At 40.6% G+C, this 144,179-nt stretch overlaps 1 protein-coding gene across 2 annotated transcripts; it reads right to left on the bottom strand.

Annotated features, from left to right (window-relative positions):
- Window positions 1-29,611: 29,611 nt before the first annotated feature.
- BMP7 (bone morphogenetic protein 7) lies at window positions 29,612-124,867 on the bottom strand. Of its 2 annotated transcripts, XM_072633458.1 has the most exons (8): window positions 124,788-124,867; window positions 123,691-124,167; window positions 79,049-79,241; window positions 52,236-52,384; window positions 43,075-43,272; window positions 36,618-36,694; window positions 34,861-34,971; window positions 29,612-30,248 (listed from the first exon to the last, which is right to left on the bottom strand). In XM_072633458.1, exons 2-8 carry the CDS (start codon window positions 124,109-124,111, stop codon window positions 30,099-30,101), a joined length of 1,299 nt encoding a protein of 432 aa, XP_072489559.1. In that variant the 5' UTR covers window positions 124,112-124,167; window positions 124,788-124,867; the 3' UTR covers window positions 29,612-30,098. The 2 variants fall into 2 exon arrangements, with proteins under 2 accessions (XP_072489559.1, XP_072489558.1); XM_072633457.1 differs by lacking the exon at window positions 124,788-124,867 and having other exon boundaries at window positions 123,691-124,333.
- Between the last annotated feature and the right edge of the window lie 19,312 nt (window positions 124,868-144,179).

Here is a 144,179-nt window from a genome sequence, read left to right as displayed (position 1 = left end):
GCTAAAAGAGCCATCAAGTCACCTGAAATAAACCTTGTGAAGTCATAGTCATTGAGGGCAAAACCAAGACAAGCCTCATACCAGAATGCTTCAAATTTCATCTTAAACTCATTTTAAACTTTACAAATTCTAGGAAATCATGAGATCATAGATTTAGAGCCAAAGGATACATTAAGGACAGGAAGATCTGACCCTCTCATTTTATAAAAGAGCAAACTGAGGCCTGGAGAAGTTTAGTAACTTGTTCAAAGTCACACAGATAGTAAAATGGCAGAATTATGATTTAGTTCCTCTGATGATCTAGCTCCTCTGATGCCAAGTTCAGCAAACCATACCGCTTCTGCCACTAGGTACAGTTTATTATTATAATTATATTATATTATAGTCGATTTGTAGGTCCTTCAATATAGCTAAGCAATAAGGAAAATACCTGGTTTAGATAAAACCCAGCCCTTACGCAATGGTGGATGTGAATAGGTCACAGCATGTTATCAATAAGGAAATGTGCAAGAGAAGCAGCAAAGACTATATTATCAAAGAAATGTATCAGTCCAGAAAGAGAGGTGGGTTGGTCATGTGGCAAAAGGGAAGGTTGACTGGAGTGTCCCATTGGTATTTATGCAATGGCAGGAAATCTAGAGGAAGATTCCATGACATTGGTTAGAAATTTGCTTCCTAAGAGGGTTTATGGGAGGCCATGGATAAAGTCACACAAGTTGAGTAGGCATGGTTGAGTTGTCATCTGTAGCACTGAAAGGAGTACCTGTATCAATGAGCTAACAGAGCTATCAAAGCATAGAACCACAGTGATGGAGTGGAATGGGATGGAGTAGAATACAATACTATATCACTGTTGTATTTGATCACACCATATTTGCATTTTATTTCTATTGTCATATTTTCACATACCTTATCTCATTTCCCCAGTGAGGGTCCTGATGCCTTAGATGCCTTAGTTGATGAACAGAATAACAGGTCAAAAGCTCTGATGAGATTTTCGAGACAGGAAAGGCTCTGATGAGACTTTTGAAATAGGAAAGCCTAGGCTGGGCAAAGTGTCAGCTGTCCAAAGACCAGCCTAATTAAGTTTGGAGTGGCTTATCCCTAGAGGGTTAGCCATGAAAGGATGATTTTTAGTGGGGGCTACACCAATTCATGAAAACTATTGATGAAGGCAAGGAGGTTCTATGTTCGGTGTCAGCAGAGGGAGTGTCTACACTGCTGAAATAATGGATCTTTCTGAAGTATTGAAGTTGTTTCTCACACAAATCCTGTGAGGTACTGAATATAGGTAGTTTCATCTCCATTTGACAGATGAGGAAACCCAGACATAGAGGGATTAAAAAACAGATCCCACAGCTAGCTAGTGGCAAAGCTGGCACTAGAAATCAGATATAACTTCCAGTTAAGGCTCTTTTCCCCTACTCCATTTTGAGAGATATATACCCAGGGGTGTGCTGGTATATTTTTAACAACCTGCTCCCTCAGGGAAAAAATAGACGATATGTGCTGCTTCGATGACATTTTCTTCATCACTTTGTAAAGTCTAGACAACCAATAAAACAGGAAAGAAAGTAACTGATTTATAGCATTTGTTGATTACCAGATATAAATACTCACACTGATAAGAAGAAGAATCAATTTTCCCAAGCTGATTTCCACCTCTGTATCCAACTTAAAATTTGCCTGCTTAAACTTGTGGTGTTTCTCCTCTTTTAGTGTTAGAAGATAAAGAAGCTCCTTGAGGCCATACTTTATGGTCAAAGGACCTGGATTTAAATCCTACCTCTGACATTTTCTACCTGTGTGACCTTGGATTGGTCATTTAACTTTTCTGGATCAGAGGTCCCTCAGCTCTAAAATGAGGGAGTTGGACTAGAACTTTTAAGATCCCTTCTACCTCTCCAATCTATGATCCTATGATTATATGGCTAATTCTGTTTTGTCTTTGTAGTCTGGTGATTAGCCCGGTACTTGAATAGAAGAGAATTGAAATGAATGATGCAAACTTAATAAATAACAATAGAATTTAGAGCAGGAGGGGACCTTACAAATAATTAAGTCCAACTCTTTCATCTTATAGAAAAGAAAACTGAAACCCAGGAAGATAAAATTGTCCTTTCTGGTGTCTCCTATAGAATCCAAATGTTTTTACAATGTTTAGACCAGCCAGGGCAACATTCTGCTCCCTGTACCCAAATCAGCATCTGCCAATTTAATCTCAATTTTGTCAGTCCTCTCTCTTGTTCTGTGAAGAACCACATGATTTAATTTGTGGGTTCAAAGAAATTCAAGTTGTAAAGTACTTTAAGGATCATGGAGGCTCACCTCTTCCCTGCACAAATAAGGAAGCTGAAGCTGAAAGAGATGATATAGTTTACCCAAGATCATATTTTTAATCAGTTAAAAAAAAAAGCAAAATTCAAAGCTGAGTCCTCTAACTCAACATTCCATGCCCTTGTTCTTTTGTTGATTAATCATGTCCAACTCGTTGTGGCCCCATTTGGGGTTTTCTTGGCAAAAATACTGGAATGGTTTGCCATTTCCTTCTCCAACTAATTTTACAGATGAGGAAACTGAGGCAAACAGGGTTAAGTGACTTGCTTAGGGTCACACAGTCAGTAAGTATCTGAGGGTGGATTTGAACTCAGGAAGACAAGACTTTCTGACTCCATCCCAGGTGCTCTATCCGGTGCACCACCTACCTGCCTGGTTGGCAGTGCTCTTGGCACCAAACTTCTGTAATAGTAGAGGTTCCTCACTATTGCTTTTGTTTAGCCTTCTGGAACCAAAGCAGATTATTTTTTGTTTAAGCAAAGTTTTCTTGATTATAGTAAACAAAAGTGTGTTTGAATTGTACAAGTCTTGCATTTCATCATGGAGTAAGTACATTTTCCCATGGTAACAGCTTTGATCAAGCCAGAAAACCTTATTTACACAATTAGCCTGTAGGATAAACATTTTTTAAAAATTAATAAATTCCCCAGTTATTCTTTCCTCTCTTTAAACTTAAGCCAGTATTAGGAACTAAAGATGTCCTATTATTTCTGATCTCTTAGACCTCACTATTTAAAAATATTCTGTGCATTCCTCTTTCACCTTCAGAAAAGATTGCTCAGGAAGTGAGCAGGTTTCAGACTCCGACCTCTCTGGATAACCAGATTCCCAAGTGGTGATTACAAGACAAGAACCACATAAATTGGAATCCTGAACCTCACTCTTTCCTTTTGGAAAGCCAATTAGACACTCTAAGTAGATTAGTGCCCTTCAGGAAGTAAAATTCCCAAGAGATAACCACACATCTTAGAAGTTGGCTGTCTAGCATAGGGTCTCATTCTAAGTCTAAGAAATGTGGTTATCTCAGACCAACCTCACAAGCCAGAGTGTGTTATTGCTCCCAGGGAGCTCTGATGTTATTGGCTCATGACCTCTGTTACTCTTGGCAAATCTAAATGGCTACCAAGGGCATCAGAGCCACATTTTCTGGGCTCAGTAGCACTCCTGCCCTCTCTTAGTCATCTATGTCAATTCTAAGTTAGAACTGCAAGCAGTCCCTTCTTGTAGAATGGGTGTAACTTTTAAAAAGATGATTAAAGTTGTTCAACTTCAGGTATTGATATTCTGGGTGATTTATAATCATGATACCCTATGGTATATAGTATCATTGAAATAGTTTAGAAAACATGTCCTCCTTTAGTTGATCCAAATCACTTGAGTAAAAGTTCCATCAGGAACCTTTTTCTTAGTATTTCCGAGTTAGAAGGGACCTTCTATCTTCATATCTATGGGCAGTTAGGTAGTGTAATGGATAGAGTGCCAGGTGTAGAATTAGAAAGACCCAAGTTCCAATCTGATCAAAATTCAACATTTACTGGTTGGGTGATCTTGGGCAAGTCACTTAACCCTATTTGCCTCAGTTACATCACCTATAAAATGAGCTGGAGAAAAAAATGGTAAACCATTCCACTATCCTTGCCAAGAAAACCCCAAGTGGGGTTACAAAGAGTCAAATATAGCTGAACAACAACACCTGTGAAGTCCCAGATCTCAACTAATTTGGGAGTCCCTTTTACAGTTCCCTTTATAGATGGTCATCTAGTTCCTGTTTAATACTTCCCTTCTAATGCATCCATTCCTGTTACTGGAGCATTCTAATTGTTAAAATTTAGATGTTTGTGTTTTTGTGTTTTTTTAATGTGGAGCTGACATGTATGTATGTCTCTTTATAGTGTCTCTGGGAGTAAGAAAAAGGAGAAAAGGAGATGTCAAAGGCCTCAGTCAAGTCCTGATTCCTTCACAAGTGCATCTGTCTTTGACTACTTCAGCTGAGACTGGTTATTCCCCTCTCTGAAGTCCTGTTACATGTGAGGAACTGTATCATGATAAGTTGTATGATCTTGACTGTTTTCTCCTCCATTAGATTTTGTCTCCTCACTTCATGGGTATGTTGAAACCAATTCAAACCTCCTTTCAAGAACTGATTGTTAAAATTTTAGTGTGAGCATTTATACCTGGGAAATCTGTAAATGCTACAGATCAAAGCTTAATGGATTATGTTGTTAATTGTCAAAAAGGTGATGGAGAAAATCTTAATGTAGAGTAAAATTAAAAGTGTGTCAAGCTTTCATTTCTGCTGTCAAAGACTAGGTTGTTAAAATTTTACCAGCACCCTACTTCTTCACCTAGACTGTAAGGCCTTTGTAGACAGAAACCATGTCCAATACATGATAACCCCCACAGAGCTAAGGCAGAGTTATTGGGCTTCTTGGCTGGTTAATTGAATTACTGGAACCATTCAGCTCCAATTACTGGAACCTGCCACTGCATCTCTATAGGCTCAACAAAATGAAGAAAGGGCCCATTTCCTGCTGAATATGATATACTGAGTTAGTCAGTTGAGATCATTCAGCCCCTTCCCTGCCTCTTCCCGGTATCATTTTTTACTTAGCAGCAGGCCTATGTTTCCAAAATAATTGCCTAAACTTCTTCCCCATCCAGAAATCACACACAGCATGAGAGGTGACATAGTGTAGCAGAAAGATAATTAGGCTTGGAGCCTGAGATGTAGGTTTGAGTTTCAGTTCTGTCAACAAGTCCTTCAAGTTATTTAAGTCTCAGTTTCCCCTGAAATGAAAATAATATCACTTGCATTGCCTACCTCACAGTTTTGTTAGGAAAAAGGTATTTTATAAACCTGAAGGCACTGTAAAAATTTGAGTAATTGAGTTGCTGTCATTGTTAAGCACACCATCATTACAGTCACAGATCCAAACTGGTAGAGCCAAAATCATTGTCAACAAGCTATAAAATATTTGAATCGGGAGGAAAATTTAGGGAAATATCAGATGGAGCTTCATAGAGATCAGGAGAAACCTGGTGTACAGTTGACGAAGGCATCCGCAACCCAAGGAAGCAGCCCACACACTCTCAGGGCTCCCACCACCAAACTCCTCAATGTGGAATCCAGATGCGAGCATAATGGAGCCCACATCAAAGTGGCCAGAATCACACATGCTCAGAGCTGGAGGAAAAACTAGGAAGTGTAGAGGCCAACAGTTTCTTTTTAAACTCATGAAAACAGGGAGTCTAAGGCGGAAAAAAAAGAGAGGGCCTGTGTGCTGTCACATTTTTCCTGATCTTCCAAGATTATATGCAAGGAAAGAAGTAGTTCTGACTTTAGATCAGTCTTTAGAGATACATAGAATCCTAGAACATCTGAGCTAGAAAGGGACCTAGATTGGAGATTGGATAGACTTTAAAAATAGAACACAGATTACCAGAGTTTGAAGGGACCTTAGCATATAGAATGTCAGAACTAGAAGATATCTTGCAATATTGAAGAAACAATGTTAGAGCTAGGAAGAACCTGGACATGAAAAGTTAGCAATGAGAAGGATCTTAAAACACAGAGTATCAAATATCAGATCTAGGCAAAACTTAAAAAACCATCTAATTCAGGGGTCTATGAATTTGTTTTTCTTTAACATTATGCTAAGTGGATTCCAATATAATAAGTTTTCTTTGTAATCCTATGTTATTTCATTTTATGCATTCGAAAGCATTATTCTTAGGAGGGGTCCACAGGTCTCACCAGACTGCCAAAGGGGTTCAGGACACAAAAAAAGGATTTAGAACTCCTGAATGTTGTCTTTAGGTCTCATGGAGACAGAGAGACAGACAGATTGTTATTCCATTTATCATGTTACCTGGTTGCAATTTGTAGATTTAGAACTGAAAGTAAGGACCTTTAGAAGCTATCTACTGTAAATCTTTCATTTTAAAGCTCAGAAAGTAAACACTGTGACCTGATAGAAGTTTAGAATTAGTATAATCTAGAATGTAAGATGTTTACCTCTTTTTTTCTTTTGCCCATCCTAGCCTTGGAGTCAGGGTACCTGGGTTCTCATCCCATTTCTGTCACTACTTAGCTCTTGTGCAATTCACTTAAAATCTATGGGCCTCAGTTTCTCTATCTATAAAACAAAGAGACTGTACCAATTGTCCTCTATGGTTGCTTCCAGATCTTGTGAACTTGAGACCACAGAAGAGAAGATGACTTGTTCAAGGACACGCAGGGAGGTAGTGGCAAACCCAGGTTCCCAGTCCCATGAACTATTTCCAGGACTATCTATGAAACACATATTCTAGATGGTTTTGGAAAGGGTGAGTCAGATGGTAAAGATGTGTGACAGAGAACATCTTTCATTCCCAAATCCCCTACATGTTTTCACCCCAGTTCTCCTGTTTCCCCCAATCTCTGCAATTCAGCACCTGTGAGGGCCAAACCTGGAGGCTACGTAAGAAAACCCCATGTCCTGGATTCCCTGTGTTGATTTGTTGTACTTAGGAAAACATACCCACTGCCAAGGCCTCTGGGCACAGGCACAGAATCAACACATCAACAAGTAGGAAGCCAAAAACTAGCACTTGGAATAGGCCTTTCTTCACCCAGGCTGCTCCTCGCTGTCACTCAGAGAAGGAAAGAGAGATAAAAATAAATAAATTAAACAGTTTGCTCGTGGTTCTTATCCACAATATCTTCCACATCTGGTCCCACCTCCAAACTCCCTGCAGCCATTCTAGCTCAATCTCTTCCTACTTTTCCCTTGGAGTAGGAAATCAGATGATTTCATGGACCTTCATGGATCAAGCTGTAGGACCATAGCTGGAAGGGAGCTCAGAGGACATCTAATTCAACTATATTTATTTTAAGGAGGAGGAAATTGAGGCACTGACAGAGGAGTTGTACAAGATTTCTCAGAGAATGTGGCAGTCAGGATTTGAACCCTAGCCTTCCAACTCTAGCACCATTGTGCTTTCCCACTATACTACATTGGTTCTTACAACAGCCTCCTCCCTGGTCTCCCTGCTCCCTGTCCCTTCCCCTCCACTTCTCCAATCCATCCTTTGCTCTCTGTCTAATGCACTATAAAGATCCTGACACTTCTCTTCTCAGAAGTCTGTCATCTACCTAGTGAAGTAGGCAACACTGATTAACCATCAAGACCCTCCACAACTCCCTCACATCTCTCTTTCTAGCTTTATCTCAATAGTGCTTCTCTTCACATTCTTTGCATTCCAAACGAATTGAATACATCTTCATCCCCCTGTTCTTATCCTCTCCTCTCCCAGTTCTGTGTCATATTCACACCATACCCATGTCTAAAATGTGTACTTTTCTGTCATTAATGTTGTTTGGTCATTTTAGTTATATCTGACTCTTTGTGACCCCACTTGTGGTTTTCTTGGCAAGGATACTGGAGTGGTTTGCCATTTTCTTCTCCAGCTCATTTTTCAGATGATGAAATTGAGGCAAACAGGGCTAAGTGACTTGCCTAGAATCACACAGCTAGTAGTGTCTGAGAGCTGATTTGAACTCAGGTCTTTCTGACTCCAGACTAGTCACCAGCTAGCTGCCCAGAGCCAGGAAGATCAGAATTTCTTTCTACTTCATCTTAATGTTTTAAAATCCCTCCTTCCCTCCAAGGAACAACTTTGGTATCACTTTCTCCTGGAAACCCTCCTTGACCCTTGAGCTGAAAGTGATCTCTCCCTTCTAAAATTTCTCCTATCACTTAGCCTGGACTTCTCTTCTGTAGAACTAGGACTAGGTTACCTCTGTAGACTCGATTCTAGCTTCAAATCCTACAACATGCTAACTATAGAATCTTAAAATCATAGAACTTTAAAATCTTACCATTTCTAAAGTTCTACAATTTTAAGATTCTATAATTCTATGAATATTTTAGAGTATCCTTAGTGCTTGCGAAAAGTAAAATCAGGCAAGACTAACTGAATTTCAGTATTCTGAATCAATAGTTATATGCATAATATTATTTAATGGCAACAAAAGAATCCTCTTGTAGACCTTTAGTGGATGCCTAAAATTTCTCCTTTAAAGACTGATTCCTTTTAGGTTAAGGTGTTAACTTCTGTTAGCATTCAAATGTCTCTCAGATGGAGTCTTAAACCATTACTAGTCCTTTGCCCTTCAACATAAATAAGCTTATCAGATCCTTTCCAGAGTGAAAGCTTAGCTGAGAGTAGATTCAGGGAGGGGAGAGGAGAGCCATGGGTCAAGAGGACTCTGGGAGAAGTTGCTCAGGCCTGGCTATGGGAACCTGGGGAGGTACGATGGGACAGAGAGATACTGAAGGGGAGATAAAAGAGTGTCACAGCCTGCCACAGATTGTCCCATGTCTGGGCAATCTTCCTCAGTGATAGGAGATTGAACTCAACCATGCAGAATCAGGTGGAGAGCTCAAGTCAAATTCTGGGGACACATCATATTTCTGTAGTGGCTCTGGAGGCACAAGGGACCTGATCATGCAAAACACTAAGTCTTTGTCTTTCAATGTCCCTCAATTTTCAAACCTAACAGTTGTCCTAAGATGTCCTTGACTGACAAACTGGCTGACTGTCTGTCATCTACAGAGCTCTGGGTTACAGAACTTTGGGACCCACAATGATTCAATAATACTTGTCCTTGTAGTATGTAACTTGGAGTCTAGTAGGGGAGATGAGAGCATATAAATAAATAACTAGAATACAAGGAAATATCTGCCTAATAAGAAAATAAATGCTTGCTTGGGAATTTATAAAAAGGAGATATCACCTCTGGTAGGGAAGAAAGGGGAGGGACCACAGTGTTAGTTGAGAATATTTCAAGAAGCAGGTGATATTTGAGTTGGGCCTTGAAGCATTTTCCACTGTCAGAGATAAGAAGGGAAGGAGTGTTGATATCATAGAAGGGACCTTAGGGTTCATCTGGCCCAAACTCCTCATCTCCTGGAGAAGCAAACCTTGACCCAGAGAGGTTAAGTTCTGTGTGTGCTATACGAAGCACTAGACTTTGAACCTAAGCTCTAGGAGTCCACATTCAAGTCTCTCCTATATCACGCTATAGGTCAAGGGTTCTTAACTTTTTTGTGTGACATGGGCCCCTTTGGAAGTCTTATGGACCCCTTCTCGGAATAATATTTTTTGATGCACAAAATGAAAAACATAGGATTACAAAGGAAGCCAATGTTATTGACTTATGGTTATCAAAATATTTTTAAGAGTTCAGAGATCCCAGTTCAAGAGCTCCTGTTATAGAATGAGCAAAGAGGTACATAAGCAAGAAAGGGCAGAGAAGATTCCGAGCATGGCAAGTAGTCCTTCAAGTGCTTTCTTTTGATTCTCCAAAGTAAGATCACAGGATCTACAGGTCATCTAAACAAAATTCCTCATTTTAGAGATGAGAAAACTGAGGGCCAGAGCAGGGAAAGCCTTGTCCAAAGTAACACAGTTACTTAGTAACAGAGTCAGGACTTTACACCCCCATATGCTCTTTCCAGCCCACAGCCTCCTAAGAGCACATGATTCTAAGAGTGTAAGATTCCATGATTCCTAGATTCTAGCCCATTCTGAGTTTCTAAGATTTTTCACTAAAGCTATTCTCTCTTTCTTTTCCCTTTTCTAGACACAGAAACAAGCAACAGCTGTCCTGTCAGGCGGATTACAGATAAGGAGAAGTATCATCTAGTTTGACAATGTTTGGAGATTAGCTTTCATAACATGGTGGGAGGACAGCTGAGCATTCAAACCAATAAAGCAAATCTTGCTCTCCATGCCTATGCCTGTCACGCTCACTGCCTGCAAAGGGAACTCCATCATGGTGGGAGAAGTTACTAAGGACTGAATGTGAGCAAAGGCTCAGGAGAGGAGGAGGAGGGAAGGACTGAGGTAAGAAATGCTTCTAATTTCTTCTTTCTTTGATATGGGATAGGCTTTTCTCCCTAGCAGCTTCTGCTTTTCTCTCCAGAGAGAAAGCATAGGGACAAATGACAGCATCTTTATAGATTGTCCCACTTCCCACTTCCATTCCTTTGCTATTTCCAATGTCTCCTGCCCCACCTGCCCCTGAAAACACACCTGTGAAATTACAACTTAACCCAAATCTCAACTCAAATGGTACCTGCTCCAAGATTTTCCTGATTCCTGATGCATTGATAGGATGGAAATAATAGTGGGTTTGGAGTTAGGAGACATGGGTTCAAATCTTTAAATTTTGACTCTACCATTTAATACCTGTATGATTTTGGGAAAATCATTTAACATCTCAGAGTCTCATTTTCTTCATTTGTAAAATGAAAGGGTTGGACTAGATATCCACTGAGGTCCCTTCTGTCTCTAGAATCATGACCCCATGGCACTACGGAGCACCTTGTTCTAAAAGTCTCCAAATGCACTTATCAAGTATTATTGGGTATTATTGTGATGTATACTTGTGTTTAACCCCTGCATGGTCATTCATAGTGTATGGGGCAGGTGCGCTGACGTACTTCTTGGAGGTGGGGGGGAAGGGAGATTCCCATTAGGCCTTCCCCTGTCGGAAGCCCCTTAAAGCGTGCTGGCATAGCCTACACCCTGCCCATGCTCTATGTGTGCCTATAATCCCCTCTTAGATGACAATACTCCGTACTGGCCAAGAATGTGTCTTATCTAAATTCTGTACCTCTCTCCAGTGCCCAGCCCAGAGCTCTGCCCGAGTTAAATAATTTATAAATATGTGTTGAATGAACGAATGATTACATGGATGAAATAGAATGCTAGAGGCTGGAGACACTGAACCATCACCATTCCAAGGAGGTCTTGCATGTTGGATGAGGGTTGAAAGAGCCACCTCCTCTGGAGCCAAAGTCTAAGCTCAATTTTCCATCTAAAGATGCCAAAGAGACAACCAAAGTCAGACCAGTTGACCAACTTCTGGACTGAAAGAATAGTGGATCCTTTTTCCTTGACTTACTGAGGTAACCCTGAACAAGAGGAAAGGCAGGAGGGATGAGGAAGACCTGCCATTTCAATCTTTCATCTTCAGTGCCAGGTGGTCGGTGGAGGTGGTGGGTGGGACATCAGCCTCTAGCTCCACTGCTCAGTGGTGAGTAACTAGTTCCATGTACTCCCATGTCTGTCATTAATCTCCAGCTCTAATGACCATCCTAGTTCTTTCCATTTCCAGGTCTTGTTTGAACTGGCACTGTTTAAAATGCTGGTTGTAATTACAGTGGTTTCTGCAGGCCGGGACTTAAACAACTCAGATTCTATTGTGAGTGGATTTTTCTTCTTTGCTTTGCAATTTCAGTAATGATAGTCATTCACATCATTTATCACTGGAGTTTTCAGAAACACAAGGACTTTTTCAGACACTTGACCCTATACATGTGTGCCATGAGACAGAACAAAGAGGAGGAAGATAATAGGAATAGCTGACATTTCTATACTGCTTTGAGGTTTAAAAAGTACTTAATATCCATTATTTCATTTGATCCTCAAAAAACTCATGAGATCAGAACTGTAGGCATTATTAGCCCCATTTTACAGATGTGGAAACTGAGGTTCAGAGAGGTTAAGCACCTTCCATGGTTATGTAGCTAACCCAGGTTTGGGCTAGCCTGATTCTAACACTTCCCATTATATTATATGCCAGATATCATATAGCAAAGCCATCTAGGAAGTATAGAACATATACTGTATATACTGACTCCCTCCATTCTCAATATCATGCCTCAAAAATGTCACACATCATTGCCAAGTCAAGCTCTAACACAAAGAAACCCTGTCATAAGTAACATGGTTCAGGCAATCCCAGAGACATATCATAACTGAACCTGCCATTTAACATCAATTTTTGTGACACCTACTAATGATATTAGGTGGAATGTCTCAGAATTATGGAAAGTTGGCAATTATCCAGATAGTCTAAGACAGCCAAATCGAAGTGAATATTTTTAGCCCCAATTATCAGGTTTGGGCAAACGAGGGGATCAGACGAAGTATGTAATTGCCAGATCTCCATTCCACTTCATGTTTCAGAGATGGTTTCAATATGCCCCTTACAAAACAGCTCTCCCAAAGACCTTGTACTGTGCGTATCATATACATGTGGTTGGTGCAAGGAAATGGGCATGAGATGCTGGCTGCCAGCATTCAATTCAAAGTCCTGGTATTATGATTTCCGAGTGCCTGACATCCCCTTCCCAAAATGTCACTTGACCCTGGCCATCAGTGCAGTGGAATAGAACAGGAAGGAAAAAAAAGGCCCAAGGGTCAGGTTCTCATCCCAGTTCTGTCTCTAACTGTGAGCCCTTGGGAAGCTATTTCCCTTCTCTACACCTTAGTTCTCATCTCTATAAAGTGAGGAGTTTGAACCAGATGATCTCAAAAATCCCTCTGATCTACGACAAGCCTATATAGATATTTTTAATCCATAGATTGCAACAGTCACTTCAGGGCAGATTCATGCTTCTGACTCACTAACTAACCTATGGGGAGCAGGGGCAAAGGTGGCCAGGTAGAACTCAAGGGAGAAGGTGAGGGGCAGGTTTAGTTAGGAGAGGGGAGAGTTTGCATTCTCCTGGAGCCCCATTACGCTCACTCTTCATCAGCAGGAGAGCCCAGAGGACAGCTATTCCTGATTTATAGGCTAATCCTTCAGCCCATATGCTACATCCCATGCAGAGGCTTTCAAAAGCAGCATTGTGTATCTTCCTCCAAACGTAGGACCAGAAGATGCATTATTTTCTTTGATTAAAAGCCAAGGGAGGCAGGAAAAGGAGATTTAGAAGCACACTAGACACATGGCTTTACAACAGGGGCCCAAAGAAAATGGGGATGATCAGTTGCAAATGCAAAAGAAGGAGAAGGGGTGGAGGGCAAATTGAGCATAAGAAAACCTTCTTAGACTAATGGGTGGGGAGGAGCTTGGGGGGGAGAGGATTTCAATTTCTCTTCATTGTGCTGATTTAGAAATAACCCTTTGTCTCCCAAGTGTCCTTCTCACCCATCTCAGAGCAGAGAAGGACCTAGAGACAGAGGAGACAGGAAAATGGACCTGGTTATCTCTTTGCTCCCAGACAAAAAGGTTTTTGCAAAGTCTGTGAGTCATTCGGAGAGAAACCCAAGAGCTATGGGTTTGGATCTTGGAAGCCTACCTAATAGAACTAGGAGACGTTCTAAAATGTAGAATGTCAGAACTAGGTAAGTCTTAGAACAGAAAAAACAGAATGTCAAAGGGAAAAATGGCTTTAAATCAAAGAACATAAACCACCAGAGCTAGAAGGGACCTTAAGCTATGGCATGTCAGTACAACTAGAACTAGGAGAACTGAACCATAGCAATTATCTAGACCTACTTCCTCATTTTACAGATCAAGAAATTGAGGCTCAGAATAGTGATTTACCCTATGCTATAGCTAGAATCTGATCCCCATTCCCTACTCTCTTTATAGTACCACCACTAGATGAAATGTATGGTAAGTAGAGAACTTAGCTTTGTACTTGGGGGTGGGGTGGGGAGAGTGGAAAAGGAGATGTTATTTTATTAAACATTATATTCTATGCATTCCCCAGGAACACTAACCTACATTGGACTTTTATTAATTGTTTCAGCTGTCATTTCAATCACATCTGATTCTCTGTGATCCCATTTGAGGTTTTCTTGGCAAAGATATTGTAGTAATTTGCCATTTCCTTCTCCAGTTCATTTTATAAATGAGGAAACTGAGGCAAACAGGATGAAGTGACTTGCCCAGGGTCACCCAGTTAGTAAGTATCTGAGGCCAGATTTGAACTCAGGAAGACCCAACTTCCTGACACCAGGAAGTACTCTATCCGTTACGCCAGAATATTCTAAATTCTCAATAAGCGGATTCATATTCCCTAGATTTCCCTTTTACCACTACCCGCTTTAGGGTTTGGCAAACTACTATGGCGGAGGTGCTAAATCCTGCCACTTTACAGAAGTTTTTTGTAACAGTCCCAGAGACAAGAGTGGTTGTCAGGTTTTTTTCTTTTTATATTTTTAAATAAAGCTTTATTGTGTTTAAAAAATATCAAAATCATTCTTAGCTCTCCAGCTATATCAAAAACAATGGCAACCCCCTGCACTACATCCAAGGGGATGTTTTTAAATGTGAAAATCATTCTTCACTGATGAGCCATATAAAAACAGTCAGTGGGCCACATTTGTCCCTCAAGACCCGGTTTATTGATCTCTAATCTAGTCCAATCTACTTTGCTTGAAAAAACGTCCTCCTATAACCTGCCTGATAAGTGGTCATCTAACTCGTTATATTTGGAGGTAGCCCATCCTCTTTCTGCATGGCTTGGATCATAAAGATGTTTTTTGTTTTTTTTTTTACAGTAAGCCTGACTTTACCTTTTGGGAACTTTCATTCACTGCTCTTAAATCTTCTTTCTGGGGCCATGGAGGGAAGGTTGAATTCCTTTTCTGGGTGAAAGTGCTTCACATACTTGACAACTTCCCTCATCCTGTTCTCTCCTGTCCCTCACCACAAGTTATTTCTTCTTCAGGCTAAATATCCCTCGTTCCTTCAATTATTACTCATGGAGACCAGATTCAACTCTTGGGCCATAGATAGTTTCCCGACCCATGACCTAGGTGACTGCTGAGGTCCCTTCCAATTTAAAATTTTGCACGTATGAATGCTTAAGCCCTAAGGGTTCTTCCATCTCTAAATCTCACGAAACTATGAACAGAAAACCTTAATAGGAATGAGGGAGATGGAACCAATGGGCCCCCATAGAAACTACATAATAGTGGAAATGTGACTTGGTCCAAATTTTCTACAAAATAATTTGGAATTATGTTAGAAAAGCTGCTGAACTGTTCATACCATTTGACACACAATGTCACTTTTTCTAAGTATGTCCCAAGGAAGTCAAATGCAAAAACAAAAGTCTCATATATACCAAAATATTCAAAATTACATTTTTTAAGGTAACAAAAAATTGGAAACAAAGTAGGTACCCATTAACTGGGTAACAATTAAACAAATTGTGATATATGAAGGCAATAAACATCATTGTGCTGAAACAATGGGGAAAAGTTTTATGAACTGATGTAGAATAAAGAAAGGACTAGAAGAATACTATAAGGAAAGATTACAATTATGTAAATTAAAACAATGGAAAAAGACAACTGAACTCAGATTTAATTTAATGACCAATATTGATTCCAGAAGACAGGTGAAAGAACATACGCTCTCCTTTAGATAGAAACACACAATCTGGCATGTGCAGAAAGTTGTGATTACTTTACTGGTTAGTCTTACTTGACAGTTTATCGCAAGAAAGAGTTGGAGGAGGTATAGAGGTACAGAAATGATTATGATGTTTAAAAAAAAGACACCAAAAAAACTGAAAAGGAAAAGAAAGAAGAGAGAAAGAGGGAGGAAGGAAGGAAGGAAGGAAGGAAGGAAGGAAGGTTCTTAAGAAGAACCCAGGCAAGAGCCCTTCTGTTCAATTGCTGCCTTCCTATTCTCCGCAAACAGAGGTGGTTAAGTGGTTTTCAGAAGGGAGCTGAGAGTTGGATCCTCTTGGCTTCTGGCTAAGTGGTCAAGTCACCACATTTTTAAATTCAGCAGGCCTCCAAGTGTGCCTACACCACATGGGTGGTTAGGACTGGCCACAGTATCCAGCACTCCAGAAAATCCTCTGGCAGCAGAGCAAGGAGATGATGAGTAGAGGGAGAGAATCATACAGGCATAGAACATTTGAGGTAGAAGGGCCCTTACACATGATCTTGTCCAGTGCACATTCCCCTCCCATTTTTACAGAAGTAGAAACTGAGGCCTGGAGTTGGGAGTAATTTGTCCAAGGTCACAGAGCAACTCAATGACAGAGTCCATGTTAGAACTAATGGCTCTTGATTCCCAGTTTGGATAAGTAGCAAAAAGCAGGGGGGCTAGCTCTCTTTTTTCCTTCCTCTTTTGCTTTACTAGTAGTCCTCTTTCCTACCTCTGAAACTCCTAAGATCTTCCTTCAAGAAGAAGTTTCTGTAAGACTTTGCCATCCACTCACATGTCATTCCTTTCCACAAAAATCCCACAGTACATTAAATAAAATTTGAATGCCTTTGCTTGGAGTTCAAGGTCTTCCACCTTTCCAGTCATCTCATATTACTTTCCTCTATGTCCACTGTGCTCCAGTCAAACTCAGCTACTGCCCCTAAACACGCACTGCCTTACCTGATCTCTCTGTCTTTGCTTCTACTGTTCCTGGGCCTGAAGTCTCTTCCCTTCCACCCCTATTCCCACCCCTTTACTTCCTATCCATCCATCCCATCTAAAATGCTCCCTTCTCCAGGAAGCCTTCTCTGCCCTGCAATAGCTGGTAAAGCTTTTCTCTCAAACATCACAAAACACTTTAACTACTCTCTAATATACTGATCAGGTACTTTTGGGCATCTTTAATCAAATAAAATATATCCATCTAGGTTAATTATTGCCTTACTCCCTTTTTGTGCTATAGACTCCTGGTTGGGTGGGAGGTTAGGGGGGAAACTACATCTTTTCTAATTGTTTTATCTCCACTAACACAGTATTCTGTACAAAGTAGGCATCTGCTGTATGATGGGGTTGGAGAAAGAGAGGGATTTCTCTGTTTTGGGGAATGGGAACAAGTGGCTCTGAGGTGTTTTGATTCCTTACCTTCAGAGATCCACAGTTAGGATCTGCCCATATGCTCCTCAAAGATAGGTGCAACTACTTAGCTGGGTAACACTTGTATTGGTCTTCACCACAATGGTTTCCAGCTTGCAAATGAATTTGCCTCAGAATTGTGTTTCCTTCATGGGGCCTTGCATCTGTTCTCCTACTCTCCATGTCCTTTGGCATCTGGTTCCTCCTTACTGTTGCCTGATTTTCTCTTACCTATTATGTCTGTATACATCCCACCTCTGAACTCCTCCAGAGAAACGTGACTCTTTAATCACAGGTTCCCTGAATTCAGTCACCTAACCTTCCCTACTTCATTCTTCAAGGTCCCTGTTCCTTGCTCCAGGAAGGGAAATCTAAGAACTGGGGCTTGTCAAAGAAGGATCTTCTTTTCTGAATAAACCTCTGGGAACCAGATGCCAATGCCATTTAAAAGAGAAATATAAAACTGTACAAAAGGACATTTAAAATGCCATATAGTATGTTAATTTCATGTCCTGAGACTTAAGTACCAGTAGTTCTGTCAGTCAGATAATAAACATTTATTAAGCATACTATGTGTCAGGCACTGTGTTAAGCCCTAAAGATACAAAAAGACACAAAAAACAGTCCCTGCTCTGAAGGACTTCTCAACAGAATGGAGGAAACAACAAGCAAATATGTACAAACAAGCTATATCCAGGAAAAATGGGGAAAAATTAAAAAGAAGGGAAGGCACTAAAATTAAGAGGGGATGAGAAAGGGTTCTTGCAGAAGATGGGCTTTTAGGAGGGACTTGAAGGTACTCAGGGAAGAAGAGCATTCCAGGAATAGAGGCCACCCTGAGGAAAAAGCCTAGAGCAGAGAGATGGAGTGTCTTGGTCATGGAACAGCAAGGAAGTCAGTGTAACTGGTTCACTGGGTGATGTGCATGGGAAAGTATATGGTATGAGAAGACTGGAAAGGTAGAAAGAGGGAGGGTAGGTTCTGAAAGGCTTTGAAGGCCAAACAGAGGGTTTTAAATTTGATCCTGGAGGCAGTGTGTTTGTCCTTCCTTGCTGAAGGAGACCATGCCATCAGAGGAATAATGACATGACTTGCACTTGACTTTATTTTGAGTGAGGGAGGGCTGTGCAGGTCACCAGCCTCACTTCTCCTCCAGAGCCATCTGAATCCAGGGATGAGATATTCATCAGGATGACTGGAGATGACCCAGGATGAGGCAACTGGGGTTAAATGACTTGCCCAAGGTCACACAGCTAGTGAGTGTCAAGTGTCTGAGGTTAGATTTGAACTCAGGTCCTCCTGACTCCTGCACTGGTGCTCTATCCACTGCACCACCTAACTGCCCCTCCTGGAGGCAGTACGGAGGCACTGAAGTTTATAGAACAGAAGGGTGACATGATTGCACCTACGCTTTAGGAAAATCAATTTGGCTTGAATGGAGAATGCACTGGAGTGTAGAGAGACTTGAGGTAGACAGACCAATCAGCAGGCTATTGCTATGATGGTGGCAGCACCAGAGGAGAGGAAGGACTATTTCAAGAGATGTTTCAAATGTGAAATCAATAGGTCTTGACAATCAGTTAGATATGGGAGGTAAGAGATAGTGAGGAGCTGGGGATGACACCTAAGTCTGGGAGGATAGTGTTGCCCTCATCATCAGTAAGGATATTTGGAAAGGGGGAATATTTAAGGGGAAAGACAATGACTTCAGTATTGGATGTACTGCATTTAAGATGTCTTACGGGATATCTGCTTTGAGATGTCTGAAAGGCATCTTGCCAAAGGCAATAGGAGATACAAGACTGGAAGTCAACAGAGAGGTTAGGGCAGGATAAGTACATTTGAGAATCATCAACGTTGAGCTGATAATTAAATCCACTGGAGTTATCACCAAGTGAAGTAGAGCAGAGGAAGAAGAGAAGGGACCTTAGGACAGAACTCTAACCTGCAGTTAGAGAGCATGTCCTGTATGAGGATCTAGCAAAGGAGACTGAGGAGGGGAGAACTAGGAGAGAGTGGTTTCCCAAAAACCTAGAAAGAAGAGAGTATTAAGGAGAAAAAGCCTCCACAGTGTTAGAGGCTGCAAAGAGGTCAACCAGAATGAAGACTGAGAAAAGAGCACTGGAGTGGCTACTAAGAGATCAGTTTTATTAATTAGTACAATCACATCTCTCTGTAGTCTCTAACCATGGACCAAAGTTAATTGGAAACAAATTTTTTAAATGATTGATGATAAACCCATGGCAAAAGTTTTATTGGCTGCCATTTTTTTCGACCATAAATCATAGTAAAACATTACTTGAAACCATTAATAGTGTACCAAATTGTATTAAAATCAGTTGAGTCCTTTGAAAGTTAGCACTAAATCAAACAGATAGAAGGAAAAAATAAGGAATATTAAGCTTTGGATTTAAAAGAGAGACCTCATTTCCTTGAGTAAACAATTGGTCAAGAGTACCCATCTTTTTTCAGCCCCTCCCTTTGCAAAAACAGATTTAGGCTTCAATTGATGGCAAGGCCCTACCACTACAGTCAGGTGCACTGCCTGTGTGTTTTTTTAATACAGTCATACTCTGCTTTAAACAAACAGTTTTGGAGTTACCCAACAGACAAACCAAAGGGTATGATTATTCACCCCACTAAGGCATTCTTCTCTTTTTTTAAAAAAGGACTTCTATTTTATACTGGGTATCTCTTTGAGACCTTTTAAATAGGATTCCATTTGGAAAATAATATAGAGATGTGACTTTTCAGAATGATATTTATCCTGTAAAGTAAAATTTGTCAACATTCTTCCTCCTACTTGGGAGACACTAGCAATGAGATAGGGGGAGGGGGAAGAAAGAATGCAAAAAGCAGCTGATGAGGCACTGCATCCTAACCCAAGGGGGAAGCCTGTAGGCTGACAACTTTCAGCCTTTCTATAGTTCAGAAAGGAAGAGAGGTGGAAGGTTATCTCCCTTTTATGAACCCTGTTGATTTAAGTGGGTGTTCAGTCTGCAAAAAGACCAACAGGCTGGGCTCCATTCACCATGTACAGTATTGAGCAATTGATATATACAAAAAAGTTAGTCTATTTATATACCCTGGAATGCAACCACTAGAGCTGGGCTTGGGCCAAGGCATGAGTACGGGGGTAGAATTAGATCAGAAATGGAACTGTTTGCCCCCGATTACTGGCTCAGTCAAGTGCTTCTACAGGAATCTGGTCTGTGTTAATAGAAGCCTCATTCCTTAGATTAAAAACAAAAACCTGCAAAGCTAGACTAATGGTATTATTTTAGGGACAGCTCAAGGAGGGATGGAGGCATTAACTCATCCATCATCGGTTCCTTTGTCAATGCTCAAAATAAGTTAAAGTGGGGGCAAGTTCCCAATCAATTTATTCAGCGAGGCCAGAAAATACACCCTTTTGGAAAGGTGTAGAAATCACAGACTCTAGGGCTGGAAGGGGTCTTGGTAACCACAAACCAACAGAGGGCAAGCTCTGGTAGATCCTACCATAGTCATAGAGAGATCATAGTTATAGGATGTTAGGATCAGATTTAGATCCCAAAAGAACCTTAAAGGTAATCTAGTCCACAACCTCATCTTTTTACACATGAGGAAACAGAAGCCCAGAGAATTGGTCACATACGTAGTATTAGACCTCAGCCTGATGTTTGTTCTTAATTTTCAAAGAGGGCTAATGACATTACAGAATGATGTCTTGATTTGCTCATGAGTTGCGTTTAAGTGAGGCAGAGTCATCAGCTTCACTATCTTTTCCTGAGTCATTGGAAGTCCAGTGGAAGGACAAAAATCAAGATGACTGGCATTGGCTCAGGATACAGTAGATGACCTTGGTGTCTTCAATGTCTGGCTAAGCTCTAAGCATTCCACAGAACCTGCTTCAGCCATCATCATGGCCGTTGGAACAAATTGTTCTCACCTACCCATTCCACTGGGGAAGTCTTCACATGCTACCCTAACTCACCTATGGATCTGAGACCTGTTAGTTACTCTCAACCTGGTTTAACCTCTCTGCTGAAATGGTTTTTACCAGCATGTAGCCACTATACGTGCTACAGCTTCTCAGAGCCACAGGGTGATAGTTCGGTGGGTCAGGTAGACACCAAAGGTGGATGAGCATCCCTGAAAAACACTCAGCAAGTCCTCACATCAGAGGTGCTAGTTCTCCTGAACACCCCATACACTCAAAGGGGAGGATCAGGCAATGGGAAAGGGACATTAGTTGGACTTTAAAGAGAGACCACAGTTTCTAGAAAGAGTGTTAGAGACAAGCCACAAAGCCACCTGACCTCTGACCTAACTAATGAAGGCTAATTGCTCAGAGTCGGATAACTTACCACCTTACTTGCCATAGATATGTCAAACTGGAAGGGGGAAGGGAGGATGATTTCAAATAAAATATCTTGAAATGGAAAGACTCAGAATCTGGATTTGGTTAGAAAGGGTCAAAGCTCAAATATGTAATTTCTCTGTTCTCTTCAGCAATTGAAACCATTTTATGAAGCCTTTATATAACTTAATTAAATATGATATGCACAAGTAAGGGTAAAATACAAAAATGGTGACCTCTGGGCTTTGTAAATCATGGTCAAAGTCATTTTCCCCCAGCCCGAGCATTGGAAGTATTTAGTCTGTTCCTTTGTGAATTGCTTGTGGCATTAAACAATCAGAGGACTCTAGTGTAACAGGGATCTAAGCTCAAATTCATCTACCCTAACTTCCCAAATCGACTTGTTTTCTTGGAGCATTGAAATAGGAGGAAACCATTACAAAATCTAGATGACAGCTCATCATTTGCTTCAATGCTTAAAAAGTCTCTGTTTCTGTTACTGTGTGTGCTCTCTTCAGGGACAAAGAGAGTAACTTCCCCTCCACTCTCCTCAAAGAAAACCATCTTGGTGGGTGGGCTATGAAATCACTGTGGCCACTGCGTGGAAAAATTCCTCAGCATGGCTCCAACCCAGGACTGGGGATACAAAGGCAAAAATAACACAATCCCTGCCCTCAAGGAGATGCCATTCTGCTGTGAGAGATAACCTACATAATAAGCATACTGCTTATGTACAAAACAGATCCTCTGCAGAATCTCCCATAGCTTGCCCTCTGCTGATATATGCTGACATTCTTCAGAATTCAGGGTCACCGCTGTACCAAAAAGAGGGGTTGGGAAGAAGACTTTTGGGGAAGTCTTCAAAATGAATCTTTAGAGGTGGAACATCTGCATATGTATACCTGGGGAAGCTTTCAGCTCATGATCTCTAAGCACTACTCAAAAATGCAATCGAAATTTTGGAAAATAGGAAAGGACCTTAGAAGTCAAGCCGTGACCTCAGGGGATCCAGGCACCAAGAGGCAGAGAAAACAGCCAGAAAAGTCAGAAAAGGGATGAATTTTTATTGAAGAAGGATTTGGAGATTGCAGAGATCCTAGAGATTAGTTAATCCAAACCCCCTTCATTTTAAGAATAGGGAAACTAAAGCCAAGACAGGTGATTTGCCCAAAGTCACAAAGAACACTTTCTGGAGACAGAGGATTCCGGTTTAAATACCACTTTTGGTGCTCACGACCTGTGTGGCATTGGACAAACCACTTAACCTCTTTGGGCATCAATTTCCTTTCTTATAAAATGAAGAAGTTTGGACCAGATAGCCTTGGAGGTCCTTTCTACCTCTGAATATAGAATTCTATGATCCCATGATTTACCCAAGGAAGCCAAGGGATTCATCAGGAGATCAAGAGAGTAGGCTTGGCTGGAAAAATAAGGTTTCTCAGGAAGCAGAGTCCAAATTTTGGGCTTTGGAAAGGACATATTTATTCTAAAGAGACAAGTAGGAAAGCTTTGTAAAGGTCTCTGCTCTCAAGCAGAATTTATATCCTCTCTCAGTACTGCCTTGTAAATCCTTTTTACCTGTCTCTTCCTCTAGGACTTTAGCAATGTTAAAAAATAATAACAACAATAATTAGCATTTATATGTCATCTTCCTTAATCCTCACAACAATCCTGGGAGGTAAAAGCTGTTAGCATATTTTTAAAGTATTTTAGGTATTGCAGCAGACTGGCCTGAGACTGTACTGCAGTAGATAAGGAGAGGTATTCCCAAGACCTGAGTGATAGGGGATGCCCAGGGAAGGCAGAACGTGAAGGAATTGTCTCAAATTCCTGAAGACAGACTGACCTAGAATATCCCAAAAGAAGATGAAGATTCCTTTTCCTTCCCTTGAAAGCACTGGATCCCAAGCTGCCAAGAAGCTAGGCTAGCCTTGCCTCCTGGGTCTGGGAGGATTACTACTCAGGTTAATTGGCTACATAATTGCCCTTGTGATTGCAATTACTATTGTTTGCTGGATTAAAAAAAATCTTCTGTAAAGAGCTGGTAGCAAAAGGGATCGAGTAGGGTTCCAGGAAATTCTAGATTTCCTCTTCCGTAGCCCTGAAATACTGAAACCCAGCCCAATCTGAAGGGAAGAAAAAAGAGATGAGAGGTTGTAGGACCTGACAAGGAAATAATTTTTAAAAGCTTTGTTTGTTCTAGATGGAATGCAGAACTGTGGGCACCTTAGTCCACTTTATTAGCTGGAGGAAAAGTGAACTTATAACGATGGTCTACAATTATCCAACAGGAACCTAAGCTCCTCCCCCCTCCCTCAAGAGACCCTTAGCTGAGGGAGAACAGGTGGAATTCAGGTTAAAGCAAGCCCAAGAAATGATAATTCAGGTGCTCACGAAAGATAAATTAGGAGTGATTTTCCAATTATAAAAGGGCCCATTGCAAAGAGACCTCTGAAGAGCCACTTTCTTAAGTGCATTTAAAACAACATTCAGTGACCCTGAACATGTCACTCAGCCTCTGTTAAAACAGTTTCCTTATCTGTAAAATAAGGACAACAAAAGCACAAGTGAGGTAATAATTGTAAAGCACTTATATAAATGCTAGCCATTATTATAACTATTAAATACTGAATTTGCATACAATTTTCAAGAATACATCTGATCCATAAAGCAAGACTCACCCTTAATAAGGAAATTGTATGAGGGGGTTAGAACCTCAAAATTCCTCCATCCTCACCCCCAGAGCCTATTGTTAAATTTTAGCATGATCATTTAACCCACATAGAGATGAATTCAATTTAACAATGGATAACAACCTACCCTATTACCCTAGTGTAAATCACTCTATTAGATGCTAGGGATTAAAGACCCCAAAATGAACTGTCCTCAAGAACAATTCTACTAGGAGGGGACGAGGGATCCATTCAGATATGTCTAGTAAAAAGCAATCTGGGAAGGGGGTGGTGATGCAGGGGGAATCAGGGAAGGTTCCATAGAGTAGATAGTATCTGAGCTGAGCCTTGAAGGATTCAGAGAGATGGAGAGAAGAGAGTGAATTTTAGGCATACAGGACAGCTGATACAAATGCAGGAACATAGGAAGATGTAATGTTGAGTTCAAGGGCTAGCATGTAGTGCAGTTGGACTGGAACACATAAGACATGAAATGCAATAATGAGAAATGAGCCTAGAAATGGAGGTGGGAGCTAAAGAGTGGAGGGTGGTCAATACCAACCTGAGCGGTTTGTGTTTTATGCTTAAACTAGGAGGAAACCATTGAAGGTTCTGACCAGGGGAGTACTTGCTCACGCTTTGCCTTAGAAAAAGAAATCACACTCATGCCTTATTTGGCAGCTGTGTGGAGAATATTTTGGAAAAGGGAAAGCTTAGAAGCAGAGATACCAGCTGGGAGATGTTACAATAATCCAGGAAGTGACTGAGCCCAGATTGGGATGCTGATGGTCAGATGAAGGTACATCTGAAAGCTCAACCTGACAAGGTCAATCACAGGAGTAAAGGAGAAGAAAGACTCAAGATGACTCCATTTATGAACCTAAAAGGATGATGGAATCATCAACAGAAATGAGGTACTTTGGAGAAGGGGCAGGATTAGAGGGGAACATTATGAGTTGTATTTTGTACAGACTGAACTTGAGATTCCTGTAGCAAGCAGTTTGGGGAATGAGCATTTACTAAAGCACCTAATATGTGACTATCACTTTTACAAATATGATCTTACTTTGATCCTCACTACAAACAGGGGAGGTGGGTGTTATTATTATGCCCATTTTATAGATGAGGAAACTAAGACTGAGAGAGGTTAAGTGACCTGCCCAGGCCAGTAGGTGTCTAAGGCTAGACTTGAACTTGGGACTTCCTGATCCCAAGTTTGGCTCTGTCCACTGTACCACCTAGCTGCCTCTGGAATTCAAGTTCAGATACCTTCATTTCAATTTTATTCTTTCTGCACATCTGGTAGGTTGTCTTCTTATTTGTACTAAATTCTCTCAAAGATCAATAAATATTTAAAGAAAATAGATTTGAAAGTCTTAGGTGTCCCACAAAGGCACACCCAATTGTCCCAGACCAATCAGATAGCTAAAAACAGAAGAGCCATGGATTTTTTACTTATCCTCCCACCCAGGATCAAAGAAGCAACTTCCTTCTTCTCAAACTTCTCACACTTGACTCTCCTACTCTTCAGCCCATACACACTGCCCTGTTTCAGTTCCTCAAAAATGACACCCCATCTCCTATTTCATGTCTTCACATGAAATGTCTACAATGCCTTCTCCTCTTACCTCTGATTCTTGGCTTCCCTGACATCTTTCAAGACTCAGCTCAAAGCCTACATTCTAAAAGGGGCCTTTCCTGCCCCTCTCTACCTGGTAATGCTGTCTTCTAGACTGCTATCCATCCACTATATATCTTGTATGGAGGTGGCAATTTGTATGTTTTCTCCCTCATTAGAATATAAGATCTTTGACAATAAGGATTGATTTTGTTTGTTGTCTGTTGGGGGTGGGGGGTGAATTTGGTCCTTTTCTTTGTATCTATCTCTACCCAGTACAGAGACTGGCACTTGCTAAGCACTTAATAAATGTTTGTCCTCTTACTAGATAGAATCAGGAGACCTTGGTATTAGTCCTGACCTTATGACTCTCTATGTAACCTTGGGCAAGTGACATAGCCTCTCTGGGCCTATTTCTTCAACTGTTAAAAAAACAAAGGTACAGATCAAATGATCTGAGATCCTTTCAGCTCTATGATTCTATGGAAAAACCAGTTATATACATTAAACTAACAAGTCTGTTAAATGAAAGCTTGAACTAAATGAGATGGATGATCTCTAAGGTCTCTTTCAGACCTAAATCTGTAAACCTAAATTCAGACCTAAATCTATAAACCCAGCTCTTTAGATACTTCATATTCCAGGCCCAGTGTTTTGTCCCCAAGAAACTCACAATCCAGAGCAGAGGTATCAAACATCAGGCCACATGTGGTCTGCAATGCTCTCTAGTATACCTGAGGCAGATTAAAATGTAATTGGGAAATATTTGACAAAATAAATAAAATATTCAACAAAATTAATAAATAAAACTTAGGTAACACTACCTTTAAAACTAAATCAATATACTGATTCGGAGACCCTTATGTACGATTCAGTGGCCCTGCTGCACACTTGACACCTCTCAGAGAGGAGACAAAACTCACAGGCAAAAATAAGAGGCAAAATAATTAAATATAAACTAGGCAATACTCAAAAGGAAGAGATTAATATATACTGGAGGAGTTACGGAAGAAGTCGAATAGATGGAAGGGAAAATGTAAGATCATTCCAAGTTGTGAAGGAAGGGAGGAGAGAGGAGAGAGACTATGAACAAAGAGCCAAGAGGTTAAAGGTGTACGTGAGGAAGCCAGGCCAGAGAGGCCTGTTCTTCAGGAAAAACGACAAACAAGGCCTTGTTGATTCTATGGATAAGCAAATGGAGGAAATCAATCCTGAATCTAAATGACAGAAACTTGTTGGGGGAGGATGGTCGGTTCATTTTCACCAGAGAGAGAGTCCTTCAGCCCAATAACCATTACCTACCACTTACAGCTTCAGGTCAAGGATTCTGTTAACATCAATCGGGGCACTTCAACTTACCCTTCAAAGCCGCTGGAAACCCCAAATATTACTCTATGCCTCGAGTTGTGGTGTTGCCTTAATTCTGTACTTCGACAAAGATATTTCAGTTGCCTCCATGAAAATGTCTGTTGTGTCCACACAGACGCTGCCAGCAGCATCTCTTAAATGTGTTCTAATGATCCACCTTGGAAAATGTCGGCTCTCCGGATGGTTGCTTCAGAATTGTTGTTATTTGTTGTTTCCTTTCTTGTACCTCTATAATTTTATTGGGATGACTAAATCTCTGGACTATGTTAGCCATAAACGGAACTAATTTACCCCCTGCTTCTTCGAAACAGCTGCTGACAGCTGCACTATAATTCAATCAAGGATCTTTGTAGTTGAACCTACCAAACATTCAGAATTTTTTGTTGTTTCATTTTGTGTTGTTCAGTCTTTCCTGTCCTGAGACTCAAAACAGCTGCATCAGAGACTGACAGTGCCCATTCACTTTTAAGCAGAATAAAAGAGTCTATTGGCGGAAGCAAGCATGGGCAGTGACCACCAGTACATTGATATAGCATTTTATAGGAAGAGTTCAAGTACTGGAGCCTCAAAAATTCATCAGGTATGTACCTGCAGATACCATAATTCCCATTTCACAAATGAGGAAAATTGAGGTTAAATTCTTTGCCCAAATGGGAAATCCATGATTTGAGTTTTCTGACTTAGTCTAGTGTTCCTGGCACCACACCTTAATTTTGGGAACAGATTTTTAAAAAATATTTTGATAACTATTTTGTTATGTGGTTTCCTTGATAATCCTATGTATTTTATGAAAAAGCATTCTGAGAAGGGGTCTATAGGCTTCTTCAGACTCCCAAAAGGGTATATCACACAAAAAAAGGTTAAGGACCCCATATTATTTGGTAAACAAATACCACTCTCCTCCATATCACCTACCTCCTCAGCCCAAAGGCCAGGTTTAGGGGGAAAATGATCACAAACCAACTTCTTTGCAGTAAAAAGTCAAAATGCTTTATTTTTCTATTTTTGTACAAAATTTCTCTAAGGACTGCTCTATTAGAAGGAGAAAAAAACAGAAGTGTACATATCTGTCCAACTGTTAAAATAAATATTTTCTTAAATAAGGAAACAAAAAGTGTTTAAAGAGATGAAAATCATTTTCCTGAACAAGTGATTAAAGAGGAAACTGGGATGGAAATAAATAATTTTTCTGTCGTGACAACTATTTACACTTAAAATGTACAAACAAACAAGGAAGCTAACCCAGCAGCCACAGAAGCCTGGTCCAGGTAAACGATTGAGACAGTACTGACTATGGGACTGCTTATGCCTAGAGTCAGCACACTATGACCCTAACATCCTCAGCTCAGTCTAAACAGAATATTCTGCCCCCAGCTGATGAAGCATCACAGTCTGACCTACTGGGAAGCAGCAGGCAACTGGAAACCCAATATTCCTGGAAGCCAATTTAGCTGAGGGATGAACAAAAGTTTTTTCACCCTTGAAATAAGAATTTATTTTTCAATGTCCCCACATGACTCTGAGATAAACTTGTCCTTTCTTCTCACTACTCAGGATATAGGAACCACTAGATAAAGTCTTAATATTTTGCAAGTTGGCTCAAAACAGTTTAAATAAGGCGCGTGGTACAGATTTGAACCATCATTTTGGAGGTTAAAAAGGCACCAAGCCACATCCCCCCACCTTGGTCCCTTAGCATCAAGAAACTAATCAGAAGAGACAGCCAAAGGCTGACCAACGAGAGTATGGCCTTGAGTTTCTGACTTCAGGATGGCATACCATGTTCACAAAGCCATATTTGATAGGTACTCCACCCCCACCCCCCCCAAATGCAAAGGAGAGCCTGGTAGGTTAACCTTGAATCTAGTTTACAGACTAGAAATTGTTTTAAGCATAAACTAACTTTATTCAAACATCTTAGACATTTGCAAATCAAATCTTTTGCAGAGTTGGGTTCCTAATGTCTGTCACTAGAACCTCATGCTTAGGTAATCTGCATACGGCACATAATGGAGGTTGCCTCTCTGAAAGTCTGAGATGCACAACACTCACAAAGGCCTTTTACTGGACCCCAAATTCTGAAACAATTTTCTAAATCTCAAAAGGCAGCTCAGAAGCCCCTGCTATGGGGACCTGGTAGTGACTTCTCAGAGCTCCTGATGTTTTTAAGTTCAAACATTACATAGCCAGTGTAATACCCAAAGTTCAGAATCATATAAGTGATTTGCCACTTGTCTCCCTGGACCCCCTTGATTTCAGACTTAGACAGTTTTCCCCCACAATAGCAAATCAGCTTTTTGCTGGTATTTAACATACCTATTTGATCTCTGGCACACACAACACAAATACAGAGAGAGAACACGTCCTTTGGACTTTATTTACTTTGGACTTTTCCTTCTCCAATCAACGTCAACACATCCCCCAGAGTGGAAATTTGTTTTCCCCTACCTACTTATGTTTTGAGTGAGTAAACCCATACATGCTTTCTGTTCTTGTGAGTCAAATGCCGAGAACTTTCTGGGATTTCAGGGCCCTCTGATACCCAGCTACAGATTCTGTTTATGAAGTTGGGGTAAATAAAGGAATTGGGATAAATTGTTTAGGAAATGTATCTAACATCCTAACCATTTTTCATTCATTCATTTTATTGTGACTTTTATTACAGGAACTTCCAAGTCATTCTTACCAAGCACATATAGACGTGCACACGCTCACACACACAGACATACACATCCCTACCCTGCTGGGTGGCCTCAGTGAAGGGGTGTTCGTAATTACCCTCAAAGAGTGAGTAATCTTTGGGTTGAGACTTAGAAACCAATCACCGTAGCCAGGTTTTCGGTAAGAAAGCTTCTGCTTTGTCTTTCTTGTGCCAACTTGTAGCATCTTGCTCTTCAGATTTTGCTCAATCATCCCTGCACCTTTTACACACATGCACACATGCACGCATACACACAAACACATAAACACCACACCCTTGAAAATGGCAGCACAGTGTGGCTCCTTTCAAAAGGACGTGTTGTGGAAGGTCCCAGCTCTTTGTCAAATGATCCAGAACTGAGTTCCTTCTGCAGCACAAGAAGATCTGAAACCTGAGGCTAAATTAACGTAAGCCTAATGGCAACCGCAGGCCCGAACAACCATGTTCCGGTATTTTTTGAGAATGACATTGGAACTATCATCAAAGTAGAGAACGGAGATGGCATTGAGTTGGGTTGGAGCACAGCAAGGCTTCGGCACGGTCTCTGGATTGATAAAATGCACCTAGAAAGGAAGAGAAAGAAAAAGTAGGGTAAAATGGTCTCCTTGATTCTTCTCTCCTACAGGCATCATTTACATGTGAAACAGGGAAGAGTGGTTTTGTTCATCCTACATCTCTGCGTTGAAAAATATGGGATACCCATCTTTCAAGAACATCCAGAACAAGAAAGCCTATACTCCTTTCTGGTCCAACAGAAAAATTTAGAGTACTGAGATTAGAATTATGCATCTCACAATTAAAGAGGGAAATTTGTAAATGGGAACATATCCACAGGAAGGCAAATGGGACAACTAAAGGTCTAGAAGTGTGTCATGTAAGAATCAATTGAAGAAACCAAAGCTATTCAGGGCTTCTTCAGGAGAAGATAAGGGGCAGGGGAAAAGAGATAAGAGCTATTTAATATATCTGGAAGGCTAGCATGACCAAAACTCTTCTGTATGGCTCCAGAAGTCAGAACTAGAACCAGTAGTTAGACCTTTTGCAAAGATTTTAGTTCATTAGGAGGAGGGACATCCTTTTCAAGTTTCAGAACAAAGAAATAGACTGACTTGTAAGGCAGTAACCTCCTAGTCACTGGAAATATTCAAGCCCAGACTGGTTGACTGTCAATATTACTGCAGCGGCTGACTGCACTTGGATGAGGGGTTGTATTAGATGACCTTCCAAGTCCCTCCTAACTACATCTCTTTGAGAATGATGTCCTAAAGAAGTGAAACATAAGCCACAAATAGTTCTATTTGTTAAGTTACTGTCAAAGTCTTGCCCATAAGTTTTGGACCACTAATGCTGGATTTTTTTTTCCTACCTGATGAGATACTACTCCTCCATCTTCCATAGGACATAAACAGATTTTGTTTTAGCAGTATAGGTGGATTTCTACTAATTTATCTACTCTCCTTGACTTGGGTTCCCCTTTAGACCAATGACAAGTTCATACTTAGAAGGGAGAAGAAAACAGGAAAGTTGGCAATGCAGGAAGTAGATTAGTAAGATATTAAAAGAAAAACTTGACCCACATAGCAATTTTAGCAACAAGTGATCATTCAGAAAAGTCTTTTCAGTCTAAGAAACCTTTACAAAGCACTTTAATATGTGTAAGGGGCTATATTACACTCTACAGAGGTCTCAAGTGCTGAATGTTTACCACTACCAGACAGATTTTATCTAAACACCACTTTTATCATATAGGTCTGCTGCTCAAAAACATTCAGTGGCTCCCCTTTTCCTACACGCTCAAGATTGAATTCCTCATACTGACTTTGAAGATCCTTTCTGATTTCATCTCATCCTAATTATCCAAACAACTCCCATTGCTATCAAGTAAGGACCACAAACTGGTCTTCCAAGAACATGAGATTCTTTGTCCTGCTTCCATGCTTTCACTATGGAACACACTCCTTTGCGGCAGATTTAATACTAGAATCAGAAAGACTCAAGTTTAGTTCCTGCCTCAGACACGTATTAGCTGTGTGACCCTGGATAAAATATTTTACCTCTTTCAACTTCAGTTTCCACTCGTGTAAAATAAGGAAAACAACCACATTACCCTCCGTTATTGTAAGGATCAAATAGGATAATATATGTAAAGCGTTTTGCAAACCTTAAAGCACTACATAAAACTTAGTTCTTCTTCTTATTCAAGGCCCAGCCCAAGTCCCATCTTGTCCAGGAAGTCTCCCTTCACCACCATGGTCCTTTATGTTGAAACCTTCATGTTTTCTTTGACTCATCCTTCTCCCTTACCTTTCATCCGGTCAGTTACCAAATCATTTATCTCCTATCTCAGAAATCTTTTTCACTTGTTTCCCCATCTTCTCTATTTCTATTGCCAACATTCTATTAGAGGCCCTATTTCACCCAGTTGGGACTGTTTCATCAACTTCCTAACAGGTATTCCTTCATCTACTCTCTCTCTCCTTTCCAATTTTTCCTCCACATCACTGTCAGAATCATCTTACTAATGTACAGATGTGGCCAAGGCTTTACTTTGTAAATAACAGGGATTCACTGGAGGCTTTTAAGCAGGAGAAAATTCAGGTTCCTTAGTTTGGTATCTGGACTTCCACAAATGTTTCCAACCTTAGTTCAAACTATTCCCTTCTATGTTGTCCCTTAAACACAACCTAAGCTTTCCGATTTTTGTTGATACCATTCCCTTTATAGACAGACATGTTCTCCTTCAATCTTTACACCTATTCAATTCCTATATATCTTTTCAAGCTCATTCCAACTGCCACCTCCCCTATGAAGTCTTCTCTGGCTCCCCGCCTCACCACCACTTTGAAATGATCATTCTTCCCTCACACCTTACATAGTTAATTTGTATCTCTCATGCACATTAACTAAAATGCAAAATAATACATGATATTTATATATATACCCTATCTCCTCACTGGACTATTAGCTCAACAAAGATAGCGACCATAGCTTAACTTTGTATCCCTCCCCATGCTACCATTGTATTTTGCATACCAGAGGTGCTTAATAAATATCAATTGGGCTGAATCATCCTCTTCCCTGAGCCTCATGACTCAACACTGAAATCATATAACATTTTTTGCATTCCCTGCTAATCGTTTCATATGTCTGTAATATCTCTCCAGTTAGACCAAGCTCCTGGAAATGTCCTTTGACTTCCCATGCTCCTAGTATGAGGTTAAGTGTACAATGAGCAACCAACATATGTATCACTTTTGTTTCTGAAGTGCCAGTGAATCTTAGCAACGACAACTGAATGAAGCATCTTGGGTTAGAGCTAGACACAAGCCTGGGCACACTCTCTGTATCTATCTCCTGGTGAGGGCTGGGAACCCAAGTCTCCCAGCAGACACTGGCCAATGGCACAAGCTCTGTAGTTGAACTTGAAGCCTTTGCCCCCTCCACCCCAGCTCTAACCCACCCACTCACTTGGAACAATGAGTTCTCTCTTTCCTCAACTTGAAAGTCATCCTCCAGAAGTATTGCATTAGTCTGCTAAAGAAGATTTCCATATCCACTCTCTACCCTTCCAATATATCTCTCAAATATAGACAGAATATTTCTTAGATATGATTCTGTAACTCTTCAGCAGCTCCTTATTGCAGGTTTCAATGTTTTCCAAAATTCAATACCACTATACCTTTCTGACCTTAGCTCAAATTACTCTCCTCTGTGACCTCTACATTCAAAGCTGTATTACTCTTCACCCCCCTCCCCTAGAATGTCTATGTTTTTATCACTCTCTGCTTTTCTTTGTCTTCACTCTTGAGGCTTATGACACCCAAATTCATAACCTAATCCAGATCCTGATGACCATAATCTACCAATCCCCAAAACATTTTCCTTCTTTTCTCAGTGAGTTCATAGACAGATTCACCATCTCCTTCTAAATCCCAACCAATTCTTGTCCTCATGCAAGGGAGATATATTCTCTCCAACATTCTAGCTCAGTTCTTCCACCTATTCAGTTCTGATACCCTACTTCTCTACTCCATTTCAGTCACACACAAAGCACTTTGTTTTGCATCTCCAGTCATCCTGATCTATGTCTTGCCACCGGACCCAGATGGCTCTGGAGGAGAGAGAGAGGCTGGAGATTTTGCACAGTCTTCCCTCACTCAAGTCCAGTTCACCTGCAAGTCATGGTATCACCTTCAAGAATGAAGGACAAACAACAACTTTGTTTTGCTCCTCTCTAATATGTTTATTATAGAATTTTATCATTCATGACATAAGGTATGACAAAATTAAATTTTGAGCTGCAAAGACCCTTAGAGATACTCAAGTCCAAATCTCTGATTTTACAGATGAGGAAGCAAAGGCTGACAAAAGTTTAAATGAATAATTCAAAATAGGTTATAAACTGCAAAGTCAGAATACAAATCCAAGTCCCCTGACTTGAAATCCAAGGCCCTTCCTATTATACTATGGAGTCTGTCATATGTAATATAATACATTATAATATTTCTTATTGATGTTTTATTATTTAAGTTTGTGTCTTATCTTTTTCTTAAACTGTAATTCCAAGAGTTTAAGAACTCACAGTATTACCAAAACTCTGTCTCTCTCCCAGTAGATCACGTAGTGGTCTGAACCCAGTAGATACTTAATGAATGTTTGCTGAATGAATGAATATTGTCCTGACTTCACTCCACTGGCTTAGTCAAAACAAAGACCCCAGTATCTAGAGGCAGAGATGGAGTGTGGTCATTTATCACTTCCTTTTGAACCTTCAAGGACAAGAGCTTCAAGGCTAGGGCAGCAGACATAAGACACTGACTATGTGGGCATTTCATTGGGAGTGGAGTCACTGAAGTACCTGACAAGGACAAGGCCATCAATTCAATCCTTCCCTGAAAATCGAGACTAGCAGAGGGTCACCTTCCTAGAATCTACTTAAATTTATTTAGCTCCTTCTTAATACCTACAACAACAAACAATTGGCCCCATGTAGATTTTTGTTCTAACTCTAACCGTGCATTTACTCAAAGGAGAGCAGGCCATTATTTCTAACGCTTCAAAACAAAAGACAAGACAATTCATCTTCCTAGTGCAAAACTGAAGGCTAATTTCCAGTCAGTTGGGCTTACTCAGTCATAAAGCAAGCTTATGGTGACAAAGACCGAAAGAACCTACCAGTGTCTGTACAATAGCATGGTTTGTGGCATTCATGTAAGAATTCAAGGGAAAAGCACACTCTCCTTCACAATAGTAGGCTGCATAACCTTCAGGGGCAATTATCCAGTCCTGGAAAAAAATACAGACAGATCATGAGTTACTTGTTTAATAACTCACAAGCAAGATAAAGACAGAGGGAAACATTGCAATGATATGTACCTCACATTTGCTAGTCATAATGGGGGATATACAGTAAGCAGGACAGACTGTCCTTTGCCTTTCTTATGATCTAATTGGGAAGATAAATTCCACCAGCATCATCTATATCAGTGAAGAAGAGATGCTGAGCATGGGGGAAATCACAGAAGACTGAGGCTGGACACAGAACAGGATTCAAGCTGCTTCATCCATCAGAACAGTGTTTATCCTTGTGTGACTTCCATCATTCTAGGAACCTCTCCCCAGCACTAATTCACAAGTGGGACTGCTAGGCAGTAGAATAAAGCACTGGACTTGCAGTCAGAGAGCCTTGGTTTCAAATGCTGCCTTATCTATTTCATGGCTTGGAATGCTGGGCAAGTCACAACTTTGGTCAGCTTCAGTTTCCTCATATGTAAAATGAGAATAATACTAATAGCTAGCATTCATGTACAGCCTTAAAGTCTGTAAAGCACTTCTGCACGTATCACTGCATAATACCTCTAGCATATGCCTTGCAGGGTTGTTTTAAGGATCAAATGAAATTGTGTTGTTATTAAGTCGTTTCAGTCACATCCAACTCTTTGTGACCCCATTTGGGGTTTTCCTGGCAAAGATACTGGAGTGGTTTGACATTTCCTTCTCCAGCTCATTTTACAGATGAGGAAACTGAGGCAAATGCCCAGGGTCATAGTGCCCAGCTAGTAAATGACTATGGCCAGATTTTAACTTAGAAAGATGAGTCTTCCTGACTCCAGGCCTGGCACTCTATCCACTGTACCTCCTAGCATGACATAATTCTACATAAATGAAATGTCTCATAAATCACTTGACAAACTTAAAGCACATTAACAAATGCTAGCCATTATTATTATCATCCTCGTTACTGTTATTGCTATAAGGTTCCATCAACCTGAAATTCCACTGGCATTTCACTATAACATGGAATTCAGTAAAGTCTTGGTCCTTTCTCAAGGGACCAAATTTCCAAACATTTCTCATCACTAGCTTCTTTTACATCTTGTTACATCAAGTAACATGACCTTGAGGCAGAGAATGAGAAGACAGCTCTAGGAAGGCCTAAGTTCTATGATGTGGTTTTCTATTGGCTAGTTTTGTATATATCTCACGTTTACTTGTTCTGACTCGCCCACTAGATTAGAAGCTTCAGGATGGCAGGAATGGCAGGAATCACAATCTATTTTTTCCTTGATACCTTTAGCAGTCCCTCATAAACAGTTGGTATTTAATGTTTGTTAACTCAAGATTGTTTCTGCTATTATATCAACAGCCAGCAGCCCACATGGTCCAGAAGGACCTCCTTTTGCAAAAGATAACACTTCCCACCCCGGTGAACAGAAGCCACTTCTCTCAAGTGGAGCACAGACTCAATATTTTTTTTTCCTGTGGCCACATTCATATGAGTCTGAATCATGGCCCGCCCACAGTATAAGCTGAAGCCAGAGGACATAGGCCACACAACTCAACTGTAGAATGATATGATTCCCCTCTATGGAGGTCATAAAAATGCTATCTCTGGTCCCATGATCACTCAGCATTGGGGCTGATGGACTTACCTGCCAGCCCAGATCTCGGAAGCTGACATAGAGTTCATGTTTCTTACAGGCCTGCCTCTGGTCACTGCTACTGTTTTCTGAATCAGGAAAGGAGGCAAAAATAAAATACACATCTCAATATCAACTATATTGCCACAATCATGACACAAGCACATAGTCACATGAACATCGTTAAAAACTGGATAGTGGAGCACCCATTTCCCCAAATGAAAGTTCAGTCTTTAGGAACCCATTAACTAAAAGTCTCCAGCTCCCACTGCTGATGCAGTCTGGCAGGAAAGTTCTAAGGAAGGAGGCACTTACATACCATATTATCACCCCTTCTACATACATTCCTTAAAACGCCTGTCAAATCCTCATGTGAATTTCAGTTCATTCATTCATTTCATTTCACCATATACATATGTATGTATGTATTTATGTACATACATATGTATGTGTATGTATGTATGTATGTATGTGGTGAAATCAGGAATGGATTCAATCACAATAATCAAACCCCCATCTGGCTTCCAGCAGCAGGCCGCAGAAGCCTCTCTCAGTATAATCTCTTTCAGAAGGATGTTGCTTTGTGCGGCCAGCCAACTTGCAGAGAAACTAGTTCCATCCCATGGAGGGAGTGAGGGTAAATGGAATTGCTGTTCTTGTTCCCCCAGAATGAATCCCCTTCAGAATGTGCTGGCACAATTCTGAAGAGGCTATGGAGTCAATTACTCTAACATTCCGGAGAGAGAAAAACCAAGGAGGACAGAGAGCTAACTTAATAGAAGGTTGGGTGAAAGGCCTTGAGGCTTCCCTTGGCTATGTGATTCAAGCCTTCTGGGTTACCAGGAATTTGGCTGATAGGTTACAAGGACTTGAGACAAACACTGCTGAAACTCGGAATAATGACCCTCCCCAAGTCATTCAAATGGGATCTCTGAGCCAACACTCATAACTGATATCCCATCTAGAGGATGATTTAAGGAAGGAAAGGGGCATATACACTTCTAGTGGGAAATGAATTGGAGATCCTTTTGAATATGGAAGAAAAGGGAAGAGATGATAGGAAGGAAGGAAGAAAGACATTAAGTGATAAAAATGAAATAATAATTATAAATCTGATCCTCTAAATGAGCTCTTCCTTGATCACTAGGTGCCCCTATATCCTCAGGATCATAGGCTTTAGATCTAGAAGGGACCTTAGATATTGTCTAGTCCAAACCCCTCATTTTACAGATGCGGTAACTAAAGCCCAGGGGATAAGTGACTTGCACATGTAGTATTTTCACATGTAGTAAGAAGCTTCACAAGGTTTTGACACCAGGGCCCTTGAATCAAAATCCAGTGTTCTTTCTACTGTTCCTAAATGCTTCTAGGCAACTCCAGAATCCCAGACCTACGTAAGCTCTGTCTGTAAAACTTAGATATTGGGCAAGGATAGAATGTGAACTCACTGAGGACACAGACTAAATAATAGCTTATCAGTATATCCTAAATATACAGTGCCTTGTGCTTCCTCCTCCTCCTTCTTTGTCCAGATGTGTGATTTCATTGGTAGGGGAAACTCTTAGGTATAGGAACTACAAGCTACAGAAACTCCACCCACCAATGTAGATTCGCAATTACTACAACTTGAAGGTCTTAGGGAGTTGAAGTGACTTATTTGTAGCCAAAGAGACAGTCTATATCAGAGGCACAACTTGAACCCAAGACTTCTTGACTCCAAGAGGGGCAAACATCCACAACACAAAACTCCCTCTCACACAGTAGGCGCTTCATGACTGAATCTGTCCCCACCTGGCTAAACCACTGGGAATCAAATGTACTGTATCATCCTCCCCAGCACAGACTTCACTGTCTCCATGGAGTACTATGATGCTGGATAAAGAAACAAAGGAGTCCTTCCTTCCTTCATCCCAGGACTATTAGTTCCTAATCAATCAACAGCAAACTCAACAAAGTCCTAAGAACTAGATTTACAGCAAAAACTGTTGCTTGTAGGCAAGCTGATGGTTGTACCTTTAGCTAAAACAAAACTGATTATTTCAGCTTAGCGTAGAGCCCTGTGACACATCCTCGTTGGACTTAGGACAGCTTAGGGTAATGGCTGGCTATGTGCTCAAACACTACCTAAGACACCAAGCATATACTATCAGGACCAGAGCTTCTCATTAGAGACCTTACCCAATGAAAAGCAATAGGGATGCACCAAGGACTTTCTAACTAAAAATAGCCTCATAGAGTACTACCTGAAGAAGTGACAGAAGCTATTCATTTGTTCAGGCCAACTGAGGCCATAAGTTACCAGGATATCCATTTAGCTGGGTATTGTGTAAAGCTAGGGAGTTGGCCACATGTGGAACTTGGACGATCTAGGAAAATGAAAATTCTAAATTCTCTACCAGTAATAGAGGATACTTGGAAGATAAAAATCCAAACACTTTTAGATTTGTTCACTTTATCTTTTTCCTCAAACTTCTGGTCCAAGCAGATAAAAAGACATGATAACTAGTTCAAGATTTATGTTTTTCTCCTGGTGGAGATGCCTAATTGACAGGTGAGAGGAGAAAGGAGGAAACAAGAAGCCTGGCTAATCTGAAACCTGTGTAAGTTTACAATGGCTAACCATAAATCATTATCCTTGAGCAAGATTTCATGAAAAAAGTTGAGTTTCCCAGTGTTAAAAGATGACTGTTATTTGTATTTAAATTCAGCTGAAATGAAAGAAGAGAAAAAGCAACTGAGGCATTGATAAAAGACAAAATCCAAGAAACCAGGAGTAAAACCCATGGTCTCTAGTCTCTATACACAAAAGTTCAAAGTTTAAGCAAGCAGGAGGTAAAAATGTCAGGAGACTTATTTGAACACAAAGGTCTCAGGATGAAGGAGAGATAAAAGCGGAATGGAGTTTTACTGTATATTAAGAAGGAATACTTAAGTGAGGAAATCCAGGAACCAGAGGGGAGAATCACTGTGGAGAGAATTCAGGTAAAAATCAAAAGAGGAGAGAAGCAAAAGTGAATTTCCTGTTAGAGTACACTACAGCCCACCCAGACAGAAAGAGGAAACAGATACACTCAGGAAAGTAATTCCAAGCCTGGCACACACACACAGAAATATGATACTGCAGTTATGGGGGTGGGGGGTGGGAGCAGGAAGTAAGAGGACTTTAATTATCTAGATGTGTCCTGAAGTTCTCTCTGCTAAAAAACAGAGTGATTTGCCTTTAAGAAAGAATCTCATTCTTTAACAAATGGAGGAACCACCAGGAGAAAATTGTGTTCTGCACCTGATTGTCACTAGCAGAGGGGAACACATAATTGTTCCACAACTGGTGGACAATTTTGAGGGTTTCTGAGGGAGGATTGGTAGAAACTCCAGGACTAAAATTCTAGAGGAAGTCAGCTTGGGGGGAATGGGAAATTCTGAAGAAAAAAATTCTGAAGATATAAAGGGAAACAATGTGGAGGAAAAAATGGGAGTGAGATGAAACGACTACTGTGGATACACAAAGAACTTATCAACCAACTTAGATTATGGAAAAAAGATATCTGCAGAAGGTAGAAACTACCAATAGTTCAAACAACAAGTGTCTAGAAATGACCCCTGTGTATCTGGTACTGTAGTTAATTAACGAACAGGCAAGGACAGGTAACAAAGAATAAATGTAAGCATAATACTATAAAATTTATATCAGCAGTGCTAAAACTCAGGATAAGCTGAAACTAGGTAAAGACAATAAAAAGGGGATGAATACTTTTTAAAGTTGTATTAGGAAAAAAGAGAGGTCCAAGGATGAACTTGAGAGCTGCCGGAGGTGGACAGGACAAGGATAGATGACAACAGAAGGAAAGAAAAACTGCTCAATTCTTATGTTCTCTGCCAAGGAGAATAATTTTTATACTGGAAATGACACCAAAAAAGGCTAACAGATGCTTAAGATAAATAAGGAGACAGTAAGAGAGAACCCAGATGCCACTGATGGATTCAAGTTACTTGACCCAACCATTCTGAAAACCAATTTGGAATTAGGAGAAAAGTCACTAAACTTTTTATAACCTTTGACCCAGAGATCTCATTACCATGGATATAGATTAAGGAGGTCAAAGAGAAAAGGAAATTCCCCATAATAGATATACCAAGATACTGAAGCAGCACTTTTTGGGGTAGCAAACCTGGAAACAAAGTAGCTACCCATCAACTTGGAAGTGGCTGAATAACTTTCATATCTGAATGAAACTGCACCCTAAGAAATGATGCATATGAGGAATCCACAGAAGCATGGGAAGATGTGCGTGACCTAATGTAGAAGAAAAAACTGAACTAGGAGAACAATACATACAAAGTTGACTGTAACATAAATGAAAATAACACGGAAACATACTTTAACTGATTCATCCTAATGATCAGTGAAGGCTCAGCAGAACAGATAATGAAACTCATTTCCCTCTGTTGAGAATGTGGAGTGTTGCATATCCTTGTCAGATATCTTATGCTGTGTTTGTCAGTTGCTTTTGGTTAACTGTTCTTTTTTCTATGTTAAAAGGAGGATTCGATGACTGGGCATGAAGGGTAGGGGAGGAAGGGAGATACACCAGAAAAGAAATGGGACATAAAAACAAAAGACAATATATTTTTAAATAAATGCCATAACTTTAAAAATCAAAGCATTAAGTAATTGACCAAAGGATGTCACTAACAGGATTTGGTTAATTTCAGTTCAAATTCAGTTGTTACTTCCTTTCCATGGTCTCACAGTCTCCTAAACCATGGGTTTATAAGAAGCACATGTGTCCTCTTCCTTCTCAAGCCCTGCCTTATATTTTCCACAAGGTCTGACATTCGGCCAGAGAGGGCTCTTGGGGAATGTTTTTGGTCAGTTCAGCTCAGACCTCCAGCACAAGCAGATGTTAATTACAGACTCAGTTGCTTCCCTACCTTATCACCAGATAAACATTTGAATCAAGCTAAATAGAATTGACTTCTAGGAGGGAAGGAGCCACCCTATAATGGAAAGATCCCCAGGATAAGAGTCTGAAGATCTGAGTTCTAGTCCCAGCCCAGTCATTACACCTGTGTGATCTTGGACAAGTTATCTCTCAATTCTGCATTTCAATTTCTTCATTTATAAAATGAGGCAATTTGACAAGACTGAGCAATCAACAAGAATTTAAGTGCTTATTCTATGCCAGGTACTGGGCTAAGCATGGGGATGGTGTAAAAAGAAAGACTAAAATGAGGTCCTTTGTTCTTAAAGAACTCACATTCTAGTGACAAAAAGAAAATCAAAATAACTCTGTATACACAAGATCTATATAGCATCAATGCAAAGTAATCTCAGAGGAGAAGGAGTAGCAATAATTAGGAGGGAGGGGGGTTGGAAAAGACTCCTGAAGAAAGTAGCATTTGTGCTAAACCTTTCAAGAAGCTGCTAGGCAAAGGTGAGGAGAGAGAACATTCCAATCACAGGGGCAGAAAGTACAAAAGCCTGGAACCGGGATATGGAGTATCATATACGAGGGATAGTAAGTAGGATAACATGTCTGAATTGTAGCACATGTATAGAGGAAAAAAGTGTCAGATGACTGGAAAGGTAGGAAGAGACCAGGCCACAAAGGGCTTTAAATACCAAAGAATTTTATATTTGATCTGGAAGAGGGCCAATGGAATTTATTGAGTTGGGGGGAGGAGGAGTGGTTTGGAGACATGGTCAGAATTATGCTTCAGGAAAATCACTTTGGCAGATGAGTGGAGGATGGACTGGATGGGGAGCAACTTGAGGCAAGGAGACCAATTAGAAGGCTATTTCAATACTCCAAACAAGAGTTGCTGAGGGCCTATACAAGATGATCTCCAGGGTCATTTACAATTCTGAATCCTATGATCATGTCATGAAGGCAACTAGACTACCTGATCTAGGAGGTCCCTTTGGGAGACTTTTTTTGTCATTCTATTTTCACATTTCTACAAATTTATACTATTTTTAACAGATAAGACACATCTATTATTAATAGAGATGAAAAAAAATTTTTAATGGCTTCCAAAGGACCTGGGAAAGTTTTTTTCACACAATTACCACTGAAAGAAGAGGAAAGGATATCACATTTATAGCATCCCATCAGCTGAAGGGAACCGTGGGAGGTCATTTAGCTCAAATGCTAGAGTCCTGACCCCACCATGACATATAGCTACGCTATCATCCAAAAATAGAGACTCTGTCTCATTTTTTAAAGATATGGCGCTGCATTCTAATGTTCTTAAGTCTCCCATCAACACATCTTATATATCAACTTATCCTCATAAAAGTCTTTAACTCTGTGCCTACACTGAATCCCTTACAACACAGAGTAGTTTAAGCCTGCTTCCCTCCTTTAACTACAATATTGTTCTTTAGCTCCTTTTTTGGGGGGTGGGGTGGGGGAAGATAACGACAATTTCTTTAACTATTACTAGTCTCCTTTCCCCATCTGTATACCTGCAATATTGGACATCCTCAAAGCTTCCTGGTTCTTAGGTGTCTTTGATCTGTTTTGGCTGCGTTGTTTGCTTCCTGTAGACCGGATACTACGAAGATGTACTTCTGTGGCCTTAAAGAATGCTACCATGAATGGTTGCTTGTTCTGGGGACCATGTCTTCCAACCAGACCTGCCATCTTGGGATTGATGCTTTGTCCTGAAGGGATATCAAACATACACAGAGAAGGATCACCAGGGGAAGACAGAATCAGGATCCACAGCCATGCCAACACAATAACAAGTTGCCAAATAACCAGGCCTGGTTACAACAGTAAAATGACTTTATAAAGAAAATGCAATGATCATTGTGTATACGTAATTAACTTTACTTGGAAACTAATACATCAGATGTAAAAACTGGACAAATCCCATCCCCTAAAATAACAAATCAGCACAAGAGACTTCTTGAAAACCTGTATTTAAAATAAAACTCCCCCATCCATAATTATTTTACCTTAAATCCACTCAACATTAGATTTTTCTGCATTCTTTAGAGGGGTTTCTTTAAGTTCACCAACCTATAATTTGAAGTGATTCTATAAAAGAAACCATAAAATGTAGCCCCTAGGAACTGTAAATTCCCCCTGGAAGGTTATTAAGTCAAAATAAAAATGCCTTGCATGAAACCTTGACACTGTTCCAGATATATTAAATTTGAAATTTGCAAACAGTTTCCATCTACAGGTCTGATCTGGAGGTAGTTTGGCTATTGTGTAGCTGTGAAGAATAGTCCTCAAATTCAAAAGAATAGTCCTGAAAAAGCCCCATGCCTCTAGATTGCGGAAGTGTGATAACCCAGTGAGGGCTCAATTCCTTCCCACTGCCACATCTGAAGACAACAGAGATCTCAGGACTTCTGAAGCAGAGCAGAGGAAGCACCAAGAATCATCACCTGTATATCACATTCAGTCTGTTGAGGATAGAATCTTCCCCTAATCCTGGAGGGAGTATTTCTGAGTCCTGAAAAAAATAACCCCACCTTTGGACAATAGATCTTTTTCCTTGGGTCAAACAACGCCAGTCAAGATAAGAAATTATTGTTGGCCATGTCCAGCTAGGAGGAAGGGATATGCTGTCAGTCAGCAAAGAGTTGTTGGAGGAAAAAGTCACCAGAGGACTAAAAAACCAGTTGGAGAATAACCCCTGGGGCCCATAGCCACATCTAATGGCAAGGTAGATGTGTCTTGTATAGTCCTGCCCCAGTTGTTTCCTGTACAATTTGTCTCACTCTTAACACAGCCAAGCCTTTTCCCCTCTTTTTGTCTATTGAACAAATTGTAGCAAGTCACAAAGCAAGTGGGAATGAGCTTCAGTGATCTCCTTTCTCAAACACCTACAACATTCAAGAGAAATGTGAGAAGCATTGTGGGGGGCTACAACGTGGTGGTATTCAAAATTATTCAATCTAACAGCTAAGAAAAGCACATGTTATTTATTACCGTTAGATGGACAGAATGCATGGACTTGAACACAACAGACAGAGTATTGTAGTTGGGGTCAGGAAGACCTGAATTCAAATACTGCTTCAGATACTTAACTAGTGGTGTGACCCTTGGCAATTCATTTAACTCCTCTGAGCCTCAGTTTTCTTATCTGAAAAGTGGGGATAATAACAGCACCAAATTCAGAGGGTTTTTGTATCAAATCAAATGCAATGCGTGAAGCTCTTTCCAATCCTAAAAGCACTGTCTAAATGCTAGCAATTAGCTATTACTATTAACTTTTTCTAAGTACCCAAAGCAAAAAGTACATATAGTAGTGTACATGTAGGAAGACAAGTATACAAGATAATGACTATCTCTCTCAGAGAACATGAACGGCATTTATGAAAACAGGATGCATGGTCTATAAGAAGGCTAAAGAGAGATCTTAAGGAGAAGGTACTCATTAACAGGCATTGAAAAAAAATAGGAAATTAGGAAAGAAGATGATGGGTTCAACCACACGAGGATGGCTTTTCTCAAGACACTACTTTCCTGCTCCTTATGAGCAGTACCTCAAACAACCCCAATGCCCACAAGGATATTTCTCATGAACATAACAATGGAAATTATTCATTATAATCATTTATCTCAATTTCTTCACTTCAGCATGGGCTGTCATTTCAGAAAGTAGTCCCATTTTAAAGACATTTTCCCTACCACTAATTTACCAACAGAATTTTTTGTCACCTATGCACATTGAGCTCTTGGATCACCAGGCACTCTATCTTTAAGACCCATTTCATTTTCTCCCTTCTTTTAACAAAGAAGACAAACAGGATATGAGGCAACAAGAAATGGACTAAGTAGATTCAAGCAGTCAGCTGCTGCTCACAGGTACTGTCAGTACAGCATATTACTGGGCTTAGTTTGGGAGAATGCCTCTAGCTAATGAATCATTCCACTGTTTCTCTACTCAGTTGCTTCAGCTTAACCAAACTTAAGAATAACAAATTCTTCTTTAAGTGCTTTAATTCCTATTTTTGAATTCCAAGCAGGGGTGATTATGAGGTAGCAGAGTTAATGCTATCTCACAGCAAAGAAGATAGGTACAAGGCTCTTTACTGGAAATAACCTTCCGGAAGCAGATCAAATGTTTGGTCTACAGAGAGATTTTGCACAATGAATGTGGTAGACGGGTGGAGAGGACAAAGCTGTAGCTAGCTGCCAATGTGATTTTTTTACAGGAATCAACACTGACCAAGAGGCTGCTGACTAAGAAGTGGCCAGTTCAGAAGATAAAAGGAATTGAAAAATGTGGGTTGAAAAAAACTTCTTGCAGATGGGTTATCTGACATTGAATTGCTCTTCTGGTCTTTTTTTTTTTTTTTAAACAATAACAACAACAGACTTCCATGAAAGGACAGGGAATGATAGTCTTGATTCACCTATGCAAAAATAGGCGGGATATAGACTAGGTCCCACCTGTTTGGTAGGCGGGTGTCCCAAGGGGTCCCTTGTCTTCCAGCAAGGGATAGATGGTGTGGCTTCTCCAGCTTGACGCAGGTTCTTCTAGACTTGGGGTCCATGAACTAGTTATTAGTGTTGTTTTTAATTTTGAAAACTGCATTTCAATTCCATTATAATCTTATGTATCTTATTTTATGCATTTATAAACAGTATTCTGAGCAGGGGCCCATAGGCTTCACCCAAAATGTCAGAGGAATAAACAGTAACATAAAAAGGTTAAGAACCTCTGCTCCAGGTGAAGTCTAGAGTTTTAAAATACAAAATAAACATCTGCATATGATAATTCAGAAACATATTACTATTTTGATCACTGAAGGAAAATCTCCAACCACGGCTTGGTATTCATACCTGATTTCTGATTTTCTAATATGACTTTCATCATCTTCCTCACTTTGCATAACCCAAAAGAAATTGTATTCATATTAGAGTTTCAAACACATTTACTACATGAAACAGAAAGAAAATAAAACATAGTACCGAGACTCAAACACCTGGCTACCTCTTGTGTCTACCCTTCCCACTTCAGTTTACCACTTTACTTTCCTAAAAGAAATGAAAACAGGGGAGAGCTAATATTCATTCTTCCACACCAATGTCACAGTCATATGTGAGAGAAAAGATGAAATCTGGAAGCCAAAGATCATCAGCATTCCCTCAGAGATTTCTGACATCAGGAAGGGCTGTCCCAGGACCCAGAGTCCAACAACTTCATTGGGTTATGCTGTGTTTCTGGGGGAATTTACTGAACATTATGGCATAACCCCCTCTCCCAGGGAGCACCCACATTGCTAATCCTAAATTCCAGACACAAGAGTGGGATGGGGTCATCTATTCTAGTGTCATAAGCAAAGTGACCCCTACCTGAAATCTCTGTCCAGCCAGCCCCCCTCCTTCTCTATCTGTCTGTCTCTCCTCCCTTTTTTCTGTCTCTTTCTTTCCTTTTCTACCCAGTATGCCTCTCTAGCATAGTTGTCAGGTGGTCTAGTCATAGCAGTCTTGGTCTGGTCTCAAGTCCAATCCATCTTTTAAAAGAGGTCCACTCAAGGCAACTATTTCCAACATTCTCATCATTTTTTGAGTTAAGTACCTCCTTTCAATCTTTGGATTCTTCTCCACAGAATGCAGGTCCAGGTTAGTGTTGTGGTGGAATGAAAAACAGAAGAATGAAAATGGAAATTCTGATTGTAGAAACGAAGGGGTCACCAATTAAGTGCTTAAAAATTTTGTAAATGAAAGATAATATATAAAGACTCCATTCTAGAATTGTCTTCACCTCTAGATCAAAACAATAACCCTGGACCATAGGATTTAGAACTAGAAGGGACCTTAGAGGTTAAATAGTCCAACCTCTTCTTTTTACAGATGAGGAAACTTGTAGGACCATATTGAAGAAGTAACTCACTCAAGATCATACATTCGAAGGGGTAGGATTCAAATACCAGTCCTTTACCTCTAAATTCAACGTTGTTTCCACTGTGCTCCCATTCTCCAAGACAAATATCCATAACTAACCTGTCTTTAGGAAACAGGAGTTTGCTTTCAATACATTTAAGAAGGTTCTCATTTGAATCAAAACCTTTGGTTCAAACAAACACATTGACTTCATTGTCTCAGGACAGCATGACTACTTAATCAACATTCAGCTTCCTCACAGATGAAAATGAACCAAGCCCTGCCGCTGTTCTTGGTCTCAGAAAGTTAGGAGTCTTACTGCCTGAGTGCCAATGTTCCAGGAAAGATATATCCCAGAACTACTGTTTGTCTGCTTGTTGTGGCTGCGTTGTTCTGGTGGAGTAGAAATTAGCTTTTCTTCAAATAAGAACTCAGTGAGGACAGCAAAGAGGAAATGCCCCTATTATACCTAATAAGCTCCTAGTTCACAGGACCGTAGACTTTGAACTGAAAGAAATCTTAGATATCATCTAATCTTACCAACCCTGACATTTTACAAATAAGGAAACTAAGGTCCTTGGATGTTAAATAACTTATCTGTGGTCACAACAGGGAATAAGTAGCAGTCAGGATTTTGAATGAGGTCCTCTCATCCCAAACCCTGCACCTTTCTCACCACATTACAAAATCAGTCCAGAGACCTAAAGAAGGATGAAAGAAGAATGAGCTCTATGTGCTGACTGGTTGATCCATGTCAAACTTAAACCAAGGAGGTGATTTCCACTTCTTCTCTTGCATCCTCCCTTGGCAACCAGTACCAGGCCAGGAACACAGATATCTACCGCTCCTCTCTGTCATTGTGGCCAGGCAGGGATGCCTGCAATAGTCTGGTTGCTAGAGATTTGATTTCAAGAACTGGATGGTTATAAATTTGTAGGGAGGTTTCAGGTATAAGTATTCCCAGCACAGCAGGGAAGGGAATATTGCCTTATTTCCTAAGCTCTGTGCTAAAAGATTCCCAGATTTTCATACCAACCTAGTTATGAGCCTCTTTTCTTGAGCATAAAAAGTAACTTTATGGCCATACACCAGACTCCTGCTATTTGAGTGCTCTGTGTATCTAACCAAATTAATCTATTATACAAAAAGGAAAAAAATGTCACTAGCCCAAGAATAAGAATATATAGTTTTCATTACTTAATCATTAATGCTTGTTAGTATATTATTAATTAATGCAAATAAATGCTTAGTACGTACTTTTTGACCGTTTGATTTGTTCATCCCAGTATTCTTTATTGAGGGGGAAGAAAGAAGAACTAGTTTCTTATAGCTGCATTCTCTTTCAAAGAGAAAATCATTCCAACTTTAATAATAGCATCACTCAGGAGATGATACATTATTCCAACCACACACTTCCTCTGGACACATAACATTCCCCTCTAACACATGTTGGTCATTCAGATTTCTTAATTTCACAGCATATGAAGAAGAGATGTGCTCTGTGCATTATGAATACAGAAGCCATCATATCTGATAGGTTGGGCAGGTAGCCTGGCAATCAGGAAATCCATGTCCTATTCCCATCTTTCCATAAGGACAGGCATGTGGACTTGCAATGTCATGGAATCATACCATCATAGACGTGGAGCTGGAAGGGACTTCAGAGGCCATCTAGTCTAACTTTCCATTTTATTGATAACAAAACGGAGGCCAAGGGAGGTCAAAGACTTGCCCAGAATCACATAGATAACACGCATCAGAGTGGTATTTGAACACAGATTCTCTGACTCCAGACACAGTCTTGGGAAAAGTAGCTGATCTCTCTGGAGATCAATAAAAATGACTTCTTTCTCCTTTCACACACACAAAAAATGAGCTGAATGCTTTCTAGTTTTCTCATTTTGTACTTTTGGGTAAATCAAGGCTTCCTAGAGCTAACATCTATAAAATGAGTATTAAGATACATCCTCCCTCTCTCTCTTTACCCTTTCTGAATTCCAACGCAAGCTTTGGGATCAGGGTTTCCTCTGGCCAACCAAACCTATATCCTCGCATAGCTGGTAGTATATCTGCTATGCCCTTAGCCAGAGAGTAGGGCAAGGATCCACCCAGAATGGCAGAAGCCCAGGAAGGAGCAATAGTCATTTGGATCAGATCCATTTGGGCGGCATCTCATTCAGGCTCTCTGCCCAGCCCACAGGAGAAGGCAGAAAAACCCCAATGCCTGTCAGTTTGAGAAATTCCAAGTGGCCTACTTCAGGCAGGCAATGGGCCCACCAATCTCTGGTCAAATCCTTTTTTTTTTTAATAAGAAAAATAATAAAGAAAACAGAATTTATAGCAGATACAAGGGTGATGAGCCATTTCTTTCTTTATCTTCATCCCCTCCCTTGGTGGCTTGGCAGAGAACAAAACCTCTAGGACCTGAGTGTGTTGTCTGTCTCTGGTCTAACTAGCTCTACGCTGACTCTCCTGAGCTTGAGTACTAAGCAGCCCAAGCAGAAGCTAATCTGAGCCAGGTCTCTGTATTCAAAGGGCCTGTGGCCGATCTCTAGGATATCAAAGGAGTAAGTACTCTGATAAGGAAAGTATGTGGACTTATCTGTCACAAATCACTTGCACCAATGAAACCTAAGAGCTAATCTAGGCCAGGAAGGGAACCTATTTCTTCCTATGGGTCCAGGTCCCAGCCGAAAAGGGGATTATACATGACCACAGTGAAGAGATCTCAGCGGGGCATCCAGGAAGCTGATGAGTAAGTCCCTGTGGAATGTGCTCTTCCAGAAATGTAGCAGGAGTAGAGGCACCATCCAATAGCAAATGCCTCGGACTACAAGGTTTTCCTCCCAGCTGGGCTATTTAATGCTCGAATGATAATCTGTCTGCGCTTTGGAGTCATCTCCCAAGAGTCAAAGACAACTAACCACCTAGAGTTTATACTCAGAAGGACAAGCACTGGTTTTTGTATTTTGTTGTGGGTGGGTTTGGGGGTTTTTTTGGTTTTTTGGGGGGGAAATTACGTATTTTTGAGATGTTACTATTTCCTCCACACAAGGCTTTTTCTTGATCCTCCTCAGCTAGGAAAACTCAAATGGTCTGCTGGAGAATAATCCCAGAACTTCGAAGAGGCTGCCTTCTGTCCAGTATTTGACTGGGTTGGATGACTTTACGTTTTTGGAGAACTAGGTACTTTCCAAACCACACACATATCCCTCCTTCAGAGCTAAGACTTGATAGAGGAGAAAAGTGGAATATCCAAAAAGCTATTGGCCCAATTAAACATTCAGTAATAATAAATAGCTGCAGCTCCAAGAACCAAGCCCAACATTCCTATCCCCCCCCTCTCCCAGGTAAATTCCCCTCAGTTGCCTCTTCTATGAACCAAAATGCCATGCTACGCTTTCACTGGGTTCCCAAATGGGAGGGGCACAGGCAGGAAGAAGCAGTGAACTTGAAAAGCTACTCAGAAGCAGTATCTGACAGCAAAGTGCGCCTGCTTCCTAATCCCTTCAAAGTCCCCCACCCCCCACCCCTCACCTAGTCTCTCCTATTGCCCTGACCACCATCATTCTGGAGACCTCATTCAGGTGCTTAGCAGTACCACAGTATCAAGCCTTGTAGCTCCTCAGAACAGAAAGGGAGAAAACATACATACACATTCACAGGCAAGCCTGGGAACTATCCCAGCTTAATTAGAAATACATTTTCTTGGGAGGAGTGACTGATGCAACCAGCCCCACCTACATCCTACTCACAACTGGTTTGCCTCAACAGCTCATCGAAAAGTGTTTACAGGGATTCTACTAGACAGCCCTCCCTCTCTACTTTTTTCCAAAGGAGGTGGAGAGAACATTGATTCCTTAAGACTAAGTGCTAATACTTTTATTGGGGTGGGGGAGAAGGTTGGGAGAGAGGAGGAGATGAATACTGTAGAAAGCTGTTCACTCTGTTAGATTTGTGGTGGGGTTGGGGGCAAATAATCAATAAACCCTTGTGAGGGAGATTTTAGATTGCTTGGGTCAGTATTTGTATTCTGGCAAGTACTTGGCCTTTTTGGTCCCTTTAAAAATCAAGAATTTTAAAATAAATAAATAAATAACAGGGTTTTTAAACCTATTTTGTGCCATGGTCCCCTCTGGCCTTCTAATGAAGGCCATGAACCCCTTCTCAGAATAATGTTTTTAAATGCATAAAATAAAATCTGCAATATTGCAAAGGAAACCAATTATGTTGAAATACGGTTATAAAAAACATTTTTTAAGAAGTTTATAGACCCCAGGTTAAGAACTCCTGTAAATGGAATGTCTTTAGCTAAGACTGCTATGTTATGAGAAAGAGGTGGATGGAAGGGCATGTGCCTTCTAGATGTTCTTCCCATCCATAGTTTTTTCCTGGTCTTCTCTTCTCCATCCTCTGAACCCACTACCCTGTCTTCCTGACTCAACTCTTTTTTTTCTTCCCTCCAATGATTCTCGACTCAAGTTAAAAAATCAAGGGTCAAAAGCAAAGCTCTTCTTGCATAAACCAGTGATCATTTAAATTTCTTCTTTTATTTGGTCTAGAAGAAAAGAGGAAAAACTACATTGTATTGCTACTCAAAGTGCTAGAGCTGTTTGGGGAAAAAAAAAAATCTTGCCCCTTCATGAAACTCAAGCATAAAGTATTCAAAAGATCCCACTTAAGTAGATGATTATTGGCTGTGCTAAAACTAGTCTGGGCTCGAGCTCTTCGACGAACACTCAGGGTCTCACTGCTGACAATAGGTCTTGGAACTCACCATCTAGACTCTCCACTGACAGCTGCAGGCCGAGGTTGAGCTGTGGGTTCACCACCCAGTGATTACTCGTGGCTGTAACGTCAAATACCAGCCAACCCTCCTCCGTAGCCCAGATAGTTCGACTGTCAAGCAGAAACAAATCTGAATCCCTAAAAGAAAAAGAAGACAGGGCCATGAGTCACCTGGGTGAGAGGTTATTCAGGAACAGTTTGATCACTGAGCCAGAAATGTACAACCATGCCACAGAAAGGGTCTATAAGGGAATGTAGAAGAAAATAGAGAAAATAATATCTCCACAAAGGGACATTGTAAGATAGTCAGTAACTGGCACATCAGAGAAAGTTTCAGGGGTCTTTTTTCCATAACAAGAGAAGAGGAAGTGTTGAAAGGAATGGACTATGCATTTATCAAGTACCTACTATGTGCCAGGCACTGTAATAAACTTAGCTTTACAATCATTATCTCATTTGATAATTAAAAGAAAGGTAAATGGATATAGAAACAGGCACCCAAAAAAATACTTTGTAAAAAACACCCTTTATATTATATAATGTTCCACTGAATAAAGGTCATGCAACAATGAACTGCTTACTATGTGCAATAATAAAAATCACATTTATGTAGGCCTTTCTGAAGTTCCTTCCTCACAAACTACTGAAGATATGTATTGGAAGCATTACCATTTCCATTATACTGTAGGGAACCAACAATAAAGACATCTGTCCATGATCACAGAGCCTAGGAAGTATCAGAGTTGGAGTTTGGAGCCAGTCTTGTGACTACAAATCCAGTGATTACCTTCACCATGCCAGGCTGCCTCTGAAGACACTCTGATAGGTACTGTAGACACAAAAGTGAAATACGACAGCCTCTGCTAATAAGATAAGGGCTGGGAGTTCAGGTTACCAAGTTCTCATTTCATCACTCTAACTCTTCTACCAACGTCATTTCATCTTTTCTACCTTCACTTTACCTATGGTAAAAATGGGTAAACCACAATTTATTTATCTGCTAGTTTTTTCCACTATGTTGATATTAACATACAGGGCACAAAGAAATGTCTGAGAGAAATTTCTACCAGTTATATTGCCAAAGCTGGTTCCCATCAGGGCCTCTTCCTTATATTTCCAGCTGATATCAGTTTTCACTAGACTCTCAATTTTGAATTTGAATTTCTCCCCCTTATCCTCTTGGAAAAAAAAAAAACACAACTTTTAATTCAGTCAGTCTCTCAGGATGAAAAGGCTTTATTCTGGAATTAAGAGGATAGGTAAAATAAAACTAAATTGTGTCCAGAAGCATAAGGATACAAAGACCTAAAACCCTTAGTATGCCCTCTCTGTGGGATTTGACACTGACCTCTGAACAGAGACTCTATGATATTCAATCCTTACCTTTCCTTCCCACCTTTCCCTGTCCCCTCCTGTGGGTGGTTATATATGGAGTAATTAAATATAATAACTGTCCCTCACAATGTACTTGAAACAATTTAAGTTTCTATGACCATGAATTTCTATTTCTGACTTGACATTTGGGGGAAGGAAAGGGATGGACTATATGAAGCCCTGAAAGTCAAAGACCTTGCAGCAGTTCAAATAATTTAACTGTTGTGAGGGAAATTTTTACTTCCCTTCTTTGGCCAAATTAGCTTACCTTGGGCACAAATCTGAATATATCACTTTAGTGCCCAAGCTCTCACACTGACTCCCTATCGCGTAAATGCCAATCTCTTCATTTTGGCATTCAGGTACCAAACTAATTTTTTAACCTTATTTCACGCTATTTTCCCCAATATGTATTCTGTGTTCTATACAAACTGGATTACTTCTTGTCTACTATATATCCCCTGTATTTCCCACCTCTGTGCAAGTGCTCATACTTTTTCCTTATGCCTGGAATACAGCCCCTTCCCCACTCTCTATCGACTGAATTCCTATCTATCCTTTAAGACTCAACTCCAATGAAATGTCTTCCATAGAACCTTCTCTGGTCTCTCTCCCTTCCCATCCCCCATAGTTCCCAGGATCAGTCAGTCAATCAATAAACATTTATTAAGCACATACTACATGCCAAGCACTATACTAAGTGTTAAGAATACAAAGAAAGGCAAAAAGCAGTCCCTGCTCTCAAGGAGCTCCACAGTCCAATGGGAGAGGCAGCATACAAATAACTATGTATAGACATGCTATATTCCAGATAAACTAGAAATGATCAATAGAGGGAAGGCACTGGAATTAAGACTTCTTGGGAAAGATGGGATTTTAGCTGAGAGTTGAAGGAAACCAAGAAATAAGAAGGTGGAAATAAAGAGGGAGAGCATCCCAGGAATGAGGGACCGCCAGTGAAGAGGCCTGGAATTGGGAGATTGGAATTTCTTGTTGAAGAACGGCAAACGGGCCAGTGAAGGAGAGAGGGAGAACAGATGGGGTTGGGGGTGGAAGTGTATTGTAAGAAGACTTGGGGGGGGGGCAGGTCATAAAGGGCTTTAAATGTCAAACAAGGGATTTTATATTTGATCCTGGAAATGATAGGGATCCTGTGGAGTTTATTGAGTGAGGGTGGGGAGGAGACAATATGGTCAGATCTTTATTTCAGGAAGATCATTCTGACAGCTAAGTGGAGGATGGGATAGAGTGAGGAGAGACTCCTGGCAGGGAAACCAACCAGCAGACCATGGAAACAGTACAGGAGTGAGGTAATGAGGAATTGTCCCAGGGTGGTGGCAGTGTCAGAGAGGGTCATATGCAAGAGAGGTTATAAGGGTATATTCAATAAGCCTTGGCAACAGACTGGATATGGGAAGAAGAGGGGTTGGTGAGAACGAGGAGTTGAGGATGATGCCTAGGTTGTAAGCTTGAGTGACTGGAAGGATGGTGATTTCATCAACAGTAATGTGGAAGTTAATGAGAGGGGAAAGTGTGAGGGAAAAAGAATAATGAGTTTAGTTTTAGACCTGTAAGTTTAAGATATCCATACAACATCCAGTTCAAGGCAGTTCGAGATGGGATTTCCTAATCTAAAGGCTACGAAAGAGGTTAGGGTTGGATAACTAAATTTGAGAATCATCAGCTTAGAGACAGTAATTAAACCCATGAAAGCTGATGAGATCACTAAGTGAAATAGTATAGAGGGAGAAAGAGAGAGAGGGCCCAGGAGAGAGCGCTAGACTATACCCATGGTTAGTGGAAGTAATCTAAATGAAGAGCCAGCAAAAGGAGACTGAGAAGTAGTCAGACAGGTTGGGGCAGAACCAGGAAAACCTAGAGAGAAGAGAGTATCAAGGAGAAAAGGGTGATGAAGAGGTCAAGAAGGATGAGGACTGAGAAAAGACTAGACCACTGGTAACTTTGGAGAGAGCTGTTTTGGTTGAATGATAAGGTTAGAAGCCAGACTGCCAAGAGCTGGGAAGAGAACGAGGTGACAAGAGGTAGAGGAGCTATTTCAGGTGGCCTTCTCAAGGAATTTAGCCACAAAACGGAGGAGAGATACGGGATATAACTAGAGGGGATAGACTGATCAAGTGAGGGTTTTGGGGGATGGGTGACACATGGGCACGTCTGTGGGCAGTAAGTAGGGAAACAGTAGATGGAGAAATTGAAGATAAGTGGACAAGTGGGGATGATAGGGCAATCTATTGGAGAAGCTAGATCATAGATTCAGTGGTTAAAAAGGACTTTACAGGTCATCGAATCCACTCTCCTCATTTTACAAATGAAGAGCTGAGTCCCAGAAGGGTTGAGAGACTTGTCTAATACCACATAGAAAATGTCTTGTGGTGGGATTTGAACTTAGGTCTTCCTGACTCTGAGTCGGGTGCTCTAGTCAATAAACCACACAGCTTATAGGTGATTACCTCTCTCCCCTGTGGGTTGTCAAAGAGTAATGTGTATACATGCCACATCTTCCACTAGACTAAAAGCTCCATGAGCTCAAGAACCATGTGTTCTGAAACTCTGCATCATTCCCCACCTCTCTCCCACCCCAGCCCCTACCACCTTGCACAACATTTTGTATACAGTAGGCATGTAACAAGTGCTTGTTATATTACAGTGGTAATTGAATAAAGTTCTGAAAAATATCAATGGACATGCTGTAGTTTTCTATGGGGACAGCATCTTTTGCCAGAACATAGGAGTTACACTTGGGTGATGACTTTGCTGGAAACTTTTACAGGAAAATGGGAAAATGTGAGATCCCTGGACAAGCCCATTTGGACCATAGAACAATGACAACTTGGGGAGCAGAGCTATGTCTTTGAAACAATGAATGCCTTGCCAAAATGGTGTTAAACATTCTTTTATTGCAAACCATGAAAGTAAGGGCCAGATTTGTTGACTCATCTGTGAATCAATGAGAGTTTAGGAACTAGGGAGTTTTTTAGCTTTTTTTTGCCTTTTTCAGTTTTCTCTGGCCTTCAAAGGAGGGGAAGTGTGTACAATTTTTTAAAAATGTGTTTGAGAGGGCCAGGGCAGTTAAAAGGTTGGCAAAGTACTGAATTTAGAAGGGAGAGGCAAAATCTCTCATGTTGAGTTTAAGACCCCAAAAGGGTGGGATTCTTCACATTCTTGAGGTAGACATTCCCCTAACTCACTCACAGGTTTGAGGCCTGTTGGTTACCCTCAACTTGTTTTAACTCATCTGCAGAGATGGTTTACTGGGGTGTGGCCACTGCACCTGCTATAGCTTCTTGGAGTCACAAGAGAGGACTGAGTGCCAGGACACCAAAGGTGGATGAACAGGCCTAAAAAGGGCTCAGCAAGCCCTCACAACAGAGGACTTGTCCTCCTTGAACATTCTACATGGCCGTCTTTCCTGGCAGAATGGGTGGATGAGAACAATTTGTTCCAATGGCTTGGTCAGACACTGAAGATGTCAAGGTCATCCACTGCATCCTAGACCACTGCCAGTTGTTCTGACTTATGTCTTACTATTGGACTTCAATGAATTTCTTTTGGAAGAAAGAGTGAGGCTGAGGACCTTGTGGAATTCTTCCTTACTTAAATCCAATTCACATATAAGTCCTTTAGACATCACCCCATGATTTCATTGGTCCTCTTCGAAAACGAAGGATGAACACAAGTCCCCAACCTGTAGCACCATCAACTAAACGGAAAGCAAGAGCTGTGTGGAGAAACAAGTTAGCAGTCCACTCTCTACTGTATTACTACAAAACCTATCTTCCGATGATTCCCATGCCAAATCCAACTATCCAAATAAACTTCCATCTCCTTCCCCTTCCTTTTTCTCCAGACCTCATATGTGTAAAGAAAATCTCTAATGCTACATCAGAAACTAAGGCAAGTTAATTCAGGTTTTGCCCTAGGACACTGACATAGAGAAGGGAAATACTTCCTCCCTGAGGCAATTCATTAGTGTGATCAACTCTTTCGTTTGGTCCTAGGCCACCATCGACCTACATTCCCCAATCTTTCCCTTCTTTTTTTTCCTCCTACTCTTTGCTACAGGGAAGTAGGCTGCTCTCACTCCTGGCAAAACTATACCAGACTGGGGCAGAAAGGAATGAGGGTCTATTGGCTCTGCCATGGCAGCACAGACCAGACCCACTGGGGGAATAAGTCATCTTTTCTTAACATCTTGCTGAACCTAGCTTGACCCAGATGATTCCAGAAGAGAAACTGACACTGGTGACTTTGCACAACCTTCCCTCACTTAAATCCAGTTCATTGGCATGTCATTGTATCACCTCCCTTATGTCACTGTCCTCTTTGAGGATGAAGGACAAACAGCAACAAGTAAACCATCTCCAAGCCCAACTAATTTGACCCAAATATATGAATTCTTAGTTCTGGTTTTGCCTAATAGCACCTGACCAGGAGTCAGGAAGGCCTGGGTACAAATCAAGCCTCATAAAACTTACTAGCTTCGTGACTTTGGGCAAGTCACTTAACCTCTGTGTGCCTTAGTTTCTTCATCTGTAAAATAGGGATAATGATAGCACCTATCTCCCAGGCTTGTTGTGAGAATCAAATGAGATAATAACTTCAAAGTACACAGCACAGTGCTATATAAATACTCTCTAGCATCATCATCATCAACAAGCTAATTGTGACAGTGTCTTAACCCCTAATTACAAACATAATGAGGGTAGGGACTTCTTTAGGCTTCCTCTTCTTCCTTAGTACTGATAACCAGTTCTTTGCACACTAAGGACATGATTAAATAGTATCATTAAAGAACCACCAAAGAAATAAATCCAAGTCTCTCAACTGCCTTTTTTTCCCCACCTTCCCTGTGTTCACATACTGAAAGATAAGTGGATTGAGTAAGAAGACCTGGGTTCCAATCCCAGTTCTGTCACTTACTGCCTGTGGGACCATGGAAAATCACTTAACTTCTCTGACCCTCAATTTCCTCACATGTTCCTTCCAGCTTTAAATGTATGATCCTTCTATATTAATACACAATTAACTTTCATCAAGTGTTGGCTAACTATAGTACAAGTATGGGTGTGTAAAAAGAATGGGATTGAATCTGGTGCTCCTAAAGAAACTGTGTTTTATTCCTGCATTCAGGGGTGGACTGGTAAAAACAGCACAACTGGTTCTCCAAAAAACAACAAAATAAAAACAAACTCTGCCTGTAACACACTTAGAAGTTTAGTTTGCATTATTAACGTTTTCTCCATCGCAGTCCAAAAACAATAAATTAAGTCCTGCTTTGTAGCATGTGCTACAAATTTTCAAAGTGTCCATTGTCTCACTGAGAATTTAGCAATCCAGTTTTATCTGGCTCCAGGACACCCCTGCCTGTATTCCACAGGTAGCTGAGTCCCTTTCTATGTGTAAGGTTCTATGCTAGGCACATGGAAAAGGCCTGAAGGAGTATAAGATTGTCTCCTGACTTCACCATCTATTTAAGGAAGCCAGACATTTAAACAAGTCAAGCAGGAACTAAGCGCCAAAATGAGAAGTGAGATAGCTCTCATGGAGAGCTATCAATGAGTGCACTGATAGTTTAGGGAATGGGAGAGGTTGGGGGAGCAGAGCTGGGCTTGCAACAACGAACAGGGTTTAGATAGAGAAGGGTAAGGAAAGAGGAGGTGGAGGCAGGGTAGATTTTCTGGCCAGAAGATCATCAAGAGACAAGACACAAAAATCGAGATAAGCACAACCCAGGCTGGAAAGGCTCTGCTTTAGGGGCATGTCCTCTTCTGGTGTCTTCTCTTTCACTCTTGGGAGAGAGAAGCAAAAGGGAAAGAGGCAGATCGAGAATGGGTCCAGGACCTGAGAGAAAACTCAACAAGCTGAAAAGATACAGTAGCAGTGTGGTACAATGGAAAGATTGAAATCTGAGGACCTGAGTTTGAATTCCCAAATGGGCTATTAACTATCAAAGATATTTTGAGCAAGTTAGTTAACTCTGAACCTCAGCTTCCTAATCGGAAAAATGAGGGTATTGGTAAGAATAAAATTAAGTTGACCCACTGTAACTGTAATGTTCGATCTTGCCTCTGGCGAACAGATGATCAAATATACCTCTCTCCATTCACTAGAGAAATGGAAGACTGGATGCAGTATTACATATATTGCCACAGGTAGCTGCTTAACTGTTTTTTTTTTGTTTCTCCCTTTGAGTGTACATACATACATACATAAAGAAAAAAGCATAAGAAATTTGGGGGTAGGGAAACTGAACTAGCAGATCGGGGAATCAAGAAAAGCTACATGTAGAAAATGACATCAGGTGTCCCTGGAGAGAAACTAGGGATCCCAAGCAGCAGAGCTGAGGAGGGAGCTCATTCTAGACATCAGCAATATCCCGTACAAAGGCCAGAGAGAGTGTCATGTGTGAGAGACAGCAAGAAGGCCAATTCAGATGGATCATCAAGAAAGGCTAAAGGAAATGGTATATAATAAAGTTGAAAGGATTAAGCTTGTTTTACATGATTGGACATATATAACTGATTTAAAATTCTTACCTTTTTAAGGAGAGGGGAGGGGAGGGAAGAGAAAGAGAAAATTTGGAACTCAATTTTTTTTAAATGAATACTAAAAATTGGCTTTACATGTAACTGGAAAAAATAAAATACTATTTTAAAAAAGAAAAGGATAAGTTTGGCCAAGGTTATAAAGGGTTTTAAATGCCAAAGAGAGGAGTTTATAGTGATCTGGAGCCACTGGAGTTTATTGAGTAGGTAAAATCACTTTAGTATCTGTGTGGAAAATAGATTGTAGTGGGGAAAAAGACTTGAGGGAGGGAGGCCAATTAGGAGACTATTGCAATAGCCCAGACAAGAAGTGATGAGGCCTAAACGTAGGGTGGTGGCCATGTGAGTTGAAAGGAGACAGATGTGAGAGATGTTGAAGATGGAAGCAAAAAGATTTAGAAATTGAAAGAAGATGGAACGCAAGGGGGAGAAAAGGGCCAAGTTTGAATCCAAGGCTGTAAATCTGAGTGACTGGAAGGATGGTGACACCCTCAACAGAAATAAGAGAGTAAGGATAAAAGGTTAGATTTGAGGGGGGAAATAATGAGTTCTATTTCAGAATATCTTGAGTTTGAGATGCTTATGAGATATTCAGATGAAAATGTTCAATAGGCAGTTGGCAATACAGATATGGAGGTTGGAAGGGAGAGCAGACCTGGATAAATGGATCTGGGGATCAGAGGAATAGAGAAGATAAATGAATCTGAAGGAGCTGAGGAGATCACCAAAAAGGAGCGAAGAGAGAGAGAGAGAAAAGAAGGCCCAGGACAGAGCCTTGGGGGCCACCCACAGTTAAAGAGCAAGACAAGGATAATAAACCAAAAATGACTCTTCAAGGGAGAGATTAGACAACGGGAACAGTACCAAAGAAGTGCAGTGCTACAAAAACCCAGATGGTAGAGAATAGACATCCATATCAGTTGCTACAAAAGAGTCAAGAAGGATGAAGATTGAGAAAAGATCATTAAATATGGCAGTTAAGACATCATCGGCAACTTTGAAGAAGGCACTTTTGGCTGAGTAATATGACTGGAAGCCAGATTGTGGAGGGCTAAGAAGAGAGAAGAAAGGAAATGGAGCCAAAGAATTTAGACAGTTTTTTTTTTTCCCTAGAAGTTCTATCACAAAAGAGAGAGAGAGAGAGAGAGAGAGAGAGAGATACGGGCAATAGCTTAAAGATGATGGGGACAAGTGAAGAGTTTTGGTTTGATGGTATGCTTATAGTTGTTAAACCAGATTTTCCTACGGTCACCTGGAAAACGTCTCCATCATTCCTGTTGAAGTCTGAGCAATGAAGGGGGTCCTCTCAGATACTCTGCAATTAAAAAGGCAAGGCGCTCCTGAGAACTCAGATTACAAACATTCTACTGCTGGGACCTGCCGTCTCCCAAGAGGCAAACTTCCCAAGAGACTGACTCCGATGAATCTTAAACAACCCCTGTCTTGACTGGAAGTCATTTAAACACTACCATATTTAGCATCAAGACCCACTTTTTGAGGCCCTGGACTACTCAAGGCTATGGCAATCAATCAATAAGCATTTATTAAAAACCTACTAGGCAATAGGAACTGTGAAAGGCACCAAGGGTCCAAAATCAAAAACAAAACAGTCTCTGTCCTCCAGGAACTGAGACCATATGTATACAGGCACATTCAAAATATTGAGGAAAAAACATGAGCAGCTGGTAAAAGGCAAAGACCAGAATTAAGAAAGACCTCCTATGGAAAGCAGGACAGGAACTGAGTCTTGAGGGAAGTGAAAGAATTTCAGAGATGGAGAGGAGGAAGAGATACCTTTCATATATGGAAGACAACCCGTGAGATGGTACAGAGATGGGAGACAGAGTGTCATGTTTGGGAGACATTGTCATAATATGCATGAAGGGGAGCAAAATGTAGGACTACATAAATTTAGAGTTGAGAGGGACCACAGTGGTGACCTAATCCAACTCCCTCATTTTATAGCTGAGGAAACTTGAGTCTCAGAGAGTAAAAGTGACTTGCCTGTGGTCACACAACTACAAAGTAACAGAGGTGAGATTTGAACCCAGGTCTCCTGGTCCAGGGTTCTTTGTACTTAGCCTAAAATGCCCATAATATACAATATGCAAAGTAAAACTATGTCTAGGATCATGGATCACAGGACCACAGATTTATAGATGGAAAGGACTTCAGAAGTCATCCAGTCCAATCCAAGCTGAGACCTGGAAAGAGTTATAGAAAGTAATAGAAATTGGAGCCTAACTGGGACCTCTGGTTCCAAATCCAGTGTCCTTTCCGCTGGCAGTGCCTTGGCTTAGTACACTCATAGGTCCAAGAAGATCAATCCCCATATCTATATAGCCATTCATAGAATCAGAAGGGTAGAAATTCCACCAATGTCAGCATCCCTAATTACAGAATGCTACTTTAGAGCATTGTATGTATGTCAGGAACAGTGTCAGTGGCAAGGCAACGCCACTAGATAGAGGCAATCTAGTGCTGCTAATGACAACTCTGATCTTGAGACCAGAGCTGGTATCCCTCAGTCCAGGTCACCAGGTAAATGGGATGTGCTTGAGGGCCTCTAAAGTTCCCAGAGACTCTGAGATTCTAAACAGAGGCTCAGCAGTATACTATTCAACTGCTTAAAAAAAAAAACAAAAAAAACTACTGCTTTTCCCCATTCTGAACCAAGGCAAAGTCTCCAGGTTCTAGTCGCTGGACTACAGCAGCCTCTTTCTCTCACCTTAGCCCTGAACCCTCTGCCATTTTACTTCTTGGTTGGATGGCTGCAGATGGAAATAAACATTTTTAAAGCTCTACATGTTGCTGCAGTAACACTGCTTTCTATTCCCTAAGCTAACATGATGCAATCTGGGGAACCCAACCAGACAACAGGACACATGGGTGTTGGGGCTGAGTCAGTCTGGGAAACTGTGGAATCTATTGGACAGCCCGTAGTTATAGCAAACTTGCAAACAATAGGCCTGCGGGGGAAACCCTCATTGAAAGATCAAAGACAAGTACAGAAGGTGTTCTTTGTCCCACCCACACAGACAAAGATACTTATTCAGATCCACTGTCAGCTTCAGGCAACTTTTCAATAAGGTAGACTGATGGCAGAAAAGCCAAGTCAACTTCCCCAACACTGCCACCCCTTCTCCATCTCCCGCTTGGTCCAGCTCAGTACGTGAGAATGTCAGGTCTGGACAAGACCTTCAATTTCATATCGTAGGCTCTGCTACTGTTACCTGCATTGCATAGCCTTGGAAAATTCATTTAATTTCTTTGAACCTCGTTTTCTCATCTACAAAATGAGGGAGTTGGAACTCTTGGTCTCTTAAGGCCCTTTCCAGTGATAAAATCTATGATCCTTTTACAAGAAATGAACCTAGCCTCCTTATTAGACAAGGTAGAAAAAACCTAAGCCCTGAGAAAAAGCGGGAAGTTATCTGAAGTCCTGCTGGCTGCCTTAGGAGCAGAGCCTGGGCTAGAACTCCAGCCTCCTGACTCCTAGCTCATCGCTTTTTCCATGCCTCTTCCATGACACCACAGGACAAGCTAAATGAGTGGTTTTTGCTAGACCTAGGTTTCCCCAGAGATTTCAGGGAATGCCCTGCTCTACCCTCCCTCTTCTCCTCCCACCCCTCACACTCACCAGGATACCAAAATAGTGCCCACCTTCCTGGAGACATAAGGAAAAAGAGAGTCATGCAGGTCTGAGGCTTTTAAAGCATATCCCCTTTAAAGCAGCAAGAAGCCAGGAAAACTAAAATTAAGTCATTTAGAAGAAGGTGGAAAAGCCAGCATGAACAGCAATGTTCCATCCACAAAATAGCCAGGGTTCCTTCCTCCTCCTTCTCCTCCCTCCCCCAGTCCAGACGCTCTTCAGGTGTTTTTTCTACATAACGACCTCCTAGGTGAAGCTAACAGACAAATTAGCTCCCTAGGCCAACAGTTACGAAGCTAGAAGAGATCTTCCACATCATCATGTACCCTTTCATTTCACAAATGAGAAAATCGAGGTCGAAGAGGTTAATAGACGTGCCTAGAATCATATAAATAGGATGTGGGTGGGATTCATCTCCGTGTCTTTTGACTTCAACAGGTCAAAAAGAACCCTTTGTAGATGTGAGTTGATTTCATTCTATTCAGTATGTATTCCTTCATTAAATTATCAGGAGCCTTCTTTAAATCTGCATTTTCATAGCCAAGCCCATTTTTAATTCTAAACACCTTTACTGGTCAGCTTGGACACTATCTACACAGGCAATGAATAACAGAATGGTTTCTGTTGACCTCAGTAACACAATTAAATGGGCACCCCTGGTAACTTAAACAAACCCATAAACCTGGTCTTCAATTCAATTTTGAGTTAGCCCAAGTTTCTTAGGTATCCAGAAAATTAAAATATCTTTAAAGATTTCTACTTAGTAAACAATTTAAGTAGCAAGATATCTCCCAAGACACAGAGATGTCTAGATCACTGTTAAGTGAGACATATTCACACCTAACCATGTGAACGAGACCTGATTCCTATGATCCCACTCTGGCAAAAAATACACTTAGAATCTAAAATTCTGACCCAATATGCCAGTATTATTCCTGTAGCCTAAGAGAACACAGGGACAGGAAAAAAACACCATGGGGGAAGGGGGTGGTACAAACAAAATGGACCATTCTACCTGAAAGAGGCATTCAGAAGCAGGTGGAAGAAGGTCCAAGAGTCCTTTTCATCAAAGAATTAGGCATATATCAAGACATTTTGCAAGGAAGCAGATGTGACTGAAACCAAACTTCACTTAATAAAAGATTTTATCCTGTGAGGTTTGGTTTCAGTCAAAGTACTGCACTTGAGGACCTAGAAAGCCACATGTGGCCTTGAGGCTGCAGGTTCCCCACCCTGGTAAGCTGATAAAAACAAGAGAGTTAAGAAAAGAGAACAAAGTGGAAAAGTACAGGCCTTTTAAAAAGTATACATTTGACTGTAATAACTGAGACCAAATAAAAGAGAGGAAAGGAGATGGAATCCATCAATATTCATAACTTGATTGGTATAAGGGGTGGGTAAAGTGGAAAAAAGTCATTGTTCCCAAGCACCTGAAGGCTATCCACACTGAAAATCTGAGGTGACATTCAGTTGACTTCTGGTGGAGGGAAAGATTGACAGGAGTGATCCTGGCTCCAGTCGGTGTTGGGAGAAGAGGTGGAGGACCAGAAGCCAGAGTCATGGGGAAAGCCTCATTTGCTGCCCATTCCAGTGGGGCCTTCCAAAGGCACTCATGTGTACTAACATGCTAAGTTGGTAAACTCTGCCCTAAACCACACACAGAAAACATCTCCTGGAATCCTTGGCGGCTCTTCCTCAGAATGTGTCATACAGTTTCATCCTACAATCATGCAGCAGACTGCCCTGGGACTTGGTAACAGCCAAATAAGTTGGAGCTGGCCCTGAAGTGTCCAAGAATTTCCCAGTTTTTTAGCTGTCCTTCTCAGCCTCTCCATTTTCCCTCTTTTCTCTTCCCTTCCTTTCAACAGAGCCAAGATGCTGGCCAACACATGCGGCCACAAAGGGAAAGGCTGGAAAAGCCAGGGGAAAACAGGAGGAGAGGGAGCTAAGCAGGCAGCAGGGTCAGGCAGCTGGAGAAAAGATAGCAGACTGGAATATGGTTTTTGAATCTGACCTCTTTGCCTGATTTAAGATTCCAGAGTTCAGGCCATAGAATTTCTGTAAAACCAGAGACCCTTCTTACTCCACTCAACGTAAGCCTCAATCCATACAAGAAATCTGATAACGAGAGGTGAGCCAAGCTGCTGATTTCTGCACTCTGGGACATATTTGTGGTGAAATTTAAAGATCTGTGGGATTCCCCCCCCAAAAAAAACACTTGGCCCTGCGGGTGGAACCAGGAAGCCTCTGAAATGCCACAGAAGAAAATTACTAGCTGATCAGCTGTCCACTTTGGGCATTTGCAGAGGTGGGTGGATAGGGAAATGTGGACTTCGAGACTGCTCCCTCCTCACATTTTTTTCCTCATCGCCCCCTTTCCTCCAGTGACTCCAATTCTTGACCAAAATAGAAGAGAAGTAAGTTTAGGATCTTTTAAATATACTCTAAAGGAATATAAACACACTGAGATAGATGCACAGACAATTTCAAGTATCAATTTCTCTTTTTTAAATGCCATGCCAAACTTAAGAATTATATAACTTGAAGGAATAGTGAAAGTCAAGTGAGATCCTCAGATGAAAACATACAAAAGGACAAAAGAAAGTAGGGGATGTGCTTAATTCCAAATAGTTACAACAATGACAGAAGCCAGAGAATGGGATTCAGATAAGGAAAAGGAAGGGATGGAGTCCTACATAATGCTACACACATACTGATATTAATAAATGTTTGAACTGAGAATGGGAGAGGCCAGCAAGGTCTGAAATTAGCTGAGGAAAGGGGAAGGGGAGGGAAGAAATAATTACTTATATAGTGCCTACTATGTGTTAGTCACTTTACAAATATACTCATGATAACTAACCCTGGGAGACAGATTCTGGTATAGAAACAGGAAGAGTTGAGAATGACTTTTGGCCATTTATTTGTGGCTTAGGAAGTGGGACGGGTTCTGGCAGAAGGTGAAAAGGATGACCAAGAAACAGAGGATATTCCTACCCATTTAGGAGCATTCATTCACATATCACTCATTTATTCAGTATCTGTGACCTGGAAGGCACTGGACCAGGATACAGAGATAAAAATGGAATAGTCTCTGCCCTCAATGAGCTTGCATTAGGTCGTCTAGGAAGACAAATACTGAAAAGAGTTGGGAGGAGAGAATGTGAGCTAGTTTACTCCTGTGGTGTGGGAGATATGGAAAAGAAAGTTCAGGATATAGCCAGTGGAAACACCATGGAATCCTACTAAAACAGTAGTGTCAACCGAAAAGTTTAACACACACACATATATATATATTTTTTTAATTTTTAAAATTCAATTTTTATTTCAGCTCTAAATTCTCTTCCTCTTACCTCTCTTCCTTTAAGAAAGCAAGAAAACTAAACTTGTTATAGACATGTATGGTCAAGCAAAAGAAATTCCTGAATTGGCCATGTCCAAAAAAAAAAAAAGTCTCAATCTGCAATCTGAATCCATCACCTTTCTTTCTGGAGGAAGGAGATGAGTAATATGTTTCATCATGAGTCTTCTGGAATTGCGGTTGATCATTACCAATACCTGTTTTACAAGCCTTAGGGGTAAAGGGGGAAGGAATAAGCTTTTATTAAATACCTACTATTTGCCAGGCACTGCTCTAAGAGCTTTATAAATACTACTTCATTTAATCCTCACAATAACCTTGAGAGGTAGGTGTTATCATTAGACCCATTTTAAAGTGGAAGAAACTGATGCAGGCAGAAGTTAAATGACTTGCCCAGGATCACAGAGCTTTTGAGTGTCTAAGGTTGAATTTGAACTCAAGTTTTCCTGACTCCAGGCCCAGCACTCAATACACTGTATACCAACTAGTTGTCTGAATTTGTTAACAGTTGAGGGGTTCTTAGCCTGCAATCCACAGACCCCTAAATAAGTCCATGAATAGATTAAAAGAGGTCCATGAACTTGGATGAGGAAAAATTACATTTTTATTTTCACTAACCTTTGATTTTCTTTACAATCCTATGTATTTTATTAAATATATTTCAAAACTTTAAGAAGGGGGTCTGTCGGCTTCACCAAACTGCCAAAGAGGTCCATGACAAACAGAAGTTGAAAATCCCTCGACTCAATGAAGTTATGTCCACAGGGACATATCTTGGCCAGAGGTATTTCTGAAATCATGTACCAAGCCGTGCTACAACAAAATTCCAACCACATGAAACGTACTAAAGAATTTTTTTTTGCCACCTGTTCTTTTTTACATGATTTAATAAATTGAGAATTTTGTAGTTGGAAGAGACTATTTTTCCACCCTCTTATTTTAACCTGAATCCCAGAGAAGTGAAGTAATCTTCTCAAGGTCAAATAGCTAATTAGTAGGAAAGTCATGACTAGAACCTATATCTCCTATTTCCTGGTCTATTTCTTTTCCCATCATACCAGGATACCTCCCATTACTATTTGACAGTTCCCTACTTCTTTCTCCATCCTTATATAACATCCAGGTCACAATCAGTGCTTCAGACATTCAGAGATGCTATGGTAGGTGGGGATGATCAGGGAGGTTGGGGTCAGGCCATGGAGAGCCTCATCTGAATCTACACTCTATCCCACGGGCAATGGGGAACCATTGAAGGCTTTTGAGCAAAGGAGTGATATGATCAAAGCAATATTTTAAAGCAATTAATCTGGCAGTATAGAGAAGGGAGTAACTGGAGGTGGGGGAAACCAGTGAAAAGACTATTGTAATAGTCCAGGCATGATGTAATAAGGGCCTGGACTAGGGTGTTGACTGAGGGAATGGAAAGGGACTTTTTTTTTTTTTTGAAGGTCCTTTGCCCCTCATCAAGCCTCAAGAACACTATTCCTGACCTTAATTTGAAATATCAGCACAACTTTGCTAAGAGAGTCAAACATTTAAACACTCTTGGTCAGTCTAGATTTAATGATAATCTTTATTCATAGCCCTTGCACATACTGGTATATAAGATTCGTGTAGAACTCTGTTACAGATGATTGCTTATGAGGGAACTAAAAAATATTAATTCTCTTTGCCTCCTGCCAAAAAGTTGAACCAATGACAGGGCTCTGATATGAAATGCAGATGTTAATGCATTTGGAAAAGTAACCTTCTATAGACAAGTTGAATTCTAAGTTCAAAATGCTTTCACAATTAAGTTCTGGATCAACATGTATAGACCACAAGCCTTTAGCATAAAAGTAAATTCTACCAACATTTGTTATAAAATAAATAAAAAAGACCTTCTGACTGCAAATATCAAATAAGTACAGAATAATTTTCCCCCAGCTTGCGTGTGAGCCCAGTCTGCTATTGTGTGTCCTGTTGGCACTCAAACAGCAAATATAATTATAGAAATCAGAGGAAAACCTCCATGGAATTGAAAAGTATTATAATTATGGGTAATTTTCACTTTTTTGGAAATTGGACTCAGTTAGACATTGAATAAAGCTTTTTAAAACTAGTCTCCAGTTTCAGCTCTGAAAGAGTCAGCTACATATTAGAAGACCTGCGATACAAGATGACTGAAAGCCCTGAAGGTGATGCCACCATCAATGAATGACACAGAAGATAGGACAAGACCCTTAGACTTGAACAATTTTTCTTCCTGAATGAGACAGTGTAAAATACAATGCCAGGCAAGAGTCAGGGGACATTAAGGTCATCGATTCACCTCTGCCTCTGGTCCTAATTTACAGCTGTTAACACAGATAAGAACACCTCAGTTTCCTCATCTGAAAAACAGAGCACTTGAGCTGCCTTCCCTTACTAACCTAACCTTTCTCATAGGTCTGCAGTTTTGACATTTATGTGCTGTGTGAACTTGGATACGTCACCTTCCCACCTATTTCCTGCTATTTAAAATGAATAAGCTGGATTAAACTCTTCAGAAGGTCTTTCAGCTTGTATTTTTTGAAATTTTGTGAGCAAATAAGAGAATCTGAGGGGAAAGAAAGGTTAAATGGGGTATATATTGCAAAGACTTCCCCAGATCCAAATGTCATGTTTCTGACTGATATTTTCAGAGATCAACCTCCTTCACGATACAAGTATTTGAATGCTAAGTAAAGGAACTTTCTGAAGCTTGAATTCTTAGAGAGACTTTAAAGCTTCCATTTGCTTCTTTTTCTGCAAGAAACTCTTTTAAATCAGCTTCCTTGCACAGATAGAAATATATTTCTAGGAAGAAAGTTACACCAGGACAGGTATATCTCTGCAAAATCACTCTGAAAATGAATCCTAAATGAGAAACTATCATCAGAATTCACAACTGAAACTGACATGGGATCACAGATTTAGAGCCAAAAGGGCCCTCGAGGTCCTCTAGCTCAAACCCCTCATTTTACAGATGAGTAAGTGAGGTCCAGAGAGTTCAGATCCCTTTCTAGAGAACTCAGAACCCTATAACTGCATGGTACCATCAAGGCCAAGTTTCAAAGAATATTAGAACTGGGAGGAAGCTTGGCAACGATCATTTGACGGATGAGGAAGCTGAGGCCCAAGAGAGGGGGGAGGGGTTTTCCCCACCTCCTCTACATGCCTGACTGGACACATCTACTTCTCTAGCATGCCTATCCATCAGGGCCCAGCTAGATGGAGCAGAATATGAGTCTGTTGAGTTACCGAACAAGTGCCCCTCCACCCCACTCCCCAGTACCAGTGATGAGCAAGGTTTCTCAAGTGACACAAAGATGCTTTCAGTTCAGCTTGAGTTCCAATGAGGCACTCCACAGGTTGTCCTTCCCCACCCCCACCCCCTAAGAAGAGGAGTTACTGAAGCTTGGAGCCTTCAAGGAAAGTAACCCTGCCCTTTTGATGGGGTCCTCTTGAAGCCTCCAAATGTCACATTAGCTCCTCTGTGATAGCTGGCTGGTTACTTTGAAATGTGTTTTCTTCTTCATCTTTTAAAAGGTCCTAATGCTAATGGGAGGGGTAGGGAAAGTCTAACAGTAGAACTGAAAACAAGGGGCCCCAGGGGAGAAGGCAAATAGGAGGGGGGTCAAAGGTTGGTAAACTGATTCCCACACACCTACCAGGAAAGCCGAGGAACTAGGAGAATAGAATGTCAGAGCTGGAAAGGACACCATGAGAGCTCACCCAACTGAACCGCCACCTTCATTTTACAGAAGAAGCCATCAAGGCTCAGAAAGAGCAAGTTGCTTTCACACAGCAGGTGAGTAGAGGAGCCAGAGCTAGATCCAACGAGTCTGGAATTCCAGACTAGCCCAGGCTTTTTATGGGAGTTCACTCTGAACCATCATTCTCACAGATACCCTCAAAGCTAGTGGGGAATAACTGGGGCAAAGGAGACAGATACACCCTTCAGTAAATAGAAAAGATTTTTCTCCCTTTTACAATCTTTCTTTTTTTTCTTCAAATCTTTGTATCCCCAACACAGCAGTTCCTTGTTCAGAGTCGGCACTTGAAGTGAATTAACTGAAATTTTTTTTCCATTAGCAGATACGAAAAATGCCTAAAATACCACCTCCAGGTGGACTAAGCCAATTTGAATCCACAGGAAATGTCCCAATTCATTTGGATCCATATTATTTCTTGGCCTCAGCACATTCTACATGGAAGGATAAAAGTCCTCAAAGGGTTCTTTTTCACATTTGCCACCACATGTGTGTTCTGTACTCATTCTCCCCACCTTCTCTTTGCCTCCTCCCAGTCCCCTGGGTGCCATTGTACTAAGGGAAGAGACAGCACCATACAAACATACGGAGTGATCTCACCCAGACAGCTCAGCTTTTCTCCCCCACAACACTTACCCCAAAATGGGGTCAATGGTGGCTATTGATGGGGTAACAAAACCAGCTCAAAATAAATCACTTCGGGCAGTCAGCCTGTTCTCCCTCACCAACACACCATGGTCCTTTCTTTCTCTGACAATCCACCTAGAATCCCCTCAGCCCTCCTCCCACCTGTTCAAAGCCTTGAGTTACTTCAAGGCTCAGTTCAGTTCCTGTCTTCCCTGTGAGGTCTTTCTTGACCCTTTTAGCTGAAAATAGCCTTGCCTTCCACTGAACCCATGGAGCCCTTATCCTTATCACATAAGAGTGATTCATTTAGCACCTGTCAGTCTCACCATGCAAGTTCTTCTAGAGGCAATATGGTAGGGGTCAGGAGAGAGAGATTCAAATTCTAACTATGACACTTTCTAGCTGAGTGGGGGGGGGGGTGTGTGGAGAGGGGCAAGAGGGAGACACATCCCTTGTCTTTTTTGTGCTTTACTTTCTTCACTTATAAAATTACAAGAATAATACTCACATTACCTGCCTTTTAGGGCTTATTGTGAGAAAAACACTTTGTAAACTTACAAATTCTATAGAAATGCGAGTTGTCCTGTAAGTTTCGGCTCTCTCACTAAACTAAACTCCTAATGGCCAGGGCTGCATTTTTCATTGTTATCACCTGCCTCTGCTGGTCTGATTGCCTCACACACAGCAAGTACTCACTAACTCATCATTACAAAGTCTGAGATTCTTACCTCCTCTCCCCCAAAACAGGGTAATGGAACACGCACCAGAAAGCCTAGGGTTGGAAGGACCTACACTGTTTCCTCTTCTGTAAAATGAGGTGGTTGGCTGAGATAACCTCTAAAGTCCCCTCCAACTCTGAAGTCCTACAATTCCATGTTTGCACTTTTCCAGCTGGGGAGGGAGGAACAGCACTGGCCTAGCTTCCTGGAGAATTCCTGGTCTATTGATCAAAAAGCATTTATTAAGTTTCCTATGGGTCAGGCATTCTTATATATATAGGCAGGAGCAAGCAAAAACAAAAGACATACCAGGTAACCTTCAATGAAAAGGCCCTAGCAGGAGGATGGGAAAGGTCACCTGCAGAAGGCAACCTAGGGCTTGAAGGAAGCCAGGAGTTCTGAAAGGAAAAGGTAAAGAAGAAGAAGAAGAAAAAGAAGAAGAAGAAGAAGAAGAAGAAGAAGAAGAAGAAGAAGAAGAAGAAGATTTCAGCCACAAGTGATGTATGTGTGTTCATCCTTCATTGCCGAAGAAGACCATGCCATCAGAGAAATAATGACATGACTTATACTTGACTTTGTTTTGAGTGAGGGAGGGCTGTGCGGGTCACCAGCCTCACTTCTCCTCCAGAGCCATCTGAATCCAGGGACCAGATATTCATCAGGATGACTGGAGATGACCCAGGATGAGGCAATTGAGGTAAAGTGACTTGCCCAAGATCACAGTTAGTGAGCGTCAAGTGTCTGAGGTGAGATTTGAATTCAGGACCACAAGTGATAGGATGTACAAAAAGAACACAGATGGGAGGTGGAGCACCTGGTGTGTGGAACAGCATGGAAACCAATGTGGCTGGACCATAAAGTGTATGGAGAGAAATAACACATTAGAATGCAAGAAAGATAAAAAAGGGGTCAGATTGTGAAGAGCTTTAAATGCCAAAGTAGTTTATATATAATTGTAGGGGCCATAAGAAAGCCATGAGAATTTATTTAGTAGCTAGGTGAAACAATCAGACTAGTGCTCTAGGAAAATCATTTTAGGGGTTGTGTGGAGGATGGATCAGATCAATGAGAAATTATTTTGATAGTCTAAGAGAAAGGTGATGAGGTCCTGAATTAATGTGGTGGCTCTGTGAGTAGAAAGAAGAGAATATATATAAGAAATACTTGGAAAGGGAAATCAATAAGATTTAGCCACTAATCAAATGAAATAAAAAAATGTAGGGTGAATGAGAGTGGGGAGCTAAGGATCCAAACCTGGACGAAGAGAATGGTAGTGCTCTCAACAAAAATATGGAAGTTTAGAAGAGGGGGAAGGTTTGATGGGAAAGAACATTAATTCTATTTTGGATATGGGGACTTTTGGATATGGGGACTTAAAAGCATTAGTTTCAAATTTTCCAGTAGTTGATAATGGAAGACTGGAGCTCAGAAGAGAGACTACAGCTAGATATATGAACCCAAGGGATAGGATAAGATCCTCAAGTGAGAGAGCACAGAGAGAAAAGAAAAGAGGACCCAGGAAAAAAAGCCTTTGGGAGTAAACCCACTGTGGATGAATATAACTGAGAAGGATCCAACAACCACGGCCAAGAAGGGTCTGTCTTTCAGGTAAGGAGAGAACCAAAAGTACAATGTTACAAAAATCCAGAGAGGAGAAAATATACGGGAGAAGGTAGTCAACCATGTGGAAAGCTGCTGAGGTCAAGAAGGAGGAGACCTGAGAAAAGGCCATTAGATTTGGTAATTAAGCATTTTTTTATGCTATAGACTAGGGTTCTTAACCCCTTGTGTCATGGACCCTTTTGGCAATCTGATGAAGTCCATGTACCTCTTCTCAGAAGAATATTTTTAAATGCATAATAAATTCAAATACATAGGATTACAAAGCAAACCAATGACACTGAAATACAGTCATCAAAATATATATTTTAAAACAAATTCATAGACTACAGGTTAAAAGCCTCTGCTGTAGAAGACATTTCAGCCTAGCATGCTATCATGGGGAGGACCATATACATTCTAATTTAAAGCTTCAAGATGGACATTATATAGTCTTCTCCCTTACCCTATTCTATTTGGAAGTGTGGGTGAGAGATTGGTTCGGCTGAGCTCTCTAACCTGGTTAGAGCCTACAGGTTTTACAAGTATATATCCTCCAGGTTTAATGAACATGTTATAGATTTACCTGCAAAAAACAGACTTATTTTCAAGTTAAAAGGAAGATCCTGTATTCATTTGCAGCTAAACTTACTGTCTTAGTGGAAGAGTCCTTTGGTTTGCCCATCTCATTTATCTGGGGGTAGGGGCAGGGGAGGTAGAATGCTGGCACCTTGGGTAGATCAGGAATAGGAATAAAACAAATCTGGCCCAACCCCTCTACTTCCCAGGCCAGTAGCTCAGTGCCCCTGGGGAAGGTAGCTGTCTGTATTGTTAGCTACGCCCTGGGTGGTGTAAGCTTCTCTGTCATTATCTCCTGAGACAGAGGACTTTTGTTTCATCTGTAATCCTGCGTTCCTATTACTTACTGTTAGGCTGAAGGGAGAGGTCAGCCAATTTTAGTTTCTATTCTCTCCCTCCCCTACTCATAGTGTATATTGGAGACATGTTAGTTTGTTAGAATGTCAGAAAAAAATTATTTTCTAGATTTGACTTGTGTTCTGAATGCCAAAATCAGGAGTAATCCTGCACTCCTCATGACTTTGCTCTGAACTTACCCCAACTTTGGTGGGAAAGGACCTGGTTCTTTGGAACAAACATGGCAACATTTTTTTATCCAAGTGCCAATGATCGTTTGGCCTTTGGCAGGCCCAGTTGTTGCACGATTTCATCTTTGGACCAAGGGAAACCCTTACCGGTGGATTCTACAGTGTCACCAGGGCCATGTCTGCTGCCCAGATGTCCTTCTGCCCTTTCAGCTGGATCAAATATCCTGCCCCTATGAGGCTTTTGGAGCACAGCTATGAAGGAAATGCCACATTCTACCCAGATGGAGCTACAGACAAGTGAAGGAGAGCGTGTAAAATGCTTAAGAAGCTTCAGGGATGAAAGGATGGGCAGTTCCCAATACAAGGAATTAAAAGGTTAATAGCGTTTGACTGGGTTTTGTGTTTTTCCTCTTTTCTAATAACATGTACACTGTCTCCCCACCCCAATTCTGATTCTGAAATAATCTTGATCAAGACTCAGCAGAGGAATAAACCTCCCAGGTTCCTGAGAGTCCAGAGGACCTAGAGTCCAAACACTTTTCTACAATCTGTGTGCTTTTTGACCTCTTTGGACCTCAGTTTCCTCATCTGCTAAAAAAAAGGTAAAAGTAGCCAGATGTTAAGAGCATTGGGCTTGGACCTCAGACACATGCTAGCTGTGTGACTCTGGAAAAGTCACTCAGCCTTTTTAAGACTCAGTTTTCTCACCTGTAAAATCTGGATTTAGAACAACATTTAGTATATGATCCAGTTTCCCCCCATCACTTTCCATTCTTCACCCATTCTGCAGTTTGCTTCCCTGGTTGAACCTCTGCCTCTCGTCTTTCCCCTCCCCCTCATCACAGGGCCAGGACTGCTGCCAATGGCCCAGAGTTCTCATTCCTAATTTACGCTATGGTTTCACCAAGACCCTCCTCCCTCCCCACTCCAGCCTGGTCTTGTCTGGTCCAAGCCTGTCTGAGTCTGTGTCCTCACCTTAATGAGCAACACAAAAGCCCTAGGCCTGGAACGCATCCACAAGGACTTATTATCGGAATTTTATCTGGATAGAAGATCAAGAGAAGTCAAAGGAAAGTGACCCCCATGAGGGAAGAGACAATGCAGCCAGATCCAAAGCTGGTTAATCCCAAAGCATCCCCAAGGCTTTCGTGGAGCGTATACAAAGGTTAGCCAGAGAGCCAGATGCTCCAGCTCTTCTACAGCTGTGCGGCCCAGTCATGAAACCTCAGTCAGCACACTGCGTGCCTTCTGCAGCTAATGAGCAAGACGGCTCCCCTGGCTAAGGCAGAAAGGCACAAGAGGGCAGGAACAAGCAGACAAGGGGAGCAAGGCAAGAAAGGGCCTGAGGTTTTCATGGTCATGGACTCGATTGCCAGGAGTCACCTTTACAGCATGACTTAAGCTTCACAGATGCCAAAAGTGGTTGGGTTCCTAGCATGTTTTCAGGTCAACTACTGGGGATGGGGAAATAAGAAACCTTTCACACAAAGGTTAGTGCTTTGGGAAGCTAAGGTGGTTTAAAGGTCTCTTTTTGTTAGCTGTTCAGTCAGGTCCCAATTAGTGCGAACAAGTAATTCCTCCTGAAGTGGTCACATGGATTTGAATTCATAGTATCTGAAGTTGTGATTATGTAAAGTCCAAAGCAAATATGTGGTAAGAAGGTGAATAAATAATATGATCATGTCACAAGATTCATTATCCACACTAATTGAGACAGTTATAATTGAAAAGTTTAGGGGTACAGCCCAACTGGGTAGGATCAGAAGGGAGGACACTAGGGGAGCAGGGAGATTGACTTGTGGTCCCTCATTATCTTCTCTCAGAGATGTAGTACCTAATGAGGTACGAAAAAGAGGATCATTTGGCCTCAGAAAAAGATCACTCCTGGAAAATTACTTGTGAGCCATTCCTTTCTCCAAGAACCAGGCAGATTTACCTTTGAAGGCCTTATGCTTGTAAAGCTCAGAGGCAGGAATCCCAGGCAAAGGAATGGGTCCCAAAGGAGCACTTCTCATACCCAAGTAATCTTGGAACAGAACTACACATCAATGTGCAGCATGTTATGCCTCCTTCTGCCTCCTCTTGCCAAGGAAATGCCATGCATGACACCAAATTCATCTTCAAATAATCGTGACTCAGGGGCTCAGTGTCCTACACTATAAATTCAGCCTGCTGATGACTGCTAAGCAGGATCAGATAGGTAGGCAAAGTGAACCAGGACAGAAGTGAAGCCCCCAGAGCTTTGATAATCAGAACAAACAGTAAAAGAAATCACAGGAAGACTACAAGAGGTTAACAGAAGGTGCAGGGAGAGGGTGAGGGTAAAAGAAGAAAAAGGATTTCCCGGCATGAAAATTTGTTGCATTATTTTAAAAATAAGAAGAAAAAAGAAGGGAGCAGAAGGAGGGGGAGAAGAAAGGAAGAAAAGAAAGAAGAAAGGAAGAGAAAAATGGAAGAAAGAGAAAGGATGGAGGGAGAGAAAGAAAGAAAAAAGAAAGAAAAAAAGGAGGAAGGAAGGAGAGAAGGAAAGAAAAAAAAAGAAAAAAAAACAGTTAAGCAATTAAAAAAAAACCCCACCTTTGGCAAAGCTGTCTTATGACTTGGTCCTGTACCCTGAGAATCCGGAGAAAGACTGAGGGCTGTCTATCCTATAGTGATTGGATATGCGGAACAGCTGAGTTGAGCCTGACCCAGTGTTCACATGGGCCAGTCAAATTCCTGAGATTAACTTTTTGACCAATATTTTTGAAGCAGGTTTTGTGAACATAATGACAACAAGCTTTTATGACTGCCAGTGGGCTAATGGTGTAAGCAAGGCATCATGCAACAGAACTGATTGAGTGTTATTGATAAATGGTCTTTGAGGTTCTTGTAGTCTCAATTAATCAGCCTAGATGAGAAAAATCAAACATATGGTCTTGTTCAAGAACTCTGAGGGATTTGTCAGAGAGTAGAGAATACATGAATAATTGCTAGGAATGGGTTTAATGGCTCATCTTGTAATTTTGCACACGCAAAACAATAAATCAATGGGAGGACTGAGGCATGGTTCGTATGGGTTAATTAGGGTGCCTAAATGTCTTTGCTAATAAAGTGCACATAAGAGCAAGGGCTCCATCCTGCCACACTTCTAGAAATCACACCTCCAAAGAAATGTCTGAGGTCTCTTTCTGATGATGTCAATCTGGTTGGTTCTATGGTACTTTTCCACTCTAGCCGTGAATCAATTTTCCCAAAAGGATCAAAAATTTTGGCAGTGGGGAAGGTAACTCACCCTTTTTAAAACAGGAAGACTTTTTAGGATCAGATACTTCTGTCTTCCTGTAAAGATGCTGATGATGGGAACTGGCTCCTTTTTAACATATCTCTAAAGCCAATTGCCATGTTATACTGTAAGACCTTACTAATTCAAACTCTACTAATTTGAAATTTATAAATAATACCAGCATATTTCTATAACTTTATGAGTAAAAAGATAGAAATTATATTTTCTTATGGCTTTTTAGGATCCTATCTATAATTTCAAGAGAATCTGGTCTCAAAATTAGTATCTTTTCAAGGTATGTTTGTAAAAAATTAAGTTTCTGAATGAGACATGTTGGATCAAATGACCACGGAGACCACTTCCAACTCTAAGACCTGTGATTACGTCTTTAATTTCTGGCAATTTCAGTTCTTGAAATGCAAAAGAATTTTTGTATTTTATGGTAAATGGCAAATGTTTTCTGTTAATTCACCTAACTGTTCTGTATTTTCAACTCTGCTGTCTTCCACAGCAAATCCCCAGTAACACTTAGAATAATATTGGCTACAGAGTAGACAGATAAACTGTCTGAATGCAATTTGAAAATTTGATGAATGTCAACATGGTCTTCCTCCCAACAGTCTTAAATAAATTTCTGCTGCAAATTTTGTCCCATTGGCATTGATGGTGCAAACAGCAACCACATACAATACTCTACCTGTTGCCATACTCTTCACCCATAATGTCTGCCAAATGGCAAACCTTCTCCCATTCAGAACCTCACCTCCCTGTGTGTTCCTGAAGCACCTGGTAGACACTGATCCGGAAAGTTTCATTATCAAAGCGTTCTCGGATGTAATCCTTGTATATCCTAAATTCAGCAGCAGTCACAGCTTCTCCCTCTGGGATCCTAGAGAGATCAAACCTGAATTCCCGATGATGATAGCGTTGGTGGAAAAACTCTTTGTCATGCTCCACTGGAAAAAACAAAGGGAAAAAGAAAGGGTAACTGACTTTCTATTTGTAAATCTTCTAGCAGGTATCTACTTCATTGTCCCAATCACTTCACTTCAGATAAATGGGAAGTAAGATGAGAGCAAGGAGCAATTTGTGGTATATCTCCCAATTCTTTACCACTTTCAGAACTGAAGAGCCAGATTTAACTCCTGTTTCCTCTCCTGCCTGTATCAGTGGCAATTTTAATTTGGACTCTACAGTATAATGTAATTAGGGAAGAACACTGGATTTGGGGTCAAGGGCTCTAGCCTTGAATTCCAGTTCTCCTTCATTTTTCCTGTGGAACCTTGGACAAATCACTTCCCTTTTCTAATTTTCCATTTCTTCATCTTTGGAATGAGAAGTTTGGATTCAATGAACTTCAAGGTCTCTAGGCTCCTGAGAGTGCTATAGGCCCACACTCATAACTATTCATCTAACACCTTACAAACACTTGAACTGACCACAAAGAAAAGACAGATACATAGCAAGAATGCTTCTGAAAAAAGGGGCAGGGGGGAGGACTGGCTGAAGAAGGCCTCTTCACAAAATTTTTCTGGGAAGGCTGAAAATGTATACTTATCCCCAAGACAAACATTACTGCTTAAAATCATATTCTGCCAGATGCCCAAACTTTCAAAGAAATTAGACAATCAGACAGAGAGAGAAAATGAGAATTGGAAAGAAAAAATCCTTTCTACAGAAAGCAAGATGGTCAGGTGTTCAAGTTCATTCTGGATAATTGAATTGAAAGATATGCCAGAGCTGGGTGAACTACCCACAAAGAGGGTATCTGTTCAGCAAGAGTGAACATGTTAACTTTGAAAGAGGGACAGAGCAGTACTCATTTGGCTAGCCAGAGTTTACACAGAGGAAGAGTGGAGGATAAGGCTCAAAGGAAGGCATTTGTGACAAACCTCCAACACCTTAAGAATGATAGAACATTAGAGCTGGCAGGGATCTGAGACCATCTAGTCCAATTCTCTCATTTTGCAGCTAAGGAAACTAAGGCCCAGAGAGATCAATTAAGATACCTTGGGGTGGAGGGGTGAAGGAAAATTAAGAATGGGATGAAAGAGAAGTGGATATTTTTCAGCCCAATGAATTTTGAAAACTCTAGGATTTGGTTAAACTTTGCTCTTGGAACAGAATCATCAGGTTGTATGATAAGAGATAGGCTAATTCCCAAGAAAATAGAATTCCTAAGGTTTCTTAAAACATTTAGAACTATAGTTTGAAAGGATTTAAAAAAAAAAATCCACCCAAACCAGGCCACTCATTTGTGTATGCAGCACAGATAAAGTAACTGCTCATTTAATTACTCTGAGTCTATGTAAGTGGATATACCCATGAATTCTGAGAGGCCCTTTGGAAATGTGATCTTTGATATTAACACACATGCTTCTCTGAATGTACTGCAGCTGTTGAAATCCTGGTAACATGTGGGAGAACGGAACTCAAAGGAATCTCAAGGAACCATTCTTCTCCCTGTTTACAGTTCCTCCCCTTTCCCTTTACACTCTGGCTATATCTCTTGACCCAGAAGTAACAAATCTTTTCAGCCCTAATTTATGAGAAATACTGACCCAGAATCCACATATTAGATCAAGATAGTAAAATGTATCACTTATAATTAGAGACAAAGAGAAACAGGGTGGGGGGGGATGGAGGCGGGGCCCCAAGAAAGGGCAGCAAATAGTTTTAAAGCAAAACTATAGCACATGTGGTGAGTTAAGATCATGCACTGTTTGGTGACCCTAGCAATACCTTAAACACAACAGCATGAGGTAAGCATGCCATGGAGCTTGAGCCCTTAGGTCTGAATTTCCTCAGCTTCTGTGGGTGTAAGCTAGCCTTTTGACAACGTGCCATGGAGTCTGATTAACTGCCTGGGGGAGGGGGGGGTGAGTTGGCTTTTTAAAGAAAGAAAGAAGGGGGAGGGGGAAATCTGTTTCATGTGGGGGATAGACACTTGAAACCAGGTCAGGTTTCAGGAATCAAACAGACCCAGCCTGCATTGGTTCTTTCTGGGCCTCAATGACCTAACATGGGTGGGGCAGCTGCTGATACAACAAGCCATGATGACAATTTTGGACCTATTCTAGCTGGTCATGTCAACATCTGCTGCTATTCCCCTATACCTGGGGGAAGAGGAAGGATAGGGCTTTGAGGGTTTATGAGTTAGAAGATTCTCGATCCCTCCAGCCTCTCCTCAGCAGGCTCCAACCACAGAGATGCTCAGGACCTGTCCATAACTTGGGCAGTGTGTTAGGGAGATAAACAAACAAACCTCCATGCATAAGCTGTGTTCCTCAGGACACTAGGGCAGCGTGGCAACTGACACTTGAGTATTTAAATCTAGTCACCATTCAGAAGGTGCCAAATGTTCTCTTGCTGTTTTATTTCTTAGTTTCTACAAAGCATAGGGGAGGAGGAAAATAAGAAATGTTCTCTAACAGTAGTATAGCCCAGCAGGTAAAATAACAGCCAAGTGAGAGACAAAGAACAAAGATGCCCAATGGGGAGAAAAAGCATATAAAAGCATTTATATCATGTCTACTAGTACCAGGCACTGTGTTAAGTGTTTCTGAAAATACTACCTCAGAATGATGGGATTGATTTAAAAACATTTTTTTGCAAACATTGCCATTGAGTCTAAGGTATGTTGGCCAAATCACTAGTTCTAATGGTACAACATGTTTTACTAGTAAGACTCCCAGCTTATCTGTATTTAACTCTTGGCTGCTCTCTTAATTAGATTTCACAAACATATCCAAACAGTATTGGTCCTGACAAATTGACCAGTATTGGTCATTAAAAGAAGTGATGCTTTACTTTGCTTGGTGGGAGAATGGGGTATGTGTAAAAGGTTACCAAGAGACAGCTTGTCTAACAGCGTTTATATAGCGCTTTAAGGTTTGCAAAGTACTTTACAAATATTATTTCATTTGATCCTGAGGAAAAGGTGCCATTATAATCCTTGTTTTACACATGAGGAAAATGAGGCAAACAAGTGACTTGCCCAGGGTTATACAGCTAGTAAGTGTCTGGGACACCATGTGAACCCAGCTCTTCCTCAATCCAAGTCTAGCACTCTATCTACTCTAAGACCAGGTCGTGACAAACTAACTTTATTTCCCTTTTTGCGTACAATAATTTACAAATAATTGAAACTGAACAAATGAGGGCTGAATTGTACATTCAACTGACAGAGTTACTAATAGTTACTGGTCATTCAGAGAAATGTCATATAGTAAGTATACCTGGATTTCAGCAAAAGCTTTGATAGGCTCATGCTTTTCTTGTCAACCAGACAGAGAGAGGTAGACTGAATTAGTATTGGTTCTTGTCTTTTTTAAACATAAAAACATTTCATAGATATCCCTACTCCCAAATGATAAGATTGTGTCTACTACCACTATGCTCAGAGTGACAAAACTCACAATAACTAAAAAATACTGGGAATTCGGCTCCACTTTTAAGTGAATTTGTATCTTATTAATCCCAACAATATGTACATATTATTTTAAGAACTGTTATACATGTAAGTGCAAGACATTCTATACAAAGTCATAAGCTGCTTATTTTGTTGGAACCAAGTACAGATCAACGTGACAATCTTGATATGAATATGGATTCAAGGACCCCTTTTAGTAACTCTATGCCCTGCACTCCCTGCAAGGTCCATAGCACACACATTGGAAACGACACTACATGAAGGTATAATTAGGTAGTTTCAGAACAGGTTGAGTGAAGAGACCCTCAAAACAGATGAGTCATTGATGGCTTGATGTCAAGTTAGATGAAGGTTGCTAAAGATGTACACCAGGAATCTGTCCTTGGTCCTGGGCTAATCAACATTTTTAGCAATAATTTGGATGAAGGCATAAAGGGCAAACTTGTAAGATTTACAGATGGCATGAAGGTGAGTAAGATAAAAAGCATGTTAAATGTCAGACTCGATCCTATAGACTTATAGTGACAATTTAGTAAGATGAAATTAAATAGTGGAATGTAAAAGTCCGACATTTGAGTGAATGAGTGTGTGTGTGTGTGTGTTTGAGTGTGTGTGTGTGTGTGTGTGTGTGTGTGTGTGTGTGTGTTTTAAATCTACTGCACAGGTGCAGGGTAGGAAAAGCTGCCTATACAATAGTTCCTATGAAAAAGATCTTGGGGTATTACCGTAAGCCAATAGTGTAATATGGTAGCCAAAAAAAGAGTAATACAATCTTAAGCTACAATAAGAGAGATGTAGTATCCAGAGGATAAAGGTAGTAGTTCCATTGTGCTCTTCTCTGGTCAGTCAATCAATATTTATTAAGCACCTACTATGTGCCAGATATGGGGCTAAGCATTAGGAGATATAAAAGGAGGCAAAATATCTTGAGGGCAAAATACCTGCCCTCAAGAAGTTTACAGTCTAATGGGGGAGATAACATGCAAACATATATAAAGCAAGCTATAGTTAGGAAAAATAAGAAATAATTAGCAGATGAAAGGCACTAGATTAAGAGGGGTTGGGGAAGACTTCCTGTCAAAGGTGGGATTTTAGCTGGGACTCAACGGAAGCCAGGGAGGTCAGTAGGTAGAGCTGAAGACAGCTAGAGAAAATGCCTGAAGATGAGAGATGGAGGAGGTGCCAGCGTTACTGGATTGAAGAGTATACATGATAGGGAGTAAGGTGTAAGAAGACTGGAAATATAGAAGAGCACTAGGTTTTGAAGGGTTTTGAATGCCAAACAGAGCATTTTGAATTTGATCCTGGAGGCAATTAGGGAGCCACTGGAATTTTTGAATAGGAATAGAGCTGACATTATCTCTTGAGAAGAATCACTTTAGTAGCTGAATGGAGGATTGGCTAGAGTTGAGAAACTTGAGGCAGGCATTCTCACCAGCAGGCTATGGCCATAGCACAGATATGAAGTGATGGGTGTCCGCACCAGAGCTGGTAACAGTGTGAGAGAAGTGGGCATATTTGAGAAGTGCTGCCAAGGTGACATACATAGGCCTTGGGACCAGACTGGATGTGGACTTGGGGATCACATAAGCATACATTAGAGATGGAAGGAAACTTGGAAGTCATCTGGCCCAAACCCCAAATTTTACAAAAGAGAAAATGGAAACCTGTTCACTTGCCAAAAGTCACTGAAATGGTAAGAGGAATCACTGGAATTTAATCTGGGTCTTCTGATTCCAGATCCAGTGTCCTTTCTTCTGTACCCCACTTCTGCAAAATCATGCTGTTCTAGTCACTTATTGGGAATACATCAAGAGGAAGACAAAATGGATGCTGAGAGGACTGGGGAAGCTGAGAGAAAAGGATTAATTTAAAGTACTGTAGATATTGAGGAAGAAAAAGGGTGGGGGGAGAGGCGAGTACATAGCTTCACATATTTGAAGAAATATCATATGGAGTCATTGGATGAGAAATTTAGAGCTCAAGAGGACCTTAAACACCATATTGTTCAACCTCCTCAGTTTTCAAGTAAAGCAATTTAGGCTCTGAGAATCTGTGACCTACTTGAAGTCTTATAGGTAATAAATGACAGGGCCAAGATTTGAATTCAGGTCTTCTGCCTCCAAAGTCTGAGTGCCCTTTCCTCTATATCATGCTGCTTCTCGGGCAAAAGGGACTATTCTTGTTCTTCTCGGTCCCAGAGGGAAAATCAGAACAAATGAGTTTAAGTAGCAGAGATGCTAACTTTAGCTCAATGCAAAGAAAGCCTACTTAATAACTAAAGGTGCCAAAGAGAAGAATGAGTTACCTCCAGAGGTAGGAGGTTTCCCTTCATGTAAGGTCTTCAGGGATTTTCAGGGATTGTATAGAAAAGAATATCTTTTCCAGTGAAGGTTGAAATAGCTGATTTCTGAGATCCCTTTCAGTTCAAATCCTGTGAGTCTATCTACATTACCTATAAAATAAAAAGGAATTCACATTTGCACAGCACTTTACAATCCTGAATTACTCCTCTCATAACTACATTTTTACAGATAAGAAAGTTCATCACCAGTTTTAAAATGAGGAGCAGCATGGCACAGTAGATTGAGAACTGGCTTTGAAAACAGGAAACCTGAGTTCAAATCCCATCTTGGACACATATTGGCTATGTGACCCTGGGCAAATCATTTAATATCTCAATGGACTAAGTAATATACGCTAAGACTACAAGTTGCAGAGAAGGTGGCTTACGAACCTGCTTTTGTAAGGAGAATTTGGAAATCCTCTCTATCAATGAAATCATAGGTCCAGTTCCTATGCCTATTGTACAACGGAGAAGGAAAAAGAACCAGGTGAATATTTCATACAATGGCTGCAATAATGTGAATGAAAACGACACTGAAAAGCAACTGAACTATGATAAATAGTGATGATCCGTCTTGGCGCCAAAGAACAGAGAAGGAAATACATTTCACTCCTCTCAGAAAGGAAGTTGTAGGGGGAAGGTATATATGCAGAATATAATATACAGAGCTTTCTTTATTATAAGGCAGGTTCAAATGATGGTTATGTAAGAACAAAAGTCATCCAGAAAGTTTTCAAATAAAGTGTAACTGAACAATCTAATTCCTTTGAAAAAAGTCAGGATCCTTACAAATATCAAGAAAGGACTACAAAAGCCATTCTGATTGAATTGGGGGGGGGGGCTGGGATTCTGAAGAAATGATAAATAATTATATATTTAACAACATTCAATATTAAATTATTGTTGTTCATCTGTGTCTGATTCTTTGTGACCCTGTGGACCATGGCACACCAATACTGTCCATGGGGTATTCTTGGCAAAGATATTGGAATGGTTTGCCATTTCCTTCTCCAATGGATTAAAGCAAACAGAGGTTAAGTAACTTGTCCAGGGTCACACAGCTAGTACCTGAGGACAGATTTGAACTCAGATCTTCTTGACTCCAGGCCCAACATTCTATCCATTGAACCATCTAGCTGCTTCTACAATATTAAGGACATGCTATGTTTAAATCACTGGGCAACATACAAAATTACATAGTCTCTGCCCTCATGGAGCTTATAATCTCATAGGAGCATAATACACACACACACACACACACACACAAAATAGTATAGTGAATAAATGCATTAGAGAGTTACAAAGCAAAGCACCACGTAAAGTTCAAGAGTGTGCAGTAGGAATCAGAAAATACTGTATGAAGAAGGTATCATTTGATGTTTTAAAAAAAGATATATTTAACTGATATACTTTGATTTCAAATTAATCAGAAAACATTTATTAAGTGTCAACAACACTCCAAGCATTGTGCTAGGCTGAGGATAGGAATACAAAGAATATAATAATCCCTACTTTACTTTATTTCTTACTATATGCTCACCAGCAAACCACCTCTTTCTTTTGAGAGAGAAAGAAACAAAACTAACCGACACTTCAATTCTGTCTGGCAGCACATGCAGTATTCCACATCCACTGTTCTCTCACAAGATGCCATTTGAATTATGCCTTGAAGGTTAATGGGAATTCACAGAATTATAGAATGTATAGTTGGAAGGGACCTCAGCAGTCACATAATCCGGACAACACCCAAAAGGAATGTCCTCTCCAACTTTTTTGACAAATGGTCATCTATCCTCTGCATGAAGACCTGCAGGGAGGGAAAACCCACAAAATCTCAAGGCATCTCATTCCACCTACAGATCTTTCTAACTGTTCAGAAGTTTTTCTTCATGTCCAGTCTAAGCACTTTCTACCATTCCTCCTGGTTCTTTTCTCTCTAGTCAAATAGAACAAGACTAATCACAAAGAGTTGGATACATCAGAAAGATGACTGAACAACAAAAAACCCTCTTCCAACAGATCTTCAAATGCATGTGCGGCATCCATTCTGGAGTTACTCCCCGGTTTGGCACTCAGAAATCACAGACTGGCTCCCTTAAGGGTGACTTCTTACCCCAGGTTCAAAATACTTTGTGGGTCCACACTTCTAAATCCACAGCTCATGAGCCTCAGTGGTATGCCTGATTTTAAATGGTCGTAAGTAGGCACAATCGGCCCAAATGCCAATAAATACAACGGAGCTACAAAACATCCTCATAAGCCTGGAGCAAACACCCCACAAATATACAATCAAGAGGAGGAGTGGGCACATACTTAAAGTACACTAGGGAAGAAGCATCCTTGTAGGGAATATATGATCAAGGCAGCCTCTGCCTCCCATGCTGCAGGACCCTGAGGCCCTTTCTCTTCTCCTGGTTTACTCATACTGCTACCCGCGAAGCACATTCTCCCTGCTAGACATAGCAGTGGGCTGGGTTCCCTGGACCTGCACCTCTCAGCAGATGGACTTCTGCCTGACGGAATTATTCTCTCAAATTCATAGTTGGCTCGCTTCTCTGCTGTCAGGGGTCACACTCCTCAAGGATGCCTCTCACCTCCACTCTTATTTTTCTCTGGATTTTGTGACTCCTACTATGACTGAGGTAGGGAGAAAAGAGGAACCCTGACTCCCCACCCTCAGGGTGAAGGAATAATTCCCTCAAAAGAGCTGGATTCTTCTGTACAGGTGGCTCTCTTCTTTACTACTGGAGTTCATATTCCTTAGCATTACTTCTGCCTTTACCCACTCTTGGAGTGCATGTCACCATTTTTTTCAAAAAGGGCCACATCTTCCAGAACCAATGGCTCTCTGCCCTCGAATCCATCAAGAAGGATTTCTTCACACCTCATAAAAGGTGACAAAATAAAAACTATCCTTTGTACTTTTGAGACAATAATTCTTTGCTGTTTCTGTTGTCTGTTCTTTCTATAGTTTTTCAACTGAGGGTGTGGCGGGGTGGTGAGAGTTGGAAAATCAGCTGATCAGAGGTGTCCAATCAATTCCCATTACACTTAACTACAGCTATTATGCTCCCATACCTCCAAAATCTTCTCTTTACATCCCCAGTTACTTTCATCAGTCCTTATAGTACATATTCAATGTCCTTCACCATTCTGGTTGCTGTCTTCTGAATGCTCTACAGCTTAACAATGGTCTTATTCAACTCTGTTATCCTTAAGTGAACACAGTACCACAGATAATGTTCTGGCCAGGAATTATCATAAACGGATTATCACCTCCTTACAGTGGAAGCTACACCCACTGCATCCCTGGCCATGGCCAGTCATCTTGACGCTCATCTTGCTACTGGACTTTGATGACTCTGGAGGAGAGAGTAAGGCTCTGCCTCATTCAAATCCAATTCATGTGCAAGTCAAGACATAACCCCTGGATTTCACTGGTCCTCTTTAAAAAGAAAGGACATATAAAAATCTATATACCCTTTGACCCAGCAATATCACTTCTAGGTCTATATTCCAAAGAGATCACAAAAATGGGGAAAGGACCCACATGTACAAAAATATTTATAGCAGCTCTTTTTGTGGTGGCCAGAAACTGGAAATCGAGGGATGCCCATCAGTTGGGAAACGGCTGAGCAAGTTATAGCATATGAATGTAATGGAATACTCTGGAGCTATAAGAAATGACAAACAGAAGGACTTCAGAAAAATCTGGAAAGATTTATATGAACTGATGCTGAGTGAAGTAAGCAGAACTGTTACACAGTAACAGTCACAAGGTGCGAGGACTGTATCTGATAAATTTAGCCCTTCACAGCAATGCAAGGACCTAAAACATTTCCAAAGGACTCATGAGGCAAAATGCCATTCATATCCAGAGAAAGAACTATGGAATCAGAATGCAGAATGAAGCAGATTATTTTCTCTTTTGTTATGTTTGGTTTTGGTTTTTCTCATGGTTTTTCCCATTTGTTTTAATTCTTCTATGCAACATGACTAATGTGAAAATATGTTTAATAAGAATGTATGTTTAGAGTCCATATAAGATTGCATGCCATCTCGGGGAGGGAGATGGAAAGGGAGAAGGAGAAAATTTAAAACTTATGGAAGTAATTACTGAAAAGGGAAAACAAATAAATTAATTATTAAAAAATAAAAGGAAGGAAGAAAAAACAACAACCAATCAACACAGCCCAAGATCATAGTGGGTCGTCTGGCTACCCCATCAAACTCCTTATTCATATTGAGCATACAGTTCATTAAAACTTTCAGATCTTTTTCAGGCAAACTACAGTACTGTCTAACTATCCTATACTTAGGAAATTGATTTTTGGGACCTTTGTAATACCTTTTATTTATGCCTATTGAATTTCATCTCACTACAAGAATCAGCCTGATATTCTGACCCAGGGATGAGGAACTTGTGCCCTCTACTCTGCAGGTTCCTCACCTCTCTACCCATCAAGATCCTTTTGGATTCTAACTCTGTTATCCAATGTATTAACTACCCCTTCCAACTTAGAATCAGTCAACTTTCACAAACATACCATCTATGCTCATCTTCAAGTCATCAATAAAAATACTCAACAGCACAGAGTCAAGTTGGGCACTACACTGAAACCTCCCTGCCAAGTCGTCATGAACCATAAGGACTACTCTATGCAATTCAACCAGGCCTGAATTCTTTGATAATGCAATGTTTTTTGTCATCAAACCCACTAGCCTCCATCTTTTTTATAAGATAGTATGATAGGCTTTGTCAAATGTTTTTTCTAGAATCTAAATAATCAATAGCTATAGCACTTAACTGATCTTCGAGCTAAGTAACGATGCCAAAAAAAAAAAAAAAAAAGGATAGTCAGGCATGACCCAGTCTTAAGGAAACCATGCTGGCTCCTTATAATCCTTGCTTTCCTTTCTAGAGCGTCAGCTGCCATCACTTTAATGATCCATTTCAGAATTTTCCCAGGAAGTGAAGTCAAATATGAAGTCTATAGTTCACATACCATATTCTCTTCCCTTTTGTGAAAATTTCATGAAAATCAAGACATTTGCCTTCTCCAATTTTGTGGTATTTCTCCCACTTTTCATTATCCTTCCAACACCACTAATAGTGGCTCATCAATCATATTTGAGGATTGTTTTCAGTATCTGAGGATGTTCAGATGGGTCTGATAATTCAAATTTATCAGAGGTAACTTGGTTTTTTCTCATTGTCTCTATACTTATCTTGGGTTTTTGTTGTGTTTGTGTGTGTGTGTGTGGGTGTGTGTGTGCACTTGTGCTGTTCATATTCTCCCTCTCAAACGTACCTGATATTTATTTTGTATTTATTCTGCACATGCCTATATCTAATCTCTTGTCAAGTCTTGTCAATTCTACCTTTGCAACATCTCTCCTACACATTTCCTTCTCTTCTCTGACACTGCCATCATCCTGGTGCGAGGTTCTTGCCCAGATTACTGCCACAGCCTTCTGTTTAGTCTCCCTGCCTAAAGTCTCTCTTCTCTGAACCCTCCACCCAGCTATCAAAGCACTCTTCCTAAAGTGTAGGTCTGACAATGTCATAACTCTTCCCACTCCCTCCCCATTCAATAAACTCCATTTATCTCCAGTCTCCAGGATCAAATATAAAATCCTCTGTTTCTTCTAGGCCCTTTATAATCATCCCTTTATATCTTACTCCTTTCCACATAATCAGTTCAGTGATACCGGCCTCCTGGCTGGTCATATAACACAACATTCTGCCTCCCACCTTGGTGCATCTTGACTTACTGTCTCCTGTGTCTCAAATGTTCTCCTTCCTTGCTTCTCCTAGGTTCCCTGGCTTCTTTCAAGTTTTTCCAAGTCTTCCTTAATGCTAGTGACTTCCCTCCGAAATTAACTCCAATTTATCTTGTTTACACACACACACACACACACACACACACACACACACACACATTCTGTATGTAGAATTGTCTGTTATCCTGTATACGTCTTGTTTGTACGTCATCTTCCCCATTTGATTACGACCTCCTTGAGGACAGGAAGTACTTTTGTCTTTCTTTGTATACCTCATAAAATGCTTAGCACAGGACCCAGCATATAGTAAGTATTTAATAAATGCTCGTTGACTTAACTTATTGACTCCATACTTGTCTCCCTGACTGAATTCAAGCCCCTCAAGAACACAGTGTCTGGTACACACTTGGCGTTTACTCTACTTACAAGAAAAACAAAATGAGAAAAGAGTAGCATGACCTGCTTTCCGCTGTCAGTTATCATTATCCGTCCATCTTAAGTAATTATCTCATCCTTTCTTTCATTTTTCCCTATCTCAATATAGTTTTTTAAAAAATACATCCTCTTATCTTGAGGTTCCCTTTCCAGCTTCAACTCCTTCTGAGCTTTATTCTGACTTTCCTAGGGTAATGCTATAGTCTTATTTAATCCATGGGTACCTGCCTCTTCTTCCATTATCTGAGGTCTCTTCAAGCATTTTTCTTCCTTTTTGGAATTGTTTCTATATATCTTTGAAATTCCATTCTTGAGGGCTTCCCTTTTCTCCTTGACTGAGTTCCTCCATAGAATTTTAATCCACAGGAACATTTTTATTCTTCCTCTGAACCATCTGAAAATTGTTCTTCCCAAATTTAGGTCACATGCCAGATTATGCCCAGTACCTTTTTCTTCTCTGTCTCAAACTCTAATAGGGAGTGATCACTTGCCCACACATTTTTCATTATTTTCATCCCAGTAACAAGTTCCTGTCCATTCAAAAAAATCAGATCCAGAATAGATGCCCTTGTTAATTCCTCCACCTTTTGAAGAATCAAATTATCATTAAGGCAAGTAAATAGGGGTTAGGAAGGACATCTCAGTTAGAAGATCTGGGTTCAAATCCAAGCTCTGCCATTTACTTCCTATGTGACCTTGGGTAACCTATTTCTTTGTTCTGGGTCTTGGTTTCCTGCTCTTTAAAATTAAGAGATAAAAGTAAATGACCATAGGTCATTTTCATATATAATACACAAGAAGATGTTTCAGCCTCAAGGGCTAACTAAATAAGGTCAGAACACCAGATTTTGATTTTAATTCATGTCACCACCATTCAGTGATTTCAAAAGGTGTGCAATGTGCTTGTTCACTCGATACTCATAAAATCTGTGTGGCCAAAGCTATTATCATTCCCACTTTACAGATATAGAAACTGAGACCTAGAGAGGTTAAGTCACTTATCTATAGTCACACACAGCTAGTAAGCATCCAAGGTAATACTGAACTCAGGTCTTTCTGACTGTAATTCTAGCACTCCACTCTTAGCACCAGCTAAACCCTCTTCAACCTTATGTTCTTACAAAACAACACCAACAACAAGATGGACAGCCCTGGGTCTGTAACATCAAAGTCTGCCTTCCATCGTTCAATCCAAAGCAGTCACCAAACTCTAGAGCAGAGGTCCTGAGAACTGCAGAAAGTGCTTTTGGGAAACAAGGATGAGAAAAACAGGCCAACTGATGATGAAATAGCTGAATGTGAAATAGCTATGTGCTTGAAATGCATTTCAAATACCTGATTTAAGACCAAAACTGATCTTAGTTTTTGGTCTTAGATTTAAGACCAAAACTGGGAAAAAGTTTCTATTTTGATATGCCTCCAGAATATGCATAAATTCCATGCTGAGGGTTATTTTCTTTACTTAAATATTGTTTAAGTGTTACACAGAATATGCATAAATTCCATGCTAAGGATTCTTTTATTTCCATATCAAGAAGATAATTTGATAAGCATTACCTAAACCAAATGCTCATCTATTTATAAACTTTTAAGGCAAAATTTCTTCTTATTTTCCTTAACTTTTGTTTCCTGACTTCAAAAATATTCTTCTCAATAATGGATTTTTACGCACAAGTTCATGAAACATTTTTTGTATTCTATACCACCTGATAAAGAAAAACATAAATAAATGAAAGTTCTCTGATGGAGGATACAGAGTTGGAATTCTATACTTGTTTCCTTCTCAACATTCCTGCCCCAACCCCCCAGAAGAGCTGGCAGGGATTTGCAAAGGACTTTAATCTTTAATCTTTCTAAGGACCCAGATTCCTGAGACCAAAAGATAAGTCAAAGGATAATGCATTCCATAAGACAACTCTGTTCTGACAGAATCTGTGGCCTTGTGACTAACTGTCACTGAGGTCAATTCCAGGCATACAAAACCATATCAAACTCAACAATCCCAATATTAGTCAGGTGAAAACAAAAAAGCACATTCTATGTTCTATGATCCCCAGCAATTCAAACACCTATCATTTTATAGATGGGAAAACTGAGGCACAGAGCAATTAAATGACTTGCCCAGGATCAAACAGCTAGTAAGCAACTGAAGTGGGATATGAACCCAGATCTTGCCGATTCTAAGTTCAATGCCCTAACCACTACCCCACTGCCTCTGATTAGTCTTCACCCCAACTTCCCTCATAAAGTGAAAAGTGAAATGGGAACAGGCAAAAATACTTTAAGTTTTTCCCTCCATGACCACAACTGTATTAAAAAAAAAAACCAGATGTAGGCCAATAGTAAATTTTTTAAGCCAAACTTTTATAGGAGGACCAATAAAGGGTGTCCTTCCTACAGTATCTTCTATAGACAATTTTCTATAGGAATTTTAAACATCTAGAAATATAACCCATCAACTTGGATTTCTCTGTAGTGAGTATAGAGTGGATTACAATAATTACACATCAAAGTCTTTCTACCTCATTGTTACTGTCATTATATACCTATGGTAGATGAGTTACCATGGTACCTAAGCCCACATCAATCATTGTTAGGAATGGGCTGTAGTCTCCATCAGACACAGAGCCCACATCGTACTTGTTCCATTATTATGACCACCAGTGGGCTTGGGACAGAAGAGCTAATGGATAGAGGTCATTACTAATCAGTCTTCAAATGGGATGCTTGGCTTCTTGAAAAGGTTCTTAACTCTCTCTCTCTCTCTCTCTTTGACTGTGGGGGGCGGGGGGGGAGGGTGTGTGTGTGTGTGTGTGTGTGTGTGTGTGTGTGTGTGTGTTGTGGAGCCCTTTGGCCATCTGGTGAAAACTTCTCAGAATGCTGGGTTCTTGCTGATTTTTAAAATTTGAAAGAAACATTAAATTTCAATTAGTGGTTAGTTTAAATAATAATGAAATTGCATCCAAGTTCACAAAAGTCCTGAAATTTAGATCCCAGGTTAAGAATTCCTGTTCTAGAGACTACTTTTGATCTTTAAAAAAATCACTATTAATTGGACTAACCATATTGAATGATTTCAAATATCATCTATGCTTGTCATTAGCATAATAGCACTCTTTGCAAAGAATTTTTCCACGTATTCTTCCAGTAAGTAAACCATGTACACTCCTTTAGAAGACGACTTTGAGTTGTCAAAGAAACATATCACAGACTCTTGCAGGGTCCATCAAGCTGAAAAGGTTTCCAGTACTCCCAGAGATTAAGGACTATCTGGCCTATCCAAGTACAGAGAGGTTCACATGGGAAGATTGGGTGCTGAGTACCTTGGCCCTCACCACTCACTAAACAACTAAAAATACAAAATGGCCCTCAGGCCCAAGCAGACCCTGTCCTCTTCTTTTTCTAAAGCCATCGTTGCAGAGTCCAAAAGGGGGATAAAGGGTATCAAGAATTACTCAGCTTTTATACCAGCTGCTATTTATACTGAGTTAAATGCTGATAGCCCAAATAGGTGTGTGTGAATTCTTTTAAGGAACTGAACCACATGCATGGTGACATTTTCACTTTAAATGACATGGTGACTTGTACCTTCTCTGATCTTTATGATATTCATGTGAGGCAGGGGCAATTATATCAGCTTATAACCTAGGAAATTTAACTGGTCCAATGTGAACATGCAAGTTAATGGCAGAAGCAGGGACGAGGGCCCAGGTCTGATCCTCTTTTATTTCCTTTCTTCTACTTCTAACAGGCTCCTTCCTCTCTGCCTGTTAGGGGCAACTGATCAGCAGTTGTGACTGGTGGTGATGAGGAAATAGGGCTTTCTCTCCACAATGATTTGTCCCATTAATGATGGCTGTGGCGGCTGAGTTGGAAGCTGGTCTGGTGTCTTGGATAGTGCGGCTATTCCCAAAGTACAGTGTTTTGCACATAGTAGTGCTTAATTTATGTTATTCATTCATTCAGTTGCCAAATATTGCCATTTGCCATGAGAAGGGGCAAAATGAGAGAGTATCAATGGTTCACCTCAGACCTGTCCCCACTACCGGAAAAATGACTATTGAGAATATATCTTACCTTTGCTGAGCAAGTAGTGTTCTCATCTATGAAGGAGCTACATTTATTCCTGTCTCAATATCACAAACATCTGTAAAGACCGAACTCACAAGAATTCCACTAATGGAACGAATTCCATTGGTTCACAACTTCCCCGAAATTAAAGGCAAGTGACTGTGCCTTAAGGGACGGATTGATTGTGAAGAAGACAAAATCCTTCCCCATGGCTTTCATATGCTACTTGAAAGTGCCCTCCTGGCTAAGATTCTATGGAGCTGATCAGTGAAAAATAAACAATTTTATTTCCCTAAATGTGCTCCTTTCACACTTGTGGGTTCTTAAACTTCTTTCTTCCAACACTGTAAGACACGTGAAATATAGCCTCCTCATTTTTTTCAATAGTATCTCCTTGTGCTGGGGCAAGTGTTGTTTTAAACTTTATTTTGTAGAAAGAGAAACTACTGTTGAAAAGGACAGTGATATTCCCCAAAATAATAACCACACATTAGAAATGCCAGCATTATTAAGAAGTCAGGTCACTTTGCTCTCAAACCTAGCTATACTCCTGCCATCTCCCTTTGTCTTAGGAGCATCAGAAATAGCTTCTCACCACTTGCTGCAGAAATTGAACAAACATTTCCTTTCTCCCTTGGCATTGATGAGACTGTGTGAACTGGAAATTCAGCCCAATGGGCCATAAAGTTCCTTAGGCCATCTATCTGGAAGACTGCACATAGCATCTTTACAAAACTTTGACTGTTTAACTGTGAAATTTCTTAGGACACAGATACCCTATTACCTTGCCTCACCTCCCCCCCCTCCTTCCCCAGTTCTCATTCCCCCAGGGCTCCCATTCCACATGGATGCACTCAACTGGGAATAGGGTGTTCTCAGGCATATACTTTCTGGTTGGATTTGACAGAAAGAGTTACTGGGACTGCTGTTGGGGTGAATTTATTGCTGCAGGGCTTTGGGAATGTGAAATTCAATGATTGGTTTTCATTCATTCGACCCCCTTGACCAAAAGATTTACATGGTGAGATTAGGGAGCTCTGAAAAAAGCAGCCGAAGGCACGCAATAAATTGGGAGTTCTGGAAACACAGCAAATGTACTACTTTAGGGGAGTAACAGACATGAAAATGGTCTTTTAATAACACCACTAATACAGAACTTGGATGAAACTACAGTATCTGATTGACTTTTATTATCCAGTTATTCTGAAAAATGGCTATTCAAGTTGTTTAGAGAAACCCTTGACTCTTTGTCCCACCCCAGAACACAGCCAGGAGAAAGTCTACAGTGGATGGAAGACTCTGGGATTCAAGAACTCCCACTAGAAATACTCTACAACCATCATGTTATATCTGTAGAAATTTGGTAAATTCCCCAAGTAGCCAAGAAAGGAGCCCTCACTTGCTGCCTAGCCCCTAAAAGCATCAGAATAATCCCCTTAAAAAAAAAGATTAATAACAAGGTCACTTTAATCTAACTACTTTTTTCCAATCTAGCCATGCATATCTCTTAATGGGAAACTGGGCATAGAAGTTTGGCAAACGGGGTGGGGGGGGGAGAGGAAGGGAGGGAATAAGACAAGTCCTTCTACTGATAATATTTCCTCCTTAATTTTTACTTCAGCTTTTCATCTTTCTACCAAATGTCTCAGCTGCCAACAGGACCACCTGGAGCACCACCAAACTGAGGGCTCTCTGGGGAGTCTTCTGAAACACTGATTCCTTGTTAGACGTTCCACTGTGCTAATAGCAATGGTGCATAGCACATCTGTGCCAGGCTCCAGGAACGGGAAAGGCTGCCTCAACAGAGCCTGTAGAGCTCTATTGGTCCAGCTAGTCAGCCATCAGAGTTAGCCATTCCTTTGTCACCCCTATTCTCCATCCCACACAGATGGAAGGGGGAAGAAGGGGGATAAGAATGGAATACTGTACCACAAGATTAAACATTTCAGCATCAACACGCGTGCTCCCCTGTCTGAACAATGTTATCATTGTGAACCAAATGAACCAAAAGGATGGGGAAAATGTGTGTGTAGTGGAGGGGAGTGGGGGGAGAGTGGTTGGAAAGATGGGTTTAATTATCTCTAGAGCTCAGGCAAATTGTTTGTAGGAAAAATGCGAATGCTGGCAAATGAGTATTCCTAGTCTCAAAAAGATGCTGGAATATATATGTGCTAGACGTGGCGATTGGGGGAGCTCTAGTATATGTCATATAGTACAGCTGTGATTTAGTGGGAAAGACAGTAGTATAGGAGCCAAGAATATCAGTCTTAGTCCTAGCTGTGTGTTGCCTTGGTCAAGTCATTTCACTTCTCTTGCCCTTAATGTCCTTTCCTGTAAAATGGAAAGATGGCATCACATACCATAAAGGGTCCCCTTCAAAGTCAATATCTTATGATCATTAGAAATGCAAACCCACTCTAGCTATAATATTTTAAATATAGAAATGACTTTTGGATTATCTGTGGTTTTAGATTATTCAGCTTAGAGATTCCATTGGTATAATTTTTTTTTTTTTAAACAGCATGCTTGTGGAGCCATCAGGGCATAGTGGATACAGAGCTAGCCTAATAGTCAGGAAGACCTGAGTTCAAGTCCCACTGTGACACATAAAGGCTGTGTGACCATGGACGAGTCATTTAACCTGTCAATGCTCCAGGCAACTCTCTAAGATTATAAACTGCAGAGAAGGTGGCAATCTGAATTGTTGAAGGGAGTTTCCTAATTGGGGAGTTCCCTATGATCATTGAAAAATCACAGGTTTTGTTCCTATCACTGTTTATTTTAAGAATTATCTTTTTTTAAAGCAAATAAATAGAACTTCCCTATCTTTCTTTTGTTTTGGTCATTTTATTTTTAATTTGTGGAATAAAACAAGCATTTCTATATTAATAATAATAATAAAAAAAAAGATGATTACACATGATACTGCAAATCTATTCTGGGCAACTTGCAGTTACTTTTAAATGTGTAATATTTACACTTCCCTATTGCCCCTTTCCAACATTTTTATTTTTTATTGGTCATCATAAGGTGGCAAAAGAGAATTCATTTTTCAAAATATAATGTGGCAGGTCAGACATAATTATTAAGAACTGCACAGTGCTCTTCTCTAATGACAAGAAGCCATGGTTACCAAACTTGTAGAGGAACATCCTAAATCCATGTTCCAATACTCTTCTCTTGTACCCATACCTTGTAACCATACCTTGGCATGATCCCACTGTAATGTTCCTTTGCTCTACCCAAACCATCTTTTGACCAGTCTCCTTCTCCTATACTATGTCTTTGTAATTCACTAAGGTTGTGGTTAGACCACAGTTCATACTTCTATTGCAACAAGCAACTCTTTGAAACAGGCTGTGTGAATATTATCTTCTCAATCATATGAAGGAAGAAACTGAGGCTCAGATATGTTAAACAACTTGCCCCACACCATCTAGCTAGCAAATGCCATCAGAACTTGAATCCAGATCCCCTGACTCCCTGTCCTGCATTCCTTATGCAAGTAACATGAAATGGAATTACAGTTTGTATAGCCAGATATTAAGATTTTCTGCCCACATGACATAGACTAAAACACTTTCTTCTCACCCTTCCACCCACACACCCCATAGGAGTCACCTTCTTGCTTTAACTCTTCATGTGAATTGTGAAAGAATTTACAGCAATACTCACTTTTTCTCATTCTGTCACACCATTACATTCTACTTCCTAGGGTTTGCTTTTCTTTTGCTTTTATTTTTTTGGACACTCTGAAAGAAATTTTGCCATAACACTATCCTTTTTTAAAAAATTTTCGGTTCTAAATTCTCTCTCTCTCTCTAACTCATCCTCAACCCATTGAGAAGGCAAGCAGTAGGGGCAGCTAGGTAGTGTAGTGGATAGAGTACTGGCCTTGGAGTCAGGGGAACCTGAGTTCAAATTTAGCCTCAGACAATTGACACTTACTAGCTGTGTGACCCTGGGCAAGTCACTTAACCCTGATTGCCTTCCCTTCCCCAATGAAATAAAAAGAGAAGGCAAGCAATGCATGTGCACATGTGAAGTTATAGTAGTACCCTAAAGGTAAATGTTTGTGGCTTCCTCAGAGAAGAGGCAGCCTTCTATGTAATAATGAAGAACTTCTGGCATTTCATCGGTGGTATCTTTTAGGAGAGGGTCCAAGATCAACAAATATTTGAATGCCTACCCATGAGTCCCAAAGTGTGGGCCTGCTGAAAATAGAACTCTTGTATAAATATAAAAATAACTTTTCTGAAAGTACTCATATACCTAGCCTGATATGATCTTCAACATCCCTGTAGAATACATATCATCCCTGTTTTACAGATGAGGAAACTAAGGCATAGAAGTTACATGAATTTTCTACAATCCTACAGAGAATAAGCAGCAAAGCTAGGCCCAAAATTCTGGTCTCCTTATTCCCGATGCTCTTTATAGTAGCAAAACTTCAGTGGTTCTCTTAAAAGTTACTTCTTCAGGAAAAGCTTTGAAAATTAGCTCTGGGGGGAAATAAGAAAATATTTAAGAACAGGGGTAGGGCAGTGGAAAGCTGCCTGGAGTGAACCACCTTCTCATCTGGTTCTGCCTGTCTGACTCGTGCTATCTCTCTCTCTCAGGTTGTAGGCCCTCAAGGGAGAAGACCAAGTTTTGGCATGTGTTGAAAGGCTGAAACACACCACTAGCACTTGGAGAATAAATAAAAACAGCCACAAAGACTTGCTCTGTGATACCTCACAAACTAAGCTGCTAGTGTTCCCTAACAGATCTATTCCTTCAGAGCTTCAAAAAATCAGATAGAAAGCTAGGAGAAATAGTGGTTATATGCGGTGGGGAATCTGTGGCCTAGAGGCCACATGTGGCCCCCTCTAGGTCCTCAAGTACAGCCCTCTGTCTGAATCCAAACTTCACAGAATGAATCCCCTTAATAAAAGGATAGGACATAGAGGGGGAAATGTGATGGGGAAGAAAAAGGAAGTTTAAATATTCTGGTGCAAAGTGCTCAGGTCCTGGAGTTAGGCACCATGGGCACTAGTCTCTACTGCAAAACTACTCTGTAGTTAGGTCTATAGCCTTAGACACGTCATTTGTATCCTTTGTACCTCAGCTTCATCCTCTATAAAATTAGAATGCCAATTAATTAATATGCATTTATTAAGCACCTGCTGCATGCCAGACCCTGCGAAGTATGAAGGATTTGTTGTTATTGTTTGACTTTTTAGTCGTGCAGGCCCTTCCAGACCTCATTTGGGGTTTTCTTGGCAGAGATACTAGTGTGGTTTGCCACTGCCTTCTCTAGCTCATTTTAGAGATGAGGAAATTCTGGCACATAGAGTTAAGTGACTTGCCCTGAGTCACACAGCTAGTAAGTGTCTGAGGCTAGACTTGAACTCTGGAAGACAAGTCTTCCTGGCTCCAGGCCTGGCACTATAAGAGCCAGGAATATCTACCACCATTCACCTTACCTACTTCACAAAGTTGTAGGGAGACTTCAAATGAGGTGATATATGTAAAGTTCCTTATAAACATATCACTATTCAAAGCACAAACTACTGGTACTACTATAAACCAATGTTGCTGCCAGACACTGTCTGTGGTGCATAGTTAGTTCGGTCTTATTTCAGGGGAGAAATCTTGCCTGAGTTCCCTAGAAAACCTATATTGACACTATAAAGAAGACTGATCCTTTTTCAGCACCAGTCTTAGGTGGGGGCTTCAGCGGATGAACAAGTCCCTTTCCTCCTCATACATTCATTATCATCATAACATTTTTATAACAATAAACAACAACGTAGCATTTTTATAGCACTTTAAGGTTTGTTAGGTGCTTTGCAAATATCATCTCCTTTGATCCTCACAATTCTGAGAGAATAGTGTGATTATTATCCCCATTTTACAAATGAGGAAACTGAGGCAGAGAGAGGCTAAATGATTTGCCCAAGATCACACAACTAGTTAGTATCTGAGACAGGATTTGAACTCAGGTCCATCCTGACTCCAGGTCCAGGGCTCACAGGTCACTGTGCCACCTAGCTGCTTCTTTTTCTCACAAATTTCAGATCACAGCTATTACTCTGAGAGAGGCACACTATCCAAAGGCCTTTGTAAGCCCCTAATATTTTGAGAGACCCTGGAAAAATTTACTCCTTATTGTTGAACCTTCTTCTAACTTTTCTTCTTATCCTCATATTTGGATGAAGGTCATTTTGCTGAGGACTAGCTGAGGCATAGCGTTCCAAGCAGGGGCATGAATTGAGGTTCGGTTCTGGTCTCTCTCAAGAGCTAATGGGTCACTGCAAGGGAGACTCAAAATCATTTACCAAATCGGCCAGGGAGAACTGGATTCTAGAGTGGCACAGCTGGTTTAAGGCATTTTAGAAGTAAATGAGAATTTATAATCCTTCCTGAGGTCTGGATTCCATCAGCCTAAACTCATTAGGCAGGAGGGTACAGGTGCAGTTAAATAAAGGATTGTTCTGCTTTTCCTTAATGCCACAGATTTGCATCTCTCATTCAAAATAAAAGTCTTTTAAAAGCATATGTGGACATTGTTCATCTACTGGCAGCACTTAAAACAGGAGAGATCACTTGATAGAATCTCTAAATGCTTTGTTTCTGTAACTGGAATGTGCACACATTTGTACTAATGTGGAATAGACACTTTAGGGGTAGGTTTGGCTGAAACAGTATCTTTGTTGCGAAGTCTTGAATTCTTTCTGTTTTCAAATTTTTCCAAACTATGAGGTATCATAACTACCCCAAACTTGAATGTCTTCTTTTGTATTTTGTTGTTGTTGAGGAAATCTCAGTTAAGAAAAACAAACAAAAAGCTACTCTAAATTTATAAGCCATAAAGTGGATTTTTTTAAAAAAATAAGTGCATGATATAACAAGTTTCAGTTCTAAGATACAAACTAAGCTTCTAAAGGCTTCTCCGTTTTGTTTCTAAAAAAAAAAATAAGGCAATTTGACATTGATCCTACTGAGTTAGTTAATTATTTTAAATCTCCATCTACAGATGAGGGGTTATAAGTCATGATTACTAGAATTGTTAGGAGAAAATCATATCTTTGTGATCCTTATACATCTCCATCATGGGTGCACTGAATATGGGTGCTTCATTAAAGAAAAATGTTAGCACAAGAAGGGCCCGCATTGAATTGAATGTAATAGTAAATAAATTTTAATTGGGCAAGTCACTTAACTTGCACAGAATAAACCCGTCTGATTCTCATAACAATTAAGCCTTTCAATTTATACAGGAGAGAAAGTTCACCATTAATTAATCTAACAAATCTTTACTGAACACCTACTACATACAATATTATGCCAGGCATTTCTGTTTGTAGGGAAGAGGTAGGCTCATAGAAGATGGATCTCCATAAATCAGAAAATCGGACTTAATAACACCACCTCTTAACTGGTTTATCATTCACGAACCCTAATATAACATATTAGACCTAGACTTAGAATTTTTGCACATCAAACTTCAAGGAAAAACTAGATGACCACTTACTGGAGATGATATAAGGTGGGGTGGAATTCCATATTTCTGTTCTGCTATAAACTGGGCTAAATGACCTCTGAGGACCCTCCCACTTAATTGCTTAAGGCAATAGTGTTGAACTCAAATAGAAATGGATCCTGTGGACCACATATTGACTCACAACTCCACAAATGAACATTATCTATATTTTTTCGCACTTTTATTTCTTTTGTTAAACATCTCACAGTTACATCTCAATTTTCAGGCCATACTAGGAGTTTTCCTGAGAGTCTGACACCTCTGGCTTAAAGTCTTGAATGCTGTGTCAAGTCTAGAGCATTTATTAAGCTCCTACTATGTGCCAGGAACTGTGATACCAGAAAGAAAAAATTAGCAAAAGAAATTTGCTTTCAAGGAGAGCTCATAGTTTAATGATGGACATAACATGAAAACAACGTTGTGCCAATGAGATATAGACAGGAAAAACAAAAATGAAATACTTTCTTCCTTCGGTCAAGATATTTTGAATTTAAAATTTCTTTTCTCCAAAAACAAACAAAAAAATTACAATCCTCTTACCAATTTAATGATTGTGGGTCTTTTTTTTCCAATAACCCTGTATTATATTCAGAATTGATAGACCAACAAATAAAGAATTATTCATTTCCTTGCTTGTGAGGACACAGTCAAACTAGAAAAGGAGACCAGATTTCCTGCTCCATGCAAAGCAAGGAACACTGGATCCTTAGCCAAGGTCTTGGATTTGAATCCCAAGTTGTGGCCTTAGGAACCTCAGTTTCCTCATGTGTAAAAAGAGAGGGTTGACTAAATGAATTCTAAGGTTGCTTCTCACTCTAAATCTATGATCCTATGACATTTTTACAGTGGTGCTCATCTTTTTCCAATTGGTTAACACCTTATCTATTTGCTTTCAAGAAACCAACCATCCAGTCTTTGAATGTTATATACCATATGTTTAAGTTAGGATGAGTTAAAATTAATGTTATTTTGAGAATTTCACAGCCACACTCCCTCCCAATTTTTCATAAAGCATTTATCGGACACCTAACAGGTGCCAGGCACTGTGCTTGGTGTTGGGAATACACAGATTAAAAAATGAAATTATCACAGCTCTCACACTGTGGCATTCTAGGTGGTGTAATGGTTGGAGTGCTGGACTTGGAGTTTGAATCCTCCTCAGATATTGACTAGCTTGTGTGACCCTGGAAGTCATTTAACTTCTCTCAATTTCCTCATCCATAAAATAGGGACAATAGTATAGCCTGCTTCACAAGGTTGTTGTGAGATTCCAATAAGAACATAGAACCATACAGAAAAGAACTAGAAGGGACCTCAAAGGCCATTTAATCAAACTCTTTCATTTTACAGAGAAGGAAACTGAGGCCCAGGGAAGTTAAATGACTTGTTCAAGGCTTCACAAGCAAAATTTACTCATCTCCATTCTGCTATACCATGCTATCTTTCTTATAAACAAAATGAAAACTCCTCAGCAAACCTTGCTACGTACATTTGTTAGTCATTGTTAATTTTTTATCCTCCTAGAATAATGGCTGAGCAGCTAGGTGGCACGATAGATAGAGTGCTAGGCCTGGAATTAGAAAGATTCCTCTTCTTGAGTTCAAATCTGGCCTCAGACACTAGCTGTGTGACCCCAGACAAGTCACTTAACCCTGTCTGCCTCAATGTCCTCATCTATCAAGTGAGCTGGAGAAGGAAACAGCAAACCACTGAAGTATCTTTGCCAAGAAAATGTGGTCATGAAGAGTCAGACCCAACTCAATAGCAAGAACAAAGAATATAACCCTTCCCTTCCAAAAACGGTTTAGAATCAGTTCATCAACATCAACCTTACTTTGGAGAAATGCATTGGAAAGGTACCACAAGGCCCGAAATGTCCCAAATTTCTCTCCTTCATCCTCCCTCTAAGTGGAACAAAATTCTCAAAATTAATAGCAATTGTTGGGATAATGTTACCAAAGGAGCTGTTAAAATGCATTGGGAGGGGTGTTGTAAATGTCAATGCATTATAACAACCCCTTATTATATTATCCCAAATCAGAGTCTGATTAGACAAAAGTGGGGTGGTGGTTTGGGGGTTGGGGTTTTTTGGAGAGTGATGGTATGGTCTGAACCAGGAAACTGAGACATAGGAGAAGACCTTAACTAGTTAGGGGGTCAAAAAGAAAACACCAAAGTTCAAGTAAAGCTTTCCAAGACAAACTTATCACAGGTGAGAAGAATTCTGTCTTATTATTTGAGTTTCCCCATGTTGTAACAGAGGCTTCATAACACCTTCAGTCTCAAAAGTTCCGCAAGACCAAGAATCAAGGTGTCATTTTCCCCAATCTATGACAATCAACCCTTAACAGGGGAATTCAAGTAATGTTTTTTGGGGAGTCCTGCCATGTCTCAACTAAACTGTGGAGTAATGACTCAGGGAAGCATTTGGTGTAGAGTAGAAATGAGAGGGCTCCCAAAGGGTGCTAGAGAGAGACAGAGACAGAGAGACGGAGAAACAAAGACAGAGACAAAGAAAACTTGTATAGTGAAAAGAGTGATAGACTTGAAGTTAGATGACCTGCATTGAGTCCTAACTCTTCTTAACTACTCCTCAACTACTAGTGACTTTGGGAAAGTCAATCTCCCCTTCAATGCCTCTGGTTCCTCATCTATAAAATAAGGGGATTGTACTATATAACATGATCTGTGTTCATGACCATGATAGCAAAGCAGATAAGGACTGTTCTTTCTACAAACTGCCTTGAGGTTACATGTTTTGTGATTTTTCCATCTTAAAGGTTACCCTTGATGGTCCTCTTAACCTAATTTCATGAGGAGATGAGTGTTGGAAAAGAGGGGCCACCCAGTGTGATTTGCCCTGGGTCTTGCACTTCCTAGGGATAGCTGTGAGCACAGTGACTGCAAACCAGATGTTTCATCCAGAGTTGATTAAGCACCAAAGAGTAACTTTGGTGGCCTGGGGTAGGGGACCCACAGCTAGCTCATCTTTATGCTCCGTGGTATTTAGGAGAAGCCCCATGAGTGCTGAGGGCTGAAAGTCTCACAATTTCCTTTCATCCAGATCTTCATATTTTTTAATATGCCTTTGCCTAAAATATTAAAAGTGACAGAATCATCATTTTAGAGCTAGAAGGAACTTCAGAGCCACCTAGTCCACAAACCACTCATTTCATAGATAAAAGACATTGAGGATCTGGGAAATTAAGAAATATCTTGCTCAAAGACAAACTGATAGCTACAATCAGAAGTGATATTTGACCCCATCTTCTTACTTATAAGATTTTGCAAGTTCTTCTCTCTGTACTACTCTGGTTTTGGGAGAGAACATTAGGAAAGAAGAAAATATATATATGTGTGTGTGTGTGTGTGTGTGTGTGTGTATACACATGTATATGTATATGTACATACTATACAGAGAGGTTGAAAATACTATAGAGATACTACATAGTGAAGTTGAAGATATGATCCTTGCCTTTCATAGATCTCTTACTATAGTCAGAGAGAGAATACAAAAGAAAAAATATACATACACTCATATACACACACAAGGTCAGCCACAGGATCAAATCCAGTCTCAGATACTTCCTAGCTGTGTGATCCTGGGCAAGTCATTTGAACCTGCTTGCCTCAGTTTCCTTATCTGTGAAATGAACTGGAGAAGGAAATGGCAAACCACTCCAGTATGTTTGCCAAGAAAACCCTCAATAGGGTCTTGAAGAGTTGGAAATCACTAAACAGTAACAACATACACATTTATGTGAAAAGTTAAAGACATGATTCCTGCCTTCATGGATCTCCCTATTTTTCTATTGTGTCCTTTCTCCTCAATACTGGGAGGTCCATGAAGGCAGATATTATGTATTCTACTTCTCTATACAGTATCCCTCACAGATTCTAGAATATTGCAGTGGATACACAACTGTTTACAGAATTACAGTCATCTAGCCCAACCTATGCTTGAAAAAAGAATTCCCGATACATGCCATCCAACAGTTGGTCCTCCAGCTTCTACTGGGAAGACTTCCAGTGATGAATGACCTAGCTCATCCTGAGGCAGTTCAATTTTTGTATAGCTCTAATTGTTAGGGGTTTTCCCTGATATCAAGCCTTTTTATTTTGGCCCCTCAGGAATTCCACCTTTTGTTCCTGGTTAGAACCAACACTATTCTTTTTGAAGTTTCACTCCCATCCAGTATGGTAGCCATCCATCTAAGTTTTATATCATCTACAAATTTGATAAACCTGCCATCTCTGTATTTATCCAAGCCACTGGTAAAAATATTAAATAATACAGTCAGTCAGTCAACAAATATAAGTGCCTATATGTGCCAGATATTTTGCTAAGCACCAGGGATACAAAAGAGGGGATATAGAAAGAGGCAAAGACAGTCCCTGCTCTCAAGAAACTCCCAGTCATTCACAAAGCCTGTGTAGAGTTGCACAAAGCTATCCGTTTCCTTCCTTCTTCCAGAGTCATCTATATCCAATGGCCTGGGATGCAGTGGATAGATGACCTTTCTGTCTTCAACGTTTGACCAAGTTCTACACATTCCACAGCAACTACTTCAGCCACCTTCAAAACAAATTGCTCTCATACACCCTTCTGCCAGGGAAAGTCTTCACATGCGTGGGACAGACATCCCCCTAATTCAATAACAGATTTGAGGCTGTCGGTTACCCTCAGCCTGGTTTAGTGTATCTACCAGGACGGTTTTACTGGGCTATGCCTACTATATGTGCACAAGCTACAGCTTCTTGGGAGTACAGGTGAGCACTTAAGGTGGATGAGGAGCCCTGAAAAGGACTTGGCAAGCCCTCACCCCAGAGGTGCTAGTCCTCCTGAACTCCCCATCATTACTCACTTATCTAGATGTTTATTATCTCTTTAATAATTCATCCTAGATTTTATCAGAATTGTTGGAAGCTGTACACTATTCTCTTCCCTTTAATTGGAAACTGAGACCTTTGCCCTTCTCCAGTTCTTCTGTTACCTCTATTATTTGGCAGAATCTTCAAATATTATCAAAAGTAGTTCAACAATCAAATCTACGAGTTCTTTCAGTATCCAAGGAAGCAGTTCATCTGGGGCAGGTGACATCTTGTCAACTCATTCTATCAGTATATATAGTTAGTCTCCCTTCATGATACAACTGCAAGCTCTCCTCATTTTATTATTTGTAGATGTGTCTTAGGCTGCTAGATGGGCAACAGATTGAGTGCTGGGCCTGGAGTTAAAAAGACTCATCTTCCAGAGTTCAAATCTGGCCTCAGACACTTAACTAGCTGTGTGACCCTGGGCAAGCCACTTAACCCTCTCTACCTCAGTTCCCCGTCTGTTGAATGAGCTGGAGAAGGAAATGGCAAACCTCTCCAGTATCTCTGCCAAGAAAAACCCAAATGGGATCATGAAGAATCAGATACAATTGAAACAACTCAACAACAACAAAAATATGTCTTCCCTACTAAACTGTGAGCTGCTGCTGATCTTATGACTGTTTATCTTTCAAGCCTAAGCAAACTGCCTTATTAACAATAATAGCTTGAATTTATCAAATATCTTTTCATTTGATTCCCACAACAACCCTGGGATACCTCCAGGGGCTATTATTATGCTCATTTTTACAGTTGAGAAAATTGAGGCAAAGAGAGGCTAAGTTCCTGTTATTGCCCAGGGTAAGCCAGCTATTAAGTCTGAGGCCAGATTTGAACTTGAGTCTCCAGCCTTTCCTTTGTGCCTTTATTTGAGTTGTATCCTCTAGCCCCTGAAAGACTTTCTTCTTCCTCTTCAATTCCTTCCCATGTTTTATAACCCAGCTTAAATGCAACTCCTTTGATGAAGCCTTCCTTGATTCCCTATTTGGTGATAGTTTTCTCTTTTTCGGATTTCTAGTAGCACTTTGTTTTACACCTTTTGTGGAGTACCTCAGCCTGGGAACTTCTCTGTAACTTATCAAGCAACAAACTTGATTAAACCCCTACTATGTGTTGGGTACTCTTCTAGGCCCCAGGAATACAAAGACAAAAATGAATTACCTAAACCTCAAGGTGTGTTTCTTCTGTTGGGGAAGAGTTGCTAAAGAAATTGAGAGGTTCAGTAATTTGTCCATGGTCATAGAGACAGTATGTGTCAGGAATACAGACCTAGGTCTTCCTGACACCTTTACCCAACCCATAATGCTGCTTCAACCATCACATAATATTGTATATTTTAGTGGGATGTGCTACTGTCTTACCATTCCTCATTACCACCCCCAACCATACTCTAATCTTCCTACAGGGAAATGACCATTGTTTTATCTAACTTTTTGAATGTCTTCCAGTACCTAAAATACTTCTTTCCACAAAGTAGTTACTTAACAAATGTTTGTTGATATACTGAATGAGTGAATGCTCTCTTTTTCGAACTTTTCTTTATTTTTTCAATTAACAAGTATTTATTTTCCTTCCCTCCCACCTTTCTTCTCTTCATTGGAAAAAAATAAAAACAAAGCTCTTATAATAAATAGTCAGAGTTAAGCAAAATAAGTTTCCACATTGACCATGTTCACAAATGCATACCTCATTCTGCATCTCAAGTCTATCATCTACCTTTCTATCAGGAGATAGGTAGCAAGCTTCATCATCCACTGGCTGGTCATCATTCAGAATCATTTATCAGAGTTTTTCAATATTTAAACATCATTTGTCACTGCAATGTTGTTGTTATTGCCTTAATTGTCTTCCTGGTTCTGTTTGCTTCACATTCTATCAGTTCATAAAAGTCTTCCCAAATTTCTCTGGAGCCATACATTTTCATCATTTCTAATAGCATAATAGTATCACTGAGTCAAAGCTTATGTATAGGTTACTATCTCCTGGAGCATTGTTACAAATTGTTTTCCAGAATGCCTAACCAATTTACAACACCACCAACAGTATGTTAATTAATGGACCTGTTTTTCCATTGCCCTTCCAACATTTGTTATTTTCCCTTTCTTTACTAATTAGTAAATGTTCTTTTTCAGTCACTCAGGTTTGGTCAAAGATTACACCTATGACCAAAAGAAGAAATTCCTCTTTGGTAAATCCCAAAAATGTATGCTCTTACATAGTTACTCTTACATAGCTCCTAACAGTTTTACTCATAATCTATATGAAAAATAATTTAGGAAAATGACTCAAAAATTCAGCCAAAAAACTGATCATCATCCCAGCTAAACATCAACATATTTATGCCCTCCCCCTGCCAATTTCTTTTTAAAACAGCTTGCATGTGTAGACACAACCTCATTTAGCCTGCCTTACATTCTTTAGGCTAATACAGAGAAAAGACAGTTTTGAATCACAAGAGCCAACTTTCTAGCAGAACAAGATCTTGGAGAATGAACCTAGTTTGCCTTGTGTCTAACTTTCAACACACATAAACTTTCACTTTTATCTTGGGTAATCATAATGAAGAAAGTTATCTCAAGATACAAATACATCGGGTAGCAGCATGGTGGAATGTGAAGAGCAGTCATCTTAGAATCAAAAGACCTGGGTTCAATTCCCAGCTCTGTTACAATGAAATTTAGACATACTAGTTCTAGTTTTGAGGTATGTTACCTTACCTCTTCGAGCAGCATATTTCCTTGTCTGTAAAACAGAGATAATATCTGTGCCACATTACCTTTCAGGGTATTTGTGAATAAAGCACTTGAATACAAGTTATCATTAGGCACCAAGATTCAATAAATATACTTATGACCTATACCCTGAAAGTTATAGAATGCTTCCCATTTGGATTTCCTGATAAAGTCTTTAAAAGTAGGCAGCTAAGGGGGGAACTCTAGTGGCTGTAACATGAGACTGGCCTTGCGGGTCTTTCAGTGGGCCCTACAAGAATGATGATGATGGTGGTGGTGGTGGTGGTGATGATTGGCACTTATAGTGCTTTGATCCTTGCAAATATTTTATATATTTGTTCTTTAAAACAACTCTGTGAAGAAAGTACTATTATATCCATTTTACAGGTGGAGAAACTGAGGCTAAAAAAGGTTAAATGATTTGTCCTGAATCATATGGGAAGTGTCTGAGGCCAGGATTTGAACTCATGACTTCTCGACTCTATCCACTGCATCACCCACTTATATCATCTGTTGCTGTTCAGTCAATTCAGTCACGTCCGATTTTTCATGATCTCATTCAGAATTTCCTTAGCGAAAATCCTGGAGTAGTTGGCCATTTCCTTCTCCAGTTCATTGTATAGATGAGAAAACTAAGGTTAACAAGGTTAAGTAACTTACCTAGGGTCCAACAGCTAGTAAGTATCTGAGTCTGTATTTGAACTCAGGTCTTCCTGACTATTGGCCTGGCTTTCTATTCACTACACTGATTTTTAGCACGGAAGGGACTTCAGAGAATTCTCTAGTCCAACTCTCATTTTACAAATGAAACTGAAGTCCAGAACAAGTGGTTTGTTCAAAGTCACACAATAAGTGAGAAAGTCAGGATTTGACCCCGAGTCCTCTGACTCCAAATCCACAATCTTGCTACTCTTTAGACAATGCTGTTGGTAAATACAGGCCAGTAACTAGCTGTTCCAATTGTCTCAGCCCAAAACACTGATACTTTACTTTCATTGTTAACCAAGGAAATACTCCAGCCAGGAACGTTGTTTTTGCCCACAAACGTTTCAAGGACTGAAAAACGGCCATCATTTCCATGAAACAAAATATTTGTTCTGGTGCAGCTAGGTCACCTCAATGAAGTTTACCACAAATGGGCTTGTCATTACCCCCTGCAAACTTTCTTATTGGGTCAGGAAGTCTGAAGGCGCTTCAGAGGTTTCCTGGTGGAAAAGTTAACAAAACCAGTCGTGCAGATAGGCTGGCCTGAGAGTTGACAAAAATGTTTGCTTGGCAAAAACTCACAAGTATTGCCTATTACACTATTTCAATGATTGAGGGTGGGATGGAGGCATTGGGGGTTTTCTATTTTGCTTTGTTTTTTTTTAAGATATGTATATTTCTGTTCCATTTTTGCCTGCCAAGGAAGAGGCGTGGGTCTGACTACCCTTAGAATTGAATAACTCCTTTCCACACCTGGGGAAACTCGGAGCTTCCTTCTCTGTCTAACATAGGAACCTGCTACGCCAGGTTACCCGTGGCACCTGTCCATACCAAGACATTCGCAGAGGTCAGTTAGGAAAAACAAAGGTGGTACGACCACCCAGGGAACAGACTACACTGGAAATAATAGCATCTGTTGATAAAATAAGAAAAACTCATCTTTCTGAGTTCAAATCTGGCCTCAGAACCTTACTACATGTATAATCCTGGACAAATAACTGAACCCTATATGCCTCAGTTTCTTCATCTGTAAAATGAGTGGAGAAGAAAGTGGCAAACTACTCCAGTATCTTTGCTAAGAAAATCCCAAGTGGGGTCACAAAGAGTCAGACATAACTGAACGACAACATAGATTTAGAGATAAAAAGTGCCTTGGAGGTCATCTAACCCAACCCTTTGATTTGGCAAACAAGGAAACTGAGTTTCAGAAAGTTTAAGTGAACTATCCAAGGTCACACAGATAGTAAGTGGCAAGCTATGATTTAAACCAAGGTCTTCTGCGTCCAGATTCAAATGTTTTTCCACTGTACAGTGCTACCTCATTTTCACGTAAAAACCCTATAAAAACAATTTTGGTTAAGTACAGAGATTCTGATGTGCTAATAGGTCTGCCATCAAGGCAGACTCATATTTATTCCTGTCTCAGTCCCAACCAGTACTCAGATCCCAAGAGAGGGCTCACATTTTGGTTACAATCTGTGTTCTCTTCACCGGGAAAATAAACCAGAGACCATCAGCCTTGAAATGCCACTTTTTCCACTGACTTCCATGTGAAGGGGGGGGGAGGGAGGAAGGAGAGAGAGAGGAGGGAGTGTGTGGTTCACATTAAAGCCTTCACCTCAATTTCCCAGTGTCCCATTTGAGAAATAACCCGGCACCCATTTGGGAGGAATTTCCAAGACACAAACCAGCCAGAGAACCACAGCAAGAAAACAGAGATGATTTTTGGTTCTTCTCCCCTTCAATTTATTAAGTGGATATAAAGGCAATTAAGAGCCCAGTGGTAAAGTAGTTAAAATGCAAGGAGGTGCCTTTATTGTTTCCTCCAAAAGGAAACAGTCAACCAGCAACCTATATCATATAAAATTTATTACTCAATGTAGATTAGGAGACCCACAGCCATTTAAAAGTCTTTTTCTCAATGAATGTTCAATTTCAAGTCAGGAAAAAAAGATTTTTGTGGGAAAGAGTGGGGAACAGAGTGACCTCATAGGGTTCAGGCAAAAAAATGGTTAAAAAATCCTTACTCTCTCCCTAAAGGTGTAGTTATCATTGACCAGTGTTCATACCTTCTATTTTCCTTATCTTTCTACTAGAGGAAGCTCTGTACAGGATGCCTTATCTAAATCTGTAACCTCTCTGAGATGGAATTCAACACTTTGCACACAGTAGTTGTTTAATAAATAGATTTCCCCTCCAATAAAAGTCGCATTTTAAGGTTTACAAAGCACTGTCTCCATATAGCACTACCCACCTCATTGTATAATTCCCATTTAACAGATAAGGAAGATGAGGTTCAGAGAGATTAACTTCAGCTTGAGAAGGGATCCTAGTGGACACTTGGCTATTATGTGCCACAAGCCAGAATCTGATCCTAGTCTCCAGACTTTAAATACAGTACTTTATACTAAGCAATGCTACTTTTCCTAAATATATTTTTTCCTTTCAAACTGTAGCTGCTGTCATTCAAAAATCTCCAAATTATTGCTTCAGCAAGATTTCAGTTTAGTGGGAACACAAAGGCTACCTTTAATCCTATTAGAAAAATGGGGGTCTTTCAGTCTTTCCATGTTGACTTCTTGGACCTGATGGCCACCTTCACTACCAAGCTAAAGTCTGGGGTACAGGGGAAGAGTGCTACAGTTTTCAAATCATTCCAGTATTTACTCAATCTAATTAATCCACAGTCTTCCAGAATGAACAATTAGCATGTTTGACTTTCGAGTTGCAATGCTAGTAATTTTGAGGGTTCCAGAACAAAGGACCTTGTGCAAATTCAGTTCTTCTCTTCCAAAGAGAAATTCCCATCTTCTGACCTTCCTATGTGACTATGCACAAGTCTCCTGACCTCTCTTAGTCTCAGTTTCCTGAACTATATAGTAAGAATATTTTACCAAAAGCAAATACCTCATGGTGTAGTTACAGGGCTCAAAGGAGATAGTGTGTGAACAGTTTGTTGTTAACCTTAAAGCCCAATATAAAAGTTAATAATTATTTTTAAAAAATCTTTTTCACAGGTTGCTTTATCAAGGCATCTCTTTCAGTCTTTTTAAATGAGTATATCACACTGGGAAGAGGTCTGCTCAAATAATCTCTTATGTATCTTGTCACTGACCTTGAGCTTGATGTATTGGACACAAATTATAGTGAAAAGACCTGAAAACCAATGCTGAATGAGAGGACAACATGGGAAGATTATGAAAAAAAATTTTACAGAAATGAGGGACTATTGTACAACTACACATTAGCTCAGTTGATTAGCACATGAGAACCAAGGTCATGGTTCAATCCCTAAGGGAATTGAACACAATATTATCAGATCAAGTAATAAAAAGCTGTAATTTTAAAATTACGAGCAAAGCAGCAAATTAGAAAGTAAGCCTTGATCTGTCCAATGGCCAGAACGTCTCCTAATACCAGGCAACTTTCCTCCAAGTATGTGCCCTCTGTCATAAAGGGCGCTGACTGAGAAAATACAGATGGATTGATACAAATCTATACCTACTACCTACAAAACCCAAAACTCATGTTCAGTTGATGCTAAGTTAATAATATCTCCATATCCTGCATAAAGGACACATGTCATGGGGGATGTCGATATCCAGAAAGGAAGAAAAGACAACTTTCCTGGGTGTGCACTGGCAAACACTCAAGAGTATCATGAACTAAAAATATACATATACACATACACATATATGCATATATATGTGTGTGTGTACATATATAGATACACATAGAACCAGGAAGCAGTTAACATATCCTAAAATTTCTGGTGCCAAAAGTGCTTGAGATGGATGAAGTGTGCTAGATAGCATGTGTCTGGCATCAGAAACAACTGAAATCCAAAAACTTCAGTCAGTACAAAGAACACAAAAACTAAAAGTCACTTCAGGTCCCGTTAGAAAAGTGTGGCTCTTTCATGCATTCTGTACCTTCAAAACCAAGGTCAATGTTAACATGTCTCTCACTGGGTACGAAGTAATACGAGACAAAATCACTGCTACTTTTTAAATGTCAAGAGTGAAATGATCACTTTATAATTAGTGAAAATAGGGTTCCACTTACCCAGAGGAAAAAAAATCCTAAATAAGACATATAAGTTGTACAAAACAGAATGGAGGTGAGTAAATTTTGCTTGCGAAACCTTTTACTGTAGTATTCCCCCTTATTAGAGTGACCAACGTTTTCCCGAACCAAGAGGATCCTGTTGAGCTGTGTTTCGTATTCCCAAATGTCTGCAATTGTAATTCACACACATGGACCAACAAGGCTTTATTTTTTTCCCCCAGTATTAAGTCAAGTACCCAGGAGTCAAGTACAGAATGATCCGACTGCATTAAAAGACCTTTCTCTCTTAAGTATAAGGTGATGAAATAAAACGATGAAAAACCCTTTGGCTCTCTAAATCTGAGAATCACCATGCTGAGTTCCACCTTACAGGATTCTAAAATCCTTTTATCAAGCCAATATTGAATTTAAAGTGCCATCAAAATCCAAATCAAATTGTGAAAAATGAGAATACGTAGGCCCTAAGTTCTGGAAACAGTGAAAGTTCTCATTCCCAGCCAAATTTAATTAAACCAGACAACAAAAGGTTCTAACTTGAAAGCCACTCCAGGAAGATAAAGATGTTAAAGACTACCACGTGAGCCCAGAGATGGATGGAAACTTAATACTCAGTGGGCTGAATTTTTCAAACAGTTTAGAAATAGCTGAAGGTAATTTAGGGGAAGACTTGAGTGACAAAGCACATGATTTGAAGTGCCTTCCCTTAGCTAGGCGCTTTTTACCTTCTCTCCCTACTCTCAGAAGACTTCTAAATTCAGTGAACCAAAACAAGACTGTGTTTGTTGTTACAGCATCACACGGGTACAGAGGGTAGAATCCCCCACCTGTTGCAATAAAGTGGCAAAGTTGTGAGAGGCAAACTAGAAGCATTCATTAACAGAACTTCAGTTGAAGGTAGGACAATTTGTACTTTGATTGTCTTCCAGAAAGGAAAGCTCCTCTCCCCTTTACCTCCACTATGGTCAAATTAAAATATAATAAGACTGACTGCTTTTAAAAGGTCAGGATGACAATATATCCGGAACTGGGGACTTCATTCACTTCTCACCAGATACCCTTCAGGCATTAATTTAGCTCTCAAAAACAAACAAAAAACCAAACTTGACTTTATCACAGTATTATCAGATCAAGGAATAAAAAAAAACTGTAATTTTCGAATTACCAACAAAGCAGAAAATTAGAAATAACTGCAGCTACCAAATGGCACTCAGAGTGTATAGAACACATTACGTGTGAGAGGAAGAAAATATAGAGGCCACACAGAACATCTAAGGTGATCAAGGAAATTCACTGACAAAAATTCATAGCTTAAATATGGAAACCTACAACAGCAAGCAATTTGCATTTATCCAGTGATTCTTCCAGGTTTACAAAGCTCTCTCTTCCCATCCCTACATCCATCCCAGGAAGTAGGCTTTGTAAGTATTATGATCTCTATTTTACAAATTAAGAAATCAAGGCTCTGGGATGTTAAAGACTGGCCCATGATCATACTAACTGGTATGGGGTTTGAAACCTAGGTCCTCCAGAATGAGACCTCCAGGGTTCTTTCCTCTCTCTCCCCTTCCCCTAATAATGAATATTTTCTTTTCCTATGGCCAAACAGCACCAGCAGCATCCCTCTTCCACACAGAGCATTAGGTACAAAAGTATCATGAGACGCCTAGGACATTCCTAAGCGTCACTGAACACTGGGAGCTGTGCACTGTAAAGCCATTTATATAAAACTGTGGTTGGCAGCCTTCACTCTTCCACGGGAACAAATTAACATTGGCATTCCAAACACAGGAAAGTAAGGAAATTGGAAACACAGTTTATATTTGGCCAGCTCTTTGAAATACTGTACCATGCTACCGATGTCAATTAATGAAAAGCAGAATTTTGCTGAGAGGGTCTGGTTTGGAAACACATTAACACACGTTAAACATGTTTGCACAGGAACCAGATTATAAGCATCTTGGTTCCAAAACAATAAAGCAATTACACTAAAACTTGTACTCTCTGAGTTGCCATTAATTCAATCCACTCAATCTGGATCAGGGAAGGCTTTCCACTGCATTCAACATGTAGCTTGACACAAACGCTGAAAGAACAGACTCTACTAGGCTAGTCTGAATTTTACATAAGTATGTGTCAAACTTCATGTACTTGGAATATTCCTCAAAATCATAAACACTCCTATTTTTTTTCTATCAGGAGAAAGGGAACCCAATGTTTATTTGCATTGCTAGTTCACTTTTGATGCTGGCAATTTTTCATCAGTGAAGGTTAACGATACCAAATATCTGTTTTGTATTAAGAAATATCAAGTCACATTTTTGTCAAATATTATTTGTCAAATACTATTTGCTCCAAGAACCAGAATTCAACTGCAGCTGAACACCATCGATTCAACTGCTAATAATCAGCAGCCAGTATGGTGATGGCAGTGGTTTTGCATTGGGGGATCATTTGCAGCGAAAGAAAACCTCTTCCTCTATAAACAGTCTCAAGATTAGGAAAGAAAACTATTTGAAGCCTAGTAATAAAATACTGTGCCCTTGATTTACTCAGTGTAAGGATCCAGTCTACTGTTGGAGTTGAAACCCGTGTTCCAACTCAAAACAGCTGCACACCAATTTTTAGTGATTCTTAAAAGAAATTTTTTTTAAATGAAAGGCAGAATGATGAATTTTGAACCTCCTTTAATATTCTGATACTAGATCAGTGCACAAAAGTTAAGGGTCACTCTGCTATTTCTAAAATAGGTGATGTGACCTGTGAAGGTAGCACAGCCACAAGAATCAAAGTACCTTCTTCCTCTGGGTGCTGGGTATCTTCCAATCCTCCTTCTAGATGGCCACCATTAATATGTCCTCTCCCTGTGCCTTTGCTCAAATGACTTTACATGTCAACTCAGCATTGCTCTGGTATTTATCAAGTTAGAGCTATTTGGATGTGTAAAGCTAAATGTGTTATCATTTTCACCGCAAATTAACAGTTTCTATGTAAATATTGGCATTTCCTCACTCACTGGGAGAAGAGGAAGGCATAATGGTACTAACAACATATTTGATTTAAACTAATTAAAAACAGAGGGTCTTGCAATTTAATATATTGATTTTACCAGTGGGACTTAAATCTTTTATAATAAGTGTACACAGCTGCACCGCTCACCCACCACCACTTTTAAGCCTAATTCCTACATTCCTTCTGACAATAACATGACAGGATCCACGCATCCTGGTGTCAGCCTTAACCCCAGTGACACTGCCAGAATGTATTAAGGTAAAACACAGCAGTGTCCTGCCAAAAAGGAGTCTGTCAACAGTCCTGACTAGGCCTTACTGGTTATCTTTAAGAAATTAATGAGTCCAGCTCCTTGTGATAACAGCTCCCTCTTTCTTGCGAGAGAATCACCCTAGCTAACTGTCCAGTCCGGCTGAGACAAGGAAGGCCCAAGACACTCACATCATGCAGTGGAACAAACATAGCCTCAGAGAACGACGTTCACACTAAGCGGTAATGAACTGAGACAGTGGTTTCCCCAGAATTCAATTCTCAAGTGTCTCTCCGGCAATTTAGTTTCTTGGCGATGCGACAGTTTCTTTTCAGAGAAGAGGAATTCTGATAGGGCTATAAACTGTATGCAAATATTGTATATGAACAATATTTATCAAGATGAATTTGGGTGTCTATGTGCAAAGAATATACTTTATCTTTTCAAAGCTCTGCTTTTCTTTACATCTTTTTGACTGCTCTTGTTTGTATTTGTTGTTCCTTGTCTCATTTCTTACTAAAAAAAAAATCTGACCATGGAGCCTAAAGTATGGACTGAATCATGGGATCCTAAACTGGCATTGAGGGCCAAGATTTAATCTGCTTTGTTTCAAGTGGGAAGTACAGGGAAGATCAAATAAGTTCAAATCCAGGTCAAATATTCTCCAAAAAAAAAAAAAATCTTTGATTTATAGAAGAGGAAAATGAGTTTTAAAAGAAGTGATTATGAAAGGGTTACTAAAAACACAGCTGTATGTGCACTCTTATATCTAAGGCTCTCCACAGAAAAACTGTGTGACATCTATATTAACCTTTGGCTACACACCAATGAAGGCCTGTAGTGTGCTGGAATGCAGAGCAGTCCCTTCCAAATTTTAACACAAGCCAGGTTACAGCTGCAGATGCCTGTAGCCCATGCTCACTTTATAAAGTATTCCCTGAAGGAAATTTTTAAACTGTTACAGAATCTTTTTCTAATACCCTACAGTGGTAGGGCCTGTTATTAAAGGGCAGAAGGATAGTTCCTTATGCCAAACACTTGTCAACAAAAAGGATAGCCAGATGGTATAAAATAAAATAATAATAATAAAAAAACTTAGAGGCTCTTCAGGTTTCTTGATTTATATTAACAAAAGCCACTCTTATGTGTAGATTCCAAGGAGGACTAATTTTCAACTTTCTCCTCTCACTTCAAAGATGAAACTATTTACTTCCTTTATAACCTGCACCCGGGAATAAACACTAATCGCACATCCCTGACGCCTGGGGTTCTTCAGAAGAATTATGAAGTGGCCTGACTTTCCATATGAGAAGTGGGATGGATTTCCAATTGGATTCAGTTAAGAAACCATGCATTGCCCTGGGACTGTTTTCTAGTGAGTAGCCTGTTTTGAATTCCAAAATTAATCTACACAGAGAAGTCAGGGGCTTGTTAATCCAAACCAGTTTACAAATCTTGCTATTGAACTCAAATATCCAGGCCCATTAAAATCTGAACGTGAATTAACTGTCTAACATTACATTCTGCTTTACTGTAGAGGCTGTTTTTTGTTGGAAGGCTACTTCTGAAACCTGCATTCCCATCACTGCTGGCTTTCTGTTAAATTTGCCCCTTCGATTAAATACCATATTCTGTCCCTCTCATGTAATTCCAAGAGTACAACTTACAGAAAAGGTTAAGATGCCACCAGCATGCAAAAGGACACTCACTGCCTCCCACCCCATTACAGAGAGATGGACATTTTCTTTAGGCTTGTGATATTTGCCTCTTTTTCTGGTTCCGAGCAGAAACAAAAATCTTATCTTTGAAATATAACAATCTGTGGGAATTGTCCCTCTTAGCAAACTGGGATAAGGTTTAATACAGACTTAATAATACTAACCATTCATTCATCTTTAAAAAAAACAACAATAAAAAACTCCATCCCCACAATATCTCTTCTAATTTGCCCTTGAAGTACCAGAAAACTACACACATTGGAGCCAGGAGCATTTGAATGTGTATTCTAGCTGGTAGCTGGTCTAATTCATTAGGACGTCCACAAACAAGTCAGTCTTTGTCCTTTAAAGATGAAAGCAGAATGAGTATAACGGGTTGAAAGGTGTGCACACAGTGATGAGGAAAGCCATTGGGATCTGCGTCCTTTTTAAGCTTGTCCCGGCATGCACCCATGACAAGGGAACAAAACAGCACAGATAAACCTCTCAAAAGTGCCTTGTTAGCAATCATTCCACCTGTCTATAAGAGACGATTGGAGCTGGCCTGCCCACTAACTAATGACTGACCACGCTGACAGTAATTCAATATAATGGAGCCTTCTCCACGGAGGACACTTTCATGCTTTCAGAGTTGACTACAAAAGCCAGTCAGGGTTGAACAAATGTCTCCTTAATGGACCAAGTCAGGATTTTAATATAGAGCTTCAACTTCCCTGCTTTACTTGGCGCTTTCTTTGAAGAGACTTCCACACTGTACTTCTTTCTCCCTCTCTCTACTCCCCCTCCCTATCCCACCAAAGGCACTAGTTAATACAGCGCATTATATAACAAAACGAAGGGGAATAGACAGGCATTCATATTCCCAGAGAAAGTTTAAAGGGAAAAAATGTATTCTGGTAGTCTAATTTAAGAAGGTCAGTTGATTTGGGCAGGGGGAGGAATGAGAATGAATTTTAAAGACAAGTTGTTCTTTGGGAACTAAACTTTTAACAAAAGCTCACATAGAAAGTCCATAGGACTTACAAAATGTTTTCTCACAACTCTGTGAGTTAAATCTTACTTTCCTATTTTACAGATGAATAAGCTGAGGCTAAGAGCGGTTAAATGAACTAGCCCAGTATGACACAGTAAATGTCAAAGCTGGGGATGTGAACCCAAATGTCAACTACAAATCATATGCTCTTTCCATTAAACCTGGCTGCCTCCCTAAAACCTAAGAACTTATCTGGAGTAGGAAATAATAACATTTGCCCTCCCTCCACTTTGGGCTTAGTAAGGTTTTGTATTGATTTAGTATCATTATTTCGATATTTGAACATACACACAAATCTGTTAGCTTAAGTGGCTTGTTCCATTTTTTTCTGTGCTATGGTAGTAGCTTACATATGTAAAATGAAAGTCACAGAAAACAGAAACTCTGATAATAATGTTATCTCAGAAACCAAATATTTGAACACCAGCTCTACACTTTGCATCTTAAATGTCTGGTTTGAGAGAACAGTCTGGCTAAATATGATGAAATGGGAGGGGGAGGGGAGAGAGAAAGAGCCACAGGTGGAGGAGGAGGAGGGGGGAAAAAAGAACCCAATGGGACAGTACAGAGGCCAGAGCCCTGAACTTGAGTATCAGGAGATTCTGAATTCACAAACAAGCTCTGACCCTTAGTGACTGTGTGACCCTGGACAAGTAACTTTGTTTTTCCTACTTCATAGGATTCTGTGAATTGTGAAAGGAAGTGAGGAAAGCACTTTTGTAAACCTTAAGTTTAACTTCAGTATTTCAAGTATTATGTTCACTTGAAGTATAAGTGTTATTATTTCTGCCAAAGATGAGAAGCTCAGAGCTGAGGGTTTGGGGACAGAGGTTCTAAGTAGACTGTAGATTCCACCTTTCCAAAGTCCTCCCAGCAGGTGGCCTCCACCTCTGAGGCCAAGGGAAGAAGATGCCCAATCAACTGCACACACACGCGCGCGCGCGCGCACACACACACACACACACACACACACACACACACACACACACACACACACACACACACACACACACACACACGCCATGGCATCTCTCCAAGCCCCCAAACCTTCCTGCCATTGTTGATGCCTGGTGAAGGCTGAGCGTGGGGCCCATTCCCTAAACTACCCTCCAGATTCAGTTCCGAGATTTGGAGACACCCAATCTCTGTGTTTGGTGGTTTGTGAGCCACACGTGATCAATGCTTAAAATGGATTCAGTAAGCCAGGGACCTATCATTATATATTTTAAATAGAATGCTTGCAATGGCAATGTTTTCACTCAAACTTGGCTGACTCAAGAAGGGGCATTGCTGTCAGAAAGCAAACAAAATCCTTCTGTCCTAGGGAGTCCAGTTAAAGGGGTGCAAAGAAGGCAAACGAAAGGGCAGGTATAACTTTATAGTAGAGAGAACTCCCCTCATAGAAGCTTGACCAGAAAGGTATGTTAAATGACCTCAACTAGACTGGGGGAGAGGGGAAGAAGGGGGTAAGAGAGAGAGACAAAAAGAGACAGAGAAAAAGAGATAGAGACGGGGGGGGGGGGGGGGGGGGGAAGAGGGGAGAGAGAGAGGAGAGAGAGAGAGAGAGAGAGAGAGAGAGAGAGAGAGAGAGAGAGAGAGAGAGAGAGAGAGAGAGAGAGAGAGAGAGAGAGAGAGAGAGAGAAAGTCATTAGGAAAGCAGGTTAACAGAAGCTTGGCCCTTTAAATCTGGCTAAGGCAGCTTCCCCCAATCCACTGGGATCTGTCCATTTGCAGTTGCCTTAGCTGGGAGCATTCACATGACTCAAAGCCTGATGCTTTGAACTGTGCCGAATCTCACTAGCTCTTTGCCTCTCCCGGTTTTACATCTTCCCCCAAGAGGTACAACAGCCAGGAAAGAGAGAAAGACTTCAGAAGACATTCCCTGTGAGGACACACACACACTCACACACACACTCACTCACACACACACTCACATACACACACTCACACGCTGGGTTTCCCTACCTGGGAACGTTCCCAGTCCACGTTCGCCTTAGACCCGGCAAAGAAAAACATCCGCTTTCTGTTTTGGGAAGGAGGAGGAATTCAGGTGGGAAGAAAGGTGTCTGGTGAGAGGGTGTGGGGAACAGGGGGAACTCAAGACAGTTAAAGGGATATGAGTCCTCATTACAGCAAAGAGAAATTGAGCTACTTCAAAGCGATCTCGGGAAGAAATTCTGCTTTCCTCCGATCTGATAGAATAAAATTATGAGCCTTTTCTATAGCCAGTCCTTGCTATTTCCCTCAAAAACCCAAATCCCCTTTTCAGTTCACCCTAGTGACTCCACAAAGGAGAGTGGAGATCTCCTTTGCTCGTTAAACAGCCTCCTCCCCATCATCTTCCCATAGAGGTACCTTGGAGCACCCATACCCTCTGTCCCACCTTGTGTGGGAAAAGTAAATTCCATTGACCCCACTCACCCAGATTGACGAAGCTCATGACCATATCTGCATCAGTTAGAAAGTTACTGTCCTGCAAACTGGCCAGCGGAGGACCCTGGGTGCTGAAGATGGGCTTGTAAGGGTAAGAGAACCCCTGGCCCTCTTCTCCGCCGACCTCCTCCTCCACTGACATGGCATTGTAGAGATCCAGCATGAACATGGGGGCTGAGTTCTGTTTGCCATGGAGGTGGGGCCTGGGCCGGTGGGGCAAACCCAGGATGGAGAGGATTTCTCGTTGCATCTCTCGGCGCTCTTGGCTGCGGAGCCTCCTGTGGATGAAGCTGGAGTGCACCTCATTATCCAGGGTGAAGTCGGCCAGGATGGAGCGCAGCAGTAGAAAAAGTGGAGACCAAAGGACCAGGAAGCTGGGGGGTCCCGGCTTGAGCCACACCACATGCATCTCTCTTGCTTCACAGGGCTCTCCAGGAAGGGGAGAAAGAGAGCAACTGGGCTAGCCTGGGGATCCAAATAAATACTTGACCATTAAATACAGCTAAAGTTTGGAGGGAAGAGGGAAGAGAGGCTGCTTCAGAGCCCTGGTCACTTGCTACACAACTTCCCCAGAGAGCCACTGCAAAGCATTTCTCATGGCTAACTTGTTCAATATTGCTTTTGTTTCCCCTCAGATTGTAAAATCCACATAGAGAAGACAGGCGACAGATGAATCTCCCCAGCGGACTGAGTTTGGCTTTCAATTCTTGGGGGGGGGGGGGGGGGGGTCCTCAGCTCTGCTCTCCTCTCTTCACTTCTCACACACACCAAGTCTCAAAGTGGTGTTTGAATGTTGCTTTGCAGACAGAGGCAGCGGGAGTTGTATCTTGTGGGAGGAGCAGCCAGTAAAACTCAGAGCTCTCTCTCTCTCTCTCTCTCTCTCCTCTCTCCTCTCTCTCTCTCTCTCTCTCTCTCTCTCTCTCTCTCTCTCTCTCTCTCTCTCTCTCTCTCTCTCTCTCTCTCTCACACACACACACACACACACACACACACTCACACACACTCACACACACGCGCTCACTCGCACAGAGAGACAGACTCCAAATTGCTTAGAGAAGAAAACCATATTATGACCCAGAGCTCACCGGCTTTCTTTTCAAGATGTTTTGGAGGCTCCGGGCTCAAAGCAGGGTGGGCTCTTCACAAGCAGTTAAATTAACCTAAGTGGTTTAGAAGCTGGTTTCAGAGTGCGCCTGCAGCCTTCCAGAACTCAATAACAATAGTTGGAAAGAAAGGAAAAGGGACAGAAATATGACTGTGCCCCCACCACCCTCCCACCTGAGCCTACTATCTATCTCCGTCTTACCACCCTCCCCCCTCAAACTGCTGTCCATAGAAGGAGCTCCCATTCACCTCCCACTGCCACTAGCACCACTACCACCACCACCAACACCACCACCACACACACTTTCCACTCCCGCCCAAGGGAAGAAACATTCTGGGCAGGAAAGCTGCCAGCAACGACACCCTTCTGCCCCACCCACCCACCAGCTGCTGCCATTAGTGCCAGGGGAGGATCCCAGGGAAGCACTTCAAGAAGGATAGCTGCCTTTTGTTTTTTATTTTTTTTGTGTGGGTTTTTTTGGTTATAGTCTGCCCTGACCTACATAGATAGTTAGCCCAAGGTCAGGAGAGCTAGAGGATAAAGGACCTAACAAAGCAAATTAATTACCACCTCTCCTTCCTGCAAGGGATTGGGAGCTTCAAAGGTTCAACAGGTGGTCTGGGAGTTGAGGTGATCTCCCTTTGTGGTTCTTCTCTGTGTCCCCCCCCCCCCCCACTTCAGGAGCAGGGAGAACCCAGATGACACTCTTCTTTCTAGTTAGTACTCTAGCCATGGGCTGTTATCCCAAAGAAATAGATGCGCACATGGGAAGCAGAAGACAGGGAAGAGCAGGTTGAAGCTGACATTTCTCTGGTCTTTCCTTTCCCGGGTAGGGTGGCTCCACCCTGAGCCTCTCTTTGGGAAGGCCAAATATGACTACTACGACTGATCTCCAGCTGAAGCAGGGGCCTGGACAAGAGGAATAATCCATTACAAGATTTACTGAATGCCTACAGTGTACTCAGTGTATATACTGGCCACTGGTAGCCATAAGGAAGAGAATATATTAGGTCCCTGCAAAAGGAATCTAGCTGGGGAGGATAAAACACCAATACAGATAGCTAAATACACAATATTACTTAAGTGCTTGAAGATGCAGAACAAAAAGCTAAGTAAAGTCTAAGGGAAGGAAGGTCATTACCAACTGAAGGCAATTAATTGGTATTTAAACAAAACTTTAAAGGTGAGGTAGGTAGGCACCTACCTCTACTACCTTTTATGTACTCACACAGTACTTTTTCTGAGTGGCCTAAAATGCTAAATAAAGAGAAAAATATTATCCCCAAAGTAACAGGACCTCCCCTACTTGTATAGACCTTTGTGCTTTTCAAAGTACTTTCACGTGTATTAATTATGTCACATGACTCTCACAATAATCCAGTGAGGTAGGAAGGGTAGGTATTATTGGTCCCACGGAACAGAAAAGAGCTGAGAGGTTAAGTAACTTGCTCAGAGTGACAGAACAAGGATGAAACCCCAGCCTCCAAAAAGTGTACTTTTCACTAGAAGCAAAATAGTTCCACTATTTTTGTGACAAATACACTTAGTCTCTCCCAACTGTTTCCCAGGAAAGCAGCAGGTCACCTAGCTATTTTCTTAGGCATGCCATCCTTTCTAATGCAAGCTTCAGAGTGAATGAACTCATGGTTATTATCCAAGACCTTTGTATAGATAAGATCCCCTTCCTTAACACCACAACCCTCAATTTGACTTATCTTTCAGGTCCATCAGGACTGAGGTGGTAGTTGTCTTCTATGCATCATTCCTCAAACATTTCATAGCAATCACAGTAGGCCCTCAATAAATGCTTTTTGGATGAATGATTATTGGTTGTATTGCTTAAAGTAGCAAACCTAATAATAGCTCACATTTATATAGCACTAGAGTTTTCCTCACAATAACTCTGTAAGTAAGGTAGTATGGGTACTATTATCCTCAGTTTACAAATGAGGAAACTGAGGCTTAGAGGAATTAAGTGACTTGCCCAAAGTCACACAACCAGTGATTATCAGAGTTGGCCTGGAATTCAGGTTTCTTGACTCCCAATTCAATAGAAAGGAACAGACTGACAAGAATGAGCTGAGTGAAGTGAATCAGAATCTGAGTTTGAAGAGACCTTAAAAGAGTTCCAGGAGCTCCTACAAGTGCAGAGCATCTGGGTGAAAAGAAAATAAATGTGTTAAAATCTACTTCAAAAGATCTTTGATTTCATCTGTGTGGGTAATCCCTCTCCTGATACAGAGCACAAACTTTCCATACTTTAAATGCAGCTAGGTCCTAATCAGTGCAAATAACAAATGAATCTTCTGAAATAAATGGTCCTATGTATTTGAATTTACACAATTCAGAGTTAATAACTAAGTAAAATATGGTAATGGATTCCAGCCCAATGGAAGCATGCAATGTGAATTCAAATAATGAGACCACTTCCCTAGATTCATTATTTGCACTAATAAGGACCTCAATGCAGATTAAATTACCAGGGGAGAGAGGGGATGAGAAAATCATCACCTAATGACCAAACTTCTGGTAATGAGCTTCTCTGTACTTAAATCCTTCAGACATGGTGTGTTACCAGAAGCCTTTACAGTTTGGAAGGATCACAGAATTATAGAAATTAGAACTGAAAAGGGCAGGCCTTCATACGATTCAGCTCCCTTACTTTACAGATAAGGAAACTGAGGTCCTAAGAAGTGAAGTGAGTTTCAGTTCAACCAACATAAACTGATTATCTATTTAAATGTGTATAGTGTTATAGATATTGAAATATATATGCCACAGACCCTGTTCTCAAGGTAGGAAGGGGAAAGGAGACAAGCATGCAAATCAGGATAACAGGAGAAAATGAGGTGAATATAAAGAAGAAAACCAAGCAAAATTCTATGGGAGATTTAAGGAGGGAGAGGTCACATCACTTGGGGAAAGAAATAGTAGAGGAAGGATGCACAGAGGAGGAAGCATCTGAGTTGGGGCTACTAACAAGAGAGTTGAAAGTCACCTCTGTGCAGGTAAGAGGCAGGTCTTTCACACTAGAAGGATCAGCCATGTCAACAGAAACAAAAAAAACTTTTTTGCTCAGTCCTTCAGGGAATTCTTAAATTATTGTCCATGTAGGCTGGTAAATTCATTTAAATAAAAGGAATCATTAATTTCTCTAACTACTTCTTTTTATGCCATGCCAAAGAAAAATTTATTAATAACTGACTGTCTGCAGTAAGCTATAACACATTTCTAGAGCTTTAGGGTTCCCTTAAAATACTTCCCTCATAAAAATTAAAAAACAAACCAACCAACTTTGGGCTGCAAGGTTTCTGAGGGGAGGGACATTTGAGGCACACAGAGGTTAACTGACTGCTTGAAGGTCACAGAGCTCTTAAGTGTTAGAACTAGATTCAAACTCAGATCATCTGACTCCCAAACCAGGGCTCTTTCCACTACATGAAACTTACTGCCTTTCTCATGAAAAGAAAAAAGAAATTTTCAGGATGTGAGGTTGGGGAACATTTTCTTAGAGTCCATTTCAGTCTCTCTGTACTCCACACTTCCTCCAACCCCCATTCCAGGCAGCAACCCCAGTCACTTTCCTGGGGCTTATCCAGTTTCCCCTCAAGCTTTCTCTGTCTTGGTGGCTTCTTCTGGAACTGGGATGGTGACAGCACCCTGTGCCTCATCCCAGAGGGGTGCAATCTGATATGCATATTAGTCTACTCTGCACCTGAGGGTTAGGTTCTCCTGGATGAAAGACAGATTGTAATGTAAGGTGCTGTTACGTGGTGTCTCCTCAGTCCCCTACAAAGCAGAGTCTTCACAGCCTGCTCGCTGTTCTCCAAGTGCTGGACAAGGATTTTTCATCGCATACATCATCCGTCACAGCTTACTAGAGGGATCTTGACTAAGTCAGCATATGTCGCTAAGGCAATAAAAAGAAAGCTGCTGTTGTGTGTATTACTCAGGCTAGGTAGGGGGCTTCATTTTCCTCTATAATGATAGAAAATCATATAGAACATGTAAGGCTGTCTCCAAAGTGAGAGGCTCTTCCTTTGGATCACTTAGCCCATGTGTACCTCAGTCTCCCCACATGCAAAATGGGGATGAGGCTCTGCATTTATGTGGGATCTGGAGTCCTGTGGATGGAAGGAAATCTGCTCTGGAAAGTCAAATTTTTTAGCATATATGAAATTCAATATTATTTTCCATGGAAATCTTTCCTTTCATTGAAGAACAGCCTATATAAGCTACCTCACCCTGGTGTTTTCTTCACCCCAAACTAGTTTTGCTTTTTTTTAAAATAGTATTGGGTGGGGGAGGGAGGTTAAGAGTATAAATGTCTTTTGTCAGGTTAATGTACACGTGGCACAGACCACAATTCCAAATGGAAATAAAACACATACATTTCTCCAAAGAAATTCGATGATGGAGCTGTGATTTCAAGTTCTGGTCTTATGAACCGCTGCCTATGGCCACAGTGTTGTTTATCATCATCACTTTTGTCTTTGTGTGTCATTTATATTAAATTTTGATTTGGGTTTTGAGCATTTCACATCATTAGCTTCATGTATGGAGCAAGCATAAGTGAAGCACGCTATTGAGGCACTGATCACCCTTCTGCCTTGTATGATAATTAAGTGTGTGCTTTGTTGTAGACAGAGGCACCTGGCTGGGTGGTACAGTAGATAGTGCTGCATCTGGAGTCAGGAAGACCAGAGTTCAAATTCAGCCTCAGATACCTCCTGGGCTGCATGAAACTGGACAAGTCACTTAATTCTGTCTACCTCAGTTCCTCATGTGTAAAAAAGGAGATAATAATAGCACCTATCTATCTCCCAGGGTTGTTGTGAAGATGAAATGGCATGTTTCAATCAATAAACATTTAAGTTCCTACAATGTGTCAGATAGGGCAGCTAGGTGGCTCAGTGGATAAGAGCGTCAGACCTGGAGTCAGGAAAACCTCAGACACTTCTTAGCTTTGTGACCCAGGGCAACTCACTTATCCCTGTTTGCCTCAGTTCCTCCTCTGAAAAATGAGCTTGAGAAGGAAATGGCAAACTGCTCCAGTACCTTTGCCAAGAAAACCCAAATGAGATTGCAAAGAGTTGGACACAACTGAAAATGACTGAACAACAACGACTATGTGTCAGGTCACTGTGCTAAGCATTTGAGGCACAAAAAGAAGCAAAAGACAGGGTCTACCCTCAAAGAATTTACGGTCAAATGGAGGAGACAATGCACAAATCAATATATAGAAAGAAAGCTATATACAGGATAAATGGGAAGGAGCTAACAGAGGGAAGCCTTCCAGTAAAAAAAAGAGAGACTTAGTTGAAAGCTTTGGAAACCTTAAGGTACTATGTAAATGCTAGTTATCATCATTATTATCAATCCTACTTTCTGTATTCTGCCCTTGAAGGCAGAGACTGGGCCGTTCACAGGATAATAGGACTTTGGAAATCATTTGGTACAACTTTATAATTTTGTAAATCTCTGTACCCTTTCCCTTAAGCCTCAACCAGCACCTCAGACAGGATGTTATGTACCCTGAGACCCACAAACATGTCTGTGGAATGAATGTGAGTACATGCACACCATAGGTAAGCTACATATATGAAAAATGAAAACTCCCCTATGTTGTTGACTCTCCATCATATTTTACACAATAAGACCTAGGAACATTTCAGTCATTCCAAGGGCTTGTGACCTGGAATGGTCTGATCTTTAAACCAGGGAATGAGGAAGTCAAGTGGCAGTGTAGAGGGGCCCAAAGATTTTCCACAAATGGATTCGGACAGCACCCTATCATGGAAAGAGTACTCATTGGACCAGCAATCTAGGGACCTGGGTTGATGACAATCGTTTCACTTCCTGGAGCTTTAACTTGTTTCCTGGTCACAGTCAGACCACAGCATGTCTCTAATATCTTCATTTCCTTATCTAAAAAATGGGAATTATAACACCGGACCGCCTCTCAAAGGATCCTTGATTTGATTTGTGCAGGCTCTCCTTCTACCAACACAGACAGTGACCTCTCAATAACTTAGGAGAGTGACTGTGGCCAAAACACTGATTGACCTGTAAGCAACCAGCCAACTTGGAGGGATGAGCCTCTCCAAACTGAGCTAGAGTGATCCTCAGATGTCAGGTATATAGGCCATCACAAGGCTCATCCTCAAAGCATTTCAGCTTTGTAGTTTTTGCCAAAGGCTGGCATAGCCTTGGAAAACCCAAGATAGCCAAGCACTGGAGAAAGATTTTAGTAGATATTGTGGGCATCAAACTAGAAAATGAATGTGAAGGTGCTTAGACAGCTATAAAAGGCTATACAATTATAAAGCAGTGGGTTTTTTTTTTATAAGACTTGTCTGATTCTAATTGTCTCAAACAAATACTTTTTGGTCAGTCTGACACCTTTTCTAGCACATTTTCAATGTAAGGCCCACCAGCAAGATGCCAATGGTTGCAACACTAAGAAAAAATTGAAATGATCACTAAGAGCATCAATGAATCCTTCCAAGTTTGCAAACCATCTTTCTAGAGATACAATCAACCTGTACATTATCCTTGATTGTTTTGTAGGTTGTATGCACCCTAGTGCTTTTTCTCTGAGGGCAATATGTAAAACAGGCCCAAAATGATGCTGTTGCAATCAAGGATTTCATTGACCATTTCTCTACATGGATGTGGTCTATGATAGTTCTTAAGGAAATGCTCATTTGAATGATTTGTGGGTGTTTTGGGAAAAGGGTGGGTCTTGAGAACTGAAAGGATGATTTATGGTGGGTTCAAAAGCCTCATTTACAACCAGAAAATGTTATTTACAGACATTTGGTTCTTTGATATTCATGAAGAGAAAAAAAGAGTAATGAGTTTAGCCATATTCTGTTCCCCTTGGCCTACTAGTCTCTCACTTCAGAAAGTCTTTTTTGGCATTAAGCAATAAACAGAACAAATCCCACACTGGTTTTAAAAAGCATTACTATCTCTGAGACAGCATTTTTATAGAACAACAGAACATTACTCATGGAAGTCATGGTGTTGACCCAGTGCAGGCTCAATTCTTTCTATCTAGAAGCCTATTAATACACAGCTTTGGGCTTTGGGAATTTGGTGATCTTATAGCTTGCTCGGAATCACAAAGCTGTCAGAGACCTTAGAGGTCATGCAGTCCAACCCATGCCTGAAACAGGAATCCCTTCTGTGACTTTCCAAAATGCTCTCTAGCTTATCAATGCCCTTCCTAAAATATGTCATTCAGTGGGCAAGTACAGTACTACAGAAATGGCATGACACCTCAGCATCCATTTGCCTTTCTTCATCCAGTCAGAGATCACATTAGTTTTCTTGGCTGCCATGTCATACTGCTGGTTCCTTCGAATTTGGAGCCAACCAGGACCCCAGGAAGACGCAAAAAGTGGCAAAGTCGGGAATGGAATGAGGTATCCTCACTCTTGGTCTCTGCTTGAAAATCCCTAGGGTTGAGAAGCTCATAGCCTCAGAAGAGGCACCACTGGACAGAAGGAATTATTAGGAAGCTATTTGTTGTTATTATTATATTTAGCCAACATCTGACTTTTCTGTAAATGCCATCTATTTTGCCTTAGTTGTTTATCCAAATTTTTCACTCATGGGACAAAGAAAAGCAAGGATCACCTCCTGTTTTCATGATGGTCATTCAGATATCTGAAGATAGTTATTGGCTTTCTCTCCCTGATTTCAATCCTCCCACCGCCCCAAGTCTTGTCTAGTTCCTTCAATTGATTTGTTGATGGCATAATTTTGGAGTGTCCTGGCAATCCTGGTTGCCTTCCTATGTATATGTGCTGGTTTGTCAGTGACCTTCCTAAAATGAGGTGGACAGAAAAAAAATAATACTAAGAATGGGTTCTGACCAGGGCAGAGTACTATGGGCTTATTATCTCAGTGCTTATTGGACACTCTACTTCTATTAATTCAGCTAGAGGCTGCCCATTTGGTGGAAGCAGGAGGAATGGAATGAGGTGTCCTATCCATGCTCATCTTATTACCTCCTATGTTCGGTTGTGAGGCCAAGCAGAAGCATACTACTCATCCCTCCCATAACAGCCCTTCAAATAATTGAATACAGCTATTATGTCCTCTGTAGTCTGGAACCCTGAGGGTCTCCCCCTCCCAGTTTGATTTTTTTCTTTTTTATTAAAGGAGTCATCCCTTGAGTAACTACTTAAAGAAGCCTATTCATTGAATGAGTGTATCTCACTCTAAGTGAGAATGTAATAAGACCATATGGCTTGAAAGGGCCAGGGTCTCCCATTGCATCCTGGGCCATCTCCAGCCATCCTGATGAATATCAGGCCACTGGATCCAGATGGCTCAGGAGAAGAAAATGAGGTTTGTGACCTTGCATGGCCCTCCCTCACTCAAATCAAAGTCAACTACAAGTCAGGTCATCATCTTGATATCATGGTCCTCTTGGAGAACAAAGGACAAACACAACAACAACAACAACAAGATATCATAGACATTCCTCTTCTGGATACTCTCCTGCTTAACAACGCCTTTCCTAAAATACAGTGCCCAGAACTGAAGATGGTACAAGTATAATCTGTCCAGGACATAATACATTTGAACCATCCCCTCCATATTCTTATGTCTTTCTTAATACAGCCTAAGATTTTATCAGCTTCTTTGGCTGCTTTGGCCAACTCCTGGCCCCTATCAAACTTGGAGGCCACCAGAACCCCCAGATCTTTCTCAAATGAATAGCAGCCCACTTTACAATCCCTCTGTGCTTTAGGTGACTCTTTCAATATTTTCCCATATGTCCTCCAGTAAAGATCTACCCAACTCTCTGGAGAATATGAATTTCTTTAGTGCTATAGGGGTGAAATGTACTTTTCAGGCTCTCTATTGTCCTTCATTCTTGCTCCAAGATAAGCCAGGCCTATTTTCTAGTCATAAATGTTATCATTAATGTCTCACAATGCATTTCTTCTTGCATGCATTTTATCCTTGGTAACACCATATGCTGTTTGTGTGTAACACCCATCATGCATCTATACATTGACTTTTATAGCTTTATTTCTTCTGAGCTTCCACCAAAGTCTTCCTCTAAGGGCTTTTTTCCAAAAAGTCATTTACCACTGGGACAGATTTCCCCAGTAGCCAGTTAATAATAACCAGGAAAAAAATCCACTGTGAATTAATATTTAATTTAACCAATTTATTGCCTTCCCTCCACCTTTCAGGTCTAAATTCTATATTTTTAAATGAATGGGGGAGGTGGGGAGCCAAGATGGTGGAGTAGAAAGACAGATGTGTAGAAGCTCGCCCCCCATAGCCCATAAGATACCTGTAAAAAAAATGACTCTAAACAAATTCTAGAGCAGCAGAAGCCACAAAACAACAGAGTAAAAGAGATTTCCAGCCCAAGACAGCTTGGAAGGCTGACAGGAATGGTCTATTGCTTCAGGCGAGGAGTGGAGTACAACCCAGCATCGACCGTGCAGCAAGGTAGGGACAGGACCCAGAACAGTCTTCAGGGTGCCAACAGCAGCAGCAGTTCCCAGATTGCTCAATCCACAAACTCCAAAAACAACTTCAAAGGTCAGTAAGAAAGTTCTTTCACTTGGGTGAGAAGGGAACACAGTCTGGACCCACCAGCAGCTGTCACTGCAGTGGCAGTGGCCATTTTTGGAGCCCTCCACCTAAAGACTCTGGGAGAATTGAGCCGCTGATCTGGATCTCAGCCCTGAGTGGCTGTCTTGGGTTGAGGAAGACTGCTAGTGGTGGAGCTGGTGGAGGCTCTGGAGAGGGAACCCTGCAGGCAGATCCTGGGCAGAACAGAGTGCCTGCAGTTGCTTCCAGACCAGAGCACAGGCCAGGAGAGGAGTAACTCCTCTCCCTTGATTGTGCCACCTTGAAGGAACTGAGAACTTACAGGCCCCCAGCATATACTCTCCTCTTGACAAAGGACTCAAAAGCCAAGTAACTGGTTGAGAAAATGCTCAAAAAAAGGGAAAAAATAAGATTATAGAAGGCTACTTTCTTGGTGAATAGGTATTTTCTTTCATCCTTTCAGATGAAGAAGAACAATGCATACCATCAGAGGAAGACCTAAAAGTCAAGGCTTCTGCATCCAACACCTCCAAAATAAATATGCAATGGTCTCAGGTCATGGAAGAGCTCAAAAAGGATTTTGAAAATCAAATAAGAGAAGTAGGGGAAAAATTGGGAAGAGAAATGAGAGTGATGCAAGAAAATCATGAAAAGTGAATCAATAGCTTGTTAAAAGAGACCCAAAAAAATGCTGAAGAAAATAACACCTTTAAAAATAGGCTAACTCAACTGGCAAAAGAGGTCCAAAAAGCCAATGAGAAGAATGCTTTAAAAAGCAGAATTAGCCAAATGGAAAAGGAGGTTCAAAAGCTCACTGAAGAAAATAGTTCTTTAAAAATTAGAATGGAACAAATGGAATCTAATGACTTTATGAGAAACCAAGAAATTACAACACAAAACCAAAAGAATTAAAATAGGAAGATAATGTGAAATATCTCATTGGAAAAACAACTGACCTAGAAAATAGATTCAAAAGAGACAATTTAAAAATTATGGGACTACCTGAAAGCCTTGATCAGAAAAAGAGCCTAGACATCACCTTGCATGAAATGATCAAGGGAAACTGCCCTGATATTCTAGAACCAGAGGGCAAAATAAAAATTGAAAGAATTCACCAATCACCTTCTGAAAGAGATCCAAAAAGAGAAACTCTTAGGAATATTATAGTCAAATTCCAGAGTTCCCAGGTCAAGGAGAAAATATTGCAAGTAGCTAGAAAGAAACAATTCAAGTATTGTGGAAATACAATCAGTATAACACAAGATCTAGCAGCTTCTACATTAAGGGATCAAAGAGCTTGGAATATGATATTCCAGAAGTCAAAGGAACTAGAATTAAAACCAAGTATAACCTACCCAGCAAAATCGAGTATAATACTTCAGGGGAAAAAATGGTCATTCAATGAAATAGAGGACTTTCAAGCATTCTTGATGAAAAGACCAGAGCTGAAAAGAAAATTTGACTTTCAAACACAAGAATCAAGAGAATCATGAAAAGGTAAACAGGAAAGAGAAATCATAAGGGACTTACTAAAGTTGAACTGTTTACATTCCTACATGGAAAGATAATATTTGTAACTCTTGAAACTTTTCTCAGTATTTGGGTAGTTAGATGGTTTATACACACACACATGCACACACACACACACACACGTAGACAGAGAGCACAGGGTGAGTTGAATAAGAAGGGATGATATCTAAAAAAATAAAATTAAGGTGTGAGAGGAATATATTAGAAGGAGAAAGGGAGAAATAGAATGGGGCAAATTATCTCTCATAAAAGAGGCAAGAAAAAGCTTTTTCAATGTAAGAGAAAAGGGGGAAGGTGAGAGGGAAAAAAATGAAGCTTACTCTCATCACATTTGACTTAAGAAGGGAACAACAAGCTCACTCAGTTTGGTATGAAAATCTATCTTACACTACAGGAAAGTGGAGAGAAGGGGATAAGTGGGGTGGAGGGAATGATAAAAGGGAGAGCAAATGGGAGGAGTAAGTAATTAGAAGCAAACACTTTTGAGGAGGAACAAGGTCAAAACAGAGAATAGAATAAATGGGGGGAAGGATAGGTGGAGGGAAATATAGTCTTTCACAACATGACCATTATGGAAGTCATTTGCAAAACTGCACATATATAGCCTATATTGAATTGTTTGCCTTCTCAGTGGGGATGGGGGGGGGGGGGAGGGAGGAAGGGAGAGAAATTGGAACTCAAAGTCTTAGGAATGAATGTTGAAAATTGTTTTTCATACAACTGGGAAATAAGAAATACAGGTAATGGGGTATAGAAATCTATCTTGCCCTACAAGAAAAGAGAGAAGATGGAGATTAGGGAAGGGAGGAATATGATAGAAGAGAGGGCAGATTGGAGGAAGAGGTGATCAGAATGCATAGCGTTTGGGCGTGGGGGAGGGGAAAGATGGGGAGAAAATTTGGAACTCAAAATTTTGTGGAAATGAATGTTGAAAACTAAAAATAAATAAACATAAAAAAAGAAATGAATATAAAGGGAGAAGTTCAATAGACATGAATAATTTTTTTTAATTTTCTTGCAGCAAAAATAAGATTAAAAAAACTCAATAAATAGAACAGTTTATCAATCAGTCCAAACTATTTATCTTCTCTTAAATGTCTTAAAATATAAAAATAAATGTTTTCCATGTTATATGTTTAGCAGTCTACTTTCCTTGATAATTACATATGTAAATATAAATATATAATATGTGTGTGTCTATATGTATGTAGACACACATATTTCCCCTCAAATTCAAGATTATCACTATATATTTGTCACATCAATTTTAAAAAGTATTTCCATAATAATCTAAAATTTGTTACTGATGTATTATACTAGAAATTGCTCTCAAAATCAAAACATGTAAAGCATTATTAAAATATGAGCCATCTGAGTGCTCTGTATGTAAATTAATAGCTATTCTTCTTAGTAAATGAAATGAAGTTACAAAATTTAAAATGCTTCTCTAGTACTTTATCATGGCATAAAAGAGGCTCTGCTTATTAAAGGTGATGCCAATGATCTATAAACTCTGAAAATTTCTACCAAGCTGCAAACAACCTGTGACAATCTCTGTGATGATACTAGCAGACCAGGCCAGCTAAGTTTGCAGAGGCTAGAAGGTTGGCAACCAGGTGATGAACTCCGGAGTGACAGCAACTCCTGAAACCACTATCCTACCAAAGTATGGAGGAGTCATTATCTACCTTTGTTGAGGGAGCAGTCACACTGATGAAATCATGGGTCTTTGGGAGGATAAAAATAAGCAATTCTTCTTAACCTGTAGCATTCCAAGATTTGTAGCCATAAAGCTTCAAAGGGAGAATATGAGCAAGAAAGATGGGCATTACCAAGATTTAATCAGAATCTCTTTCATTTGGTTGCAGAGATTTAGAAGAATCACTCAACAACAACAAAAAATTTAAGTATCTAGTATATCCTAGGCATTGTGTTAGGTGCCTGAGATATGAACACAAAGAATGAAACAATCCCTACTCTCACAGAACTTATAGTCTAATGGAAGAGACAGGTACATGTGTGAATATATATGAAGTCAATGTAAAGAGAATAAAGACAAAATTGATTAATTGAAGGTAGGTATTGAGAGAGCCCTAATAGTTATAGGAATCACAACGGGCTTCCAGTCAAAGTTAGTACTTGAATTACATTTTGAAGGAAGAGAGGGACTCTGTGAGGTAAAGGGGAAGAGGGAGTGCATTGTAGTCATAGATGAGAGACAGCCTGTGCCACGGCATGGCGTTAAAGAAACAGAGTGTAATGAGTGAAGAATGGCAAGAAGGCCAATTTTACTGGATCACAGAATGAGAGAAAGTAATATACATACAATGAACTTGAAAAGACCAGTTGGGGCCAGGTTATGAAGGTCTTTAGAAGACAGACAGACAAGTTTATACTTTATCTTAGAGGCACAGGGGAGCCACTGAAATTTATTGAGTAGGGGAATGACATAATCAAATCTATGCCCTTAAGGAAAATCACTGTAGCAGCTGGGTGAAGAAGAAAGAATGGGAATGGAGAGACACTTGAGACAAGGAAGCCAAATAGGAAATCATTACAATAAGGTGGGTGGAAAGAAAGGGTTGGAGTTCAAAGATGCTATGGAGATAGAAATGAGATTTGGCAACTGACTGGATATGTGGGATGAGAGGGAGAAATCAAGGGGATAATGTGAAGGTCATGAACCTGGGAGACTGGATTGATGATCTTGGCAGAGTCTCTAGGCCTACATTTCTGGCTAATTTTGCCACTCCCTTTCCAACACACTTTGATATATTGTCTCCCCCCATTAAAATGTAAACTCTTTTGAGAGCACAGACTTTGGCTTGCTCCTATGTGCATCCCTTGTGCTCTGACTGTCTATCTATCTATCCATCTAGCTGGAGGAATGATGGTATCTTTGACAGAAATTTGGAAGTCTGGAAGAGGAGTATGTTTGGGGCATATATTTTTGGATACATAGCCGGTACAGGAATTTGTTTTGTATGACTATACATACCTGTTATAAGGGTTTCATCTATTTTTTTAATTAAAGCAGAGAGAGAAATTGTAATTGAGAAAAAAATAAAATTTTAAAATGAGTTTTGTTTTGAAACATCCAAATCAAAGTATCTAAAAAGCAATTGGTGATTTGAGACTGGAACTCAGAAGAGAGACTGTGGTTGAATAAGCATATCTCTAAGTCTCTGGATGGAGAAGATAGTTAACCCCAGGGAAGCTTTGAAGGTCATCAAGACAAGATGGTCCAGGACAGAGCCTGAGAGAACATCCACAGTTTGGTTGCATGATATGGAGCAAAGAAGACTTACGAAGATTGTAAATTCAGAGCTAGAATAGGATTTCACTAAGGCTGAAAAGAGTTGAGTGCCAGCCATATAACTAATATTTGAGAGAGGATTTGAACTCAGGTTTTCTTGACTCCATCCCAGCACTACCCATCGTGCCAGCTAGCTGACAACAACAAGTAGGATCTAGGAGAGAGCAATGTGATAAGAGTATTGGGGAGAGGGTGACCAACAGTTCAAACAAAGCAGTGAGATCAAGAAAGAGGATGACTGAAAAAAGACCATCAGATCTGACGATTAAGTCAGAAACCATATTGCAAAGAGTTGAAGTGTGAGTGAGAGGAAACGAAGTGCATTGAATCAGTGAAGACAACTTTTTCAAAGACTATGGATGAAAAGGGGAGGTTAGGTAGGTCAGTAGACAGAGCACCAGGTCCTGGAGTCAAGAAGACTCATCTTCCTGAGTTCAAATCCAGCCTTAGACACTTACTACTGCATGACCCTGGGCAAGTCACTTAACCTTGTTTGCCTCAGTTCCTCATCCGTAAAATGAGTTGGAGAAAGAAAAGGCAAACCACTCCAAGAAAACTCCAGTGGGGTTCCAGAGATCAGGACACCTGAAAAATGACTTAACAGTGACAACATGGATGAAAAATGCGAGGCAAGATGTAGTCCAGCGAAGATTTTTTTTAAAGACAGAGCATGGCATGCTTGAAGGCAGTAGGGAAGGAATCAGTAGATAGGGGAGGTTGAAAAATTAGAGTTAAGGGATGATGATTTAGTGGAAAATCTGTTGGAGAAGATGGAGGGATTAAGGGCACATGTAAATGATTTCACCTTGGCAAGAAGATCACTTCATTATCAAATAGGAGAGGGGGCAAGGATGATGTCAAGGAATTTTGAGAACTAGAGCAAGGAACTCAAGGGAAATGGCCTCAGTTTCTCCAGTAAAAATGAGGTCATCAGCTGCAAAAGTGGGGAAAAGGGGTAGTGTAAGGCTGAAAGAGAGGAGTTCTGGAGTAGCTTCTGTGGGGACTTAAATAGGGAATCAATCAGGGAAGAATAAAAGAACTGTTTTGCTGCAAGGAGAGTCCAGTTATAGTTAGATATCATGAATTTATAGTGTAACTAGTCATTACAGTTGTGTGATTTTTCTCTGGTTCCATTTTGCATTATATGGATAGGAATGAAAAAAGCAGATGGGGGGAGTAAACCAGGCTGGTGGTAGGCAAAGGATGTGCAGCAATAAGATGAGGGGGCCATGGAGCCATGAATGGGTGACAATGTAGATTTAGAAAGGTCAACTCTATGGAAGGGAAAGGAAGAAGTAAAGTTAGAACAAGGTTAATAACCTGAGAAAGTACTAAGGGGTAAAAGAATAGGAAATGTAAAGAAGCTGAAGAATAGGTATAGGAGGGGTGAGACATAGGGAGAAATGTAATGATCAAGATTATGGTCAGATAGAGGAATGTCAGGGATTTTGATGAAGGAAGTAGAATATTTCTGGATAATGGTTTGATCCAGAGTGTAACCATTCCTGTACATGACTGAGGTGGAATGAAAGAATTTGAAGAAATTTTACTGGCTCTGGAGGTTTTTCCAGTAGGCAAGTACCTGGAGCAATCAGAAAGATCCATTCATGGGAAAATCAGATAGAGATGTGGTCTTTAGCTCACTAAAATTAATGCCGAAGAAATGGTCAAGGAAATCTCCTTTAAGCACTGTATATTTTCTGGGGAATCAATTTTAAGAACTTTAGGTCTGAGAAGAAAGTATGTATAACTGGGAGTCAGACTACCTGGTATTATCCTTGACTAGTCATTCTCATTCATCCCACATATCCAATCCATTACCAAATATCATTTCAACATTCACCACATATCTAGTATATGTCTCCTTCTTTCCACTCACATAGCCCTCCCTGCCCCACTCACCCACCAATTAAGGCCCTCATTACATCTTGCTTGGACTATTACAATAAACTTTTAATTGGTCTCCTTGCCTCAAGTCTCTTCCCACTCCAGTCTATCTTCCACATAGATACCTAAATGATTTTCCTAAAATAGCCCCAAAATACACATGCTTAATACACTCCAGTGGCCTCTATCGTCTCTAGAATCAAATACTAAATCTTTTATTTCTCATTTTAAGGTTCTTCACAATATGACCTCTGCCGTCCTTCCTCATATCCTTATATTTTATTTATGTCCATGAACCCTAAGATCCAGCAATACTGGCCTAATTGCTATTCCTTACACAAGATGGTGACATGGCTCAGTAGGCAGAGCACCAGGCCCATAGTCAGGAAGTCTCATCTTCCTGAGTTCAAATCTGGCCTTACATACTTACTAGCTGTGTGACCCTGGGCATGTCACTTAACCCTCTTTGCCTCACTTTCCTCATCTGTAAAATGAGCTGGTGAAGGAAATGGCAAACCACTCCAGTATCTCTGCAAAGAAAATGGGGTCATGAAGAGTCAAAATGACTAAACATCACACATCTCTCTATATACCTTTGCTTCTTGACATCCCTGGCTTCCCCAAGACTCATCCCAATTCTTTCTGTGTCCCGGTTATTTGAGTCCTCCCTTCAAGAGCATCTTCCTTCTACTTTATATGTGCATGTATGAACCTATTTACTTGGATGTTGTCTCTTCCATTAGAATGTAACCTCTTTTTTTTTCCTTTTCACCCCAGTGCCAGCACAGTGCCTTAATAAGTGCATATTGATTGATAAGAGTATATTACATGCTACCTGGAAGAAAATAGTTCTAACCTTTCTTGATTCCCCCACAACTGTCACTGTCCTCCATTCACTCCAAAATTTGTCTCTCATCTGTTTTATATATACTTATATATACACATGCACTCTCCCCGATAGAATTTAAGCTCCCTTTTTTATTGAAACGGTTTTTTAATGTTCAAAAGAAAACAGAGAAAGTTCAGAAAGAAGTACAGACAAGCAGAACAGTTTTGAACGCAATATGCAGACTTCATTATATGCTTTTTTTTTAGCAAGTGGGGCAAAGTGGAAATTCACAATTTCATAAAGAATCCTCTTTTAGAGGCGGAGCCAAGATGGCGGAGTAGAAAGATGCACATACACATAGCTCTGAACCCACAACCCACAGAACGGCTACAGGGGAGTAACTTACGGTGAATTCTGCACCCAGAGGCCACGGAATATTGGAGCGAGGGAGATTTCTGTTCCGGAGGGACCTGCAAACCTCTCGCGGGGGGTCCTTCGCGCTGCGGACTGGGTGCCGAGACTAGGAGCTGGGGGCAGCCCTGCAGCGGCCGTGGCACTGAGAGGAAAAGATCCGAGCGGGCTTCGGGGACGGGATCTCCAGCGGCCACGCGGGTCCCTCCACCCACAGAGGGACCTGCAAACCTCTCGCAAAAGGTCCGTCGCGCTGCAGACACGGAGCCCAGCCCAGCCCAGACCTGCTGTGGCCACGGCACCAAGAGAAACAGACCCGAGCAGGCTTCAGGGATGGGATCTCCAGCAGCCGCACAAGTCCCTCCACCCACAGGTGATGGAGGTCAGTGAGAGAGTCTCTTTGGCGGGTCAAGAGGGGAGTAGGGTGCCCCCATGATTTGGGCCCCCCGGGAGGTAGAAGCTGAGAGGCGGCTGCAGACCGGGACTCCCCAAGCAGGCAGGAGTCTGGATCCATTGTGGAAGGTCTGTGCATAAACTCCCTCAGGGAACTGAGCCTGAGAGGTGGCCCTGCCCCAACCTGACCACCTGAACTTAATTCTCACACTGAATAGCAGCCCTGCCCCCGCCAAAAGCCCTAAGGCTGGAAGCTGCATTTGAATCTCAGTCCCCAAACACTGGCTGGGAGGACCAGGAGGCGAGGTGGGTGTGAGGAGAATATTCAGAGGTCAAGTCACTGGCTGGGAAAATGCCCAGAAAAGGGAAAAGAAATAAGACTATTGAAGGCTACTTTCTCGGAGAACAGACATTTCCTCCCTTCCTTTCTGATGAGGAAGAACAATGCTTACCATCAGGCAAAGACACAGAAATCAAGGCTTCTGTGTCCCAGCCCACCCAATGGGCTCAGGCCATGGAAGAGCTCAAAAAGAATTTTGAAAATCAAGTTAGAGAGGTGGAAGAAAAACTGGGAAGAGAAATGAGAGATATGAAAGAAAAGCATGAAAAGCAGATCAGCTCCCTGCTAAAGGAGAACCAAAAAAATGTTGAAGAAATTAACACCTTGAAAACTAGCCTAACTCAATTGGCAAAAGAGGTTCAAAAAGCCAATGAGGAGAAGAATGCTTTCAAAAGCAGAATTAGCCAAATGGAAAAAGAGATTCAAAAGCTCACTGAAGAAAATAGTTCTTTCAAAACTAGAATGGCACAGATGGAGGCTAAGGACTTTGTGAGAAAGCATGATATCACAGAACAAAGAGAGAAGAATGGAAAAATGGAAGATAATGTGAAATATCTCATTGGAAAAACAACTGACCTGGAAAATAGATTCAGGAGAGACAATTTAAAAATTTTGGGACTACCTGAAAGCCATGATCAAAAAAAGAGCCTAGACATCATCTTTCATGAAATTATCAAGGAAAACTGCCCTGAGATTCTAGAACCAGAGGGCAAAATAAATATTCAAGGAATCCACAGAACACCGCCTGAAAGAGATCCAAAAAGAGAAACTCCTAGGAACATTGTGTCCAAATTCCAGAGTTCCCAGGTCAAGGAGAAAATATTGCAAGCAGCTAGAAAGAAACAATTCAAGTATTGTGGAAATACAATCAGGATAACACAAGATCTAGCAGCCTCTACATTAAGGGATCGAAGGGCATGGAATAGGATATTCCAGAAGTCAAAGGAACTAGGACTAAAACCAAGAATCACCTACCCAGCAAAACTGAGTATAATACTTCAGGGGAAAAATTGGTCTTTCAATGAAATAGAGGATTTTCAAGCATTCTTGATGAAAAGACCAGAGCTGAAAAGAAAAT

Source organism: Notamacropus eugenii, chromosome 1, assembly GCF_028372415.1.
Source record: "Notamacropus eugenii isolate mMacEug1 chromosome 1, mMacEug1.pri_v2, whole genome shotgun sequence".
NCBI classification, from domain to species: Eukaryota; Metazoa; Chordata; class Mammalia; order Diprotodontia; family Macropodidae; genus Notamacropus; species Notamacropus eugenii.
This window is presented reverse-complemented; position numbering and strand designations above follow the sequence as displayed.

Coding starts and splice junctions, on each gene's coding strand:
- BMP7 (XM_072633458.1), bottom strand. CDS start 124,111: ATGCATGTGGTGTGGCTCAAGCCGGGACCCCCCAGCTTCCTGGTCCTT. Junction 43,273..52,235: donor GTCAGTGGAGAGTCTAGATG/GTGAGTTCCAAG, acceptor ATATCCCTTCAG/GACAAAGCATCAATCCCAAG. Junction 36,695..43,074: donor GAGGATGTCCAATATTGCAG/GTATACAGATGG, acceptor TTCCTGATTCAG/AAAACAGTAGCAGTGACCAG.